The sequence below is a fragment of the Zootoca vivipara genome, chromosome 13 (assembly GCF_965207765.1).
Source record: "Zootoca vivipara chromosome 13, rZooViv2.hap1.1, whole genome shotgun sequence".
Classification (NCBI taxonomy): domain Eukaryota; kingdom Metazoa; phylum Chordata; class Lepidosauria; order Squamata; family Lacertidae; genus Zootoca; species Zootoca vivipara.
Window position 1 is genome coordinate 10,880,530 of NC_142596.1, and position 124,840 is coordinate 11,005,369.

General features: G+C 41.7%; 1 protein-coding gene and 1 non-coding gene across 5 annotated transcripts; both read left to right on the plus strand.

Annotated features, from left to right (window-relative positions):
- Positions 1–1,445: 1,445 nt before the first annotated feature.
- Positions 1,446–121,148, plus strand: MYO5A (myosin VA). Of its 4 annotated transcripts, XM_060282746.2 has the most exons (41): positions 1,446–3,022; positions 35,984–36,094; positions 39,768–39,939; positions 45,034–45,178; positions 56,452–56,608; positions 60,891–61,034; positions 62,322–62,403; positions 63,749–63,856; positions 66,320–66,426; positions 67,870–68,135; positions 68,379–68,460; positions 69,673–69,813; positions 71,250–71,375; positions 72,050–72,133; positions 75,017–75,175; positions 75,803–75,900; positions 76,366–76,452; positions 76,545–76,653; positions 78,552–78,763; positions 80,898–81,054; positions 86,295–86,534; positions 87,830–88,078; positions 90,107–90,200; positions 91,349–91,497; positions 91,856–91,969; positions 95,792–95,935; positions 97,713–97,766; positions 98,054–98,281; positions 100,977–101,077; positions 102,080–102,160; positions 104,607–104,805; positions 106,496–106,570; positions 107,891–107,984; positions 112,479–112,625; positions 113,021–113,175; positions 113,359–113,448; positions 114,103–114,253; positions 115,394–115,676; positions 116,779–116,953; positions 117,737–117,817; positions 118,530–121,148. In XM_060282746.2, the coding sequence occupies exons 1-41, from the start codon at positions 2,996–2,998 to the stop codon at positions 118,680–118,682; spliced, it is 5,631 nt and encodes a 1,876-aa protein (XP_060138729.1). In that variant the 5' UTR covers positions 1,446–2,995; the 3' UTR covers positions 118,683–121,148. The 4 variants fall into 4 exon arrangements, with proteins under 4 accessions (XP_060138729.1, XP_060138730.1, XP_060138731.1 ...); XM_060282747.2 differs by lacking the exon at positions 106,496–106,570 and having other exon boundaries at positions 2,687–3,022; XM_060282748.2 differs by lacking the exon at positions 102,080–102,160 and having other exon boundaries at positions 2,687–3,022.
- LOC118093341 (U6 spliceosomal RNA) lies at positions 112,135–112,241 on the plus strand. The gene has a single exon (XR_004693631.1). It is a non-coding gene; the product is annotated as a U6 spliceosomal RNA (small nuclear RNA).
- Positions 121,149–124,840: the final 3,692 nt, after the last annotated feature.

A 124,840-nucleotide genomic window follows, 5' to 3' on the forward strand; every position in this document is an offset into this window, starting at 1 on the left:
GTTAAAATATAAAAAATATAAACATGGGTGTATGCAGAATTTTTTTCCAGGGTTGTGGAGGGGGAGGTATATGCATACCAAATATATAAATTCATATTTTGTTTAAAAGGAACAGACTTCTATAGATACATAAGCTTGTATAGAAAAGGTGGTGGTGAGATCGTTGTATATGTGCACACTCTCTCTAACCAGCTAGTTATTACAAAACAAACTATAAACTGCTGTATTCCAAATTTGCTGAAGCTAAGAAGCTCTGAGGCTAGAAAAGAGACCATCTAGGAACTGAATATATTGTACTTTTAATTCTATGAAAGAAATGAAACAAATGATGCCCAACTGCTAAATAAACAGTCCTAAGAGCATAACGTCATTTTCCTTGTAGTGGATTGATACCCACTACCTCTCTCTCTGCTTCCAAAAATAGCTGGATGTGCCTTAATCCTATAACTTCCTCATTATGGAAACCTGAGACCATGCTGCCTTCTGCCTGCTTCCTACAAATGCAGTTGAACTCCACTTAGAAGAACTGATTAGTCTATATAATCTACTCCCCCCTTTTAGCATACCTTAGCATACCTAAGACCACAGTGCCACTCTGAGTGTTGTATTACTACCTAAAGCAACAAATCATGATAAGATTTATTTCAAAGAAGGTTCCATCAATACGGTCCGAAGGCCTATGAGGTGAACATCCTTCTCCTTCTCCTCCTTTGGAATAAGCTGCATGGGTACAACCCTGGTCACACTTGAAACAAGTCCCTCTGAAACCAATAGGATGCAGGGGGTCCTCCAAGTGCCACTTTCTGCCCAATTTACTTTTCAATAAGTGGTTAGGACTGGATTTTAAACATATCTAACATAAGAGTCTTAAGTCTGGTCTTTTACAGCAACTGGATGCTCCTCAAGTCCCTATTTCTCTAAATTACCGTACATGAACTGATGATTCCCTAAGTATATGCTTTACAGCCACTCTCACTGCTAGCATGCTGTATTCCTGGACATAAACCCCCTCTTAATTACAGCAGCTGGATGCTCCTTTAATTTCCCACAACAGCTGAATTTGAATGCCTCTGCATTTTGAGGCAACCACTATATTCACTATACCCCACTCTTAACATTTCGTGCTATCCCTGAGCTCTTAAACACATGGCTATATATCAAGCCTGTTTACTAAGAAGTATGTCTGACTTCAGTGAAACAAAATAAAAAATTGCTTCCAGTAGCACCTTAGAGACCAACTAAGTTTGTCATTGGTATGAGCTTTTGTGTGCATGCACACTTCTTCAGATACACTGAAACGGAAGTCACCAGACCCTTATATATAGTGAGAAGGTGGGGAGGGGTATTACTCAGAAGGGTGGTGGGAATGGGTGATTGGCTGATAGGTGTGGTAAACCTGTTGACGACTGCAGTTGGTCTTACAGGAAAAAGCAAGGGATGAGTTGGCTAAAAATAGCTTTATCATATATAATGAGATAAGAATCCAATGTCTCTATTCAGACCATGTCTCTCCATGCTTTTAAGTTTGGTAATAAGTTGCAATTCAGCAACTTCTCTTTCCAGTCTATTTCTGAAATTCTTTTGTAATAAGACAGCTACTTTGAGATCTTGTATAGAATGTCCTGGGAGATTGAAGTGTTCTTCTACTGCTTTCTCTGTCTTGTGATTCCTGTCCATTTATCCTCTGGCGTAGGGTTGGTTCACAGCATAAAAATAAAAGGCGGTTCACAGCATAAAAAAAATACAAGATAAAAACACAAATATACCCATCAAGCACACACAGGCATGAGTGTACAGAAAAAATATCTATAAAAATTAATAATAAATCTGAACCCCACTCATCTGACTGGGTTGCCCTAGCCACTCTGGCCGGCTCTCAGCATCCACAGGATCAAATGGCAACAGAATTAAAACAGCGCAGTCAATGACTCGACTACTTTTTGGTCTGTTCAAGGATGCTGCATGCCCCCATCCATTGCTTGCTGAACTTATTTGGGCGCAGTAAGGCCCAGCTGAGCCTCATGGACAGTGCTGGATTTACGTCTAAGCTAAACGAGCTATAGCTTAGGACTCCGCTCTCTTGGGGGCCCCAAAAAAATTTAAAGGAAAAAAAAAACCTGGATGTACATTTCCAAAATATAAGATAAAAAACAAATAAAATAAAACCTACATACAGCAGCAGTGTTTTGTTTTGTGTGCCCTGCCTGCTAGCCTGCTCCCTAAAATATCACTGGTTTGCTCATTTCTATATATAGGGTGCCTACATTCTGCATGGACTGGTTGCATAAATTACCATAGCATATACTCAACACAAAAAACAGCGACAATTTGTTGTTGACAAAGGACAGCTGGACATATAAAGGGCCCCATTCCCTTCAGTAGCTTAGGGCCTCATCAATCTAAATCCGGCCCTGCTCATGGAAAGGATGCAAACCAAGGCTCGCGATGCAAATCTGCGAAGCCTTTTCTAAATAAACACAAAAACAACACAAAAAGCACACCCCACCCGCAGGTTCTACTGGGTTTCTGCAGGAGGCCGGACTTGGCCAGGGAGCTGCCCGGCCTGAGGCTGCTCCTTCATCGTCTCCGCCCGCCGACACTTCGCACGCGCGGCCGGTGGGAGGCAGCGCGCGCCCACAAGAGCCGCCCGGCGGCCGCATTCCCTTTCCCCGGCTCCGGCTGGTACCCACAATGCACGAAGAGCGGGAGGAGGGAGCCGGCTGCGCGCCTGCATCACCCCCATCATCCTTGCCCTTCCCAGGTAGCAACATGGCGAGGCCAGCCCAGCCGCCTCCTGAGGAGAAACGGCAGCCGTAGCGGGCCGCCGCGGCAAGACGCCTCGCCTCTCTCGGCGCGCGCCCCGCCCTGCGCCCCGCCCCGGGCTGGCTGGCTGGCCGGCTTCCCTCCCTCGCTGCTTCTCTCGCTCCAGCCCGGAGGCGAAGAGCCGCTGCCATCGCGGCCGGCCGCCTGGAGCCCCTGCAACGCTGCTGCAGCCATGGCAGCGACCGAGCTGTACACAAAGGTGAGCGGCGGGGAGTGGACGGGACGGACTCCAACGAGGCCTACGCTTCCCCTCAGCCTGCAAAGGCGGGAATGAATGGCGAGGAGAGGCCGAGGCCGTTGCAGGGTGCTTGGCAACGCCGCGGGAGGGGTGTGGGCCTCGTTGCCAAGGGGACGGGTTTGTGTGTGTTTGTGTTTGTGTTTGTGTGTGTGTTGGGTGGGTGGCGGGGAGGAGAATGGGGCCAGGCCCTCGACGAGCGATGGTGGTGTCCATGAGTCACACACAGCAGTGATGGGGGAGACGGAAGATGGTCCCTAGGAGCCATCTCTCTCCCATCTCTCCCTCTTTCTGACGTCCCCACCTTTTAAATTTTATTTTCAAGGGGTGGCGGTGGTTGGGTTAGGGAACGAGGAGCTGGTCTTTGAGGAAGACCCTCTCCCACAAGCAGAGAGGTTGGGTGTCCCACCTGTCATGGGCGAACTAGTTGAGATTCCTGCATTGCAGGGGGTTGGACTAGATGACCCCCCCGGGACCCCTTCCAGCTCCGCGATTCTATGATGCTGTTATACCTCCCTGTAGCATTCAGGGGATGGCGGGGCTGGGATGGGCAGGTTGTCACCTTCCTGGCAGGGCCTCTTTGGCTGAGGAGCATCTTCCTTGCCTGTGTCTCCTTCCTCTCTCCTTCCTGGTGACCTGAAAGTGAAGAAAACAAAGGGACTGCTCCTCATTTGGAGCAGCTGGCTCACATGTTACCTTGTTTTATGCCCTCTTCCTCAGCTATTTCTCTCCGCCCCCCTCTTTAACATTTTCACCACATGCTGTCATCTTGTGGCACCTGAAAGCCTAGCATCATTTATTGCGACTGGAGTGGTGGAGGAGAGTTTGCTTTGTCAGATGTATTATTGCTTGCCTGGTGAGGAATTCTCCTCATAATAATCCCAACTACGTGCCCGCTCGAACCATTGCATTTTTACATTTTCTGTTAGATAAGCATGAGTCATGCTTGATTTCCTTATAATCAGCTGGTGTTTGTTTTTGCACGGCAATGAAAACACTTGCAATTTGGAAGGAAATAATGCAGAGTGCAGTCCTTGGCAGTGGTGGTTTTTAGGTTTCCTTGTTTTCCAGGGATGTGCAGCTGGTGGTGGATGAAAGCTAGGTTATGCCAAGGGAGGGAAGGGCAAGCAATGCAAGCTCCTTGTCTCTTAGCAGCCTCACTCTGCAGCTCCCTTGGGGAAGCTTCAGTGCTAATGAATTGGGCTGTGTGATGTGTTGGGATAACTACGGTAATACTGTACAAAGAACGCTCTAATTGCAGCATGCAGTATCATGGTTGGTTCCCAAGCTAAAATTTAATTATGGCCATAGGTATAGAACACACACATTGGCTATATGTGTAGCCAGACCTTAGTCATGTGACTCGTGCTGTAGTTTGGAAGTTCTTTTTATTTATTTATTTAAAAATGCCTGTAAGGAAGGAGATAACAGTTCCCCACCTAGGCCGGATGCGGCCCAATCCGGCCCGCGGACGGTCCAGGAATCAGCATGTTTTTACATGAGTAGAATGTGTCCTTTTATTTAAAATGTATCTCTGGGTTATTTGTGAGGCCTGTCTGGTGTCTTTACATGAGTAGAATGTGTCCTTTTATTTAAAATGCATCTCTGGGTTATTTGTGGGGCATAGGAACATAGGAATTCGTTCATATTTTTTTCCAAAATATAGTCCGGCCCCCCACAAGGTCTGAGGGACAGTGGACTGGCCCCCTGCTGAAAAAGTTTGCTGACCCCTGCTATACAGAATAAGAGAAAAAGGGCTTGGTAGATGCATCATATGTCCCCGGTGGTCACATTAGATATCATGATATGTGAAATATCAGCTTTTCAGTATGTATAGATGTGGTATTGTCACAGAGTTCTCTAATTCAGGGTGTTGTGGCCATGCTTCTTGAACATGCTTCTCAAATTTATCCCTAGCTTTGCTCCCGATATTTTTTGTTTCTAGGCCTGATGGGGTTCTGTGAAGCCCAGAGATTGAGAATGTCAAATTCTCATTGCTAATGCATTTAAATTAATATCTGTTTCAATCTCATTTATTGCATTTATAAGATTGAATTCTAAGCTGTGTCTCCTGGCAAAACTTCACTGATTCTCTTTGTATAGTCAACTTCATCTACTCTAATAACAAAGACAACCTAGCTAGCTAGGTAGTCATCAGGCCAGCCACACAATGCAATCCATTTCAAATTTTCTGTGATCAAGATAGCATAGAATTTGGGTCTTGCCATTCAAAACAAACAACCTCTGAACTATTAAATCTATAGAACATCATCTGAATGTTTTTCAGTCTAGGTTGTTCTTTTTTTAAAAAAAATTCTGCTTGGTGGAATTCAGTTTGGGTTCATAAAGCTTGCAGTACAAGAACACAAACTTTTTGTAACCTTGATGGCAGAAAGTGAGGAGGAATTAAAGAACCTTTTAATGAGGGTGAAAGAGGAGAGCGCAAAATATGGTCTGAAGCTGAACATCAAAAAAACCAAGATCATGGCCACTGGTCCCATCACCTCCTGGCAAATAGAAGGGGAAGAAATGGAGGCAGTGAGAGATCTTACTTTCTTGGGCTCCTTGATCACTGCAGATGGTGACAGCAGTCACGAAATTAAAAGACGCCTGCTTCTTGGGAGAAAAGCAATGACAAACCTAGACAGCATCTTAAAAAGCAGAGACATCACCTTGCCGACAAAGGTCCGTATAGTTAAAGCTATGGTTTTCCCAGTAGTGATGTATGGAAGTGAGAGCTGGACCATAAAGAAGGCTGATCGCCGAAGAATTGATGCTTTTGAATTATGGTGCTGGAGGAGACTCTTGAGAGTCCCATGGACTGCTAGAAGATCAAACCTATCAATTCTTAAGGAAATCAGCCCTGAGTGCTCCCTGGAAGGACAGATCGTGAAGCTGAGGCTCCAATACTTTGGCCACCTCATGAGAAGAGAAGAATCCTTGGAAAAGACCCTGATGTTGGGAAAGATTGAGGGCACTAGGAGAAGGGGACGACAGAGGACAAGATGGTTGGACAGTGTTCTCGAAGCTACGAACATGAGTTTGACCAAACTACGGGAGGCAGTGCAAGACAGGAGTGCCTGGCGTGCTATGGTCCATGGGGTCACGAAGAGTCGGACACGACTAAACGACTAAACAACAACAACAATATTAATATTGTGTTTACTTTTTAGCCTTGGGGTAGAGTCTGTACATTTAACTGTGTGTGTTATTGAACTAGCTATTATTTTATAACTCTCTGGTGCATGTGGAATCGTTTGAAGTAGAAGAATAATAGTCCAATGTAAGTAGGGACTGGGAGGTAAACTTCATGCTGAAGCTGTGTAGTGATCTCATGAAGCCCATTCTTTTTGGGGGAGTGGAGAAGAGACTAACTATGCGATCCTATACATGTCTATTCAGAAGTACAGTAAGTCCAATTGAGTTCAGTGGGGTTACTTTCATGTAAGTGCAGTTGAGACTTTTTGTAATTAAAAGCAACATTAAAGGACTTTGTGTGTTGGATTCATCTGAGCACCTGATTTTCCTGGAATGAAGATGTCATAAAAATACGAACTGCCTGCTGGTGTTTTCTTTTTTGATACTATGAAAGGCATGTAAGGCTTCATTTGTGTTTAAATCATAAGAGAAATGCTTATGTAGAGATAGTATTTTACACAATTTGTAATTGGTACAGCACAAAAGAAATTGGTAATTGGTACAAAAGAAATCAAGGCAGTACAGCATCTGGATCATTTTTTTCCCCTATAGTGGGCATTTATGTGTAAAGTGTTGTCAGACAAGAATCACACCAGGATCTATGTGCTAGCTGGAGTTGGCACTTTCTACAGACCAAGCAAACTACTGTAATGTTTGTGTGAAGTGATTATGGTGTATAGTAAAATATTCACATGTCAAAGAAGTTCCTCCGCTCAGAAGAAAAAGCAAAATTATCTAAATGCAGATAAATCAATATCTGAATGTGTCTACAAGTAACATTTGTGTTTTTTTCTGCAAAAAAGTACCTAGGCCTTATTTGTAGCCAGCAGGAGACTCAGTTAAAACTGGTTAAAATATAATGGGCCTCTCACTGAGATAAGTGTTCACATTAATGACATCATGCATTGACTTCAGTGGTGATAGATGCAAGTACAGCCAGGAGCAAGCTGTTTAAAACTCATCATTTTCTAAAACAAGTGGTAGGAACCTTTGCTTACCTTTTCTCGGATAAGCACATCTCAAGTTGTGTTTTTCTAACTTCTCCCTACTTTTAAAAGACGATTTCTGTTTTTCTTTTAATAAGATGCTGGAGCAAGAAACTGCTGCCTACTTCTGTGCTGTATCATCCTTCCAATAATATTAATAAATAAATAAAATATAAAATAAAATAATAGTAATAAAAGGAAGATGCGTTACTGTGTTTCTGCATTTTATTTTATATATGCTTTCAATTCTTAAAATGTATTCAGTTCTATGATTTTATGTTTTGAGCTGTCTAGCAATTCCTACAAATATATAATTGCAAAATAGTGGAGTTACCTCCCCTCTGAGTTGCATCACATTCCAAGTTTGTATTTTTTCAGACACCAGGTAATAAATGACACTTTTTAAAGCAGGCATTTAGTGGCTGATGGGTTCAGTCCTTTAATGGTATATTTAATTTTGCTTTTTATATAATTTTATGTGTGTATGTGTATGTGTATGTAACCACACTGGTAATTTTAAGTAAAGGGTGGTATAGAAATCTATGTTATTCTAGCATTGGAAATAAATCAGGCTATTTCCAATTTACTGAAGTAAAGTAGCACTAGTCCACCATCTCTGTTAATTCAGTTACTGAGAAATGAAACAATTCTTCAAAATGACTATACATAGTGCTTTTTGGAAATTTGATTCCCAGCCCCTGCAAAAAGATCTAGTCACTGCTACCCAATTCTTCTGTCTACCGTATCTTTCCCTTCCTGGTGGCTAGAAATACTTCCATCATCACAGTTTTCAAGCTCAGTTATATGACAGCAGGAACTGGTAGCCTAGAGAGAAACAGCTTTCTTGGAAAAACTTGCCATAAAATTGCAACAGCACAGCAAGACAGAAACAGGGTTTATTCTTCCCAATTAAACTCAGACACTGTGTAAACAGTACCTAGCTAACGGAAAATGTGAACTAAGCGAAAGAGTTTCCAATCAGCTTTGTAGAGTTTCCAAGTCTGAAGCTGTGAAAAATTTGAGCAGATCAACTGCTAAATATTGGTTTAGAGCAGGAGTCAGCAAACCTTTTCAGCAGGGGGCCGGTCCACTGTCCCTCAGACCTTGTGGGGGGCCGGACTATATTTTGAAAAATAATATGAATGAATTCCTATGCCCCACAAATAACCCAGAGATGCATTTTAAATAAAAGGACATATTCTACTCATGTAAAAACACACAGATTCCCGGACTGTCCGCGGGCCGGATTTAGAAGGTGATTGGGCCGCATCCGGCCCCCGGGCCTTAGTTTGGGAACCCCTGGTTTAGAGTGCTTCATCTGAACACTGAGTTTCTTCTGAGGAAATGAAATCACTCTGGGCAGGGCTGCTACTCTCTGGGAGATGGAGTTCTGTTCCTGGAAGAGTGTTCTCGCTCCACAAATCGATCATAGGGGATGTATTTTGAAATGCATGTAGACTTGTACAGTTAGAAATTAAACATAATTTTTGCTCCATGAACAATTATTTATTCAGCTGGAGTTAATTAGTTGAGCTGTTTTTCACAGAGCAAGAAAAATGCAACAAAACCTCCCAAACACCCTTCAGAACAAACATCCTCACTTTTGTATTGGCATATGCACATTTAAAGTGGCTTGCTTAAATGACACTAATAAGAGCAGACATCCAGCAGAGCCAATTTAAATATGGCAGAGTGACAGCAGTTATTTCCTGTGTACATCTTGGGGGTTATGGTTTTTCAAATGCAAGCAAAGTAACAATGAGTAAAGAAGGTACTGTATAAAGTCAGTCATGGCTCTGTCCAGTATGGTTGGGTGTTCCGTGAAATACAGTATAGAATCATAGAATTGTAGAGTTGGAAGGCACTATGAGGATCATCTAGTCCAACCCCTAGCAATGCAGGAATATGCAGCTGTCCCATATGGGGATCAAACTTGCAACCTTGGCGTTCTCAGTACCATGCTCTAACCGATTGAGCCAGTGTGTTCCTTACCCTTGACATAGTTATCAGTCAGGCAATTTTTGGCCATGTCTATCCACAATTTGGGGTCACGAAGAGTTGGACACGACTAAACGACTAAACGGTGTTAAGGTGCTACACCCAATATGCCAGCAAGTTTGGAAAACTCAGCAATGGCCAGAGGATTGGAGAAGATCAGTCTACATCCCAATTCCAAAGAATGGAAGTGCCAAAGAATGCTCCAACTACCGCACAATTGCGCTCATTTCACACGCTAGCAAGGTTATGCTTAAAATTCTACAAGGCAGGCTTCAGCAGTATGTGGACCGAGAACTCCCAGAAGTGCAAGCTGGATTTCGAAAGGGCAGAGGAACCAGAGACCAAATAGCAAACATGCGCTGGATTATGGAGAAAGCTAGAGAGTTCCAGAAAAACGTCTACTTCTGCTTCATTGACTATGCAAAAGCCTTTGACTGTGTCGACCACAGCAAACTATGGCAAGTTCTTAAAGAAATGGGAGTGCCTGATCACCTCATCTGTCTCCTGAGAAATCTCTATGTGGGACAAGAAGCTACAGTTAGAACTGGATATGGAACAACTGATTGGTTCAAAATTGGAAAAGGAGTACGACAAGGTTGTATATTGTCTCCCTGCTTATTTAACATATGCAGAATTCATCATGCGAAAGGCTGGACTAGATGAATCCCAAGCCGGAATTAAGATTGTCGGAAGAAATATCAACAACCTCAGATATGTAGATGACACAACCTTGATGGCAGAAAGCGAGGAGGAATTAAAGAACCTTTTAATGAGGGTGAAAGAGGAGAGCGCAAAATATGGTCTGAAGCTCAACATCAAAAAAACCAAGATCATGGCCACTGGTCCCATCACCTCCTGGCAAATAGAAGGGGAAGAAATGGAGGCAGTGAGAGATTTTACTTTCTTGGGCTCCTTGATCACTGCAGTTGCTGACAGCAGTCACGAAATTAAAAGACGCCTGCTTCTTGGGAGAAAAGCAATGACAAACCTAGACAGCATCTTAAAAAGCAGAGACATCACCTTGCCGACAAAGGTCCGTATAGTTAAAGCTATGGTTTTCCCAGTAGTGATGTATGGAAGTGAGAGCTGGACCATAAAGAAGGCTGATCGCCGAAGAATTGATGCTTTTGAATTATGGTGCTGGAGGAGACTCTTGAGAGTCCCATGGACTGCAAGAAGATCAAACCTATCCATTCTTAAGGAAATCAGCCCTGAGTGCTCCCTGGAAGGACAGATCGTGAAGCTGAGGCTCCAATACTTTGGCCACCTCATGAGAAGAGAAGAATACTTGGAAAAGACCCTGATGTTGGGAAAGATTGAGGGCACTAGGAGAAGGGGACGACAGAGGACAAGATGGTTGGACAGTGTTCTCGAAGCTACGAACATGAGTTTGACCAAATTGCGGGAGGCAGTGCAAGACAGGAGTGCCTGGCGTGCTATGGTCCATGGGGTCACGAAGAGTCGGACACGACTAAACGACTAAACAACAACAAAACGACTAAACAACAACATCCACAATTTGGGATGGAAAGCATGTGGGTGTTCATATGTGACATGCTTTTGAACTTTGATACCCATATTAGAAAATCATGTTAAGTCATAGCATGTGTCTGGCTTCATCCTGAAAGGCTTCCTTAACAATTTCCTAACAGCGGGACTTGTGCTTTGCTCTTAAATTCCTTTGCCACTTAAAGCAAAGCCAATTTACTCTGGGGTGTGGCAGATTGTTAGTAGATAAATGCTGAATAGGCTCAAATCTGAGAACCACTAACCACTCCCTGGATTCTGCTCCTTTGTGATGTGACACAGTACATGAATCAGCACTTTGTGAGATGGTTCAGCAAAATAGCTTAAAGAGGATTGGAAATGGAAAATTCCAGAGTTCCACTGCTGTGATGCTAAGTAAGAGTGGATTCGCCTTTACAATGCAGATTTTTGAGTTTCTTCTGTATGCAGCATTCCCTCCACAATGTGTAGCAGTAACGTGCTTAGCTGTTATATGATAAAAAGCAAGTACAAGCCTTGGCTACCTGTGTTCTCCAGAATCATTTATCATGGGACTGTTTATTAAAATGGTAAAGAGTGTGCTATAAATGTGAAGGAAGTGGGAATATTATAGCATAGAATCAAGCAGTCAATCTAATACAACCCCCTAATTTAGGTAGGTTATAGAATATAAGCACTTAAAACAGATCAGTCTTGTTTCTGTATCTTGATGTGTCTTTTCTTAGCACCTTTCGTAAGTATTGTAGAGTCTTGCCTGTGTTTCTCTAGGTATGTTAGAACTGGAGAAACAAGATCCATGAAAGGCAGGTGTCTGGGAAATATGTTGTCTAAAGGTCTTGAGCTCTAAGCAGGGGAACAGTATTGCCATTAAATGAGTATGTAACTCTGGAGCTAAAGAAATATTTGTTCAGTATACCGGTACATGTGGATTTTAGTTACAGATAGGTAGCTGTGTTGGTCTGACGTAGTCAAAATAAAATAAAAAAATAAAAAATCCTTCCAGTAGCACCTTAGAGACCAACTAAGTTTGTCATTGTCATTGGTATGAGCTTTCGTGTGCATGCACACTTGTGCATGCACACGAAAGCTCATACCAATGACAAACTTAGTTGGTCTCTAAGGTGCTACTGGAGGGATTTTTTTAAAAAAAATTATGTGGATTTTAGTAATTTGACATATGAGAAAAACCGTTAGTTCTAAAGAAAAAGCATGGTACGGAACTTTTGTTTTTAGATGATGGATGCATGTGTTTGTAGCAGGCATCATCTTAAACGGGGTTACCTCTTTCCCTCCCATGTAAGAGGGAATTATTTCATTAGTATTCAATGCTAAAGCATGATTTTGTATTACTAGGTAGAGCTTGCACACTTCTCCCTCTCTTCCAGTGCAGCTGCGAGTTGTTCAGAATCTTTTGCTTCCACTTTCAACTTATTGTCCTAACCTGGGCATAGTCTTCTCCATGGATAGTGGAAAGAAGCCAACTTCAAACAATAGTTCACAAAGCTGGCTTATTTTCACTAACCAAAGTTAAGACTAACCACAAGACAGCATGCTAAAGTGAGCTTAATCTAAAAGAGAAGTGAACTTTCCTTATCTTCTCACAGCTGTACTGCAAGGAGGAGGAGGTGAGCCCAAGGTTCACTGTGGTTCATCTTTGTAATGCAAAACTATGACTCCATCAGATGTCAAGGAGATCAGTAACAATCAGTATAAGTATACAATATTTAGAAGACATCTGAAGGCAGCCCTGTACAGTGGAACCTGGGAAGCCGAACACCTATGAACTGGAACGTTTTGGCTCCTGAACAATCAAAAACAGGAAATGATTGTTCTGGTTTTCAAATGATTTTCAGAAGTCGAATGTCTGGCGCGGCTTCTGATTGGCTGCGGGACGCTTCTGCAGCCAATCAGAAGCCATGCCTTGGAAGTAAAATGTTTTGGAAGTCGAATGGACTTCTGGAATGGATTCCATTCGACTTCCAAGGTACGTCTGTATAGGGAAGTTTTTAATGTTTGATGATGTTGGAGGAAGCTCTTTTTAGTCTGGGTTCAGACCTGGTTTGGGGACAGAATCAACCTTGATCACCCCGATAGATACTTTGCTTCAGGAGAAGGATGGGTGGAGTATCACCTTGTTGCTCTTGCTTGAACTTTCGGTAGTTTTCAGTACCATGGACCATGGCTTTCTTCTGGCCAACCTCCAAGAATTGGGAATGGGTGGCACTATGTTTATTTCAGTTCCACTCCCTATTTGCAGCGCTGTGTTCAGATAATAGCTTTGTGGAATTATGTATCTGCCACTGGCAGTTTTGCTGTGGGGTTTCGCAGGGTACTATTTTGACCCCAATGTTGTTTGATATCTAGCTGAAGCAACTGGGAGCACCCATGAGGAGATTGGGGGCACTGCACTATCGGTATGCAGATATTGCCCAGATCTGCTTCTCTGTTAAATCTGAATCAGGAGAAGCTGTGGTTATTTGAACTGGAATCTGGATGCAGTTGTGGGCTGGGTGAGAGCCAAGCCCCCAACCCCCGATTCTGAATCCTGGTAAGATGGAAACTCTGGGCAAGCACTTCTGAGGTTTGGAAGTTTGGGAAGTTCTGGATGAGGTTGTACTCCCTCTGAAGGAACGGGTATGTAGCTTAGGGGCGCTCCTATATTCACCTTTGCTACTATGCATAAGCTGGTTTTGTCAGGGTGTGGGAGCTGTTCCACGCTAATGCCCTATCTACCTGAGGATACATGTGTATCGTTTACTTTATCAACAATTTTGGACATGAATCTGATGTGCTAATGTGCATCGGAATGCACATTGCAGTTTCGGTGCTGCCCTTTTGCTCTGTGTTTTTTTTTGCAGTGGGATGTGCATTCTATGGGATGTGCATTCTGTGAAGCATCCTCATCTATGCCCTGGCACAGCTATTAATCTTTTAACCATTTTATGGGAGTGAGTACAGTCATATCTTGGTTTAAGTACACTTCGGTTTGAGTTCTTTCAGTTTAGGTACTCCGTGGACCCATCTGGAACTGATTAATCTACTTTCCATTACTTTCAATGGGAAAGTTTGCTTCAGGTTAAGTACGCTTCAGGCTAAGTATGAACTTCTGGAACCAATTACACTCATACTTCGGGTTAAGTATGAAGTTGAGTACTCCGCGGACCTGTCTGGAACGGATTAATCCACTTTCCATTACTTTCAGTGGGAAAGTTCACTTTGGTTTGAGTACTTTCAGTTTAAGTACTCTGCGGACCCGTCTGGAACGGATTAATCCACTTTCCATTACTTTCAATGGGAAAGTTCGCTTCAGGTTAAGCACACTTCAGGTTACCAATTGTGTACTTAAACCGAGGTACCACTGTATAGCCATTGTGTGTAGTTGTTGGTAACAATGGTGACTTAGTAGTCCTTTTGCAGAATTTGGGGTTGGTTTATTTGCATATAATGGATGTAAGCAGGAGGTTAGAGAGGCAGGCCTGAATGTGGGAAAGGTTGACAGGGGCTGGAAATAAAGAGTAAAAAAAATGGGGGAGGGCGATCATGAAGCCTTAACTTTTTTTTAAGCATCAGATTTTACTTCATAGTGCAGATTATGGAATACTGTATGAACATCCCTGTGAACTTCCCTGTCTGTTAAATTATCATTTTAATGGAGGCAGTACAGTAATTGGGAGCCCATCTTTTGATAAGATGTAAGAGCACTTAAACCTCTCTGCTTAATGTAAATGGATAGAGCAATTTTGTTATTCCTGTTGTAAAAGTAATGTTTGGAGGAATGTTTTTGAGCATCACCATTTGATGACTATCACAAGACAGTTGGGTTTTATCATTCTTTCAAGTGGCACGGAAAGAAAACACTCTCGCTCTTTGTGCTGCAAAGGAAGTCAAATTGCCCTGACAATGAAGGAATTCAGTGATCTGACATGGCTGTCAAACGTTGGCCTTTGTAGGGGCGTTATGGTTGGTTTTTCTGTTGCTTTGAAAGTGGATAATATCAGTCTTGCAGACGAGCTGGGAGACGCCGGCTAGAGTCTGAACTGTGTGGCTGATCAGTTCGCCCACTCTCAGAAATACGGCCTACTGTGTGGAGGACATATTGCTTGTGAAGGCGAAAATGCTTGCTGCTCAGATTACCAGGAGTTTGCACCACCAGAGATACTGGGAAAGTGTTGATTTGGACTATATGTATGTTAAAGTAAGTTTATCATCTCTCCTCACACATACCTCAGTTGTGAATCTAGCACCATTATCTATGCTTGCTAACATCTTGCTACTTTATCTAACGATGGCCGCAATCCCATGTCCAGTTACATAAGAAACTTACTGGCTTCAATTGTAATTGGATGCAAGATTGCATATAAATATACATTTTACACATATTGTGGGCAAGCCATAAGGCGTATGGTTTAGTTGTGTAAACAAGGTTAATCAGACTATGGTGAGATAACTTTTGTAGAGTGAAACTGTCTTTGGTATGTGAACTTTCTTCTTGTTGCTATACTATCTTTGGGAATTGTCATGGCTTTTGAGGGAGGTTTCCCTCCCATACGTTGTCAGTATACTTATACTAAAACAAATGATAAAATAAGCTTTTCAGTTTTGGTATGCTGATTTGTGTTTTAATTATTTGCTTTTGGATAGTTCTGTAACATAATTCTTTGGAGGACGGGAAGCTTATCTAAGTATATGTTGATCAGCTAAGCTTTGAGAAAACTTAAAAACAATTTGTTAGGCATTTTTCTATTTAAGCATACCTGAAGAGAGATTTAAGCTGCAGTCCTGTACATATATACTTAGGCAGTGGTTCTCAAAGGGTGGGGCAGGAGAGAATGGAAAGTGTGGTGGGAAGATTCAAGAACAACATTATATTTTGCGAATTATTACGCAGCTGCATTGTTTTATGCTTTGTGCTTGTCCCATGATCATATTATAGTTGTGTTCTATGTTGTAAATCGAGCACTGCTAGGGGTTGTTTCTTTTTGTTTCCCCATTTATTTCTTACCAATAAAATTTTTGGTGTGGCACAAGAAAGTTGTTTTTCTGAAAGTGTGGTCCAGAGAAAAAAAGTTTGAGAAGCAAATCGGGTGCAAGCCCGATAGAACACCTAAGCCAGGGATCAGCAAACTTTTTCAGCAGGGGGCCGGTCCACTGCCCCTCAGATCTTGTGGGGGGGCCGGACTATATTTTGAAGAAGAAAAAAAGAACGAATTCCTATGCCCCACAAATAACCCAGAGATGCATTTTAAATAAAAGGACACATTCTACTCATGTAAAAACACACTGATTCCTAGACTGTCCACGGGCCAGATTTAGAAGGCGATTGGACCGGATCTGGCCCTGGACCTTAGTTTGCCTACCCATGACCTAAGCCTTTCTTCTGAGTAAGTATTTATAGGATTGGACTATAAGTCTCTCTGGCTTTTGAGTTGATGTTTCTCACTCGCCCCCATTAGCTGCTATATCTTCCCTTTCAGCCTTGAAATATTTTGGAGGCTACAATTTGATTAGGTTATTGAATCTCCAGTGAATCTGCTTACTACCGGTAACAGCTGAACTGAACTGAAAAAGAAGGTTCTCCAGAATGTGGTATCAGGCAGAACTTCCTGGTTAGACAACAAAGCAAACAAGTTATATTCCTCAGGGGTTTCTTCTCAGGGTGTGCCTAACTAAGAACACGGAGATAAAGTATTGGTTTTAAAACAAAGGTGTTCTAACAGAAAACACGCTTGTAGCTTCTGGGCAAGGACTCCTGTTTCCTTAAGAGTTTTTCCCAAGTCTGCTAATGAGCTTTTTAAAATAGCAATTTTGCTTAAAGCAGCAAAATGAATGTTTCAAAAACAAAAACGACTATCTACTATCGAGTTCTGCTTGATACAACTGGGCATTTTGAAACATGATACAAATATTTGATTTAGTTAATTTAAACATTTTGCTTCGCTTTTAGGGCCCCCCCCAATATTTTTTCATTGTTTTTCATTTAAATACAAGAGCAACATATAACGACAGTAACTTTTCCAGTGGTACATTCTTAAGTGTGATATGCCATAGATGATCTGTGAGATTATGTTGATTATATTCTAAAACAGGATGAATGGCATCAACCTTTAAAGCAACCCTAATGGGATTGCTCCAAGAGCTGTCTAGCTTAGGAAAAGCAGAGGATAAGGATTTATTCCATAATTTGAGTATGGCTGGACACACTTCAACCAGGTCAAACTTTCTGGTAGATGCCAGATATAAGAATCAGAAGTGTAATACTTGTCCATTTCCAGGTTATGATCAATCTGTGAGTTTTTCTGACGTATATCTTATTTCCCATGTTGGGAAAAGCAATATGAGAGATGGTCTCAAATGAGTGATTTCAGTTCTGTTTAATGTCTTTTGACCTTTATATCTTTGATAATTAATTTTACCATTAGCTCTGTTTTCAGATGCTTTGATGGACTCTGTTCTTTTTGAGAAGGCACAAATAACCTAAGCATATAATATAAATAAATAAATAAATGCTACAAATACTGGTATATTTTCAGAATTTCATTATATGATGTATTGGAATTCTTGAAACTGAGAGCTAAATTGTGTATAGTCAAATCTTCTATATCCGGGCACCTCAAGGGTGTATGTGGTTTATATAGGAAGTTGTCAGGAAAAGAGGAGAGATCTTAAGAATTGAACGGAACAGAGAAACTGTTTATCTAGCAGTTGTATAGAGAAGACTAATTAAGCATCTGGTCAGGAAGAGAGATGTGCAGTGTATTCGGCTTTGATCTCTTTGGAGTACCAGAGACTGGAACTGTTAATGCATCATGAGATTCAAGTATTTGCATTTTGTCCCATGTATCAAAGACTTTGCTTCTGGAGACTTGCAATCCCAAAGAATTAGATATTATGAAATGATATTGCTGGATTGTTCTTAACTAGAGGTGTGGTTCACCCTCCCCCCCGCTTTAGTCTATTTTTCTTTGGGCCCAGTAATAACTTCAGTGAACATGGGAACAGATAATACAGTGGTACCTCGGGTTACAGACGCTTTTTCAGGATGAGAACAGAAATCGTGCGGCTGTGGCGCGGCAGCAGCAGGAGCCCATTAGCTAAAGTGGTGCTTCAGGTTAAGAACAGTTTCAGGTTAAGAACGGACCTCCGGAACGAATTAAGTTCTTAACCCGAGGTACCACTGTAGTCAGAATTTGCTGCTTTGCCACTCTTGAATGCAGATATTGTTCCTTCTTTTGTTACATGATTTCCTCAAAAACATTACTTCCGTATTAAGTATATTACAGTACTATTTACTGAAAGAAGACATTTGGGAGCAAGATGGGTAAAATCTTTTTTTATCTCCCTTTTCAGTTGAAAAAGGCTTCAAAGTAGCTTACAAATATTGCTGATAAAGTTGCAAACACAAAACAAAAAGGGAGGGAGGAGGGTAAAAGCAGACTCGGACACTAAATCTTAGTTACAAGATTCATGTAAAAACAAGCTGGAATTGAACAGCTTGGAGAGCCAAAAGTTGCTGGTATCTTAACAGAACTGCTGTGTGTCAGTTGTGTGTGGCAGTTGTGTGTGGCAATTGTGTAATGTAATGAAGATTGTGTGTGCAAATAAAGTATCCTGAAATAGATGTCAGATTCTTCTGACTGTTCTTTTAATGAGACAATAAAATCATCTTTGCCCACTTTGAAAACTATTTGTAATGCCTCTCATGCTTTGTTGCAGTCAAGAGGATTAGTGTGGCATTCATCTGTTACAAGGCAGTGTTACCGGTAAGTCTGTAAAAAGGTGTTCCAGCAAGGTGTGGCTTCTCCAATCCTCTAAATCAGGCAAGTCCAACAGTTCATGATCTACTGGTAGATCATGGGGTGTTCCCGGTAGATCCTGGTAGATCTTTGGCACCTCAGTTATCTCCCCCCCCAAAAAGGGGGGGGGAACTGTGGCTTCCTAAAAAAGCTCAACAACTTTGGTCCATTCAACAACAGTGGATAGATCACTGCCAGTTTTTTTATAGTATGAGTAGATCATCTATCGGGAGTTGGACATTGCTGCTCTAAATGTATTAGGTACATTGAAAAATTATTGCTGATTTCTACCCTTGCACTTCCTTCAGTGGAAAGTATGCCCGGGGAAACGAGGGATAGACGCCAGGTAATAAATAAACAGGCCCAGGGGATTGGTCAAGAGTATAATTTGCTCTTTGTAATAGTTGCACTAGATCCCTTCCATTAAGGCATGTCTTCCTTTTGTGCATACATTTTATGCTGTAAATTGAAGAGGTTCGATTTGACTGCTTGGATACTTTATAGAAAGGCGGGATATAAATCTTGATAATAAGCTAACACATGTGCACTGCTTTGATCCAAGGCAATACTGTACTGTATTCAGCTGTTGCTAATGCAGTGACCTCAGAAGGTGGTTGGGATTTACGTTAAACTGAGATAAATGCATAGGAAGCAGCACAAACCGTGTTTAAAAATGAAAACAAAACTAACCTCAGCTGGGCTACCAGTGCATTAATGTATATGGTATGTAATGGATGCTTGATGGCCTTTTGAAGCAGAGAGTTCTGATTTAATGGCAGCTCTGTAAATACTGAGTTCTCTCTGTTGACTTTTCGGCCAGTGCATTCTTGGGAAACTAGTTTCAAGTTGCAACCATAAATCATTATTCCAATTTCTTACCATGAGTCTCCTTTAACTGTTCCTGTTTTCACATTGTGGTACAATGTGCCCATTACTAGTGCTCCAAAGTAACCTCACTTGAGTTCAGTGGGATGTGCTCCTAGGAGAGTGTCTATAGTATTTCAATCCAGCTGCAGGGTGACTTTTGGGGGGTCTTCTTTCTGTTTTTCCTGTAAAATGGTTAAGCGATCATAGAATTACATTGATGTTTCATTAAGCTACAAACACTAATATAAAAAGCTTCCTTTTTGTAATTAGGAAACTAGTAATAACAAACAACTGCATTCATGATAGTCTAGCCCAGGCATCCCCAAACTGCGGCCCTCCAGATGTTTTGGCCTACAACTCCCATGATCCCTAGCTAACAGGACCAGTGGTCAGGGATGATGGGGATTGTAGTCCAAAACATCTGGAGGGCCGAAGTCTGGGGATGCCTGGTCTAGCCTTTGCTCATATGTGGAATACCTTTAAACATCTTTTTGGGTCACTGCCTTTTTCAGCATAGGTCAGTTGAATTTCAATGGGACCTGCACAAGTGGAGTGTGATTTTTATGAACCCATTTATATGGGGATTCTTGGCATTTTTAAACTATTTGGTACTTTGAAAATCAGTAGTAAATGTGAGTAAACTTGGTTGGTAGAATCAGACCAAATGTCCATTTGCCAATTATTCTGTTTCCAACACTGGCTTGCTGAATGCTTCTAGGAACCTCACCAGCAGGGATGAAGGCAACAGCCCTTCTCTGTTGTTTCTTCCCCAACTCCTGGAATTCAAAAGTAGACTTTCTCTGAGTATGGCATTTCCATATTGCTGTCATAATGAATAGCAGTTGATATTCATGGATATAATCTCTATTTAAAGTCATCTGTGGCACCATCACAAACTTGTGGCTGTCAAATTCTGTAAGTCAGTTGTTATATATAGTATGAGAAAGTCCTTTTATTTGTCTTTTCCATCAGTTTCATTGTACGATTCCATATTCTTGTATTATATGAAAGGGAGGGGAAATGTCTCTCCGCACTGTGAAACTTCCTAATATTTTTAACATTGCACAAAACCAATGGGAGGTGTCAGCCAGAGAATTGGAGCACAATGCCACCAGTATGTGGACACACCCAGCTCTTATTTCTTCATACCATCTGAATATGGCGAATGCAAGTGCTGAAACAGTGCCTGGAGGCAGTGATGAGCTGGATGAGGGACAATAAACTAAAGGAGAATATAAGTCTGAGACTTGGTCTTGGGCTTGCAAATTAGGCAAACAGCCCATTCTGATGGGGTAGCACTTCCCATAAAAGAACAGTTCTCAGAGTGCTCACGGGCCACAATGGCTAGGAGTGCCTCTGCTCCCCTGATTCACCAATTACGGCTCCAGTTGGCTGCAGTTGTCCATGCTTCCATGAGCTCCCAATTTAACTACAGTGGTACCTCGGGTTAAGAACTTAATTTGTTCCGGTGGTCCATTCTTAACCTGAAACTGTTCTTAACCTGAGGTACCACTTTAGCTAATGGGGCCTCCTGCTGCCGCTGCACCACTGCTGCATGATTTTTGTTCTTATCCTGAAGCAAAGTTCTTAACCCTAGGTACTACCGGTATTTCTGGGTTAGCGGAGTCTGTAACCTGAAGCGTCTGTAACCTGAAGAGTCTGTAACCTGAGGTACCACTATAATGTAATGCAGTGTTTCTCAACCTTTTTTGGGCCACGGCACACTTGTTCTATGAAAAAAAATCCCGCAGCACACCAACTCTGTGCCGCCCTATATTTAGCAGCAGCCCTACCTTACAGGGTTGTTGTGAAGGTAAGTGGCGAAGGCATCCCCGCCCTCAAGACACTTGCAGCATGTCATGAGGGGAGAGGGGAGAGACTTCAAATGGAAAAGGTGTAAAGAGGGAAATACTCACCGCAGGAGGAGGCTGTGGAACCGAAGGAGCGACTCCTGCCTCCGCCGGGAGCCCATCACCGGTTCTCCCGGGCCACTCCCGCACATGCGCAGCAGCTCCGGCCGCTTCCTATTGCTCAAGCGACAAACGAACTGCGCGCCAGAACTTCTTCCTTACAAATCGGCCTCGGACAGGGCTCGGGTAGGAATCCCTCCGCCGAAGTGAGGAGGTTTCCTCTCCGCCCGCCCCCCAAAATAATCCCTAGCATTTTTGAGGCGAACTCATGCAAAGAAAGGGAAGTGAAGACGCTCGTTCCTCAGTTAGTTTTCATCAAAGGAAGCGGCAGCGAGGAGATTTACGTCCAGGGAAGAAAAAAAGAGGGCGCTGTGCACGCACGTCGAGAGTTGAATCCGCCGGAGGGGGTGGGGCTTCTCATTTCTCTCCCTCTCCCAACCACCGCTCATTGGATTGAGTGACCTTAAGTCACGGCTGGGAGACACGCCTCGCGTCGTGACCCGGCCGGCTTCCTTTCCAGCGGGTCAGCGACGTGACAATGCAAATCGCCCTTCTCGCCGCGGCACATCAGCCAGCGTCTCGCGGCACAGTAGTGTGCCACGGAACACCGGTTGAGAAACGCTGATGTAATGCATTCTATGGCAGTGTTTGAAGTTCCCCAGGCGCTACTGGCATGGCAACTGTATGGAAATTTCTGGGTGCCAGGTTGCTAACCACAGTTTAAAAACCTCTGCCTTAGTCCTTAGTTAATACCATTTCCATTTCTGCTGTGTGTTTCTCTTTCTTGCATATTGGGACAAGTGAATTGTTGTAAGAACAAGTTACAGTCAAGCAATATACTCGAGATCATTGAATTGTAATGTTGGAAGGTACCCTGAGGGTGATCTAGTCCAGGCATCCCCAAACTGCGGCCCTCCAGATGTTTTGGCCTACAACTCCCATGATCCCTAGCTAACAGGACCAGTGGTCGGGGAAGATGGGAATTGCAGTCCAAAACATCTGGAGGGCCGAAGTTTGGGGATGCCTGATCTAGTCCAACCCTCTGGCGAATAGATAATTCTGTTGCGGCAACAGTAACCTAAGTTTAAGGAGTCATTTGACATGTGGCTTATATAAGTTTCTAACACTGCTCTGTGTGGGGCTTCTCTTGAAGATGAGCTGGCACAGAATGCTTCTGCTTGGTTGTTGTGTACGGCATTGATATGGATGCATGTTGCACAGATTCTGAAAACACTATATTGGCTGCCACTGAACATCAAGCCCAATTTTGGATGCTGGTAGTAGCATACAGGGGGAGCCTGACTTGTGCTGCCTTCAATGAATGTGATCTAGGCAGGTCACTTTATGAAACGGGGCCTTCTCAGTGGGATAAGGCCGTGGAACTCCCTTCCTGCTGAAATTAAGACTGTTCTGCAAATTACATGAGGTCAGATAGCAATTCAAGTTGCTCCAACCAGTCGTTGGAGCATAATAACAGTGACATCATCTGTATTTGTACTTGCATTTCTTTAATTAAATTTAATGCTGTCTGCTGTACTTTTGGGCTGCACTTTTACTTTGCTTTTAGTTATATACCTTTTTGTTAGCAGCCCTGGCCTTTTGAGAGATAAGGTGAAATATAATAGATAAAATAATGATAGTGCTGTGCATTTTGATTCATTTGCCTAAGCTGCATGGTATTGTGCTGTGCTATGACCTAGCAAAGAGAGCAAATTTTCAGTCTTCAGACATTCACCTTGAGGTCTCTCTTGATAGCAGAATCTGCCAAACTGCTCACCGTTCATCAGTTTTCTTTGAGAAGGTGGCATTGGTGAATACAGTGGTACCTCAGTTTATGAACACAATTGGTTCCGGAAGTCTGTTCATAAACTGAAGCGTTCATAAACTGAAGTGAACTTTCCCATTGAAAGTAATGGAAAGTGGATTAATCCGTTCCAGACGGGTCCGCGGAGTACTCAACCTGAAGCGTACTTAACCCGAAGCATGGGTGTAATTGGTTCCGGAAGTCTGTTCATAAACTGAAGCGTTCATAAACTGAAGCGAACTTTGCCATTGAAAGTAATGGAAAGTGAATTAATCCGTTGCCAGATGGGTCTGCGGCGTTCGTAAACCGAAAATTCGTAAACCGAGGTGTTCATAAACTGAGGTTCCACTGTAGATGAAATGTGTGTAGTTTAGTCATGCACAGGAAAACTAGCATGGGAGTGTTACGGAGATTGCTTTTTTAAATATAGAGGAACATCAAAAATATTATTCTCCTCCTGCAATCTGAAGTGATACAGTAAATTCAAGAACAGGCTAGTTAGAACCTTCTCTCTGCTGTGCAACAGGAAGGTGTTACAGAGCAGTGTTAGCATTCTCTCTCTTTTTGCCTTCCTTCCTTCCTTCCTTTCTCACACTCCAGAACTTGTACAGGCACTGTAATGTTCTTTTATGTTGTCTTCTTCTTGCAAATGTAAGGAAACTATCTGTTTCTGAATAATACAGCTTGAGGCTCTGGTGTCGTCATTTTGTTAAGGTGCACTACCCAGTTGACACAAACTTGTCAAGGCAAAGGGAAAGTAAGCCTTTCCAAAACGTCTGGTGCTATTTTTGTTGTGGTCAGAAAAGCTCTTCTTTGTGTTTCTGTTAGGGGCAATGCCTCATGCACTGTATTCTCTCACTTCTTTGATTGCATTAAAAGAAATTCTCTTCCTGGCTGGGAAGAAGCATCATTACAGTGGTACCTCTACTTACAAATAACTCTACTTACGAATGTTTCTACTTATGAATGGAGCTCCATCCGCCATCTTGGATGCGGTTTAGATAGGATTTTTTCTACTTACGAATTTTTAGATAGGGTTGCTTCTACTTATGAATTTTTTCTCCCAATGCATTCCTATGGGATTCGACTTACAAATTTTTTCGAATTACAAATGTGTGTTCGGAACGCATTAAATTCGTAAGTAGAGATACCACTGTATATTGTCGCAGGTGGCAGCTGCTGCTCTCCCATGTTTCTTTTTGTGTCATTGTTTCTGCTGTGGAAAGCAACATTGGGCCATATACAGCTGAGTCCTGCACAGCGTAGACCCACTGAAAATTAATGGCCCTAAGTTAGTTGTGTTCATTTAATTTCAGTGGGTTTACATTTGATACAACCCACATAGTCCAGAAACTGTATGAAAAGCTGTGCTGGGGCTCTGTCTCTGATGACTAGAAAGAAATGTGCTGTGGCATTCTGGGTGTTCAGCAGTCTCTGCCCTTTCAGCATGCAAAAAGCATCCTGGGCTCTGAGCTTGCACTGGATGGAACAATAGCTAGTGGAGAGAAAGCTTGGTGAACTAGTGGTTAGAGTGCTAAAGGAGGACTGGGAAGACATGGATTCAACCCCCAGCTTAGCAATGAAACTCACTGGGGGGCTTTGAGTCATCATTTCTTAGCCTATAACTAACCTTCCAGGGATCAGGGGACCCAGGTGGCGCTGTGGTTAAACCACTGAGCCTAGGGCTTGCTGATCAGAAGGTCGGCGGTTCGAATCCCTGTGACGGGGTGAGCTCCCGTTGCTTGGTCCCAGCTCCTGCCAACCTAGCAGTTCGAAAGCACGTCAAAATGCAAGTAGATAAATAGGAACCGCTACAGCGGGAAGGTAAACGGCGTTTCCATGTGCTGCTCTGGTTTGCCAGAAGCGGCTTTGTCATGCTGGCCACATGTCCTGGAAGCTATATGCCGGCTCCCTCGGCCAATAATGCGAGATGAGCGCGCAACCCCAGAGTCGGTCACGACTGGACCTAATGGTCAGGGGTCCCTTTACCTTTACCTTTAACCTTCCAGGGTGGTTGTTGGCGGGTGTTTGTGTGTGAGTGCCGAGAACTATGTATGCCAACTCAGTGGCCTTGGAGGAAGAGTGGGATGAACTGGTAATGGGCAGTTGGGAAAGGGGTCTGGTACTTTCATGACCACCTCTGAATGGGCAAAAGCTGTAGCTGTGGGAGTAGCATTATTCATTCATTCATCCATCCGTCCATCCATCCATTCATTTACAAACAACATTTTTATGCCACCCAAAAACTTAAAAGCAATGGGCTGGGCCGGGGGGAACCATAGACCCAGCAACAGGAGGGTATAGCAAAAACTCTCAGAAGGCACCAAAAATTTCCCAGCTCTTGAAAGATCAAAAATAGGCAAATTATTTAAAAACCTAGGGAGAAACCCCCCCCCTTTATTTTAGTTCCGGAAAGATCACTGTAACTTCTGAGAGCGGTAGAGGTGTGTGAGTTTTATGTCAGTCTTGCAAATAGTACTGTACTTTGACATGCTGCATTGCTAAGCCTTGGAGCATATAACAGTTTCACTTCCTCTCCCAGAGAATTACTGTAAAAAAAGCTAAAAATAAAAAAAACAAGCCAACTGCTAAGAAAAGGGACGTGCTAATCATGCTAAATAGCTGAAATATTTTACATATTATGGAAAGTTCCTCAGGACTGTGACCTGTGAGAGGAATTGAAAAGAATGTGGTAAATTTTGGCAGCTCAGTTTTTGAATTTCACCATTGCTTTTTAGAGCCCCAACTTCCTGCACATATGAATGTAGCAACCACCACCAAATCAGGAGGACTTTAGTAAAATGCCGGGAATTCATGTCTTGTGATAATATTAGAGCATGCACTCACCTGTGCTCCAAAATGATACTGTCAGAGGAAGATTGCACCATATGCTATTTCAGGACTTACACATTGACTCTAAAATCACCTCCCTTAAAGAGTGTGTACATATTTGGCCTAATTTGTGTCCTGTGCCAAATCATGGTTTGTTTAAATGTCTATCTAAACTCAACCCTGCTGACCAATCATTGCTTGTTTTCTGGCAGCAAACAATGGTTTGCTGTTGGCTTAAGAATCATCCCTTATTTTAACTATAGCTAGGTGTTAAAGTCCAAACTCAACAGCCATGCTTAACCATGGTTTCTTTGACTACTCCACCTCAGACTCTTGCCAAGCTACAAAAGCATGAGGCAAAATACCTGGAAAACAAACTAAGCTCTGGAGAAACAAGCTGTGGCTTTTTCTTCATCAATGGAAAGAGTCTTCCTTTGATGGAGGAAGACCAGGGTCATCTCATGATGTTTTGCCAACTGAAGCAAAGGACAGGACAGTCCCCTCTTCATTCCTCATTTTCCCCATAGGATTTTATTAAAGCTTTTTCATAATACAATAAGGTTAAAAAAACTAAATAAAAACAAAAGCAGAGAAAGCTCTTAACACTTGTCTCAGAAAGTGGTGGACCCTCCCATCTCTGACTTGGGAGCTTTCCTTTCTTTTCCCAGTCTCTCACCCTGGGAGGTCTTCTCAGCATCCATCCATCCGTCCATCCATCACCTTCATGTGTGTGATCCTTGGACCCAATATACAGAAGCTTACTATATTGGCAGCTGAATCTTACTTCAGTGCTGCTGATGGGATAGTAATAGGGTATGTGTGTGTGAGAACTGTCACTGCTACACTCCAGCACCTGCCACCTGAGGCAATTGCTCACTCTACTACCTAACAGTAGGTCCAACCCAGACGAAGACATTGGAGAAAGGGGATCTTTTTAGATACCACGCATTGAGAACAATAATCCATTCTGCCATTACTTCCTTGGTAAAAAGATTAGTGTATAATCTGGCACTCGCACTTCGTGTGTGTGTGTGTGTGTGTGTGTGTGTGTGTGTGTGTGTCTGTGGTATTCTAGATCTGTGTTTTGTAGCTGAGGTTCAGTTACTTTCTGAAGAATAGATTTGCCTGTGTTATTTGGATATCTATACTGTTATGTATGCTGCTGTCTTTATTTCATATGCTCAAATATTCCTACATCACTGAAAGAAACTGAGTAAGCATTATTGAGGAGTCTGTTCTTCGGTTACTCCTTGCTTGAGTTTAAAATGACAAAATGCTACTGTGAAAGGTATAATTCCTGTGCATATTGATTGGAGCTGACACGTTCCCAGGGCATTGTTTCCTAGGTGTACCGGTACATTTTTTTGTTTTGTTTTCCTTTTGTTGGTTTTCAGAACTTTTTAAAAAATTGAAACTTGGTTTCAAGCATTCACAATCACAAGTAACAAGAGGTATGAACTTATTAACAGTTTAACATTAGTTTCCATATCTATACATCCAATTTAAATAAAACACCCAATGAATAGAAAATAAAGAAATATACATCCTAGGTGTTTGTTTTGAGAATTCCTGATGAAAAGCCAGCTTATTTCTAGTCATCACTAATGTTGTCAAGAGGTGACTGCCTCAAGTACATCTTGTGATGTGAATGTTTTGGTGGTTAATATGGTCTGATGATTTGTTCATGTGATCTCAGATGGTATCATAAAGTACAAGAGGAATCTTGCCCTAGTTCATGGTGTCTGCTCTTTCTGTGAGATAGAATTCCATCTATGCCTCATTCTGCCTCTCCAGTATTTTTTTTTTATTATGTTGCGTGCAAAGGAAAGAGTTGGAAAAATGTACCTGTTAATAGTTCTGCATAAATCTTGTCATATGTGTCTAGGAGTGTTGCAAGGAGAAGCAGCAGAATTATTATAAAATTATTAATAATAATAATAATAATAATAATAATTTGCCACTTCAAGTCGGTTCAAAATTGGGAAAGGAGTACGACAAGGTTGTATATTGTCTCCCTGCTTATTTAACTTATATGCAGAATTCATCATGCGAAAGGCTGGACTAGATGAATCCCAAGCCGGAATTAAGATTGCCGGAAGAAATATCAACAACCTCAGATATGCAGATGACACAACCTTGATGGCAGAAAGCGAGGAGGAATTAAAGAACCTTTTAATGAGGGTAAAAGAGGAGAGCGCAAAATATGGTCTGAAGCTCAACATCAAAAAAACCAAGATCATGGCCACTGGTCCCATCACCTCCTGGCAAATAGAAAGGGAAGAAATGGAGGCAGTGAGAGATTTTACTTTCTTGGGCTCCTTGATCACTGCAGATGGTGACAGCTGTCACGAAATTAAAAGACGCCTGCTTCTTGGGAGAAAGGCAATGACAAACCTAGACAGCATCTTAAAAAGCAGAGACATCACCTTGCCTACAAAGGTCCGTATAGTTAAAGCTATGGTTTTCCCAGTACAGGTAGTGATTTATGGAAGTGAGCTGGACCATAAAGAAGGCTGATCGCCGAAGAATTGATGCTTTTGAATTATGGTGCTGGAGGAGACTCTTGAGAGTCCCATGGACTGCAAGAAGATCAAACCTATCCATTCTTAAGGAAATCAGCCCTGAGTGCTCCCTGGAAGGACAGATCGTGAAGCTGAGGCTCCAATACTTTGGCCACCTCATGAGAAGAGAAGAATCCTTGGAAAAGACCCTGATGTTGGAAAAGATTGAGGGCACTAGGAGAAGGGGACGACAGAGGACAAGATGGTTGGACAGTGTTCTCGAAGCTACGAACATGAGTTTGACCAAACTGCGGGAGGCAGTGGAAGACAGGAGTGCCTGGCGTGCTATGGTCCATGGGGTCACGAAGAGTCGGACACGACTAAACGACTAAACAACAACAACAACTTCAAGTCAAAGTGACTTAAACAATCATTAAATAAACACAAACATACAAAAGGCCATAGATAATTAGATATCAAAGGCATGGTGAAAAATGAATGTTTTTGTCTGGTGCCTAGAGATAGGTAATGATGGTGCCAGGCAAGCCTCCCTGGGAAGAACATTCTACAAGCAAGGCGCCACCACTGAAAATGCCTGTTCTCGTGTTGCCAACCTCTGGACCTCCTGTTGAGTGGGCACATGAAGAAGGGCCTCAAATGATGATTGCAGGGTACAGGTTGGTTCATATATAGGGAGAGGCAGTCCTTGAGGTGTTGCAATAATATAATGGTTGCTATTTAGCAGTATCTTGGAAAAAACCAATTCATTTGTGTTTAATTTTTGGAAAACGTTCTGGCTTCTTTGCAATATATCTTACACCTGCCCAGTATTCAGCCACTGAAACAGTCTCAGGTGAATCCTTGTGCTGACACTGTGTGTTATTTATCCTTTGCTAAAAAGAACCCCAACAATCCATCACCCTCGATCTGAGACCAGTGTATTATATTTTCATGGATGGTAGGGTTGGGGTTTTTTTTTTTGGTAGCAGCTGCTGCTTTCTTCTCTATTCTAGACCAGCTTTAAGCCGTGCAGAACATCTGTGCTACTTTCCAGCTGCCATAGAATGTTTCCAAGAGTTCTCTCTTAGGTCTGGGTTTCAATAGCATATACTGTACCCTGATGTGGAACTGCTATGACAGTGTCACAAATCTGTAGCAGCGCATTACTACCCTGCTAAGCTTATATAATAAATACTACAGATTGCATGTTTGATATGAGTTGGTGTTCTGATGCTTTAGAAAAGAGCTGGCTGTAATTCAGAATAAATGAGAGCAACATAATGTACAGCTTGGCCACCTCGGCAGCTTTATTATTAAAACAATTCTATTTTCTGCTTTCTTAAGCAAGGATTGAAGTGTTATCTGTACTGTTGATAAAACTACAGATGATCAAGCATGCATATTTAAAACTACCATTTTCTGGTTGTGGTAGCAGGATCTTAATATCCTTTTAACTATCTCACGTGGAAGGCTCAGCTGGCTCTGGCAGTCTGGTTTCTATGGTGATCTGCAATCTGGTTTCCCCTTCTCTCTGTTGTTGCAAGGAGACTGTGTTTTGGTTTCCCAAGCAAAGATTCGAAAGATGCTCCTTCTGATATTGTGGCACTACCTTATATATGAATGAGAAATGATACCCAGCACCTGCTATTTATTTTTTAAAAAACATTTATACCCTGCCCTTTAGCTGAAAAGTCTCTCAAAACAGCTTAGAAAAATCAGTACAAAGACAGTCTGTGACCTCAGGCTTACATTCTTAAAAATACATGACACATAAGGAAAAAGGATTGGGAAAGAAAGTTCTTAAAGTTACAGTTGTTATACTGCAGTTATACAGTTCAGTCGGTGCAGATTCTGGTTGTCTAAACCAACAGCCCCTTGCTGATTTCTCTGGTCTGAAAATATCAGACTGGGTGGCTTACAGTACATGTAAAGACACAGTAAAAAGTCAAACATTTAAAACTTCCTGATACAGGGCTGCCTTTAGATGTCTTCTAAAAGTTGTGTAGTTCTTTATCTTCTTGACATCTGAGTAGAGAGAGTATTAAACAAGCATTTTTGTGGAGTGTGTACTGCAGTGGTGCCCTTCCCCGGGGAGTCGGCCACCTCAGGCGGCAGGATCTGCAGGGGCAGCAGTTCCCAATGTAGATCCACTAATCAGAATGCCAAAGCAGCAAAAATGTGCGCTCAGCTTCAAGCAGCTTCCACAGGAAAGGCACCAATATTAGTTTCTTTTGCACAGAAATGTGGAACTTGCGGCTCTCCATATGTAGTTCAACCGAACCTCCCACCATCGCTGACTATTGGCCATACTAGCTGGGGCTAATGGGAGTTGGAATCTAACATCTGGAGGGTCACAAATTCCCAGTCTCTGGATTAGCAGGTGCTGGTAGGCATAGTGACCTAAGTCTATATTTGGGTTTAAGATTGGGATTGGGGAGCTGTGGTTTGAGAATAAACTTCACAACTATTGGTGCTTCTGAGGCACATTTTTCTTCTTCCACTTCATTTTTCTTATTGTCTCCTGCTGTCTTCATTGTGGAGGACAGCTACAGAGTCTTGTGCTTGGTAGGCTGTGCAACAATGAATCTGGAGTTCACAAAAGCTCCCTATTGTACTTGCATGAGAATACAGTAGACCCTCAATTTACACACGTTTAACTTGTGTACATTCAGCTTCAACCATCACAGGATGGTTCGCCACAAAGAATACAAAATGAGAACATAGAATGCATACAAAACAAACCATAAGCCCCCCCCCTTCCACAAACCCATGTAAAGGCCCATATTCTATTGTATTATTGTGGTGTGGTGCATGGCTTTAAGTTAGATGCTTTAAAGTTCTGCTATGGAACACAATGGGTTTTTTATGAATACAGAAAAAGAAAACAAATGCTTGCTCTGTATTCTATGACAAGTAGTTCCTGGTTTTGTCTGCCATAAGCTTGTCCATTAAATCATGTGCACCCACTTTAGAAGTGGTTCCAAGAGTCATAAAGCTTCATAATTGTGGAGGAACTGTCTCCAGATTATAGGTCCAGTTGTTCTTTTTTTCTCTTTAGTGTGGTTAGTATTTATTTGACCCCCTTCCAGGATTACCCAGTGCATCTACGGGCATTTCATAAGACTTCAACATCCGCTGTGGTATGTTTGAAGAACAGGAACTTTCCCTCCCAGTGCTTCATGGATAAAACAGAACCCTTTTGCAATAGCCATATTCACACTAAGGACCACTTATTCCCCTCTGTTAGGGAACTGAAACCACCCTTTCGCCAGTGATTTTCAACAACTCTGTTTTCAGCCAAAGAAGGCTCCCACAGTGGCTTTCAAAGATCAGTACTGAAAGGAAAAGGGATTGGGAAGGAGGAGGAAGAAGGAAAACTCGGACACTCGTTCTTAGTTGCAAAGTTCTTATAACAACCAGCTGGGATGGAAGAAGTTAAAGATGAAGGGAAGCCAAAAGTTGCTTGTGTCTTGGTAGAGATGGCTTCTAAGATTCATAAAGTGTTGGCTGCATAGTTTCAGGCATAGCTGCCTGCATAAACACCCACAATGCCACTTCATTTTTAGTGTAGTTTTGCAAGAGCTCTTCCAACTGAATTGCCTGCTGCATTTCTTTATTGTCCAATCACATGTTTCTTAAACTGTGTGGTACTCCCCCCCCCCCCAGGTATGTGCCAGCCTCTCCTCTACTTCCAGACTCAAGTGCAAAGGCACACAGTGGTAGCTCAGTGCAGGACCATTCATGGACAAGACCAGGAGCTGCCACGTTACTTCAGGAACCTGGCCACCATACCTGCCAAGTTCCGGCCTGAGAAATAAGGGACAGGACCTGAAGTAGCAGACCGGAAGTAGCGCTGCCGCCATTTTGGAACTGGGCGGAGCATGCTCAGAAGCGACTTTTGATGCCGCTCTGCCCTGTTCCAAAATGGCCACCGCACCAGAAGTCGCGCTGCAGCCATTTTGGAACTGGGCAAAGCAGCATCAAAAGTCGCTTCTGAGCATGCTCCGCCCAGTTCCAAAATGGCCGCCGCGCCAGAATAAACCGGGGAAAAACAAAACAATCCGTTTTTTTCAGCTGGGAACAGCTGGAAAAACGGGGGTTTCCCGGGGAATACAGGAGATTTGGCAGCTATGCTGGCCACTGCACATCCAAGTATACTTTGTCAGGAGTGCAGGGTTGGCTCAAGACATTTTTTGTGGGATATAAAGCTGTCAGTCAAGTCCAACATTCCGAGAGGACTAACTGCCTCTATGTGACAGTCAGTCGGTTGGTTGGTTGCGGCAAGGAGTGTTAACTGGTAACTGCTCGGATGCAGTCTTCTCATGATTCACTGCTATCTAGTATATAGTTTATCTGTTATGTAACCTAAGTCTGCCTTCAGGAATAACTATGTAAACCTGAATGAATCTGATAGTAAAGTAGTTTATGTTAATATGATTCAGATTCATGTGTGTTTTCTTTAAGAGGGACAGAAAGGGATTATCAACCAGGAAGGTATAATTATTGATAGGACTCAGACGAGTTAGCAATCATATAAATTGTGTTCCCACAATTTTGGCACCTGGGTTGCCCCCACTCCCCGCCAGGGAAGAAGGGGTGAGAGAAGATCTACATCAGGAACAAGGGAAAGGGGAAGAAAGATCAACATTGGAATCTGCTGCCCTGGTGGATCCTGCCGCCTGAGGTGGTCACCTCATCTTGCCTCATGGATGGGCTGGCCCTGCAGGAGTGGGTTTATATCCTATTACTTTTGCTGCTTTCTTACTAGTTGAATCTCTAAAAAAGTGACTGGAGGTCCCAGAAAGTAGAATACGTTAGAAAGGCAGAGCCTCCAATATTTCGTAGAAGAAAATAAGAGATATGTGTGTGAAAGGTATACCTGAACCCACATCAACTCCTGTATAGCATTGCATTTAGTCCTCAACAGCCTGTTACCCACTGATTTTAAAGCCAAGATGGCATTTGTTTCTTTTGGTTAAACATATATTGGGAAATCATAATTGTCTGACAGTATGCTACTGCAGGTCAAAATATTTGCAGTAAGTGAAATGAAAAACTGTTCTTCAAACTGCACTGATGTCACAGCGCATGGATTTATATGTGTGTGTTAACTACAAAGAGTATGCTCAGTAATGTAAGCTCTAGATTCCCTCATAGTGACAGTGAGCTGATTCCTAAAGAATGGCAATTCTAGCAATTCACATTAAAACGATTTTAGCAAGGCAAAAATAGGGGCCATCATTTCTCAGAGACAGGTAACAAAAAAGTAGGTACTGTCCCTGGTAGACGGGGACAGATGGAGTATATGGAAAGGCAGCCTTGCCACTTGAGAGTTTGTGGAATACGAGTGTTATCAAAATATCTGAATAGTCAAATTAGTCCTCTAATCCTCCATCTATATTTTCCACAAGTTTTTAAAGAAATGTTGGACTCATTCTGATGCAGTGGCAAGCTATGGTTTGCTGCTACATGACTGAGCCCTGTACTCGTATGCTTAGTCCTCCCCTCCTGCTTCACATGCTCGCATTGCCTCCTGATTTAGTGGCACAGCTGGTTGTTACAGCCAAATCATTTAGTGCAAAGCAGAGGTTGTCTGTAACCAGGACCTTGGAGCACAGTTTGTAATGATTTTTGGTGACGTTTGAGGTTAGGAAGAGAGGGTGCAACTTTTAAATGAATGACTTTAGTGCACTTTGCACCAATAATGGCAACGTGTGAATTTATAACTGTTGTTTGTGTGGATGCATATGACAACAATGGTGCATTTTGTGGAGGGATGGGCTCAGTTTGGATTCCGTTTTCAAGACCAGAATATCTTGGACTGAATGTGTTGTGTGAGAAAACTTATATATGTGGGCGGGGGAAATAAATCTTTAGGAGTGTCTCTGCTCTTTCCATATGGCATTTCCAGTTAGACCACTACATCATCTCTCTTCAAAAGAAAGTGGCTATTGTACTTATAGATTAGAATCTTCAAATAAAAAACATGATGGATGATCTTCAGTCCTTGCCTTGAAGTCCTTTTGGTGGAGTCCATAGCGTCAGTACTTGGAGGCATATTCCACTGCAGTAAAATCTAAGAGTCATTGGAGTGAAATTATAACAAAAATTCCCAAGCAATTGTTAATTTCCTAACAATCTGTATAGGATACATCTATCTATCTATCTATCTATCTATCTATCTATCTATCTATCTATGTAAAAGGTCCCCGTTCGTACGCGTCCAGCTACCTCTAAAACCGCTTGACCGATTGCATTGAAATTTTCACACAACGTTCCATTCCACTACGCGGGTGTTTGTATAAACTTATGTATAAACTTAGATTGGACAGCTGTCACACCTGTGAGAAGTTAGAACATGTTTTCTAGAAAAACAAGTCAAAGCAGCACAACTGAGGATGCCTCAGCTGCTGCCATTGGCGGCAGACTATCTGTGACATCACAGTAGCATGGCATTGCCCAGCATAGCACAGCCAGGGGAGCAGGCCAGACCCAAGATGCACATGGGGTGTGCGGGTGGAAGAGAGAGAGGGGTCGGGATGACGGGTGCCATCACACGGGAAGATGACCAGAGGTGGACAGAGAGAGCTGGAGGGAAGATGACCAGAGAGACGGGAGGGACCACAGAGAGAGAGGTATCGTGACGTCTGGGTTGTGGTACGGGGCTGGGGTGAGGAACGGGGGCGCTGAGTGGAGGTGGGCCATGCCCTTGGGGAGGAGGAATGTGTCGGGGTGGCGGATGCCCTCATGCAGAAGGAAGATGATGTCACGCGGCAGGAGGACCAGAGACAGGGATGTGCGGCTGGGATGGGGAACGGGGATGCTGAGTGGAGGAGGCCCATGACTTATGGGAGGATGAATGGGTGGGGACGGGGTGGGGGGATTTGCCAGAACAAGCATGCGAGGGGGAGAGAGAGAGCGCGCGCTCGGGGTGCCAGGTGCCGTTATGCGGGAGGAAAATAACGTCATGGCGGGGAGACCAGAGATGGGTGTCTCGATGTCATGCGGCTGGGGTGGGGAACGGGGACACTGAGTGGAGGAGGCCCATGACTGAGCCACAGCAACGCGTGGCTGGGTACAGCTAGTCTGTTAATAAAGTTAAGTCAGTGCACGGTAGTAGTAGTTATTAAGTTAGCATTAATAAACAATTTCAGAAATTCTTCTCAAGTGGGGGTGGTAATAATTCCTGCCTGTCTTGGCCTTGAAGCATTCAATACATACCTGTGGGCATTGCATAATTTCCCTTGAGTTTGATGAGACACTTCTTAGATATCATGTTTAGGATTGCATCCCTGATTTCAAATAAGTCCATAGGATTAACTAGGGATAAAAATTCAGTTCATTGGCTTATTACAATATAGTGTTCTCATTGAATTCAGCTGATGACAATCATGTTTGCTGTAAATATTTTCCCCCATAACATGGCTGATAATTTTTAAAAGGTAATGTTTGTGTGTGTGATTATTCTTATTATTTCAATACAAATTGCTGAGAAAATACAACTGATTCTTTCTTAATTTTGTTTTGCAGTATGCAAGGATTTGGATACCTGATCCAGAAGTAGTCTGGAAATCAGCAGAACTTGTAAAAGATTATAAATCAGGAGACAAAGTCCTTCATCTTCGTGTTGAGGATGGCAAGGTAATGTTAACTCTTATCATGTTTTTTTTTTATAAAAAAATCCTTATTGAAATTGCTATCATTTGCTGCAGAAGGTTACATGTTCATGGTCTTGTTTATTTGTAGTACAGGTGGCAACCATTTTGCGTGGTGGTTCCATTCCCGGCCCCCGAGTACGTCGGCAGAGCATGCTGCCCCGTAAGCTCTGTCCCACTCCCATTCTGCCTCTGCTCTGCCCTCTTCTGGAATCAAAAGGAACTGCATGGCGGGGATCACACGTCAATTAGACATGCCTGAAATTGTTGTCCCCCTTCATGGATCAATGCCTTGTCGTGGCGAAGGGGCTTGAATAACTCAGAGAAGCTATGAGCTATGCCATGCAGGGCCACCCAAGATGGACAAGTCATAGTGGAGAGTTTTGACTAAACGTGATCCACCTGGAGAAGGAACTGGCAAGCCACCCCAGTATCCCTGCCAAGAAAACTCCATGGACAAAGACAACAGGCATATAAAAGTTATGACGCTGGAAGATGAGCCCCTCAGGTCGGAAGGCGTCCAACATGCTACTGAGGAAGAGCGGAGGACAAGTACAAGTAGATTCAGAGCTGATGAAGCGGCTGGGCCAAAGCCGAAAGGACGCTCAGTTGCGGATATGCCTGGAAGCGAAAGGAAAGTCCGATGCTGTAAAGAAAAATATTGCATAGGAACCTGGAATGTAAGAACCATGAATGGAGGTAAGCTGGATGTGGTCAAAAATGAGATGACAAGAATAAATATCGACATCCTGGGCATCAGTGAACTAAAATGGAAGGGAATGGGCGAATTCAGTTCGGGTGACTATCATATCTACTACTGTGGGCAAGAATCCTGTAGTAGAAATGGAGTGGCCCTCATAGTCAACAAAAGAGTGGCAAAAGCTGTAATGGGATGCAATCTCAAAAATGACAGAATGATCTCGATACGAATCCAAGGCAGACCTTTTAACATCACGGTAATCCAAGTTTATGCACCAACTACCGGTGCTGAAGAAAGTGAAATTGACCAATTCTATGAAGACCTACAACACCTTCTAGAAATGACACCAAAGAAGGATGTTCTTCTCATTACAGGGGATTGGAATGCTAAAGTAGGGGATCAAGAGATAAAAGGAACAACTGGCAAGTTTGGCCTTGGAGTTCAAAATGAAGCAGGGCAAAGGCTAATAGAGTTCTGTCAAGAGAACTGTCACAAACACTCTCTTCCAACAACACAAGAGACGACTCTACACATGGATATCACCAAATGGGCAGCATCGAAATCAGATTGATTATATTCTCTGCAGCCAAAGATGGAGAAGCTCTATACAGTCAGCAAAAACAAGACCTGGAGCTGACTGTAACTCAGATCATCAGCTTCTTATAGCAAAATTCCAGCTTAAACTGAAGAAAGTAGGAAAAACCACTGGGCCAGTAAGATACAATCTGAATCAAATCCCTTATGAATACACAGTGGAAGTGAGGAACAGGTTTAAGGATTTAGATTTGGTGGACAGAGTGCCTGAAGAACTATGGATGGAGGCTCGTAACATTATACAGGAGGCAGCAACGAAAACCATCCCAAGGAAAAGGAAATGCAAGAAAGCAAAATGGCTGTCCAACGAGGCCTTACAAATAGCGGAGGAGAGGAGGCAAGCAAAATGCAAGGGAGATAGGGAAAGATACAGGAAACTGAATGCAGATTTCAAAAAAACAGCAAGGAGAGACAAGGGGGTCTTCTTAAATGAGCAATGCAAAGAAATAGAGGAAAACAATAGAATGGGGAAAACCAGAGATCTGTTCAAGAAAATTGGAGATATGAAAGGAACATTTCGTACAAAGATTACCATAATCAAGGACAAAAGTGGTAAGGACCTAACAGAAGCAGAAGACATCAAGAAGAGGTGGCAGGAATACACAGAGGAATTATACCAGAAAGATATGGAGGTCTCGTACACCCCAGGTAGTGTGGTTGCTGACCTTGAGCCAGACATCTTGGAGAGTGAAGTCAAATGGGCCTTAGAAAGCACTGCTAATAACAAGGCCAGTGGAAGTGATGATATTCCAGCTGAACTATTTAAAATTTTAAAAGATGATGCTGTTAAGGTGCTACACCCAATATGCCAGCAAGTTTGGAAAACTCAGCAATGGCCAGAGGATTGGAGAAGATCAGTCTACATCCCAATTCCAAAGAAGGGCAGTGCCAAAGAATGCTCCAACTACCGCACAATTGCGCTCATTTTACACGCTAGCAAGGTTATGCTTAAAATTCTACAAGGCAGGCTTAAGCAGTATGTGGACCGAGAACTCCCAGAAGTGCAAGCTGGATTTCGAAAGGGCAGAGTAACCAGAGACCAAATAGCAAACATGTGCTGGATTATGGAGAAAGCTAGAGAGTTCCAGAAAAACGTCTACTTCTGCTTCATTGACTATGCAAAAGCCTTTGACTGTGTCGACCACAGCAAACTATGGCAAGTTCTTAAAGAAATGGGAGTGCCTGATCACCTCATCTGTCTCCTGAGAAATCTCTATGTGGGACAAGAAGCTACAGTTAGAACTGGATATGGAACAACTGATTGGTTCAAAATTGGGAAAGGAGTACGACAAGGTTGTATATTGTCTCCCTGCTTATTTAACTTATATGCAGAATTCATCATGCGAAAGGCTGGACTAGATGAATCCCAAGCCGGAATTAAGATTGCCGGAAGAAATATCAACAACCTCAGATATGCAGATGACACAACCTTGATGGCAGAAAGCGAGGAGGAATTAAAGAACCTTTTAATGAGGGTGAAAGAGGAGAGCGCAAAATATGGTCTGAAGCTCAACATCAAAAAAACCAAGATCATGGCCACTGGTCCCATCACCTCCTGGCAAATAGAAGGGGAAGAAATGGAGGCAGTGAGAGATTTTACTTTCTTGGGCTCCTTGATCACTGCAGATGGGAGAAAAGTAATGACAAACCTAGACAGCATCTTAAAAAGCAGAGACATCACCTTGCCGACAAAGGTCCGTATCGTTAAAGCTATGGTTTTCCCAGTAGTGATGTATGGAAGTGAGAGCTGGACCATAAAGAAGGCTGATCGCCGAAGAATTGATGCTTTTGAATTATGGTGCTGGAGGAGACTCAAGAGTCCCATGGACTGCAAGAAAATCAAACCTATCCATTCTTAAGGAAATCAGCCCTGAGTGCTCCCTGGAAGGACAGATCGTGAAGCTGAGGCTCCAATACTTTGGCCACCTCATGAGAAGAGAAGAATCCTTGGAAAAGACCCTGATGTTGGGAAAGATTGAGGGCACTAGGAGAAGGGGACGACAGAGGACAAGATGGTTGGACAGTGTTCTCGAAGCTACGAACATGAGTTTGACCAAACTGCGAGAGGCAGTGGAAGACAGGAGTGCCTGGCGTGCTATGGTCCATGGGGTCACGAAGAGTCGGACACGACTAAACGACTAAACAACAACAACAACAACGAAATTGTTGTCGCCTGTATTTATATTTTGCCTATTTACCCAAGTGCTCAAGGTGGCTTACAGTATATTGTAAATAAAATTGGCAATTGTGTATGTGTACTCAACTATATCCATATATGTTTCTTTTTAAAAATGTATAGTGATGTGTTTGATCATTTTGGATGCATGTACCGGTAATATACAGTATGCTCTTATTTAATTTCCAGGAACTTCAATATAGCCTTGATGCTAAGTCCAAGGAGCTACCACCCCTGCGAAACCCTGACATACTTGTGGGTGAAAATGATCTGACAGCCCTCAGCTATCTCCATGAACCTGCTGTTCTTCATAACCTGAAAGTTCGGTTTATTGACTCCAAGCTCATATATACATATTGTGGTAAGCACAAAACCAGACTTTCTTATGTGGCTGGGCATGTCAGATAGATATGGATATGTTAAGTTTTATGTAACATTTGGGGCCTGTTGGTTTGTTTTTGGTTTCTTTTTCAGAAATTTGTATAAATCCTTTCTGTTTATAAATAAAAGCATATGTAATAAAATTAAACCATAACATCCTGAAACTCATAAAGTAGTACAATACTATAACAGTACAAAAACTAAAACAGCAGCACATAGTAAAAACAAGCAGAACAGTTTAAAAGCAGATGTAGAATAAATAATAAGCGAAACTTCAGAAATTGTTACTGATTTGTCACTGAAAATGATAATCTTATATGCAGTAATCCTTGTATGGGTTCCTTAACTGGAAACTGCCTTTCTGAAATATAGGCTAAAAAACCTTAGCAAATTTTGTTTCCATTGGCGATAGGTAACGATTATTTTTTTTGCAGAAGAGACTCTGCTGTTTAAATGTAAACATGTAGAATCAGATTATATGTCAACTGCAAAATGACAAAAATAAGGTATTTGGGAATCCCATAGAAGATTCTGTTTTAAAAAAGTAATGTATTTAATTTTGAAAACCACTGTGGTATGTAAGCTTAGGGCTGATTCCAATGTTGGCAGAACATGGTAATGGGAAAACATCATCTCTGCATGCTCAAGATTTAATGTGGCTGTGCAAATGTTTGACTGCACAGCAGCTTACAAAACTGTGACACTGATGCAGATTCTTAGTACAGTCTAGCCAATTTACATGGGAAACAAATTTCACCACAAGCATGTGGATTTTGAGCAGCAGTCAAGCAGTGTAAATAATGTTTGAAGTGGCCATACTTGGAACTAAATTCTCTTGAAATCTTTTTTATTTGGATTCTATAAGCGTAGGATGCAATTCTTCCGTGGTGATGATTAGCACATACTGTAGTTGTGTTGGTTTTGCTCCACATAGCCTGACTTCCCTGTGTTCTGCCTTTGACTGTAGTAGCACCTGTATTTTTTGGCTTTACAATTAAATGTAGCAAATGATATATCTTGACTAGAAGCCCCTCCATAAAGCCAAATGTAGCAGGGGCTATTGCATTAAAATAGTTAATTTAAACAAATGTTATACTATCACACTTTGGCATATACTTTTATAATACAATGGTATTTTTGTTTTGATTTGTTTTGAAATCTCTTTCATGTTGTTCTGTAAAAACTGTCACAAGTGACACACTCCGGATTACAAAAAATATATTTTTGGCATCAGTTTTTTTGGCATCAGTTGGAGTATTTCTTTTGCAATCAGTAGAATTATAATGTTTTTAAACCACTGAAAGCTCTCATTTTTGGAATTCAGGTGCATACCTGTATCCTAGCTGGTCATATAAAAAACTGCAGTGACCAGTTGGTTTTTCCATTCCTGACCTAGATAGTGGTAGAGAAGACATGATCTTATCTATGTTGACACAGCACTGAGCACATCTTGACTAGCAGGGCAAAATGTTAAACTCCTGATCTGCCATAGTAGAACAAAATAAACATAGACACAGAGATTTTTCATTAGGCAAAAATATTCATAGTACAGTTACATGTGTGCATACTTGGAAGTTGGTCCCATTGAGTTGGCTTATTACCAAGTAATAGAGCAATCCAGAGTATCAGGATATCACACTCTGAAGGGGTAACCTGAAAGAATGGCAACCTTTGGTTCCTGATACGGTATATTGTTGGACTATAGCTCTACTCATCCTTAATGGGACTGGGCATGCTGGTTGGGGCAGATGCGGATTGGAGTACAACATCCTTGGGGATTATTGGAAAAATCAAGAGTTTATTAAAACAGTTCATTTTTCTTTATGTCCTGAAATACATTTACCTTTCTATTCTTTAAGCTATCCTTTGCATTGAGAATGTTTTAGCTCTCTACCTTCTGAAATTAAAAAGAGAAAGATTTTAGAATAGGTTTTCAGTTTTCAATGAATCTAGCCCATTATATTTATAATTAGTTAGCAAGAACATTCTAACAACTGATAGAATTGAAAACTGTTTATTGAGTTGTACATAAAGCTGCTTCAGTATATGTGTTCATTTTCACTAGAGCATTTCAAGAGGCCCTGGAGATACTTTTTCCCTCTCACCTTTTGCATCTCTGCCTCAGAGTTGCAATCCTAATGATGTTGTTTTTTGAGAAAGGTGGAAGGCACCTGTTCACTGGGGATGCTTCACATGGAGCGGAAAAACAAACACTTATTTTCTTCCCAGGTGAACTGTGCCACTGCTTGCATGTTAGCACACCTGAAATGGCTCCTGGCATTCTTCTTTCAAATAAAACATTCATTTATAGATGATTGCATACCCTCCAACATTCCTGAGGGGGAAAAAATCAGCATGCTGTCTTTTGGTACTGCGTTGCTACATGAGTCAGGTGGCTTGAGTGGGAGCCACTGCCTACCAAGGTTGGAGAAAGACGTTGGAAAGAGGGAATACAATAAACATATTTTGGGGCACATATATGTGTCCACTCCTTCCTCTCCGGGTCCTCAATTTCAAGGGGAGCCTGTCTCAAATCCATTCCCAGCACCCAGATGAGTCAGAGCTCTAAGTCCCTCTTACAACGCCTGGGCTGTTCATTCCCAAGTGCGGATTCCTCATGACACTGTTCCCCCCGCCATAACCCCGCGAGGTGGGAATTCCTTCAGAAGCACCTTTATGCCAGTGCTAACCGTTGTGGCCTAGCCCACTGGGGCTGGGGTGACTGGGAAACCGGCAGGGCAGGAGGCAGTTCCTCATCTCTGTCAAAAGTGCCACCGCAGAGTCAGTTCACCCTGCTCACCCTGAACAGATGAAAACAAGCAGCATGCCTCCTTTCCAACACTGTTGGCTGGCAGGGAGAAATTGGCATACCCTGGGATTAGGTCAGAAACCATGGCAGCTTTACCAATCTGAAGGCAGCGCTGTATCGGGAGGTTTTTAATGCTTGATGTTTTTATTTTGTGATGTTTTTATTTTGTGATATATATATATAATATGCTGTAAGTCGCCCAAGAGTGGATGGGGAAACCCAGCCAGATGGGCGGGGTATAAATAATAAAATTATTATGATGGATGATTATTCTGTGGCTGTCCCGGCAGAATTAGGACTGTTGAACAGTATGTAATTGCAGTCTATAGCAAGGAGCCATATCCTGTGAAACTCTGCAAAGCTCCACAAATGCATGGCACAGAGCATTTGTTACTTTAGAAACTAATATGACTAACTGCCATTAAACACTAAATTTTATTATATATAATTTAGCATTATATATAATTTATCATTATATATAATTTAGCATTTAATGGCATATAAGTATATATAAAAATTTGCTTGTACCCACTGCACTGTTTCCCTGCAGATGCAATGATGAACAAATGGCAGGCCTCACAAGCCTGGAAGGACAATATGTCTTGAAATGCTCATCTAGACACTGTGTGAGCGTAATGGCAGAGAACCAATTATCTGTAGGTGGTGTTCATATTTACTCCTGTAGAAAACAATGCCAAAATAAATTTGCCAATTTTCTGATAATAACTGCATACAATGAGTTTCCAACTATGGGTGGCTGTAAGTCGCTTCTGCAAAGTGGGGTATGAGGCTGGGTATAGGGAAGAGCCTCAGTTGGAAGAAAGAAAACAGCGGAAAGGTTATAAGGCATTGCAGTCAGTTAAGTGAATAAACAGCATTTGAAAAAGGTAGCTGGATCGCTAAAGCTTAGAGCAGGGCTCAGCAAACTTTTTCAGCAATGTCCCTCAGACCTTGTGGAGGGCCGGACTATATTTTGAAAAATAAATAAAAATGAACCAATTCTTATGCCCCACAAATAAACCAGAGATGCATTTTAAATAAAAACACACATTCTACTCATGTAAAAACATGCTGATTCCATCCATGGGCCGGATTTAGAAGGTGATTGGGCCGGATCCTGCCCCTGGGCCTTAGTTTGCCTACCCATGGTTTAGAGCCTTGTGTTTTGCTGCACTCACTACATTTAGCCACATGTAGCCAAACTCTGGCTGGTGAGAGTTTTGAAGGGAGGCAGGCAGGCAGGCAGGCAGGCAGGCAGGCAGAGAAAGTTAATGGGGTTTGTAAGCATAGGGGGAAGCAGGCGTCACCCGCCACTTTTCTCCCTCTTTGTTTCTGTCTCTGTATCTCTCTGCGGAGCCTTCCAACTCCCAGGGGAAATTAGCTGCTAAGTGGAGAGAAAAACAGCTGCGGAAGTAAGGTAGTCTGCTGCCTTGTGTGCCTGTCTGTAGGAGAGCTCTTAGAACCAGACAGGCAGAGCTTGGCTAAACATGGCTACTTTTGACCTATGAGTGTAGAATGCACCTAGGGCTCTTGGAAAGGCTGCCTGCATATAGTTCCTATAGCCCCTTCGAAGGCTGACAAACAGGATAGATATAATCTATCTGAGATAAACACTCTGATGTCCAAAATGTTTGACAGCACCTCTTGCATAGATTCTTCATTTGAACTATAATTACATGAGCTTGTCTTACCCTGTGTCATACTGTTGGCCCATCTACTCCACTATTGCCTGCTGTAGCGATTGGCCCTGGCTTGCCAAGGGCTCAGACAGATGTCTTTCCCAGCCCTGCTGCTTGAGATACTGTTGAACTGGAAATCGGATTCCCTGCATGCTGAGAATATTCATCTCTCCCAGTCTGTGGATAAGTCAAAGGTGCTGGAGTAGGCAGGAAACAGAAGGAGGTAATACAGCTTTTTCCCTGCCAGTCACCTACTTGAAATTTTTTTTAATTGGGCTGTGACCTAAGTCATGAAGATTCAGAAGCCAGGAAAAGTGCTTTCAGCTGGCACTCTGCATAGAAATTAGTCACCTTTTTATGGTTTTCAGAGTGATAAATGGTCACCTATATATATACCTGTTTAGCTTTATATTCCTCATGACCTCTGTTTTCATGAAACAAATACATTAGAAAACAAAAGGGGGGGAAACAAGTTTTGGACAATTTCACGCAGAACAAATCTTTCTCTAAAATAGAACCCCCACTTTGTTTTCTATTTAATATTTGCCAACAACATATCTCATTTTTTTCAAATTTTATTTTGCAGGTATAGTTTTAGTAGCCATAAATCCTTATGAACAACTGCCCATCTATGGCGAAGATATCATCAATGCGTACAGTGGCCAGAACATGGGGGATATGGATCCCCACATCTTTGCTGTGGCTGAGGAAGCATATAAACAAATGGCCAGGTTTGTGTGAAAGAGATCTTCTTTGTTCTTGTCACAAGAGCATAATTTTCTCCATCTGTGATATGCGTTTTTTGTGCGGAAAGGTTCTGAAAGGATATTCTTTATCTGGATGTTGTAATAAATATCACAGGTTAACTCAATTAATAATTGAGGTTTTTTCAAAAATATGCAGTAGTTGAACAGTGTACAGAGAATTAATAGAGAGAAACTCATTTACTCTTGAAGCACTAGAACTTTGAATTATTCAATGCTATTGATGGGCTCGGGACTAACAAAAGCAATTGCTGCTTCACATAATGAATATTTAAATTTTAGGTAGATCACCACGGTCATAATAAAAAGGCAGGGCTGACTGGATATTAGCCATGGGAGTTGAGTAGAAACTCCAGAGTATCTTGATCATTGGATGAGCAGGACATCAGAGGAAGGTCATTTTTATGTGCTTTATAGGACACCTGGCATGCTGCTATTGGAGACAATGTAAAGAATCAGAGGTCCAGATCTCACATCACACTCTGCCAAACATGGCTAAGCATGAGCACGAGACCATGCAGGTTCTCTGAGGAAAAATCATGGCTGCTTTGCTCCTCCCCTGCCGCTGCTATTCAAAGCTAAACCATAATTTGGCTTAGTGTTACATCCAAACTGAGGCTCATGGTTCACTCCAGGCAAACCATAAATTATAGCCAAGGCTTGTTCTTGACTTAGTGCTCATTGTTTGTCTGGAGGAGACAAACCATAACCATGGGTTTGAATGTGCTGTTGAGCCATACCATGGTTCAGCCTTGGGGAGTGCAGCCAGGACCAGGGGAGAAGTCAAGATTTTTTCCTTTGAGTACCTTTACATTCACCTGTTCATGTCATGGTTTGGCTTGTGGAAGGATAGGAAATCCACACTGAGAAGTAGGACTGATCTGAAAAGTTACCTTACAGGCACCATCCAGGGGTCCTTTACCTTTACCTTTGACCTTTTTATGGTGTAACACCAGGAGCCAGCGTAGCTGAGTGTTGAAGTAGGAGCAGGGAGGCTTAGGTTCAAATATCTACTCTGCCATGAGGCACACCAGATGACCAGAATTGTTGTGACAATACAATGCAGGAGATGGGGAGCAGAGACAACAGAGTGTCCCCCCCTGAGTTTTTGGAAGGAAAATATGAAATAGGGTTTGCCTTGAATTAATCTGTGTTGGAGCAGCAATTAACCCCGCCTGTTCTGTAATGTGCAATCTTTGTCATCTATTATTTTTCAGTAGGTAGCCTAGAATTTGATAACTAGTGTTGAATTTGACAATTTTCACCCATTTTACTGAGGGCAAAAAGTTATAGCAGCTGGGCATGGAAAGCCACTTTTAGCTGGGAATTGTGCCTAAGCTTCAGAATGAAGAGAAAATAAAATTCACAACCACCTATACAATTTGCACTGGGCTAGGACTTCCCAGTTTGCTTTCTGTCTGATTTTGTAGCAGAGATGCTATGCAGACCCCCTCATAGCAAGTTGCTTTTTACACAGACTGAGGACAAATGTGGTTAGCATTGGAGCCTGAAGTTCATATGAGGTGCCCTGCTGGAAGCTGTTCGCTGAGCATTAGCCGACTGTTGCAACAGTGACCTCAACGAAATAATCCTCAGGGAGTAACTTTCATCTTGCTGGCTCATATTTTTTTTTGGTCCGGAATGCAATCTGTCATGATTTTGCAGATACTGATTATTTCCATTTGCATGTGTGCTTAGTTTGTATAAAGCGTTTGTACATTATCAGTTGTTCATTCTGCACATTTCAGCTGTGTCTGTGAGTACAATGTGGAAGAGGGAGAAATGATACACTGCTGAATGAAAATGCATACGATTCCATAAAATCTCTCTTAGCGCAGCCTTTCCCCAGTGTGGCACTGTCCAAGATACTGTGTACTACACGCTTCCTGGAGCTGAAGTCAGTTGTAGTCCACAAAATGTGGAGGGCACCAGGCTGCGGGAGGCTGGCTTAGAGCTTTTATCAAGCATCTGGTGCATTTAAGCCATGATTGATTAATAGCCCTAAGGAGCTTCAGTCCTTCGTGTTGGAAGGGGCGCCACTAAATCCTTGGCAGGTTTGATTCAGAGGCAGCTCTGGCTCATTGCTCCAGGTGTTATCACTCTTTGCGGTCAGCAGTTTTTCAGGAGGAGTGGACTTAAAATTAGGGCATGTTTTTATAAACCCCGTTACTACATAGCTGCCAAGTTATCCCTTTTTTAAAGGGATTTTCCATTATGCTGAATAGGCTTCCTCGCGAGAAAAGGGAAAACTTGGCAGCTATGCGTTACTATTACTAATGAAGTAAACCCCACTTATGCTAAGTGGCATGTGCTGTGTTTAGGGTTAGTGGTCCAAGTTTGATACACCCTTCAATTATTCTAAAGCCACAATCCAGTAGGAATTTCTTCTGTTCAGTCTCCATTGAAACCCTGGGGACAAATGTGGTCTTGCATGGCTCCCCTTCATTTCAGTGGGTTGTGTAAGAGAACTGCTCTCTAAATTGTTGCACCTTGAAGAAAAAAATCACCTGGGGAAATGTTGAGTGGATGAAGCTGGGTGTGTCAAATGGGTGAACTCCCACTTTTGGATGAGAGGTGCCAGCTGCCGCTGGGTGTTTTCTTTGGGAGGGGGACGGGTTCAGAATTTTTAAATGGAAATGTCACCAATGGAAAGGCTTTAAAAATAATAATAACTTAGACTGGGTCAATACCTTAAGTCCTCTAATTGAGGCCGTATATCACCAGCACCAGCACAGCTATTGCTCAGCAATGTTTTTTGCATTCCCCACTATAAAGTATTGCACATTTGTACAATTGTGCAGAAGATAAGATTAAGGGGAGGCATGATAGTTGACTTTGAATATCTGAACAGTGGTCACACAGAAGATGGAGCAGACTTTAAGCAGATTTTGGATAAATGCTAGGAGAAATTTCCTAATGGTATTGACAGAGGAAGAGACTAGATATCTTCAAATTCTGTGATTAAAACCGTACTGTAACAAGGCACTCTGATCAGCCTGATCAGAGCCAGTTTTTTTCTGGTTCCCACTAGGTAATGTTAAAATACGCAGAGGCAAGTTAGTCCCAAGTTTGTAGATTTCCATGCTTTCTATACTGTGAGTTGTGTGAGCTGTCATATCTTAATCAGTGGTGTTTAACTGTGAGCTTTAATTTCTTTTTAGCTTAATATTACAAAATAAATATCAATGGCCTTTAACAAAAACTGCACAGAAATTTCTTTTAAAATTCTTTTATACACACCATCCAATAGATAAAAATAAAATAAATACAACATGCAAGTACCAGATCGTACATGGGACGCAGGTGGCGCTGTGGGTTTTAAACCACTGAGCCTAGGGCTTGCCAATCAGAAGGTCGGCGGTTCGAATCCCTGCGACGGGGTGAGCTCCCGTTGCTCGGTCGCAGCTCCTGCCAACCTAGCAGTTTGAAAGCATGTCAAAGTGCAAGTAGATAAATAGGTACCGCTACAGCGGGAAGGCAAACGGCATTTCCGTGTGCTACTCTGGTTCGCCAGAAGCGGCTTTGTCATGCTGGCCACATGAACTGGAAGCTGTACGTCGGTTCCCTCGGCCAATAACGCGAGATGAGCACTGCAACCCCAGAGTTGGTCACGACTGGAACTAATGGTCAGGGGTCCCTTTTCCTTTACCAGATCGTACCTTAGTTAGGACATTCATTTTTATACATCACTTCTAGATTGGAGGTGCTTTAGGGTTCTTTAAATTTATTTTTTTGCTAATACTATTAAGCACTTGCTAAAAATATTAACCAAATTACTCTTTGTGTTATTACCACAATTCTGGTTATTTAAAATACAGTATTACTTGTGGTACAAGACTGTCATTCATACTACTTCTGGCCATTAAAAACCATAATATCACATTATACCAAATTTATGGAAATTCAGAATTTCATTCATAGCTGCTTCTAGGAGTTCTGCTATGGACATACTTAATTCAAGCTCACATATAATACCATTAGCGCAAGATCCTACAAAATACTTTCTTTATTGCTACCAATGATGTGGAGCATAGGTGACATACATAATTCATTGCTCTGTAGAGAAATCAATTTCGCATCTCCTTTCCTAGACAAGCTGTACATGGCAGTTTTGTGTAAGTGAACTTTATTGCTAGTGTGTGTTCTAGGAAACTGCTGATCAGCTCTAGCCAGTTTGCCTTGCAAATACTTTTTGAATTAATTGAAATGGTGGTGTAACCTTTAAAACACAACATTAATATTAATATTTAAAAGAGGATTAGACAAATTCGCTGAAGACATGTCTATCAATGGTTCCCAGCCGTGATGGCATTTCTCTGCCTCCATGGTTAGAAGCAGTAAAGCTTCTCAATACCAGATAACCCAATATCTCACAATTAACCTGGCTAATCATAATGCTTACTGAGTGCTTTTGCGTCTATCAATCTTATGACACCTGATAGCTAATGTATCCTCCCCACATCTCTGAAAGGAAGAGTACAACTTAATTATCCTATTAGGACCACAATTTATTGCACAGGCCAGTGCAAAAGGCAAAGCTTTCTTCTTGCTGTGTAGTGATGGGCAAAGATGTGGCTTAGGAACAATTAAGGATCTTAATGGTCAATTTTATGAAGAAAGTAATTGACAAGATCCCGAAAGTACTTTACAGTACAGTGGTACCTCGGTTTATGAACACAATTGGTTCCGGAAGTCTGTTCATAAACTGAAGCGTTCATAAACTGAAGCGAACTTTCCCATTGAAAGTAATGGAAAGTGGATTAATCCGTTCCAGACAGTCCGCAGAGTACTTAAACTGAAGCGTTCATAAACTGAAGCGAACTTTCCCATTGAAAGTAATGAAAAGTGGATTAATCCGTTCCAGACGGGTCCGCGGAGTACTTAAACTGAAATGTTCATAAACTGAAGCATGGGTGTAATTGGTTCCAGAAGTCTGTTCATAAACTGAAGCGTTCATAAACTGAAGCGAACTTTCCCATTGAAAGTAATGGAAAATGAATTAATCCGTTCCAGATGGGTCCGCGGCGTTCATAAACCGAAAATTCATAAACCGAGGTGTTCATAAACCGAGGTTCCACTGTATAAGAATTATGTTCTAGAGGCAGTGGACTGGAAGACAAAGCAAGATAATAAATTGCACATACAGACTTTTTTTGTTTGCAGAATGTTCATTAAAAGCACCAGAAGAAAAGCAAGATGACAGGAGTGGAATGATAAGTGCAAATAACAGATTAGAAAACAGTACATCCTGCCTTTCTTCATTACATTTTTTAACCCACTTCTTTCCAAGGAGCTAAAAATGAACACTCGCTTAAACTCTCCCCTGTTTCATTCTTGCAGTAACTTTCTAACTTTCTGAGATAGCTTAGGTTGATGGTGACTGGCACAAGGGTCATCATAGTTAAACAAAGCATAAACTATGGAACTCGCTCCCTTAGGAGACATTGATGGCCACCAACAAGGCAGTCATGACCTCCCTATCCTCCTCCTCCATATTACTACTACTACTACTACAATTTATTACCCGCCTTTCACCCTAAGGTCCCAGGGTGTGTTACAGATTAATATTAATATTTAAAAGAGGATTAGACAATTCATGGAGGATAAGACTATCAATGCGTCCTAAACAAAATAAAAAAATTCCTTCAGTAGCACCTTAAAGACCAACTAAGTTTTTATTTTGGTATGAGCTTTCGTGTGCCTGCATACTTCATCAGATACACTGAAACAGAAGTAACCAGACCCTTATGTATATTCAGAGGGTGGGGGTGATGGGAATGGGTGATGGGCTGATAGGAGTGGTTTGGATAGGTTCGTCCTAGGCATGCTTATGCTTTGCCTCCATGGTCAAAGGCAGTGATGCTTCTGAAATATCAGTTGCTAGAAATGGCAAAAGGGGATAGCACTCTTGTGCTTGAGTCCTCGTGGGTTTCCCCACAGGTATCTGGTTGACCACTGTGAGAACAGGATGCTGAACTAGGTGGGCCATTGGTGTGATCCAGTAGGCTCTCCTGAGCTTTGCAATTGAGTGGAGATTTGAGCCTAGGTCTCCCTGAGCCTGGTCTGACACTATCACCATTGCACCACACTAGGGTTTCACACTCAGTCACTGACCAGCCTCCAAACTGCTTGGTTTCAGCAGTGTTACAACATCATTTGTCTTCAGTTCATAGCCTTCCTCTTCTTCCTAATTTTAAAAGTGACAGGAAGGATTTGGAAATACTGGATGTCTCAAGACAATTGTGACTTGAAAGGGCTTGAACAGCAATGCAGACTACTTTAAAGAGCAGTGCAGTTGCCTTTGTAAAAACCTGTCACTAGATTTTGCATACCTACCTTTTTTTAGGCTTTTAACATGTATCCATTTCCTTGCCTGCAATGAAATAAGATTGCTGTCCATCCAGTTCAGGCATAGGCAACCTTGGCTCTCCAGATGTTTTGGAACTACAACTCCCATGATCCCTGACCACTGGCCCTGTTAGCTAGGGATCATGGGAGTTGTAGTTCCAAAACATCTGAAGAGCCAAGGTTACCTATGCCTGATTCAGTTGCTAGTTGCACAACTGTTGTCTTGTCTAGTCTTTCCTCCAGTTCCCACAGGTTTTGAAGCTGGACTATCCCTGCATGCTTCCCATTGTGTCGAACACCCCTTCTATCAGTAGCTCATTCGTAGCTATCCGTGGTTCTGTAACTTCTGGCCTACCTTTGCTGGACAGAGGTTGAAAGCAAATAGGATCTCTGCCCACCAAGGCTATCTCCGACAGGCTCCACCTCCTTTTGGAGAACTTAGCTTCTTAAAAGGGCAGCCCTCTGATCTGAAGGCTCCCCTCCTCTGCCCCTTAGGATCACTCCTGTGCTGCTCTACCTAAGGGGAGGTACTGTGAAAGCCATTGGGTCCATTGGGTCCCTCAAGCTCAGGAGAAGACACCGGTGAAGTCTCCTGATCTCCAGCAGCAATGACCTTTGACTCTGTGTCTAGATTGCTGCTGGGCTCAGGATTCATGCCACCAAGCTTGGCAAACTAACTATGGCTAAGACTACAGGTATTCTATACCCTTAGATACTGAGAGGTGACTTCTGTGCAGCTTTTACTTGTGAATCAGTTCCAAAAATAATCACTTGCAATGACAGTGGTACCTTGGTTTAAGAACAGCTTGGATTAAGAATGCTGCAAACCCGGAAGTAGGTGTTTTGGTTTGTGAGCTTTACCTTGGAGGCAGAACATGTTTTGCTTCCTGTTGAGTGTGTTCCATCTGTAAATTGAGTCCCCCACTGCTATGGGAAAGCACGCCTTTGTTTAAGAACGCTTTGGTTTAATGGATTAAGCTCATAAACCAAGGTACCACTGTATAGTCTTTGCCCTAATAAGTGATTATTAGAATCTGTGTGGCATTATATCCTAAATATACGGTAAATATATTTTACGGTAAATTGCCCTGGATTGTAAAATCGTGTTTCATATCATGAATAAAATAAAATTTTCTGAATAAAAATGACACTGAGTCTGGTGGCATAAAGCCTTCTAAGCCTGGACTGGGAGGCAAGTTCAAGTTCAAGCTATGAAAATGCACAATGAACTCCTGTCTAGCACAGAGATTGACTACAGAATAGACAGCACCAGCTGATTCTGCTTATATAGAGGCTGTCTGTGCCAGGTACTTTCCAGAGGGTGTTATAATAGGCTGTATACAGGAAATTTAATAGTGTATTCTGCATAGCCCTAGTGAGAGAAAGTGTGTGTGTGTGTGTGTGTGTGTGTGTGTGGAGGTGGGGGCCTATACTGATGTTAGTAAAGAGTGCTAATGTACTTTGAAGGGACTACAGAGTACCTATCAAATGTTTCCATTAGTAATATATCAGACATAGGCAAACCCAGCCCTCCAGATGTTTTGGGACTACAACTCCCATCATCCCTACAGGATCAGTGGTCAGGGATGATGGGAGTTGTAGTACCAAAACATCTGGAGGGCCGAGTTTGCCTATGCCTGTAATATATAAATCCTTATCAAAATGACTTTTTAGGAAAGTTGTATTGCATTTAACCTAGAGGAAGAGCCATCTTGGTATACTAGACTTCCCTGTGCCCCAGCCTGTTAAAAACTATGTACTGATTGTAAGCATTGTGTATTCTAATAAGATTTTGTATTGGGTATAATCCTTGTCTTGTGTATGTTCTCCTTCCCTTTTCGCTCTTCCCTTTTTAAACATGGAGCAATTGTGTGTTTCCCCAGAGCCTATTATAACTAGTTGCCCCTACTTCTGCATTATTATTATTATTTTCAACAAATCTGCCCTGGCATGTTTAACTTGAGATTGCATGCAGTGCATTAATATGGGAAAAGTTGGAGCTGGTTTCAAACCTTCTGCGAGAGTTGAGCTCAGGCTTGAACATGAAGTGGATGTCTTTCCAAACCTTCATTCTGAAACCCCAATCTCTTAAGCCTGCATTTCAACATATATTGTGCATTTTCTCTTTCCCCTGCTTGTTGAAGACTTGCAGGAGAGAAGGAGCTGTTCACACCTCATGGAAAACTAACTTGTAAAAATACGTGCCATATTTCACTGAGATCTCTCCGGCACCAAGTCAACATTACATTGTTGTGTCATTCAGCTTTCCTGGGCTCCATAGAAACAGGTACTGGGGTCAAGCTAGATTTGTCTTTGGCATGCAGAAAGTCCTGAATGGGTATGCCAACTTCCTTTCTGATGTCTTGCTCTTCAAGGGACATGTTGCATCTTACTTGGCCAAACCTTTATTAGGCATTGCAAGTATAGGCCATCATAAAACATCCATATATAAAAAATTGAAATATATACAAATAAACAGCCATGTAAAATATATAATGATGAGGATTTTCGTTGGGATTTCTTCCTGCTCAATAGTGCCATTCACCACTAAGAGATACTATTGACAAAAACTCAGCAACCCTTACAGTTACTTCGGGGTTAATGTCAGACAGATAAAATTTGATATTTTCATTCTGCCATGATGTTAGACGACCCACAAAATGGGATAGCATGCGTCTGCGTAGCCGGTTGTACAATGGACAGTAGAAAATGATATGTTCTACAGTGTCTGGCACATTCAAATAACATTCGCAATGTCTGTCATTTCTGGGGATGTTTAAATATCTGCCCTTGACAAAAGCTGAGGGGAAAACATTCAGTCGGGCTAACATAAAGGTCCTGCGTTGAACTGGAATTATTAATTTTGAGATATAAGTGACCCTGTTACCTGTTGTATTCAAACCATAGAACTTGGGGGAGCAAAATTTATTTACAGCCGACTCAATGTTTTGTTTTTCAATGTCCCTTAACCTGCTTTGAATATTGCAATAAATATATTGCTCAATTGAATTATACAAGGGTTCCAAGTCAATACAAATAGATCTGATTTTGCTATGTAAGAGTTGGAACCATCTGGATTTATAAAAGTCCGTAAGTCAGAGAGCAGACTTGAAGGTTGGCAACGATAATGGCAACACAACCAGTATTTTATAGTGCTATCCCTCACCCAATATTCCATTGTGTGTATACCTAGTTCTGCACACATCGTCTCATACTTGATTGAATTTGGGAGCCCCAGGATACGTCTCAAGAAACTTGAGTGCATCTTATCTAAATCACTATTATATGCTTGCATCCATCTTGGGATCCCAAAAAGTAGGTGGGACGACACTTTAGCTTGAAAAATCTGAATAGCAGCTGGTATAAATTGGTTACCCTTCTGAAAATAAAAGCGAGTTACTGCTGAGGAGGTACACTTTGCCTATGTTATAGCACATGTGCAATGGTTTGACCAACCTGAGTTGCTCTGGAATAAAATTCTGAGATATCTGTGCTTCTTTATTTGCTGGGTTTCTTGTCCTATTGTTTTCCATTTCTCTAATTTCCGGGAATTAGAGAAGACCAGAATTATTATCTTCTCACAATTTATTGAAGGTTTATTAGCGTCACAATAGGAAACCAGGGAGAGTAAAAGATGTTTCAGACCTATCCTCATCAGAGATAATAAGGCCACACCATCCGCATACAGTAAAAGTGGGACCAGACATGTTGCACCATGGTGTGTGGCAGCTTTTCTGGTCCCCTTGAAAACAGGCGTAGGGTCAAGCTTAGGGTCAAGGTTTGTCCTTCAATTGCACACCAGTCTGCCTTAAATATTTATGCCAGTTTTAATTCTGATGTCTCTGTGTTCAAGGGGGATATCAAAGTGGATGTGGAAGGTTGAGGTGATACTCTGTTTATTGCTGATTGGCGTTTCCTCTTCTAGCTGCTTCTTACATTTAAAATTGCTCCAATTCCCGAGGAAGTCAGTGGAGCATAAACATGCAGCTGTCACACTTATTTCATTGGGCACCACTGACTTCTGCCGGATTGCACCCCTCCTCCTGCAGTGAATGGACTAGCAAGAAAATAGCTAGCTGTACTTCTTCTCCCTGTGCTCCATCACATTGCTTCAACATAGCCTCATATATCTGCTGAAATATGACAAAAGAATACATGTTGCTGCCCACCTCATTGTCACTAGGGTTGAACGTTGGTCCTGTGTGCAGCCCAAATTCAAGGTGAATGGAGATGATTTTTGTGAGTTTTTCACATGCCTGAATCAGCTTACACTAAAGCTTCTTGAGTCAGATCAGGGACTTCCTAAAGCTCATCCCTTCGCTTCCTTCTCTCCATGGTGGAGGGGAGAAAGAATTTTTGTGGTGGCAGTCTTTGCAGCAGGGAACGGGTATCATCAGGTCAAGGTGCTGTTTGCTTTCTCCCATTTATCCTGGCCTGCCAGTGCTTATTTCTAATTGTCACACTGGAAATAACAGTTGCGTGGATTATTTCTACATGCGGGAGAATCTCCCACTAGCCCCTCCTAGTGGTGCAGCAATTAAACTGCTAGCACAGTTTTTCATCTGCTTTGGTTTCAAATTGGATGGGGGACTGACCGCGTGTTGAGATTCCTGTATTGTTTTCATGCTTTGTATAAGGAACTTTTGAATGCAAAATATTGCTATTCTAAGTTCCATATGAAACACACCTGTACATACATTTGTATGTATGTATGTATGTATGTATGTATGTATGTATGTATGTAAACAAGCTCTTCTCCTTTGAAGTAACATACGATTTTTAGGCTTCTACTTTCTTAGATTGTGTCTTCTTTGCATGTTGTCCCAAACACAGTATGCACGTCCGAGTCAAGATGGATGAACATTAATACAACTGATTTGTTTCTGTTTCAGAGATGAACGGAACCAGTCAATTATTGTAAGTGGAGAATCTGGAGCTGGAAAAACAGTCTCTGCTAAATATGCTATGAGATATTTTGCCACTGTAAGTGGGTCTGCAAGTGAAGCTAATGTTGAAGAGAGAGTATTGGCTTCCAATCCTATAATGGAGGTAAGATCAGGAACATGGTTATTTTAAGTCTAATGGAGGGTTGATTTGCTAGTTGATTTGCCTTTGCTAAAGTGAAGCCAGGAGTTTGCAGGGAAATTCTAGTTGTCAAGGTAGTTTTATTACAAATGGAAGATAATAACCCCACCCTGGCCATGAAATATGGCTGGTAGAACTGTTGACCTTCAGCTAGGAGAAAAGGAAATGATAAAAATATTTCAGGCAATATGGTCCCAGTTTCTAGAGTGCTTTGCTTCACCAAATAGTATTTCTTTGAAGCTGAACATCACCTTTGGGTGCTCCCCCTTTTCTTGTTCATTTGCATCCTTCTAAAAAGTGGAGAGGAGCAGGTAACACAGTGAGTGACTAATTCTTTCTAATCCGAACTTCAGAGAATGAATCTCTGCTCATATAGTTATCATTTACCAGAATTTGCATGTGCTGTGAAATAAGGAGTGGGTTTAAAGCGTATGCATCTCCCCAACTCCCACTCCATATTTTATTTGTTTTATTTTAAGATGGGATCTCCCTGTCCCTGGCACTCAAACCTTACTTCTTAGTGTATGACCCTTGGTCCTAATCTCATAATACATACAAATCTTGCAGGGTGAATATCCTCTGAATAGCCCTGGAGTTGGACAAAGACATTTTAGGGAGGTACCTAAACAACATCTTCCAGCAATATAATAATATTTTGGAGTTACACAAGCCTCTGAAAAAGAACCCATTTAATAGAATATTCCGCTGTACTGTAGTAAACTTTTATTTGTAGTTCTTAATTGCTTTTCTATTTTAAAAACACCAAATACCAAAAGTGACATAAAACATTAAAACCCAGCCAGATGGGTGGGGTATAAATAATAAATTATTATTATTATTATTATTATTATTATTAAATTCATGTCCTAAAGCATGTTATAGATGTCTTGGCAGAAAGATGGTATAGAAAAACAATAAATGATAAAAGCATTAAGTAATTGACAACAAGCATCATGATCATGCTAGTTAAGCTGGAATTCATTCCATATGGTCTGGTATGCAATTAAATTTAGAGGCATGTCATAATTATAAACAAATTTCATGGGAATTGTTGATGTTGAATGAAGCTCCCTTTCTCCCCTGGTAATTTTTAAAAATACACCTTTTCCTTGTTTTAAGCATTTCTTGAAACAAACAAAAGCGGAGATGACACCTTAATGCAACTTTGGCACAGTTTTTTAAGTATTCAGAGATAAGGTAATTTTGCCTGGTTTGCTGTGTTGTGTGACATTTCCAAACAATATTACTGAACACCTATCGGTACCAAATGCACTAACAAATGGGCATAGATTTTCATTCTTGTAGTGTGATACAGCATTTTTATGGGGATAGTCCTAGGAAACTTGCAAAATACTGTTTGTAGACCTGTAGAGCTGTTGCTAAATTTTGTCTCCAACATGCAAGAAACCACTGAGAACTATTTTGAAGGTAATTTATGTAGGATTTGCAGTTTACACTTCCAATTCTCATATCCTTTACTCTTACTACAACCCTGTGAAATGTTGATTATGTTGCAAGAGGCACACCCAGAGCTTTGAGCCTGAGAATCGCAACCCCTTTCACTAGGCCAGAGATTGGGGAACTCGTGGCCTTCCTGTTGTTGTTGGCCTTCAACTCTCACCATCTCTGGCCATTGATGGGGCTGATGGGACTTGTAATACTACAACATCTGGAGGGCTACAGATACCAAACCACGGAATGAGTAATCCAGTGCATTAGGAACATAGGAAACTTATACTGTACCAGATCACTGGTTTATTTGTCTCAGTACTGTCTAGACCAGAGCTTTCCAAACTGTGTGTGGCATGTTATTGTGTCGGCTGCAGCGTGTAGGTGTTGCGTGAATGCTCCCCGCACTCCTCCTGGGGTTGGAAAGGGGTTAGTTTAACCTCCGGTTTGCTAGTAAAACTGACTTACTGTGTCGCAAAATGATGCATGTCTAAAAAGTGTGTCACCAACATGAAGTGTTTGGAAAGCTCTGTCTAGACTGATTTGCAGAAGCTCTCCAGGATTTCAGACAGAGGTCTCTCCCAGTCCTATCCAAAGATAGGAGGCGAAAGGCTGAACTTAGGAGCTTCTGTGTGCAAAGAAAATGCATTTCCACTAAGCTATGTTCCTTACAAAGATGTCCCCACCATATACTTCAAAAGTCTTATATTTAACCAATTTGTGTCATATTATGCTCCTTGTGATATGCTGCCCCCTGCAAATCCGATGTGACAGGTGCAGGAATAAGGCAAGTGGCTTAGAAAGTCGTATTAGTTTGTGGATTTGTGCCATAGAGTGCCACTAACATGCAGGTAGTTGCAACAGAAATACTTGTAGGAAACCCATCTTAAGAAAAGGGACTTCTTGCATACTGCTGTCTATATGTTTTTTTAATGAATTGCTTTCATATTTACTGCTACTTTATCTTCCCACAAAAAGAGGTCTGCTTGGGTCTGTAAATGACATGTGTGCATTTATTAATGTGTTTTTGAGGAGGTAAAGGTAAAAGGTAAAGGTACTCCTGACAGTTAGGTCCAGTCGTGGATGACTCTGGGGTTGCGCACTCATCTCTCTCTATAAGCCGAGGGAGCCGGCGTTTGTCCGCAGACAGTTTTTCCGGGTCATGTGGCCAGCGTGACTAAGCCGCTTCTGGTGAACCAGAGCAGTGCACGGAAACGCCGTTTACCTTCCCGCCAGAGCAATACCTATTTATCTACTTGCACTTGACGTGCTTTTGAACTGCTAGGTGGGCAGGACCTACTAGGTGAGCTGGGACTGAACAGCAGGAGCTCACCCCATTGCGGGGATTCGAACTGCCGACCTTCCAATCAGCAAGCCCTAGGCTCTGTGGTTTAGACCATAGCGCCACCCTCCTTTTTTTTTTAGGAGAGGAGACATTATTCACAAAATTAGGGCTGCAAACTGAATAACTTATTATTATTATTATTATTATTATTATTATTATTATTATTATTATTATTATTACTATTATCCTGCCTATTCAACTAGGCTGCCCAAGCCACTCTGGATGGCTTCCAACATATATTAAAACATTACACATTAAAAGGCTTTCCTTTACAGGGCTGCCTTCAGATGTCTTCTAAAGGTTATATAGTTACTCATCTCCTTGACATCTGATGGAAGGGTGTTCCACAGGGTGGAATAATTAGATTAAATTTTCTTAATCATATGAGTTTAGTCAGTTAATGGAATGATGTACTGATTAAGAAGAAGAAGAAGAGTTTGGATTTGATATCCCGCTTTATCACTACCTGAAGGAGTCTCAAAGCGGCTAACATTCTCCTTTCCCTTCCTCCCCCACTTCAGAGAAGTGTGACTAGCCCAAGGTCACCCAGCAGCTGCATGTGGAGGAGCATGTGGAGGCTCCCCAGATTACAAGTCTACCACTCTTAACCACTATACCACACTGGCTCTCTCTATATACATTTAAGATATGTGTGTGTATATATATGTATATATGTGTGTGTGTGTGTGTGTGTGTGTGTGTGTGTGTGTGTGTGTGTGTACACACACACACACACACATATATTAAATGTATATATAGGTAAAAACAATAGTTCTAGACTAAGAAACATTTCTTTTTAAATAATGCATGCATGTGTCAAAGCAGACTTATCTTAGAAGTATGTTTCTGAGAAAAAAGGATGGAACCTACAGTTTTCATAAGTACTTGTATTTCTTTTTAACTGCTTGATGAATCCGGCACACATTTTTAGTCCGTTAAATTAAAATAAGTTTTAGTAAATTATGTCATGTAGCCAATGAATATATTAAACATCACAGTCAGAGTGAATATCCATATTTAATAGTCAATAAGGCTTCATTTGTGGTTCAGGTAATTTCTTGTAATGTAATTCAGCCACCTCCTCTAATGCTGCAGGTAGGTTCTTAACCGGGAAAGCTGAATATTGACTGCCTCCTCGCCCCTTTTCCTTTCCTTTCCCCCATCATACTGGTTTTATTATTGTTTGGTTTTTTGTTGTTATTGCTGTTTGTTGTATTGATATAAATAAATAAACAACCCTCCATAGATATAAATAAACAACCCCCCCACCAAAATTCTACAAAATCTTAAATTTAAAAAATCCTGTGCAAAATAAGGAAAACTCTGTGCAATCCATTGCATGTCCACTCAAAAGTAAGCCTCATTGAGTTCAGTGAGACTTACCCCCCAGGTAAGTTGTGTGCAAGGTTGCAGCCTCAAATTGTTAATCCCTTTCTGTTTTCCCTCTCACAGTCTATTGGGAATGCCAAAACCACACGGAATGACAACAGTAGCCGCTTCGGAAAGTACATTGAAATAGGTTTTGATAAAAGGTTTCGAATCCTTGGTGCCAACATGAGAACTTACCTCTTAGAAAAATCACGAGTGATATTTCAGGTAAAATGAATGCAAACTTGTTTTTGCTTGTCCATGTAGGAGTTCCATTGTGAGTCGAGACATGATGGCATACTTACATAACCTAGCATCTAAGGAGGGCAAGGAATGGTTGCTTTGGAAATATTGAACAATAATGTCTCATGTCCAGCTACTTAATGCAGAATTGCTGCACATCCATCTAGCATATTTGGGAGAAACAATGAATTTCTTAGAAATGTGATGTTATTGAGAAAGAGAGAGAGATAACAAGGACATTACTCCTTGAAAGCTGAACTATTTTGCCAGACCAGGAACTGTGCTTCAGTTCATGCAGCCAGGGGAAATGAGCAGAAATAAGAACACTTTTTTCGAGTTACAAGTAGGTAGCCATGTTGATCTGACGTAGTCGAAACAAAATAAAAAAAATTCCTTCCAGCAGCACCTTAGAGACCAACTAAGTTTGTCATTGGTATGAGCTTTCATGTGCATGCTCATACCAATGACAAACTTAGTTGGTCTCTAAGGTGCTGCTGGAAGGAATTTTTAAATTTTGTTTTGAAAGCTCATACCAGTGACAAACATAGTTGGTCTGTAAGATGTTGCTGGAAGGATTTTTTTCCCACTTCAGCTATACTACAAGGGGTAGAGGGAGTGTTCAGGCAGTGTGTGCATCCTGACAGACTAAGAAAGGGGTGGATAACCTGTGAGGCTAGATGTTGGTGGACTCCCAATTCCCATCTTGGGGCTGATGAAGGTTGAAGTGCAACAAAATATGGAGGGCCGCAGGTCCTCCATCCCTGGACTAGGGGAAGGAGGAGGAGGGTTCTGTACAGAAATACTGAGGGTAACATCCCCTCCTTCCCCTTCTCCATCATCTCCAGTTCCTCCATATGGGATACAATGGGAGGCTGATAAATCCTGCAGTTTGTACCTGTTAATCCAGAGAAAAGGAGTCTGTGACCCTCCAGACATTGTTGGATTCCAGATCCCATCAGCCCCAGCCACCATTGTCAGTAATCAGGGATGATGGAAGTTGTAGTCCAACAACATCTGGAGGGCTATTAATTTCCATTCATTGTGTTAATTGACAGCTGGTGACCTTTTTCCTTTAGAAAGCTTGCAGAGCAAATGACATGAGTGAAGTATTTTGCTGAATTAATATATGTTTGTCCCCTGAGAGTTTAACATAATCCCTGTTTCTCCAGTGTCCATTCAGTTCTTCATTAAAGTAGAAAATAGAATTATCCATATGTGTGTGTGTGTATATTGTATCTCTTTATAGATACCTTTTATTTCGTTTTATTAAAGGCAGAAGAAGAGAGAAATTATCATATCTTCTACCAGCTCTGTGCTTCTGCAACGTTACCTGAATTTAAAACTTTGCGGTTAGGTATGAATGCACATCTGCTCCATTTTTATATTCACATGGCACGTTCCAAAGTAGCATTGCTATGTTTTGAGTAATAGGTTTTAAATAATTGCTTAAGTTTCTATAAATATGCCTTTTGAAAATAGAGCACACTACATTGCAAATCTATAAAGGTGATTAAAATTTCCTTCTGGGTGTGTTACATGCTGCTGATATATTTGAGAAAATAATAATGATGATGATGATGATGTTTATTTATACCCTGCCCTCCCCAGCCAAAACCGGGCTCAGAGCGGCTAACATCAAATGTATAACACATTAACATAAAGTCAGGCAATCAGTTAAAATACATCCTAAAATCAGATCAGGATCAGAATAAAATCCAATCGAATGGCAACCCGCAGATTAGGGTTGGGAACCTTAAATGCTCACCAGGCCCAACTGTTTGTGCTGAACTTATATGAGCCTGTGAGAAAAATTAGGAGGCCACTTTCATGCAAGTTCTTACGAAAGGGGAGGGGGGAGTCAGACTGAACCCCAACCAAAGGCCTGGCGGAACAGCTCCATCTTGCAGGAGCTGCGGAAATATGTCAAATCCCGCAGGGCCCCGGTCTCTTGTGACAGAGCGTTCCACCAGGCTATGGCCATGGCCGAAAAGGCCTAGGCCCTGGTTGAGGCCAGTCTAATCTCCTTGAGGCTCGGGACTGCCAAGATGTTATTATTTGCGGACTGTAAGGTCCCCCGTGGGGCATACCAGGAGAGGCGGTCCCATAGGTACGAGGGTCCTACATAGTGCTGTAGTTAGTATTATATTGCTTATTATGGCTATATTAAAACACACTGAGGTAAAAACAAATAAACCCCTATTCTGTAACAGAAAATCTTCATTTGAAACATGGGAGTCCTTGCTTTAAATTTCCTTTTAAAACTTTTGTTGTTGCTGTTGTTGTTACTATTGTTATTACCATTGATTTATTAATTGCCTTCTAAACCATCTTAAGGTAAATCTCAAGGTGATTTACATATAAAATAATTAAAAACAGTTAAAAGCACAAAACAACAAGCACATTTAAAGTAAGACCAAAACCCTAGCAAATGGACATTCTTGGTAAATACCTATTTATCCAGCTGGAAATTCTTGTTGGAACAAAGATGTCTTCAATAGCAGGCACCTCTTGTATCTTGTCTTCAGCCTACAAAAGTGGGGTATAAATCTCTGTAATAGGTAAACAAAAGTTTGGCTTATCAGTTTTACTTGATTATTCAACTTGCTGGTTTTTTAAAGTCTTTTAAGAGTTAAAACATCTTTGTGGAATGCATTTCTTCTTTGTATGTAAATAAACTTTTGCTTGCTTGTTTATATTAGGGAATGCAAGCCATTTTCACTATACCAAGCAAGGAGGCAGTCCAGTCATTGATGGAATTGATGATGCTAAGGAAATGATGAACACCAGGCGGGCTTGCACTTTGTTGGGTAAGTCGTGGAAGCACATGAATTTCTTCAGGACTTTGAAACGGTGGCTACTATGCCTAGTAAAGTGGTGCCTCGCTAGACGAATTTAATTCGTTCCACGGGTCTTTTCTTATAACAAAAAATTCATCTAGCGAATCCCATAGGAATGCATTGAATTTTTTCCAATTTTTTTTTTTTGCCCATAGGAACACATTAATTGAATTTCAATGCATTCCTATGGGAAACCGCGATTCGCTAGACGAATTTTTCATAAAACGAATTCGTCTAGTGAGGCAATCTCCACTCGAAAAATCCTTTCGTTAAGCGGAAATTTCGTTAAGCAGGGCATTCGTTAAGCGAGGCACCACTGTAGTACATTATTACCCACAGCATTAATTTTAAAAAGGTGAACACTTACAAACTGCTGTGCTTCACCACACCAGTGGCTTACAAGCTATTGGATGTTTCAGTGGATGTGCATGAGAAGCCAAAGGGGATGTATTTTAAGTTTTTGTATTTCTGCCTTTTTATTGGGTAATTAATATACCTGTTTATGAAGTGTGAATCTCTGAACCAGCTTGTGGCAGGCTCTATCTATCTATTGAATTTGTACACCACCCTTCATTCAAAGATCACAGAGTGGTTTACAACATATTTATTGGAAAGCTTATTACCCCAGCTCTTCATACAAAGGTTCAGGGCAGCTTCCAGCATAACCAGCACAATCCTGTATGTTTTTGCACCACAGAATTCACAGGGGCTTTCTCCCAGATAAGTGGGTATAGAGTTGGAGTGCAAAACAATATTTATTAATAAACAGAAGAAATGGAGACAAATCTTTTTCAGGCATTGGGGTAACCCAGGGATGGAGAACCTTGGGCCCTACAGAGGTTGTTGGACTACAACTCCAATAAACCCCATCCAGGATGGACAATAGTCAAGGACGATGGGAGTCGAGCAACAGGTTCCCCATCCTTGTTCTAATGATCCTTTCTTGAATTCATTCTAGTATGTGTGTTTAGACTAGAGACCTGTAGCCAGTGATTTAGTTAGTTCAAATCAAATTGTAAAATTCAGCCTCTCCCTATTTCTTGGCCTACCTGTCTTCTGTTTCTTGCGCTGTAATCCCATATTTCCCAAAGCAACCTCATCTGCTTCCTTCCTAAGAAGTGCATGCAGCCCTTCCTATTCTTTCATTCTGTGTGTCCACATTCCTGACAGGTTTACCATGAACAGTGAAAATATTTGTGACATAAAAATGACATCACAGCAAGCCGGCCAATGAGAGACAGGTGACAGACACAGTGTTGTGAGCAATTTGGCCATTTTAAGTATGTAATTTAGTACATGATAGTCATACCTTCCTTTCCAAACCTCTCGTATTTTAATTAGCATTCAGACTTACTTATTGTATTTCTGGTTATGAGTAAAAAAGTTTTGTGCTTTTTGTGTTGAGTTTTGATGTCTCTTCTCTCTGTTGTCATGCTGGCTTGCTCTTAAGATCTTCAGCGGAACCTTATTTTAGTTCCATTTTCTTTTTTAAAAGTTATCGTCTTTTTTTATCATACAGTGCCTGGTCTTTAATTTAGGCATTTAATAAATGTAAGACAGTGTTCTGGGTTCTACATGTTAACTGGGGAATACACATGTACAGTGGAACCTCAGCTTTCAAACGTAATCCATTCCAGAAGACCATTTGACTTCCAAAATGTTCAAAAACCAAAGCATACATTTCCAGAAGCATTTACTTACGGAAAACTCAATACGGAAGCCGCGTGGCACATTCGACTTCTAAAAATCGTTCGAAAATCAAAACATTCGACTTCTGAGGTGTTCGAAAACCTAGGTTCCACTGTAGTAGATTTATGCCGCTGGGTTTTTTATATGGTAAAATTCCCTTTAAAAATTCAAGGGAAACATAGAAAAGTAATCTTCTCATTTATACTGAACCCTGTCTGGGTGTTCTGATGTATAATATGGGTATAGCAAGAAATTAAGGCAATTCTCTGAGTAATTAACAACTGAGATGTTACTGCAATGCCTTCAGTTTGCACGACAGCTTGTAACAGTGTTGGGTCGCCTGTGGCCCAGCATCTGTTGTCGGACCCCACCAGGCCAGATGGCATGGTCAGTGGCCCAGGCAGATGGGAGCTGTGGTCCAGTGAGATCTGAAGGACCACAGGTTTCCCATCTTGGCACTAAATGTGCATTTCAAGATAGTAGCTGATGGAAAAGGAGATAATATCTCACCATACGAATCTCCTTAGGAAGCTTTTTTTTTACTGATGAGATGCCAGCAGATATTCACTAGGGATTGAGTTTGAATGACATTTTCTCCACACAATGCCTAGTACTTTTTTGTTGTCCTTATCATCCTTCTTCAGATGCTTAACTGGACATGGCTTAATTGGACATTTGCATTTTAATCTCAGCAAAAGGAATATTAGTTTCTTTTCTCTCCCCCACTCCCACCCAATATGATAGGTATTGTTGATTCCTGTCAGATGGGAATATTTCAGATCCTTGCTGCTATTCTTCACCTGGGCAATGTGGCATTCACATCTCGAGATGCTGACAGCTGTACAATACCAGTAAGTTCCAAATAAGTTCAAAGCAGTAAACACTGTTAACATTTCTAATCCTCTTGGCCTATTTTGGGGTCTGTGTGCTGAACTTGGAAAAATGCAACCAATTTCTATTTCCCCACTGCCTTTACCTTCTTCTGCACCTTCCTTCACAATGGCTCATGATAAAATGTCACAGTTCACATCTTTTAAGGAGCTATGCCAATATGACTTGTTTGCAAAAGTATTGCATGAAATCGTTCTTTGTCTACCAGCAGTGCCTGTGAAGGAAAACATTTTGCCATACATTAGGAAGTTGTGCAGAAATGTACTTTCCTTTGTGCAAGGCTGGCCTTAGCCAAGTACAAAAGTAACATTGTTTTGCTCTCTAGTAGTCCATAGACATGTGGGATTAGGGTTAAGGAGGACGGGCAGGTCCTAGGTCAATTGTAATGATATCAACTTGTAGGGCTGGCATCAAGTGCACCACATGATTGGGCACCTGACATGAGCCCCCTGGACTTTATGCCGTGAGAAGGTCATCTTACTGAGGAAGTAAGGTGCATTGAATTTTTCAGTTTAAAAAAAAAAAGAGGGGTGCTCAGAAGTTGTAACATGACTTGGGAATTCAAAATATTAATGTAATTTAGACTTGCTTGGTAGGTAAAATGTGTGCAAAATTGCATAGAAATAATTAAATATGATTGCCGAGTATTTGTATTTATATTATACAATCGTACCTTGGAATTTGAATGGAATCCATCCAGAAGTCTGTTTGACTTCCAAAGCATTCAGAAACCAAAGCACGGCTTTCGGAAGCTGCGGAAGCCCTGCGGACGTTCGGGTTCCAAAGAACATTTGCAAACCGGAACACTCACTTCTGGGTTTGCAGCATTTAAGAGCCAAAACGTCCGAGTTTCAGTGGATGTTCAGTGGATCCAAGGTACAACTGTATTATTATTACTATTGTTTGTTTATTTAGCATTCTCTGACATTTTTTAGAAGGTAAAATTAAAATTATTTGGTTTTGTGAAAGCAGTTTGTGTGCTTCTTCATCAGATGTAGACTTAACAAGCTAAATGTTGTCCAATAATAAAAAATAATCTCAGATTTGAATTCATCACACCCAAAAACATACTGTATTTTTAAGACCCCTCAATGAAGCAGTGTGCAAAAAATAAGTTTCACTGCCTAAAGTGACACACACTACGTTGGAGGGGGGACCCAGGGAGGATGCCTTGCCCAGGGGCGCACCTAAAACTGAAGCCAATGCTGTCAACCTCTTAAGCCGACCTTTCTATGCATTTTCTAAAAGCAGGGGTTGAAGTTAATATGAGATATTTCTTTACGCCTTCTCACTGCAAATCTAGAAAATGGTAGAAGGCTTTCTGCTTGCTTGGGGAGCGTTAATGCATGCATTGTCAGTGGTGAATAATACTTTCAAATCTAAGGAGATTATTATCCTTGTAGGCCAAAAACGAACCCCTCACCATCTTCTGTGATCTCATGGGAGTAGAATATGAACAGATGGCTCACTGGCTCTGCCACAGGAAGCTTGCTACTGCCACAGAGACCTACATCAAACCAATTTCCAAACTGCAGGCCATAAATGCCAGGGATGCTCTTGCAAAACATGTATATGCTAGTCTGTTTAACTGGATTGTCGATAATGTGAACCAAGCTCTTCATTCCACCATGAAACAACATTCTTTTATTGGCGTATTGGACATCTATGGGTGAGTTTCCTCTGAGTACTTTGATGTAACAAAATGTAACAAACAACCCAAAGTAAAATACAAAATATAACACTATAACTTGGGCATGGGTATTATTGCCCAAGCTGCTAGGAACATCAGTATATAGAAGTATGGCAGTTTGTGTACGTCAACCCACTCTTGTACTATGTTGACATGATTTTTATCTTTCAAACATTTACTCCTTTAATTTGTGCTGGTGGTTGTCTTTGGTTTTTTTTCCAGGTTTGAAACCTTTGAGATAAACAGCTTTGAACAGTTCTGTATAAACTATGCTAATGAGAAACTGCAGCAACAGTTCAATATGGTAAGTGAGAAGCAGGTTTTTCTGTGCTTCGACCCACTAATGGTCCATTTTGATAGCTAGATCCTCTGTGTGGCACTGAGCTTCTCTTAAGAGCATGTACTCATCACTTTCCTGGGATAGGTCCTAGTGCCAGTTGGTGGGGTCTACATTTTATCTTTCCCTAATTAGAGTTCTACTTCTTCTTTTTGTTTTGTTTCTCCTACCTTGGTCCTTCTTGAGCGAGATAGTAATTTTAATCAAAATATTCCTTGGGATAGCTGGACAGACACACCAATAAGGTCAACTTGCAAGTTGGATGTCAGCAGCCTGTTAAGCAGTAGACAGGAGTCTCCTGATTAGTAGATTCACTGGTGGGTAATACAGCATATCCCTCACCAATGGGTCAGGGTGAGATGGAGGCAGACTGCAGTCCTTGCCCTTCATCAGATATGCTGGTGGGGCTCCAATATGTAAGACAGCAAACTGCCCATTGCTTATACATCCATCCATCATTTTATTTTATGCCACTTTTCCATAGTTCAAACCATGCTCAAAGTAACTTTCAAGATGAAAAATAATAATAATTGCAATGTAGCAAAAGTAGTCATAAACAATAAAACACCAGAGAGGACACAACCAAGTTGAACAACATTCAACTTGCTATGCTGAAGTCATGCCCACACCACGCCTTTATAACAGGAATCTGGGTGGGGGGGAGCATCATTTGCTGGATCAACATCTTACCTTGCAGAGCCATGTCTGGCAAGCTGCTGTGCCTTCAACCCTTGCCTTGCTTGTGTCATGTACTGATTTGAGCATTAAAGTTTTTGGCAGAAAACCTATTCCGATCCCTTCATCTAGTGAGAGCCAGGACAGTTCCCTCACTATCATTTGTTATTTAGTTTTGTATAGATTTTATACTTAGTATTTGGGAAACTTTAGGTGCTTTACAAATTATGTGGTGATTATGATATTGATGAGAAGGATAAAAGCTTGGGGCATTGTCTATTTCTAAGCTTCTTATTCTGTCTACCTCATTTTATAATTTCCTTGCTGCTTTTCCCATACTAAAAGACATATTAATTTTGAACACGTTATACAGATTCATTTGTCCACTTTGATGTGTACTTAGTAAATGGTGGGTTCAAGTTTAATTTGTGTGCAATTTAGTTAAATGTATTGGGAAGAAAACAATGAACTTTCTCTATTTACTGCTTCCCCTTCCTCTTATAGCATGTCTTTAAACTGGAGCAAGAAGAATATATGAGGGAACAAATTCCTTGGACCTTGATTGATTTCTATGACAATCAGCCCTGCATTAACCTCATAGAGGCCAAACTGGGTATTTTGGATTTGCTAGATGAAGAGTGTAAGGTAGGAGTTCAACAGATCTATTGGTTTCCAGCTTCCACTGTTGACTGTTAGTGCATTTTTTGTTGTTGTTGTTTAGTCGTGTCCGACTCTTCGTGACCCCATGGACCATAGCACGCCAGGCACTCCTGTCTTGCACTGCCTCCCGCAGTTTGGTCAAACTCATGTTCGTAGTAGAGTGCATAACACTCTACTAAAACGTGTCGTAGACTTTATATAAAATTTATACAGTTTGAGTACTCCTGTTTTGCTCTTCCTTTCCTTCGACTGGGAGCAACAAACCATAAATCTTGGCTTAGCATGATGCCAGAAACAGCACTTCTGTTTTGATTCTCTCCAAACCATGACATCAAGCCAATGTACCACACACCTTGGTTTAGTGTAGCGTGCAAAGAATGGGTTATATCCAACTTAAGTCCTACTCATTGCAGACCCACTGAAAGGAATGAATCTGAGTTGGCTGCATCCATTAAGTTGTGTTCTTTTATTTCAGTGGATCTGCTCTGAGTAGGACTAATGTTAGATACTGCCCTGTGAATGCTGTTTTGAGGTGAAGGAAGAGAGAGGATCTCTGCCATGTCAATGTTCCTATGTGTTCCTGTTAAGCCATTATTTGTTTGAAACTATTATTTTCATCTAGACTCAAAGCATGCCAATGTGTATAGGGGTCTTAGATTACAAGACTATAAATCAGGCATCCCCAAACTGCGGCCCTCCAGATGTTTTGGCCTACAACTCCCATGATCCCTAGCTAGCAGGACCAGTGGTGGGGGAAGATGGGAATTGTAGTCCAAAACATCTGGAGGGCTGAAGTTTGGGGATGCCTGCTATAAATGCTCTCTCTTAGGAGAATGCCCCTTGTGGGGCTTATTTGTGAGTAAATGTTGAAGATTGGATGAAAGCTCTTTTAGGCACACAAGCATAGCCCCTGTGGGGCAGGGACAGTGTCCAGTTTTCACATCATGTTGAGCATCTAAATTTGATTACCAGTTCCCCCCCCCTCTGAATTATAGTCCCCACCCCCTCATACCGCAGCTTTTGTCCCCTTGCTCATATGGATAAGAAAGGTAGTGTGTGAATCAGTCCAGCCTCAACCACTTCTTGAGGGGCATAATTATTTTCTATTTTGTTATTTTTATTGGAGCCTATCCCCAAAACAAGACTGGGCGTGGGTAACTCCTATGAATATGTAAAGTGGTATACAAATGAGATATTTAAAGGAGTATTCTTAGAAACTGATGGCCCATACATTTGTGGCCAACAATATTGTGAGCCATTAACTGCATCCTGTTTCTTTGAGTGGCTCAAATTTAGGTGAATTTAAAATGCCAAAACAACATTTTCCATTTCAGTTGTAGACTGGCTTTCCTTGTTTCACTTTTTCATAATAAATCAGGATGGTTAAAATTTACCTGTTCTTTTATCTCTCCGTTTGCTAGATGCCTAAAGGTTCGGATAATAGTTGGGCCCAGAAATTGTACAATACTCACTTGAACAAGTCTGTTCTCTTTGAAAAACCCCGTATGTCAAACAAAGCATTTATCATCCAACACTTTGCAGATAAGGTAAGGGTTTCTGTGTTCTGCCTGATTTGGTAAACGTATTTGCCTGTGATGTTCTTGCACTTATCCATTCTTGAGTAATCGGTTTTTTCTGTATGATCCACAGCCCCAGACACTGAGATAACTAAAATAACTTTGGTTCTTACATGGGCTTAACAGGATGCTGCTAGTGAACTATTTCTAGCTATATTTAAAAATGTCCTGTGGGCTTTTTTTAGTAGCAGTTCATTGAAGGATTTTAAATTTGAGATTGAGCCAGCCAATCTTTTAGTGACTGAGTAACAAATTAAGACACTTCAGGTGGTGATCTTTAATTTGTTCACAGTGTGGCTTCCAGGTTAATTACATGCAAATTTGTTTCTGGATAGATGTATTCAGCTGTAGCCTGTTTTCACATAGCATGGTCTATTCACAAAGTGCGTTGGAAATATATTGGTGAAGTTTGCCTTTGTGTATGTTAAGACATAGGAAAGTGATATACTCAAGTCTCAGAATTACCATTCTCTGCTTTTGAGTGCATTAAAGGTGTAAAATATCACAGTAGCAAGAACAGTGATTTTTAATACATATTTTTTTCTAGATTCAGAGGTTGCAGGATGTATTTTTGCTTAGATATGGTAAGCCTTCTGAATTTTCATTTTTTTTGTCTTGTAAAATTAGATATTTTGTACTTCCAGGTGGAGTACCAGTGTGAAGGGTTTTTGGAAAAAAACAAAGATACTGTCTATGAAGAGCAGATCAAAGTTCTAAAATCAAGTAAGGTTAGTATTGAGATTCCCCCCTCCCCAGTACTAAAGGTTGAGTTCCAGATGATTTTAGCCCACTTACATTAGATATTAATTTTATTCATTGATTTGACTCGGAGTAACATTGAATCCCCTCTCCCTCGAAACTAGAGTCTGTCTGCTGATTTGTGCCTCGTGACTTGCCATTTGTACTTTATATCTTCAACCGAAAAGCCTGTTTTTAAATTTATTACTTGAACTTTGTGTAATCAAGTCTAATTGCCCTCTGAATTGAACAACATACCTTCTAGTTGTTAAAACAATGTAACTTTAAGAACTGCTGCATTTGCTTGTTTTCTGCTACTCTTCTCTTCCCTTCCCTTTTTCCATTTGTGTCATAGCTTTTAAAATCGTAAGCATGTGGGCAGGGACTGTCTTACTTTTCAATCTGTGTATGACACTTAGAAAATGTTAGGCACTTCATAGATGATTGATGACGGTGATAATTGATGAAGGTATGCTGTTTCTAAAGGTAGTTGTACCAAGTGTGTTTAACATTTGCATTTTAAAATATGTGTACAAAAGCAATTTGACTTTGGTAATGCAGGCTGTAATCCTATGCACACATATTAGGGAGCAACTATTTAAGTGGCTCCCTAATATTTAAACCTTTTTTTAGGATTGTGTTTACAGAAATGTCACAATGAGTAGGCGATTATTCATGTTTGGCTGTATGTATTCATTTTTTTTTATTTATAATCTCTCTGCCTTGTTTTTCACCATACATCTTCCCCAGAAGGTAATCCTAAAACCTAATGCATTGCTAAAATATTTGAATTCCTAAGGTGTGTCCAGACCAGCAGTATATATGTAGTTCTGCATTTATTTATTTTAAGCAAGGTGATACAGGCTGAGTGCCATCCTCTTTATTCCTATTTAGTACTGCATTTCTGGATTTCCCCCATATGAAAATATTTACCTTTCCTTGGACAGGTCTGGACAACCAAAACATTCTGCCTCCTTCTTTGCCATTGTCCTGCTTCATCTGCCATTATCAGAATGTTTTTCTTTAAGCAGAAGTTATGGTGAACTTGCACCCATTCACCTAGAACTGCTTATTTCTTAGAGCAGAAGCCAAAGGCATCTCTACCCGAGAGCAAGAGATTAAAGAAAATGCAATTAAATGCTACAAAAGTGCTAGTCTGGATGCAGTCTTGGGCTGCCATCCTGCATGTTAAGTGTGCGCAAGGCCCTTTGACTTCAGTTGGGCTGCACTTGAACTGTCTACACTTTTGCTGCAGGTGTGGCACAACAGCAGGTGTGGGAAATTTTGGCCCTCTAGTGGTTGCTGAGCTACAGCTCCCATCATCTCCAGTTGTTTGCTTCACTTTCTGGTATTAATGGGAACAGCAGTTCAACCACGTCTGGAGGGCCAATGGTTTCTTACACCCAGGGGCGGAGGAAGGGGGGGGCGGCTTACCCCGGGTGTCATCACTGAGGGGGTGACTCCCAAGCTTACCCTAAGCCGTTGGGGGAAGGGGCAGAGTTGCGCTGCCTTGCCAGCTGCCTTCCCCCCTTCCCCCTTGGTTTTGACAGCTCGGGGGAGGCTTGGGAGTCATGAACGGGCGGCGCGCCGTTGCCCCCCATTCCCGGGCTGCTGTGGCTCCCTCCCCCCCACCCAGGAAGCATCCTGCCCCCCCACCCAGGAAGCATCCCGCCATGGGCGGCTCGCTCCACCCTCCATGGATGGCTTGCTCTGCCCCCATGGACATCTTGCCCCCTGGGACGCTTGCCGTGGCACCCCCCCCAGGATGCCCGCCTCTCCCCCTGGAACGCTTGCCCTGCCCCATGGCCCCGCCCCGGGTGCACACCATTTGCACCGCTCCGGGTGCCAGTGTAGCTAGCTACGCCTCTGCCTACACCTGCGCTATAGCAATGTGAAACAGACAGTTGTGCAAGTGAAAATGGTCCTATTGGCAAGCACAGGGCAAACAACCTTCCCTGAATGGAGTTATATTGACTAACGGTAGGTTTTTTAAAAAAGAAAAGAAAAGAAAACTGAGCTCTAATCCCTGCTTGCTTGCATTCCTTTCTTATTGTCATTTGGCTTTAAATGGAAAGATATGTTCTATTTTGACTGCTAGCAACTCGGCTGCAATATTGCTTGACCTGGGGTGTGAGCATTGGTTTGTTTCCTCTAAACACACAAGTTTTCGTTGGCCTGTTCTGCAGTCTTTTGCTATTCGGTTCCTCCTCAATCTCCTTCAGTTATGGAATGCTATCCCATGCTAGAGTGATGGACCCATTATTTCCCATAGACTGCAATGAAAGGGATATATGCCCCACTGCCCAGAAGTGGGGGAAATTGGAATATCAAATTTGACAGCTTTAGGACTGTGCAGTTAAGCGTCACTGTAGCACCACTCCTGGCTATAACAATTTCAGCACATTGCATCAGTGGTGATGCCTCTGGTTTTTTTTTGTGGGCTGCGTGATGCCTCACTTGCTATTTTATGCCCACCCAGTAACTCTGTAGCCTGGTGAAAACATAATGTTCCTGACTTCTAAATCATACTTGAGGTTTGATATGTTGCATCATTTCCAGGCACTTGAAATCAAGTAAATGCAACTGGATCAGAATCAGAAGCTTTCATTTTGAGATTTGATAAATTTTAGAGGAAGCAATTAACAAATGGAATCAAATAAATAAACTGTTTCCATTAGCATGTTTCGTTAAACTTTTCATTCCTTACATAAGTTTTCAAATTGGCAGCTGGAAAGTGGTAACGCTTCAGAAGTGCTATGATAAGCTCCCCTTCCTATTTGCTTTTGGTTCTCCCTTTTTATTGCATTTCCCTTGGGAAAGCCCTTCTCTTTCTAATATAGAGGTGCGCTTTTTATCCCCTGTTTCTGAACCAGTTTAAGATGCTGCCTGAGCTCTTTCGGGATGAGAAGCCCATCAGCCCCACTACAGCAACACCTTCAGGCCGTACGCCATTGTCTCGTGCGGCTGTAAAACCATCAAAGTCTAAAACGGCCCAAACAAGCAAGGAACATAAGAAAACAGTGGGCCATCAGGTGGGTGAATTTTGTTGCTATGCTATTCATTCAGGGATATCCCATCTGATAACAGGGCAGGAAGAGAGAAGAGTCACTGTAAGAGTTTGTGGAGAAATGCTATTGACCTTCTAAAAATAAAAGAGAGAGCTTTGTGGGTTATTAGCCAGTACAAGCACACACACTGAATTCTCATAAAAAACCAAAAATATTAAGAATCAGGGTGTATGACTTTCTGGAATATTGAAGTAAACTCTGAGCAAATCTATCCAATCAATATGAAAGATGCAGATAACCTTTTTTTTTTTGTAAATGGATAGTATTACATTATTCATACATTTTGTTAAATAAATTAGTAAATATTGATGTTTTAAAATCTAGTTTTAGTTTACTGCTTATTTTAATTGTTTTTAATTACTACTTTTCTGTTTGTATCAATAATAGTATTATTCCTTGTAAAGTATATAAATTTCTTTAAATAATAAATACAAAGAAAAATATTAGTGGCGTGACTTTTCTTTGCCGGATATGTTCTTAGATATTGTTGGGCTGAGAAGGTTCGACTTGCAGAATTTGCTCAAAAATCAGATTGCTTCTGTGTCTTTTTTTTCCTTTGGCAATTTCTCCCTTTTGATTTCTTTCCTATAGTTCAGAAATTCTCTGCATCTTCTGATGGAGACCCTTAATGCCACAACTCCTCATTACGTACGGTGTATTAAGCCAAATGATTTCAAGTTCCCATTTATGTAAGTTGTTTTGCTCATAGCATCTAATATGCAGTACTTGCTGCTCAAGATTACAGAGAGAAAACCTATATATTTTCTTTGCTACTTGTTTTGGATGAAATAGGAAGGCTTCATGTGCTTGCTCATTTCATTAGATTCAGCTAAATGTTATCCTCTTAAACATTAAAGCTGTTTCCCATGTTATGATGAAACATGGGAAGGGTATATATTCCATGAGTACATTTCGGACACATTGAAGAAGAAAATCCGGAAGCTACTTGCAGATTGGCCAAGATATAACTAGGAATCCTCTTTTGTATTTTGATTTTTCATATCACGCGACTTGTGGGAGTACTTTTTGGCAAGTAAACATTACAACATATTAAAGAGAAAACACAAGCATTAAGGCAACCGTACAGTTGTGGGAAACACCTGTAGAACCGTATCAAAGTTTCTGCCTCAAATTAGCAATGTTTTCATCTCTAGGTTTGATGAAAAGCGGACCGTGCAGCAGCTCAGAGCTTGTGGTGTGCTGGAAACAATTCGAATCAGTGCAGCTGGCTTCCCTTCCAGGTGAGCCTGCTGGTATTGTGATGTTTTGCTTGAATACAATATATACACAGATAACTTTTTGTTTGTCTAACTCTGCTGCTTCTTGAAACCAGGTGGACCTATCAAGAATTTTTCAGTCGCTATCGTGTGCTGATGAAGCAGAAAGACGTCCTCAATGACAGGAAGCAGACATGTAAAAATGTCCTGGAGAAACTTATTCTGGTACAGTAGTAGACTATGGTGCTTATTGTCTGTAAAGCTTGCTGAGCTCGCAAAATTATTAGGGTGTTGGTTGGATCCATTTCATTTAATAGAATAAACATGCTAGTGGCTGAGTGCCGTAGGGCAACAAAATAAGCCCCATATGGCTTTGCAAAGATGACTTCTTCCCTTTGGTTGAGCAAAGATGGCTTCCACTCCTTGTTTGAGCTTTCCCCTACACAGTATCCATATTGGCTTTCCATTTAAATCAACACTCATGGCAGCTTTCTTTCTTTAAGATTCTTATAGTCCACTTTTCAGGCTTAATGGTACCAGTACACCTATTATTTCGGAAATTTTCTTTGTTACCTCTTCTCAGATTTGTACATGAGATTATTCTTGAGTAGCCCTCTGGTGGCGGTTCAGGGAAGGAGCAGCTACCAGGAGCGAGATGATGGACAGCTCTCTTGGCTGTTCCACCTTTGCTCTCGCCTTTCCCATAGGGCAAGGGAGCCGTCAGATGGCCCTGGACAGTTGAGAACATTGTTCTTTTGGTGAATACCTTCAAGCACTGTAAATAACACTGCCCAGGATTTTCTTGGCATATTAAAGTAGCCTTTGGGGTTCAGAATAAAGTCCACAGTCCATGTATTATTTTCCTTTCAAATCTCACAATGTTTTAATTACTTTACTTTTACATGGCTGGCTACAAGCTAAAAACGACAGGATTTTATACAATTTTGCTCCTTTTGTTTAACCTGATTTTCATCATGCCCTTTCATGTTGTATAGCAGGGGAGACACCCCCCCCCAAAGGGATTTTTGTGACTCCCAAGGCTCCCCTATTGTCATTTAAATAATAATAATAATTAAAAATAGTTTTTTTAAAGCATTCCCATGGGTCTCCTGCCTTGATCTCATGATTCCAAAAGGTTTTTGCGGCTCTCCAACCAGAGGCGTAGCAAGCCCAGGTGGTACCTGGTGCGGAATTTTTTTTGTCACCCCCCCCCATGTCTCTGTCTCTGGTGAAAAGTGAAAAACATGAATTGCAAAAAAACCTAGAGCTTACAAAACAAAACTGACTTCAGATATGAAATCAGCATTGAAAGAACATATAAGAACAGTGGGGGGCGCCGAGTGTCACCCCCCCAGGGTGGCACCCGGGGTGACCCGCCCCATCACCCCCCCTTGCTATGCCACTGCCTCCAACTCCTCTTCCCGTTTGTCTATTTAAAAAAAAAGAAAAGAAAGCAATTTACTGAATTTCATAATTAACAATTAAAACAATGTAAATCAGTGTAGGCTAGCTGGTGAGAAAGTCTTTTGGGAGGCAACCTTGAGGATCTCGCCACACCTACTTTAAACTTTAGCCACTCCCACTTTGACATGTAAGGTGAAAAGGTAAAGGACCCCTGGACAGTTAAGTCCCGTCAAAGGCGCCTATGGGGTTGCAGCACACATCTCGCTTTCAGGCCGAGGGAGCAGACAACTTTCCGGGTCATGTGGCCAGCATGACTAAACCGCTTCTGGTCCAACAGAACACTGTGACAGAAACCAGAGCACATGGAAATGCCATTTTCCTTCCCGCCGCTGCGATACCTATTTATCTACTTGCCCTGGCATGCTTTCAAACTGCTAGGTTGGCAGGAGCTGAGACAGAGCAACAGGAGCTCACCCCATAGTGTGGATTCGAACCACTGACCTGATTGGCAAGCCCAAGAGGCTCAGTGGTTTAGACCACAGCGCCACCCGCTTCCGTGACTCCCAGGGGTTAATGTGTCCCTTTGTCTCAAAAGATTAGCCACCGCTGATTTAGAGGATGCCTGTTGCCTCTTTACCAATTCTGCTGTCATTGAGTCTTGTATTATTAATCCTTTATCATTTTCGGTCTGGCTGATTGTACATTTCTTCTGAAAACAGGATCAGGATAAGTACCAGTTTGGGAAGACAAAAATATTTTTCCGGGCTGGTCAGGTAGCTTACTTGGAAAAAATAAGGGCCGATAAACTGAGAGTTGCATGCATCCGCATTCAAAAGACCATCAGAGGATGGTTGTTGCGGAAGAAGTACCTGCGCATGAGGAAGGCAGCCATCACCATTCAGAGATATGTCCGAGGGTACCAGGCAAGATGGTAAGCTGACCCCTGAGAAAAAGCTTGGGTTGCTTTAAACATAAAACTCAACTGTACCTTCTGTTTTTCCTGTACAGTGGTACCTTGGTTCTCAAACTTAATCTGTTCCAAAAGTCCATTCCAAAACCAAAGCGTTCCAAAACTAAGGCACGTTTTCCCATAGAAAGTAATGCAAAATGGATTAATCCATTCCACACTTTTAAAAACAACCCCCTAAAACAGCAATTTAACATGAATTTTTGCTATCTATCGAGACCATTGACTCATAAAATGAAAGCAATAAACAGTGTACAGTGGTGCCTCGCTTAACGAATGCCCTGCTTAACGAAATTTCCGCTTAACGAAAGGATTTTTCGAGCGGAGCTTGCCTCGCTAGACGAATGCGTTTTACGAAAAATTCGTCTAGTGAATCACGGTTTCCCATAGGAATGCATTGAAATTCAATTAATGCGTTCCTATGGGCAAAAAAAATTCAAAAAAAATTCAATGCATTCCTATGGGATTCGCTAGACGAATTTTTCGCTATAAGAAAAGACCCGTGGAATGAATTAATTTCGTCTAGCGAGGCACCACTGTACTGCAGTCACACAATCAATCAACCAGTCGCTGAACTGGGTTCCACACAGTTGCAAAAACAAAAACGAAAAGAGCCACAAAAACAAAACCGCAAAATAAATAGCAAAAATAGACCTCAGTGTAACACTCAAAACGGAAATGTGACACTCAAATTGGAAGCATGGCACTCAAAACAGAGCACATTCAGCTTCCAAAAAAAGTTCGCAAGCCGGAACACTTCCGGGTTTGCAGTGTTTGGGTTCCAAGTTGTTTGAGTACCAAGGCATTGAGAACCAAGGTACCACTGTACTGATCATTATGTTATAAGACCCAACTTGATAAACTTACTATTTTGCTTTCTGCCTCTGATTGCAAGGGGTGTATATCATATATCCACTGGACTATAATAGTGTCTAGTGAGCTACATTTGGCTTGGTGGGTCACAGGTTAACTGAGCGTGATGATGTAGATTGTAAAGAACAGATCATGGAGGATGCATATCCATGACCACCAGCATGTCAAGTGGGGCCTGCAAGAAAATGTTAAGTGCTACTGTTGAGGATTCCAGTTATTCAGTTTCCCTCCTTTGTCAGTCAACATTTTACGCTCGCTGAGTATGCTCCAGCTCCTGCCCCCAACAGATTACAAGTCTTGGGGTTCCCTCAAGCCTTCTGATGGTGCTGTTTTGGCTAAGGACAATCCACACTTGAAGAACCAAGCTCGTGTATGATGATAGCTATATGCATTATGCAGGTCTCACTTGCCTATGTGCAGCCTCCAGTATAGAGGCAGTATGCCACTGAATACCAGTTGCTGGGGAGCATCAATAGGAGGGTCTGTTGCCTTGAAGCTCTGCTTTTGGGTTTCCCAAAGGCATTTGTTTGGCAAGGATCCTGTTATTGGAACATAGCTCCTGCTTTTGTTTTAGTAAATGTTGGTGCTGAAGTTTTTAGGATTCCACAACTGCTTTTGTTGGTCAACAGCATCTGACTTTCTAGAGTAGTTGAACTGAAGGCAGGTTAGAAATATGTAAAAATATGCCGATGTTGGCTTTTCCCTGCAAAGTTATTCTCAGGAATTCAGAGTGACTGGATGCCTGATGTGAATGCGATGCGAACAATCTAGTTATTTAAAGAAAAATTATTTAAACCTCTTGCTAAGGAACATGTATGCTTGTCTTAAATCTTTTAAATGCACTATTGTTTTTGCAAGTTTGGGCATACGAGTATTGGGCTAATGTAACATGGGAAATGCATATCACTGCAAATTTTCAAAAAGGAGTTAGGCCAGCAGTTAATATATGACTGGTGCTCTTGGAGCCTTGCTTTTACAGGTTAGATGTGCCAATGACAATAATTTGGTGCTTTGGTTGCAGTCCTAAACTCAGTAATTAGTGAATAAGGTTACTTGAATTTGGTGGTTTAGCACTGTAATGTAAGCCTGGGGAGAAGTGTCTGATGCTATCGAGTTATCCAAAATTTTACTGTCATTGGGACCTTTGTAATAAAGTGTTAATGTTAAGAGACTACTTTGGAGTTTGTAAATACTGTCTTCTACCCCCTCATTTTTTCTTGGTCAGCCTTGCCACTTTCCTTAGAAGAACAAAAGCTGCCATCATTATTCAGAAATTCCAGCGCATGTATGTTGTCCGCAAGCGATACTGTCACACGCTAGCCGCTACATTGGTTCTCCAGTCATATTTGCGAGGTTATATTGCTAGGAAGAAGTATCAGCAGGTAAGAGAGTCTGTTACTTGACTCCTGCTTTTGTTATTATTATTATTATTATTATTATTATTATTATTATTATTATTATTATTCTGGAATACAGTATGTGGCCGTGTTTCTTTTAGGATGCTATAGAACAGGGGTGGCCAACTCCCTAGAGACTGCAATCTACTTTCAAATTTAAAATCTGGCAGTGAACTACCGCCTTTGGGGGGGGGGGTTCAGCTCAAAGTTGTTGAGCTTTTTTAAGGGAGGGGAAATGCCCCCTTTTTTAGGGGTTCAGCTCAGCTCAGAAGTTGTTGAGCAACAATAGAGGTCGGCACAGGGAGAGGGGGGCGAGGCTGGAAGAGGACCAGCGATCGACCAAAGCCTTGCAGGGATTGACCTGTAGATCGCGATCAATGTGTTCGACGTCCCTGCTATAGAGCATGAAATTTCACAATGTTATTTTTAGAGGTTCATTTCTCAAGACACACACCAATTTCACTGCCAAGGTGTAATTTCTAAAAATACAGGAAGCCACTAGTCCTGATCATGTGCTTCTACTGTGAAATAGTTCTGTGGAAAACTGTGGCTTTGGTATTGTACAGGTAACAACCGTCTTGCATGTGTTCAATATGTGTGCGACTGTGCGTGTCTGCATCGTCGCAACCTAGAAGTGGCTAGAAAAGGAAGCAGGGACAGAGCGGGCTTATGTGCGTTCCGCAAACATTGTTGCCTGCATATCAACTCTGTATATCTGTATCCACATGCTAAAATTATGGGAAGGGTTTGTGGCAAAATACCTGCTTGTGTGATTGCTTACAGGTAGTTGTGGTAAGTGGCTGGAGCTCCCTTATCTGCTAGAACTTCTTGATGCATTGGTATGGAAATACTTATTCTTGGTGCACAAGCTGGACCCTTGAAATGAGTGGAAAAAACAGAGCATACAATAATTCCATTTGTAGCTCTGCTCTCACATGACACTTGAAAGTAGGAATAATATTATATACCAGTAACTGTAGTCATAACTTTAAACTTGTCAAATGTAAAATAATTTGCTTTAAGTTAAAGTTTTCAAAACAGTAGTAATTATTTTGAGAAGCATTGTATTTTAATAAAATAAGTTTAAAAATACATTCCTTCTACCCTGTTTCCCCTATTTTAAGACGTAGTCATAAAATAAGCCATAGCGGGATTTTTAAGCATTCAAGGAATATAAGCCTTACCCCAAAAATAAGACATAGTGATAGGCACAGCAGCAATGCCGACTGCGGCAGGAGGAGGAGGAGGAGGAGGGAAAAAATAAGACATCCCCTGAAAATAAGCCATAATGGTGTTTTTTGTTTTTTTTAAAGGAAAAATAAATTTTTGGAGAAACACAGTAGCGCAAAAAGTAAACCACATCACCAGCTCAGGTGCTTTCTGGCTATGGAATTAAGGATGATTAATCCATTATGTGTCATTTATAAGTTTTAATGTGATGGTTCATTACTGGTTTTGTTTTGGAACATCTGTTTTTGTTAGCCTGTTGCATTTCCTTTGTGGTTATTGTAGTTACCACAGAGCTAGTCAGAACTAACTGTTGGAGGTAATCAATGAAAATTGCACAGTAATTGTATTGGAGCAGAAACATCAGTGCATGACAATAACTATTCCAGTTCACTGTGGTATGATGTGAAGCTGCAGTTAGTCCCAAGAGATATCAATAGTGTTCAGATTTCAAATGGGTCATCAAAGTGATAAGGAAAAGATGAGTCTTAGGCAGGGGTCAGCAACCTTTTTCAGACCATGTGGTGGGCCAGACTATATTTTGAAGGAAAATATGAACGAATTCCAATGCCCCACAAATAACCCAGAGATGCATTTTAAATAAAAGACACATTCTACTCATGTAAAAACACCCATGGGCCTTAGGTTGCCTACCCCTGGTCTTAGGCCAGGAATCCCCAAACTGCGGCCCTCCAGATGTTTTGGACTACAATTCCCATCATCCCTGACCACTGGGTCCTGTTAGCTAGGGATCATGGGAGTTGTAGGCCAAAACATCTGGAGGGCCGCAGTTTGGGGATGCCTGTCTTAGGCTCTGCCTGTACCAAAGGTCTTTGTAACGTTTCTCATCTGTGGTATTTTTGCATTTACTCTCCAAATGCACAAGTAGCAGCATAGGAATTATTGTGAGCTATTATTGGGAAGTTAGTAGCTATTTACCTGGTTACATTCCAGCAGCAAAACTGGGACGTGAATTCAATCAGATCATTATAAGAACTACTGCTTAAACTTCAAGAATTGGTGCCTAACTTTGCTTTATTCCTTTTCCCTCCATGTCCATCCACATTTCCATTTGTGTCATGTATTTTAGATTGTAAACATAGCTGCCAAGTTTTCCCTTTTCTCGCGAGGAAGCCTATTCAGCATGAGGGAATTTCCCTTTAAAAAAGGGAGAACTTGGCAGCTATGTTGTAAACCTGTGGGCAGGTTGTTTTCATTAGTTGTATGTAAGCCACTTTGGGAGCCTTTTTGGCTGAAGAGTGGAGTACAAATGTTCTAAATAAAGCAAATCCCCTATCAGCTGCACTAAAGGTGATGAAAGATTACTTGAGATATTTTCTAGGGGGGCAAAATAGTGCAGACTTTCTAAGGATGTGGCAGAAGACTGGCAGGCAGGCAATCTTCAGATGATGATGAGAAGTGCCTTTTGTATGGCCCGATTCTGCTGTGTGACTAAAAGAATATTTTCAGTTAGGAGGTGAGTGTTGTAATTGGAATGAGCCTTGTAGCAATTATTGTTTCTTTATCCTCTGAAGAATCTTTTACATTGCTAATTATCCTAAATGATACTTTAAAACATCCTTTGAGAAATACTAGCCAAACAAGCAATGAGTGTTTGGTGTCCCAACTTGATGGTTGTGGTGGGTTTCCGTTGCTTTATTGTTTATATCTGCCTCTTCCTTTAAGGAGTTCAAGGCAAGGTCCATTGGGGTTTTTTTCATAATTAATTGAGAGGTCTGGGCCAAGGGCATTTGGTGAGCTTTTTGGCTGAGCAGGTCTTTGAATTCAGGTCTTTCTGGGGGAGGAGAGGGGAGAAAGTCCTGTTGCATTGCAGGAGACCTTGCACTGGCTTCTGCTAGCACACTGGGTTAGCAGAATCTGGCCCTTTGTCTCCTCCAGCTCGATGGACCAGCTTTTGACACCATTTGACTTCTTTGTCCACCCACCTGTCAATTTTGGGTGGCAGGGGTGGGGATACTGCACAAAGCATGGTTGAACTCTTCCTGCTTTAGCTGCATCTCTACGTACCCCACACCTGATCCCACCCACATGTGACGTTGCATTTGGGGCAGGTGGGTGTGGTTTCATGAACGCAGTATTGTGAGCCAATGGGAGACTGGGCAGGCCAGGTTTGGCACATAGGCCATAGTTTCTCACCCCTGCTCTAATCAGAGCCCAATATCCTGATCTCTATGCCTCATTTATGTTTGATTTTCACTTCATTCATATTATTAAAAAATCTGTTATACCCTGATTGATTGATTTCTGAGCCAAAGCCTTCCTCTTTTTTCTTAATCTTTTGAAATGGGCACCGCATAAGGATTACAAGGACACCCCAAGTATGAGAATTGTTACGGAGAAGCAATTTCAGTTGTTTTCTGTGCTTCAAATTGCTGCAGACTTCTGGAACAGTGTCCTCTGCAACTGTAACTTCGTTATATGTGGTTCTGTGAATTTTTCAGACCTGATCCAGATATGTTGGCATATGGTGTCCTGTGACCCGTCAGTTGTGATCCTGTAGTTAAAGATAGTTCCATTAACAAAACTACTTTGTCTGGGGAAGCAATTGCAACAGGTGTCAGTAGCCATTATAAAACTGGTATGTTTAGTGGTCACATGACTGTAATAAGGTGTCTGAAGGAGTTGAATCACCTGCTTCACATATTTTTGGGAGGTTCCTGGAAGAGATGCTGTTGTGGTGTCTGTGAGTTTCACAGGAAGCTACACTGGCTCCAGGTTTACATGTACTATATTGTAAACCACCTGATGCCCTTAGTAAAATGTATAATATTTGAACCATCATTGGATGTACTTGGTTCACTTGTACTACCAGATGTGGATCTGCTATATCTCCTGAATCAAGGTATTTCTAGGACAATTTAAAAGCAGTGGATATAGTTGAAATGTCACTGATAGTGTGTCATATGCATTGTATTGGTTAGTTACATGAAATGATATTAAAACGACTACAGAGTTTAACCATTTTCTGTATTTTTAATCAATATACTGTTGTTAAGAATATCTGCCGTTCTACATCTTTGGAAGTTTCATATAATTATGGATAATTATTTCACTGTTTTTTGGCATCCTTCCTCAACTTGATACCCTCCAGATGTTTTGGATTACAACTCCTGTTGTGTGAATTGTAGTCCAAAACATCTGGAGAGCACCAAGTTGGGGGAAACTGTTTTATGGGAAGAAATACAGAAATCTAAATTGACAAATTTGCCAGTTGAACCTATCAATGTTTTGGTATAAACCAGTTTAGTCTGAGTTCTCTATGACATGTACGTATAGGTTTTTCCTCTATGACACATGATGTAATTTACTAGCGTGGTTAGAGACAACATAAGGAGTTGATCAAGAATTTGCAAACTGTTCATTATGCATCAACAAAAGAACATTAGATTGCGGTTCAAGAACTCTTAAACTAAAATAATCGTCAAAAGCGATTAATGTATTATGATGGTTATAAGCTTTGGGGCTCTGCTGTGGGAAGTGCCTGGCATTGCCCAAAGGAAGAGTATTGAAATACTCTACCTCCAAATCAAATTTGTGTGAGAGTCCACCAGGAGAAGGGAATATTGTGGAACAGTTTCACATGATTTGCTAAACCCTAATCTATGGAGCAGTTAATATTATCCAGAGTTCGAAAAATCCAGATCCTTTTGATGACCCATAGTTAAGTAAGAGTGTGGCATACATTTTGTGTGTGTGTGTGTGTGTGTGTGTGTGTGTGTGTGTGTGTGTGTGTAGGCACATGCACATATTTGTAACATCATATAAGGAATCTGCACTGTAGATTGCTGGAACATACTGGTAGTCAGCTTTCCATGTACCAAACAGGCAGTAGTATATTACTTTATTCATTGGCTTCAATTATCTTTATTTTTAAGTTTACTAGTCACAGTTCATTGTATCAGTTAATTATCCCTGTTGACAGTGTCTGAAGAACAGTACAAAGCCCCTCATTGTGTGTGTGTGTTTTTAATATGCAGATGCTTCGTGGGCACAAGGCCACCATTATACAGAAACATGTGCGTGGTTGGCTGGCTCGCGTGCGGTACCACAGATCTTTGGAGGCAATTCTCTATCTCCAATGCTGCTTCCGGCGCATGATGGCTAAGAGAGAGCTGAAGAAGCTGAAGATAGAGGCACGCTCTGTGGAACACTACAAGAAACTCAACGTTGGCATGGAGAACAAGATCATGCAGCTGCAACGTAGAATTGATGAGCAGGTATAGTGACATGTCTGTGGGTTGGATGGCTAGAAGCTTACATCATCTGCATTTTGAAATAAGGGCTGTTTGGAGTACTATATAAGCTGCTTTGGATACTCTTGTAGAAAAGCAGAGTATCCACATCAACTGACAATTGAACTGAACTCCTTCATTCTAGCAGAAGAATGGGGAACTTGGAGCCCTCCAGATGTTGTTGGACTCCACCTCCCATCATTATTGGCCATTGGCCATGCTGCCTGGGGCTGATGGGAGTTGCAGTCCAGCATCACCTGAAGGGGCACAGGTTGTCCATCCCAGCTTTAGCAAGTAAGAGAGCAATCAGATGCAGATTTCGCAAGTGATATCTAACTAGATTACACCATAAAAACAACATGTATGGTGCAAAAATGGTATGTTTTCCCATTTCCACGATAAAATTCGCACTGCCCGAAACATCATGCAGATTGAAATGTGGTCATCCTTCAAAATTCTCATTATTTTGCAATGCAGTTCTCCAACCAGTTAATACAGTATGTCCAAAAAAACATATTATAGGAAAAGTGTGCACAAAAATGCATTATATTAGGGGAAATTGCTTGCAAAAATTAATATATCTGGCAAAATTGCATATAATAATTACATTAAAACCTTGCAGTAAAATGCTTATGAAATTGCAGAAGGGCTTTTGGGAAAAGAAAAAAAAAAGCAAACTGATGTGAAAATGAGAATTTAAGATTGAAAAATGAAAAACTGAGGGAAACAGACAATAACTGATTTGCCTGTCCCTACTTACAACAGCGCGGGTGGCGCTGTGGGTTAAACCACTGAGCCTAGGGCTTGCCGATCGGAAGGTCGCTGGTTCGAATCCCTGCAACGGGGATAGCTCCTGTTGCTCGGTCCCAGCTCCTGCCAACCTAGCAGTTCGAAAGCATGTCAAAGTGCAAGTAGATATATAGGTACCGCTACAGCGGGAAGGTAAATGGCGTTTCCGTGTGCTGCTCTGGTTCGCCAGAAGCGGCTTTGTCATGCTGGCCACATGACCTGGAAGCTGTACGCCGGCTCCCTTGGCCAATCACGCGAGATGAGCACCGCAACCCCAGAATCTGTCACGACTGGACCTAATGGTCAGGGGTCCCTTTCCCTCTACCTTTTACTTAGAACAGACATTTTCATTGTGTGATGTTGTGCACATTCTGTGGATAGCTGAGAAATGATGATAAATAACACATCTTTTCCTAGCATGAAAACTTAATGTTAAACTGAAATGCATTGCAAACATTGATCTCTATCAATTTTTTTTTTGCTTTATGCAGACCAAAGACTCCAAATCCCTAATTGAGAAACTAAGTACTCTGGAGGCAGCATACACGTCTGAGACAGAGAAGCTAAAGAATGATGTAGAACGCCTTAAAATGAGTGAAGAAGAGGCCAAGAATGCCACCAACCGTGTCCTTAGCCTTCAAGAGGAGATCGGCAAGCTCAGAAAGGAACTGCACCAAACACAGACTGAGAAGAAGACGATTGAGGAAGAGGCAGAAATATACAAACAAGAAACAGACCAGGTGAGTACATTGTGCTCTGCATCACAGAACTTTAGGAACAACCTGAAGGCACATTTGTGCATAATCATAAGCCCAGACATATGTAAGATACCTAGGGCTGCATCCTTTATTGATGTTGCATGATAGGTTGGTCTTGGACTCCCTGACCAGATGTAAATGGAGTTAGACTGGAAGTGACTAGATGCCTAGTGGCCCCATGTCCTCCTCACGGCCTCGTAAGATGCAGGAGCAGCCAGAGAGAGAGGAGGTGCAGGGAACATGGAAGTCGGGGACAGAGAGGACAGGAGCAGAGACTCAGGCATAGAGAGAGCAGAAGTGAAGGGAGAGTCAGAGCCAGAATCGGGTGAAAGCCCAGGATGGGAGCTGAAGGCAGGATCTGAGAAGCTTCCTTCTGGACAAGGCACATCGTGGTGGAGAGGCAGAGACGGATCAGCAAGTTGCTGCAATGTAACCTGGAGACTGGGTGGCCCTATTGCATTGGAAAAGGTGAGGGAAAACGCAGCCTAAAGGGAAAGCAGATGAGAAACAGAACTCTTAATCTGCGGTGATGAGCTGGGTGTTTTGTTTATGGAAAAAAGAGCAAGATGGAACCAAACTCCATCTCTATGCTGCAAGAGAAGTAGGGGGCTTTGAGTGCTTAGATAACTGCCAGTTATTTTTAAGATTCATCTTATATAGTTGGTGATAGACACCCTCTTAGAAGAGGTAAGAATTGTGTGTTGTGTGGACTAGATGTGCCCTTTACTGAGATCACCTTAGTTATACCTAGATTGGATTATTGCAATATGCTGTAACTGGGGATACGGAGGAAGCGTCTGTGGAACCTTCAGTTGGCATGCAATGTTAATGGGCCCTTGACATGGGACTGTTTTGCACATGTTCTGCATTGCCTGTGCTGCTTGTCAGTTTGTTTCTGGACACAATTCAAATGGTTGGTGATTAGTTGAATGGCTTAGGTCCAGCATACCTAAAGGACTGACACCTCTTATACTTGCCTGCCTCCCTGCTGCCTAAGATCTGATGGAGAGGCCCTTCTCTGTGTCTCACTTCGGCTGGAAGCATGGTTGGCAGAGGCTAGTGAGAGGGCCTTCTCTGTGGTGGTGCCCAGGTTGTGGAATTCCCCCTCCCCCCCTTCCAAGATTCAGGTAGTCTCCTCTTTGGCTGTTTTCTGCCAACTAGACATTTCCATTTCCCTTGCCAGCTAGATAAATGTATTACGTCTGACCCTGTTGTAATTTAACTGATGCTGTAACTTTATTGTGAGATTGTAATTTTACTTGACTTAAGCCTCCTCGATTGACATGTAGGCATAAAAAAGCTGGCTAGCATTTCCCCCACTTATAAATAAGATATTAATTTATCCTTTCAGTGTAAATGCTCCTTTACAGAGCACACGAGGAGAGGTCCAGGCTGAAAAAGCATTTCAGCCTATACTTAGGAAGAGAAAGGAAGTAGAGACTCTGGTAAGCAGAGAGAGAATATGCTCAGTTCAGTTTTGCATGGTTATTGAATTTTCTCGGAAGTGGAGGTTGGTTGATTAGGGTGAATGGCACCCTGCCCCACCAACCTCAGTCTGCGTTCAGTCAGGCCCAACTGCCAGCCTTCTTATTTACTCCCAATCCACTGCTTATCAGCTTCCTCCTTAGTCTCAGTGTTGCCCTTGTAGAACTCAGTGAGGATAGGAACAAAACTCGGAATTATTTGATTTTGCCTGTCATTGGCTCAGGCTCCACCTATGTTTGGCTTCTTGGCCTTCCACCCCATCAGTTCCAATGGGCACAGCCAACACTGTTTCTATGTTATGCAGAGCATGATTTCAAATCAGATTTGATGAAATTGCTGTATGTATCACAAGGCTGTGATAGCACTAGATGTATAATCCATGCAGATTGACTGATTAGCTTTGTCTAGAATTGCCCGGGGGAAATCGTTTAATTTGTTACTCAAACAGTGTACTTGTTAAGATGGATTTTTTTCCCTCTCTCAGCTGTGAGCCTTTCCCAATACTATTTTTTTCCCTTTTTTTAGTTGGTACTGGAATTAAAAGAGCAAAACACACTGCTTAAAACAGAGAAGGATGAGCTGAACCATCGGATCCAGGACCAGGCCAAAGAGATAACAGGTAACCTTGGTTCAGAAGTTTGGTTTGGTTGATGGTTTTTGCATGCATGCATGCACGCACACACACACACTCCCTTCTTCTCTCCCTTTTTTCCCTCTGCTTTTTTATCAATTAAGCAAATCTCTGTAACATGATGGGCCTCCACTTTGAATCACTGACCCCAAGGAATTCAGTATCATCACTCCCGGGAGAAAGCAAAGACTGAAATGGGCTGTACAACCATCAAATTATCACCATGCAGAAAGGCTGTCTCTCTCTTTCCCCCATCCATTATTTGAGGGTAGGGTATTGCACTGGTTCAGGGCTAGAGGCAATATCGCATGGAGAATAAAATGTGCATAAGCGAGTCCTGAACCAGCCTTACTGCCTCATTTGCATGGCATTGGAGGAGTTGAATGGTGGGATTAGATTTTATTTTTTTAAGAGAGCAGTTAAATGGACTCTGAGCCTCAGATATTGAACTGTAGTGACGCTAAAGAAGTTGCTTAAATCTTACTGAGGAATTGACCATTCCACAGCTGGATGCACTACCTGCTAATGTGGTTCAAGGACAGGAGCTTTGTAGCCTTACTGTTTAAAATCTGGGAGCTGGCCACAATTCCTTACTTAGGCTGCAATCCTACACCCAATTACCTGGGAGAAAACCCCTGTGTTCAGTAGGATTTCTGAATACTGAATACTGGTTTGAGCCAGTATCATGTAACCTCCTTGCAAACAAATTGGAATAAATGCTCTTTAAATGTCTAACATTGTCTAATTTCCCTGCAAACAAATCAGGATGAATTCTCAGTAACAGGTCTTCTGGAAGCAACCATAGTCTAGATACTAAAATGCATTGTTTCTTGCTGTACAAATGTAATGCAATCATACCTTGGTTCTCGAACAGAATGCGTTCCGGGAGTCCGTTCAAATCCCAGAACTGTTTGAAAACCAAGGCGCGGCTTCCGATTGGCTGCAGGAGCGTCCTGCAGCCAATCGGAAGCCGTGGTAGCCGCACCGGGTGGTCGGCTTCCGAAAATCGTTCAAAAACCAGAACACTCACTTCCAGGTTTTGATCGTTTGGGAGCCGATTTGTTTGGGAGTCAAGGCGTTTAAGATCCAAGGTACAACTGTATATGTAAATTTGGCTTTCATACTTTGTTTTCCAGAGGTCATGGAGAAAAGGTTTACTGAGGAGACAAAGCAGCTAGACCTGGATTTGAACAATGAAAGGCAGAGATATCAGAATCTGCTGCAGGAGTTCAGCCGGTTAGAGGAGCGTTATGATGACCTCAAGGATGAGATGAAGGTTATGATGGTTAGTGGCTTAAAGGACCTGGAAAAGATTTCATTTGAAAAAGTTTCTAGGCTGAACAAGATCTTCCCTAGCAGACAAGGGTCTGGAAACACAGATTGTGTCTGCACAGCTGAAAAGTAGTATGGGGACGGATGGATGCAATTTGGAGTAGAAAGGCAGGAGATGCAGAGGCATTGCTTAACCCTTTACCACCCTGCTACTTCCTTAGTCCCTCTCTTTCATTTGTCTCCGCATGACTGAGGCAAATCAGTCCCTGACTTCTACAAAACTCATGCATGAGATCTCTAGGGTTTGGAAGTGTGAAAGACAAACACTAGAGCTATCATATTTTTCCTGCCCACTTTTCTTCCCCCCCCAGAGCATCTCCAAGCCTGGACACAAGCGAAGAGATTCCACGCATAGTAGCAATGAATCAGAATACACCTATAGCTCTGAGATCACTGAGGCAGAAGAATTTCCAATGAGAACAGAGGTAAGATCGAAGAATACAAAAGAATACAAAGGTCTACTTATAGCTTTGAGACTACCATGGATCCCCCCTTCGAATTGTAAATCACTACTGCAATATCAGTTTTTCACTATACTGTTCTTATAGGAAGGGTATGCTTTTTCTGTAGACTCAAATGAATTTCTTTGAAATTGCCTATCTTGTTCCATGATAAGCTGTATGCACATGAACTATGTTTGACATATAACTAATGGCCAGGGTTTAATGATAACATCCTTGCAGTCTAATTGTAACATGCATATATATATATATATATATATATATATATATATATATATATATATATATATATAGCAGGGATAGTTCTGTAGATAGTTCAGCCCCAGCAAGCATAACCAGTAGTCAGGGGTGATGCAAGTTGTAGTCCAACAGCACCTGAAGGATGCCACATTGGCAACCCCTAATATACAGTTACCCATATCTGCCTGGCATGAGTAGCTTTTTGCTAGTCAGAATTAGAAGATGGGGTAGGCAGGAAAACTTGCAGCTGCAGGCAGTCAGCAGCTTTCAATCACATGTAAGTAGGGTTGCCAGACTCAATGGAGGACAGGGCTTCTGTGCCTTTAATTGCCCTGCTCTCTTTTGAGTCTGGAAACCTTAAAAAGAAACCAGCAGACCCTTTGTTTAATTTCCAAGCAAAGGGTCTGCTGGTTTCTCTTTAAGGTTTCCAGACTCAAAAGAGAGCAGGGCAATTAAAGGCACAGAAGTCCTGTCCACTATTGAGTCTGGCAACCCTACATGCAAGTCCAACAGTGTCATACTTATAACTCCAGGGTTCCTAGGAACATTTTATGAAAATTACTTCTGTAAGGAACTGCTACTTCAGGATTATTTTATACTGGTAACAGGAAACTTGTGTTTTATGGACTTAGGATTTCTGAAAATTCTGGTGGATCTGGACTTTGGTATCCCAAAATTACCACTCTGAGAATTCAAGAAATGAATAAGCCAACAGAGTAGGCAACAGAACATTGCATCTTGAACCAATTAGTGGTTTAAAACTTTGCAAAACATTGAACTAGCATGTTGTTTGGGCTATTATTTTCAGATAGGTGTCTTGACATCACAATATGGGTGAGCCCTTCAAATTTACTGGGATCAGATATTGTAGCTTCTAAGGCAGTTTTCCAATTTAGATGAATTGTCATCTTGGTGACAGGGAGGGAGAGAGAGAACTATTTTTGAAGGGCACATTTTTAATGGCAGCTTGCTCTGCATTTTAAGTACTAGAAGGTTTGGGATATTTCCAGAATGATTACTCAGCTATGTTACTGCCTTAAGAAATGAGTATCAGTTATGAATAATTCAAATGTTGCTGCAGCTGGTTGATAATGGTTATACAGAACTAAATGAAAAATATTGGATGCTTATGGATGCGTTATATGTTTTATGGTGGCGGAATTCATAAGCTGTTTTGTCTTATTTATTATTTGCTGCATATGGGCTTTAAAACAAGAAAAGGGAACCAAATACTTGCTTCGTAGAAGCACAAACTTGCAGTGTTGGTTCTTGAAGGAGATGCTCCTCCAGCCATTTATTGGGATAAGATTTCGCTATAGCATAAGCCCCTGTTGTCCCCTCTCTTCCTAAAGAAGCACTACCTGGCCAGATAAGCACCTGACAAGACACACAGGAAGATTTTCTTTTCTTTCCCTCTAATCATGGCACTTGAGAACATAATCACTTGAAAGTGGGCAAAGTTTTTAAGGCAATTAATTGATCCAGGATGCGTCTTGCCTACTTTGTCAGCTTAGGTACTAGGTATGGTCCAGACAACAAGCACTCTCACAACTCAGCAGAACTCCCTTCCATCCAATAGGCAGCTTTGTGATTGGTGTTATTGTTTCAACGTATTCTCATGTACCTGGGGAAAACTGATACAAAGGCACTGAGAAGAACCTGTTGTGTCTTTGAAATGCTGTTCTTTTGTTTGGGTTAGCGGTGGTGACTCTGAGAACACCCACTAGGAAAGAGGGCAGCTGAGTTTTCCACTCCTCTCTTATGAGTGCTCTGTGCACACCTTCAGAGTAACAACAAATAACTTCTCAGCCATCCCCATTTCTCATCCTGTTGAACTATATAGCTAGGGCTCTAGTCAGTACACAGAAAGATGCCTGGTATTGTTGATTTCCCCAACCTGGTGCTCTCCTGATGTTTCAGACTACGACTCATGTAATCCTTGGCCATTAGCCATGCAAACTGTGCCTGATGAGAGTTGTAGTCCAAAGCAATTGGAGGACTGCAGGCTGAGGAAAAGTGACAGTGACAGTGATTCTCTAGTCTCTCAGGAACAGGCTTTTCCAAATACCTGCTACTTGATCCCTTTGCACAAAAATGTCAGGAACTGAACATGGCACCTTTGCCATGCACAGCATGTGCTCTACCATTGACAGCCGTTGGAAGTAATTTTGCTAGATAATAAGCTATAGCTGATGCCTACAGACCAAGAGGGATGCTGATTTGCTCTGTTTTTCTTGTTTATTTTCTTTCCCCCTGAACTTTGCAGCTTCCCAAGGTAGGAGTGAACCCTTCTGTGCTCCCCAACCATTGTTCTTTGGATGCTAGCTGGAAAAAGGCTAGCTGAGGAACAGGGCACTAGGAGGAGGAATAGGGCATTTTTATACCCCACTTTTAAAATTTGCACGGGGGTGGCCAAAGGGAGGGAGTTCCACAGTTCCTGTAGGGAAAGTTAACTTTAAGCTTTTCTCCATTTTCTTCAAACTTGACAAGACATACTGTATCATACTGAAAAGAAATACATTGAGGACTGTTTAAATTTGTGTGGAGACCAGTCCTCTGTGCCATAGTTTCTCCTTTAACGTATATTCCATATCCTAGGTGGTCTGCCATGCATTGAGTAGTATGCGATGGGCTGTTGTCTTTTCTAATTAACTTATATCACCAGGGTATGAAATCAATTGGTTATATGACCACTCTTTTGTGTTTTCGATAGGCCACACACAAATGAAGAGATGAGCACATGCTGTCTTTTAATATCCAACCAAGTCATGCATTTCTGGGTATATGGAAGTACTTCCAATTGCTTTCACATTTCACTGGGCTAATAGTAGATCCAAGTTTTTAAGCAATGGTGTTTATCTCACTTCTCTTTGGTTACAGAAACTTACTGTGCTTATTATTTTCTTTGAAACTAACTGCAAACCTACTCTTTTTTCCCCCTCCCCTCCCCTTTCAAACAAATAAGAAGGAAAGGTATGATTGGTTATAAACCTTAAACCTTCTAGTTAGTTACTAGTTTTCTGCCTTTAAGGCTTTAGGATAGATGCTTTTTTATATTAGATTTATTTATCAAAATGACTTTTTAAAGTTGTGATTTCAAAAATAACATTTGGAAAATTCTGGATGCGAGTTAGTAGCTCTCCTAATCAAGTAACATTTATATACTTCTAGTCATTGCTTCACTCCCTGCCTTTGCTTCTAAGGGACAATCTGCATGTTAACATGCTCTGTCGGAACCAGCTTGGAAAAGCATCCCCATGACGTTGCCTTCATGTGGTGTGGTTCTTCCATTTTGCATGGACCATTTCCCTACCAATTCCTTGTCCATGGCAACAGCTGATGCTGTTGGAGAAACTCTTCATGCCTGGTGAAAGAACCATGCCCCACACTTTATGCTTTTGTTATGAAGGAACTATCATGCAGAGTCTGTTTCTAGCTTTCTCCTCAGGATGATAGCTAATGTGCAGACTGTTCCTCTCCCCACAAAAATCTCCCTTTTTGTAAGTTGGAAACATTCTGACTTGCCCACGATTTCCCTTGAATCAGGAGCCAAGCGAGAAGAAAGCACCTCTGGACATGTCTCTATTCCTTAAATTACAAAAACGGGTTACAGAGCTGGAGCAGGAAAAGCAGTCCTTGCAGGATGAGCTGGACAAGAAAGAGGAACAAGCTCTCCGAACCAAGATCAAGGTAAAGACCAAAATGGTTTGGCTTTGTTTATAATATAGCTATCCCTAAATACTGGTGAAAGTTGGGATCTTATTCCAGCAATGGTGTCCTGGTAAAAAGGCTGAAGATCTATGCTTGTCAGAATGCAAGAGGGACATACCTAAGGCAAGATGGAGGCAGTAATGCCTGAGTGCTTCTCTGGCTTTCCCATGTGGTGTCTTTATTGTGTCAAAAGGCAGCAGTTGTGTGCTCCTTAATTCTGCATTGTGTTGATTGATTGATTAATTGGTGTTGGAGGCTCAGAGCGTGTCCTTATTTTTAAGGACATTTTGCTTCCATGAGTAACTCCTGTGAACCTTACAAATTGATTTGTTCCTGAATCTTCCTCTTACTTTAATTTTACATTACATTAATCAGCTAAACTGTCCATTGGGGGGCATTTTTAAGCATGGGAGGTTACTTTAGGCCATTCTCTATACTCTTAGCGTCTGTCTTCTGGTTGAGTTTGGTTTCTGGACTTGCTTGACTACATGAAGTGGTAGCCAGGAGCCTACCCTGGATCAAAACTAGGGGGGGGGGACAAGCCATGGTCGTTCAGGGGCGGAGCCAAGGCATGGGAGGGGAGGGGCCACAAAGTGGGAATGTGGGCGGGGCTACGGAGCCCAGGTGAAACTGACTCCAGGAAGAAGTTTAATCCTGGGCACCGCCCCAGGGAAGAATGTGCGTTTACGGCCAGGGGCATCGCAATCAGGGGGCGGGGCCCCCGGGCTCCACTTTGTGGGGGGCAGCGCCCCCTCGCCACCTCCACCGACGGCTGCCCCGCCTGAGTAGGAGGAGGGAGGGAGAGAGGAAGGGCTGGCTGAGCAGCCGAGAAGCTGCGCGCTCGAGTTGCCTCCGCTTCCCACAGACCCGGCGGGGGCGCGAGCTGAGGTCCGCCCTCCTTTCCCTCCGTCCCTCCCCGGGGGCAATGCCTGGCTCTGCGGCTTAGAGCCCCTCCGCCTTCTCTGCCTCCTGCGAAGCCCCTCCCCTTTCAGCGGCTCCTGCTGCCGCTGCAGCCCAAGCAGAAGCGGTGGCGGCATCTGCTGCGCACTCCGAGGCTGCGCCAACTCGGGGGCTGCTGAGGCGCCGTGCCGCCGTGGGCTATTGTTGCAGCCTCCAGGAGCGGCCCATGTGCAGCCCTCGGAGTCAGGGCCAGCGGGGTTGGGCATGCCGTTGGGCCGCGGCCAGCAGGAACAGTAGGCTGGGCTGGGCTGGGCTGGGCTGGGCTGGGCTGGGCTGGGCTGGGCTGGGCTGGGCTGGGCTGGTTAGGGACGCTCCCGCGTCGCCCTCACGCTGGAGCTCAAGGAGGGGAGGGAGAAACGGAGAGGAGGAAGCAGCTCCCCCCCCCCGCCCCATGCTGGGTACGCCCATGATGTAGTGTCTGGTGATATGCAAATTGGACTGTGGCTTGTCTTTACAGTGCCTTGTAGAGCACTATTGAACTTAGCAGGACTTGGTTCTGACCATAATATAATGCATAGGATTGCACTGTTAGAGAGGTTTTTTCAAAGTTGGAGGACTTCCACTATAGACCAGATCCTGATTCCTATTATGTGTGGTTTTAATTGCTTCAGCTGTGAATATTTATGAACTATAATAGCAATATAAGTATCAGATACACCAATAACATTGTATCATACACACCCCAAAAAGTTTGTAAAATTAATCATGCTGTTCTTCCTTCTAATTTTCTGTTTTTGCAGATGTAGCTAGTTCTGTCTAAAGGATAAAACTTTATCTCTGTCTTTTGTTTCCTCAGGAGGAAGAAAGGCCTCAGATGAGAGGCGCAGAGCTAGAATATGAGTCGCTTAAAGTAATTCTGGATTTTTTAAAGTGACCGAATCCTATACATTACCCTAAAATAGCCATGTTAAAATTGAAAGCATATTACAATAGTATTTACAGAGGATTTTGTGTGTTCACAATGTTTCACATACACCATATAGCATAGTAATCATTACCAGAACACCGTAAGATAGGCTAGCTAACGATCAGTGAAGCCTTTTCCCCAAAACCCCACTCCAAACCTTTCTAATTTGCGTCAAGGTTGCTGGTGAATGAGAGAGCAACTGCGTTTGTGTTCCTCCCCCTTTGCTTCAGCGCCAAGAGCTTGAATCCGAGAATAAGAAACTCAAGAATGAGTTGAATGAGTTGAGGAAGGCCTTGATGGAAAAGAGCGCTCCGAACGTCACTGCCCCTGGTGCCCCAGCGTATAGGGTCCTCTTGGATCAGATGACCTCTGTCAGCGAGGAGCTGGAAGTACGTAAGGAGGAAGTCCTCATTCTGAGATCTCAACTCATGAGTCAGAAGGAGGCAATTCAGCCTAAGGTAAGTAGCAGAAAGAAAAATTGGACTTAACATGAATTTTGATGAGAGAGCAGTTTGCTTCAGCGCTGTAGCTTTTTCTCTCCCCAGCAGAATCCATTATTGACCTGAGTGTGCCATTTGGATGCTGCCATGGAGAGGGGGAAATCTGACCCCACCTTTTCCTGCAACGCCGCTGGCTGCATGTGAGGTGCACCAGCTTTAAAAGGAAATCACACCATAATCTCCTGCACTGTTGGAATACTCTCAGTGCTGTTGAAATAACATGATGTAAATAACATGAGATAATGGTGGTGGGGAACCTGTAGCGCCCACCAGATGTTGTTCTACTGCAACTCCCTGCTGCAACTTAGCCAGCATGACCAATGGTCAGGGATGATGTGGGCTGCAATGCAACAACACATGGAAGGTCTCGGCTCCCTTTCCCTGATATTGTAACGATAGATGCAGTTAAAATATGATTGTCACTAATAATGGCAGTATAACTTGCCAGCAGTATAGGCAAGAAGCTCAATTTGTTTGGAAAGTTGAACATATCCTAGAGAAGTGCCTGGGAGCCTCAGTTAATACCATCTAGCAGGTATCACTTGCACAGCAGGAATTGGATATACAGCACATAGTTGAAGAGAAGATGTGCACCTCCCATGTATAAAGTAATGTGTTGTGATGGTGCTCTGCATGAATGATTGCATGGCTATGGGTTTGATTTGCACAATCTCCTCTCTTTTGAGGAGGAAGAGTTGTTTAAATCAGATTCATGCAGGTGTGGATGTATGTGCAGTTACCCCCTCATACACTAACAACTGTGTGTGTGTGAGAGAGAGAGAGAGAGAGAGAGAGAAAGAAAGAGAGCGCCAGCCATCCTCCACCATGCACATTGGATCCCCAGGAGGAGGGAGATCCAATTTGCAAATCTGTTCATTGCAATTTGGACTTGCCAAGGGAATTCTGTATGAACGGAGCAGTCTGTTTCAAAGTGATATTGGATCCGATTGGTGGTATATGCACGAGTTCATACAGGAATTATGAAAATAAAAAGGGAAACGGGTGATCTTTAATGAGAACAAATATGAGTAACTAGGTTTGTTTGTTCCTTTCCCTGCTTGCAAATGGTTTACCAGGATGACAAGGTAACCCTGATTTTCTTCTTGTTTGTTTGTTAAAAACATTTATGTACCATGCTTCATTTATGTACCATGCTGGCCGGCTTCCCATTGGCTGCAGGAAGCTCTTGCAGCCAACGGGAAGCTGCGCATGCCTCCTCTGCACCGGAAGGAGCACCGGAAATAGCGTTTGCACATGCATGCTTGTGCACACACGCACACACTCCGGCCATACCTGCCAAGTTGCTGTCCGAGAAATAAGGGACCGGGCGGAAGTAGCAGACCGGAAGTAGCGCTGCCGCCATTTTGGAGCTGGGCGGAGCATGCTCAGAAGTGACTTTTGATGCTGCTTTGCCCAGTTCCAAAATGGCTGCCGCGCCAGAAGTCGCACTGCAGCCATTTTGGAACTGGGCAGAGCAGCATCAAAAATCGCTTCTGAGCATGCTCCGCCCAGTTCCAAAATGGCAGCCGCGGCAGAATAAACCGGGGAAAAACAAAAAAAATCCATTTTTTCAGCTAAGAACAGCTGGAAAAATGGGGATTTCCCGGAGAATAAGGGAGACTTGGCAGCTATGACTCCGGCCCACTGCGGCATCTGTTGGACTGTGAACCGGCCCAAGCAAAAACTTTGCCGACCCTTGATTTAGTCGTTACAATTTTTTATTTGTACACCTCCTTCAAGGAGCTCAAGGCAGCCTGTCTGCCCTATACCCATTTTATCCCTCCAACAAACTTATGAGGTAGGTTAGGCCAAGAGAGAGAATGAGTGTCCCGGGATCATTTAGTGAGCTGCATGACTGCATGAGAATTTGAATTTGGCACCCACCAGCACTACTCCAATACACACTATATAAACTGCCCAAGGAATTTCTATGGCGTGAGAAAAATAAATAGCAACCACTAAACCTTTAGAGCATATGAAAAGTCTTGCTGGATCAGGCCAAAGGCCCATATTATTCAGCATTCTGTTCTCACAGTGGTCAACCTGATGCCTATAGGAAGCCTAAAAGCAGGACAGAAGTGCCAACAGCATTCTTTTTGCTTGCGTTTTCCAGCAACTGCGATTCAGAGGCATGCCACCTCCATTATCGGAAGTGGTACACAGCTATCATATTTAGCAGCCATTGATAGCCTCATCACCTTGCCTAATTGCCTTCTGAATATGTCCAAGTTCGCAGCCATCGCGACACCCTGTGGCAGCAAATTCCACCAGTTTTAACTATGTACGGCATGAAGAACACCAGTATGTGTATAGGACACACACATTCTTCCCACAAAAAGTTCTTTTTAAAAAGACCACCAAGGAAATGTAATAAACAAATAGAAAGAGAACCTGCTCAGTTGACGCTGACACAAAGTCCCACATCCACAAAAGAATATAAGCCTCACCACCCCACCCCTTCTTCCCCAACCTTATACTGTACTTATACTGTCTCACAACAAATGTAACTGATCTGTAAGAAAGACTGTACAACCTGAAAAAAAATTATTAAAGATTTTCTTGGTTTATAAAAGTACATGCCTTTAATAATTGTTTTTAAAAAGACTCTTCAGGTAATCTGTTTTTGCAACTGCTTTCTGTTAATTCTTTCCAGAACACCATGACAGACTCCACAATCCTTTTAGAGGATGTACAGAAGATGAAGGACAAAGGCGAGATAGCCCAGGCATATATTGGTCTGAAGGAGACAAACAGGTACGTGTGCATTTACATTGTGTATCTATTTTGTACGGTTTGCTTCTTCCCTTGGCTGTAAACAAAACAGAATATCAATAATAATAATTAACTGCTCGGTGCCACTTGTGCAGTGGTTCTAATTTGCATTAGCAGAGTAGAAGTTTTTTTTTCTGGTTTAAGGAATTTGGAACTATCTGATCTGATCTGAATATATCCTACTAACTTAATTTTCTCAGTTATCACATATACTTCCATTAACCTAGGCTGCAGTTCTATACACAGGTGCAAGCTCTGTAGAACTCACTGGGGTGCTATCATGCGCACCTCTTGAATTATGTGGATAATCAGGGGAGTATTCATCCACAAGTTCCAAATATACTAATGTTAGCCAGAATCATGATTGTGAAAGTTCCAAAGAAAGGGTTTAATTAGGAATCTATGGAGGCAGTTGACTTTGAAGCTGACAATAAAGTTAAGAAAATATGGGGAGTATAAAGAAAGATTAAATAATTGCAGGCCAGTTGTGAAATATATAAGAAAAGAGCTTGGAATAGCTGGGACTGGAATATAGCAAAATATGAAATATTTGTTATCTATATATATTTAGGAATATTTTTTTCATACGTATACTTTTATGTGATTTCGATATTTGGAATTTATTAGGAGCTTGAAGATGAAATGGTTAAAGAAAGAATAATAAAACATTTTAAAAATGAACCCACTGGGACTGACTTCTGTGTACACACGTATAGAATTGCACTGTTAGACTACGATCTTATGCACATTTAATGTAGGCATAAGCCCCACAGAACTTAGTGGGGCTTGCTTCCGAGCAAACATGCATAGGGTTGCACCGCTGAGAAGTTTATAATTGCAGTTGTGGAGAGGAAGGTTCCCCCTTTTTAATAACACTTACTCAGCTTGTGTTGTCCTTTTAATTAGCATGCTACACCATCACCATCATGTATCCCTTTTTGTGTTTTTGCATTTAAAAACAAAACAAAACAATTTGCTTGGAAGATCATCTCTTCAGGACTATCATATGCTGAATGAGGACGGAGAGCTGTGGCTGGTATATGAAGGGCTAAAACAAGCCAACAGGTTACAAGACTTCTCAGGACGGACCTTCTCGCGTTCTCTCTCTCTTGTTACTAACATGCTGTGGACCTGCTTTTGCGATGCTGTTTCTTATACTTATTTAACAAGACTGAATCCAAATGGATTTATTAAAACAAGGGAAGAATGGAACCCCCCCAAGGCTGGCACTTCAAATCAGGCTCAGCATCAGCAAGTGGTATGGTGGGGCATTAGCTGGGCCCCACAATCTGGTAGAGGTCCACTATTGACCAGTTACATCCCAGATTTGCTGCGGTGGAAGTTCTGAATCATAAAAATAAAGATGCAGATGTGCCTGAGCTACAAATAATAAGACTTAGGACTTCTGCATATAGCAGGAGAGGGCTTGTAGTGATGGCAGCTGATTCTCCTCCTTAGCCAGTGAGCTCAGCTCGTCCACCCTCTCCCTGTGACGGCAAGGAGGAAGGAGCCACTGTTGGACATCCATCTGCTTCCTGTTGATTTTTGTTTCCTTATGTGGAAACATGGTGGCTAAAGGACGAGAACCCAGCTCTCAGGGAGCCCCCCAAATCCTGGAGCCTGTTAAAAATGTCTACAAACCATATTATTATATACACTGTCACACACACCCCAAAAAACAAATGACTAATAGTTCAGCACAAAATGGTTACCATGGTCTGAAATAGGCAGAGCGAAACACATAAAAATTAAAGGCATTTTGTGTAAGTTATTTGCCTGTTCTAACTTATGGTGAACAAGGGAGACAACAAGAGCAGATACCAAATAAAGAAAATAGCATTTTTTTAAAGCCATAATGACATCAAGTGCGCATGACTGTCAGATGCTCCCTCTCATTTGAAAGGCACCTCGCTTTTTAAAACACCTTCCCTGAGCACCCACCAGGGGCGGAGAAAGGGGGGGTGCGGTGGGTGCGGGCCGCCCCGGGTGTCACCACTGAGGGGGGTAACAAAATCCTGGGCGACACTCACCGGGCGGCAGCTCCACGCTGCCCAAACGGTGCCACCCCCAAGCTGTAGGTGGCTGAGTGGGAGGAGGCAGGCAGTGGGAGGAGCCCTGCAGTGTGCCCCGCCCCTTTGGGGGGCTTGCACCACCCCAGGTGCTTGAGCGGCTTCCTCTGCCTCCCACTTCTTAATTTGCACTGACTTTAGTTACTTTGGCATTCAAATGACAAGAGTAATTCATTGTACACTTTTACCAACAAGTTAACCAACATAGGTTTTTTTTTGTTTATTTACAAATGCTATTTTAACCAGTGTCTTTTCTTTTCTTGTGCTAACAAAACACTAAACATTAACTACTGTGTTTGTAAGTCTGCTGGACACTAACTTGCGAGTAGTTACCATGCTGCAGAGTAAGCGAGGGAAGAGGTGGCTCTGTAGCTCTTGTTTCTTTTGCCCGTGTTCTAGAAGCGAAAGGTTCTAGAGCAAGGGGCAGAGAAATGAAAGGTAAATTATTCATATTTACCTTTTATGTGCTTGGTCAATGTAGCTGTTAGCTGGTCTGCTTAGGTCTATTTAAACCCTGAAAGTGTGTCTGATGGAGCCGCTCAGCTTGAGGTATGTGCTCATTTGTAGAAGATGCAATTATAGCATTAATCTCAGTACTCCAGCGTCCCCCATTCATTTCCTTTGTTCCTTCCCTCCTATAATTCACAAGCAGCAAATGAATTATTTGTTCGCATGCCCAAGCCCACACGGTGAATCAGCAGCACAGTCAGCAAGATACTTTATTGCTTCCATCCATATCCCTCTAGCAATATCTTTACTACATTAGTTTTTTGGGTGGGATACTTCAGCTTCTTTCTGAGCAGCATAAAGAAGACTTCCTCCTTTATGGCCTTGTTATGTGCCTTCACTTAAATACATCATGATTGGCATGTCTTTTTAAGGTTGCAAAGGCATTTATGGATTGATTAACAAAACCTCGAGACATAGGAACCAGAGACAGCCCAAGATACTGCATGTCGGAGGTGGAAAATCCAAATGCCTCTCCACCCTTCTCCCAGAGGTGGTAAAATATAATGTTAAACTAAATATTATTACCCTCGCAAATGGTGCCCAAAAATCTCTTGCCTGAAATGGTACAGGCTTTGTTATTATGTATAGTAGAGATCCTTTATACAAATATGAAGCCAAGGCATTATGAAGCCAAGGCATTATAAACCCAAGTCAATGTTAATTTTGCTATACATCTCATTGTTAGGCAAATGGGATTTTGGTCCAAATCTCTTAAATGGGTTTAAAGAGTACTCTCTGGTTTTCTTTCTTTCGCCATATAAATGGGCAGGTACATGTGCACTTACTTGAGCTTTGATGGCAATCTTCAGTATTTAGACCTTGGTGACCATCTTCAACACAGATTCTAAAGAAGTGTTTTCCTTCTTTCTCCTCATCTCCCCCCTTTCTCTCTGCCTCCCCCAAATGCCCCTTGCTTTTCTGTGGCTTTGTAGGCTACTGGAATCTCAACTGCAGTCTCAGAAGAGGAGCCATGACAATGAACTGGAAGCCCTCCGTGGAGAGATTCAGAGTTTGAAGGAGGAGAACAATCGCCAGCAGCAGTTGTTAGCGCAGAACCTGCAGCTGCCCCCAGAAGCCCGTATAGAAGCTAGCCTACAACATGAGATCACCCGCTTGACTAATGAAAACCTAGTAAGACAAATCTTAATAAACTCTGTGTGTGTGGAGAATTGCTGTCATTGGCAAGCATGTGTGCAATAGGTTTTGAAGACAGTGACTGCCTCCAAAGCAAGATTCAATGTCTTGATTCTTCAGGTCTTCAGAAGGAGGGAGGAAGCGGCTTTTCTTGCTTTGGCGACTTACTTATGTTCTTCCAAGGATGGTGAATAAAACTTGATGAGATTCTCTCTCGTTTTGGAAGCCTTAAGGCAGGGAGAAGATGAGGGATTCCAGTTCTCATCAGTCTCAGACAGGATGTCTAATAGAGGACCACAGGTTCCCCAGCCCTGCCTAGGGGCATTTTTAGACTATTGAGCGGGTTGGAGGGGGGTGCTGCAACATTCCTGAGTGCAACACATGCTTACAAAGTTATAAAAGGAAGGCAGGCCCCTTTGATCACTGTATTCATGACCCCTGGATAGGTTCCCTATGATCCAGATGCTATTGGTTAGTCCTGAAGCTATTGCAGTACTTCTGCAGAATAGCCAAATAATTGTAGTGAGGCAGCCAGCTGCATGAAAAACATCAAGCCTTTTTCAAGTCCCGTCTTGTAGGCTTGCACCTTCCGTTGCTGCTACTTCAGTTATTTTAGGAACTTTGGGAGGAGGTGTGTTTTCAGGGATTGGAAAGCCAAACTTTGGCCAGTCTTTTAGCAGGAGATTAGTCTATCCAGTCAAGAACTCCAGCTGGCCCGGTGCTTGTCCCTCCTCCATACAGACCCAATGCCAAGCTATGGTAGGTGTGTTGTATTCTCCTCTGGAGACAATTCTCTTCCCCAGCAAGTTTCCCATGTATAGCGTTAAAGTATTGGCATTCTTGCATTTCCACAACATCAAGTTTTCCTGCTGGTGCTTCATGAAAATTAACTCCATAATAACCAGTATTCATTATCATTCTTCAAACTCTGCCATTGTCTATAGCATTGTTTATCATATAGCCTAACTTCTTAGACAGCTTAATTGCAGTTGTACATGCCAACACCATGTTGCAAGGGCTACATTCTTTAATGTACTTGGTGAAAGAAACTCTTTTAAAAACCACACTTTTATTGATTTTCAAAGGAACGACTAAGACAGTTTATATAACTGTCCATCCTTCTGAGGACAATCCAAGGCAATCAGATAGTTGTAAAGTGGAAACTAAACAGCTTGTAGGCATTTGAACAGAAGCACACAGTTTCTGATGTTGCCCCAAATGTGTAAACCACTTAGAAGGGGGATTAGTCCTTCCAGCCTTCCCTTTTTTCAGAAGAGTCCTCCATATCCCTTTTCATCTTTTTCTGTGGTATGACATGATAATTGACCACCATGACCCAGCTGGGCAAAAATATTCCTGACAGTACCCATTCTGAAGGTAGTAATCACTTAATATTGTTGAGGCATTTTTTTTTCTGCTTGCTTGTGAGATATATATTTTTAAAGCCATATTTTTCAGGGGGTTTTATAGTAATAAATGGACCAGAAAATTCCCCTCCCCTCTGTTGTGTGCATCTTAAAGGCTGTGACTTTTGCATCCTGGTCTGTAGGGAGATTGACGCTGTTTTAATGGCCTAAGTCTGTCTCAAAATCAATGTAGCTGAACTTGCCTTTTCTTCTGAAGTTTGTTGACATACTAGCACCTTTAAAGAATGGGAAGAACCTATACTTTATACCTGTTTTTTCAGTATTGTGAGGAGTTATATGCAGATGATCCCATGAAGTATCAGTCGTACCGGATTTCACTTTACAAACGGATGATTGTATGTACTGTGTACATTGTGCCAACTCTCTTTCTTTGTTTGCTACTCCTGAGCACTAACTGAAGAGCTGGCTGCCTTGTCCACTGTTGAAGGAAATCCTTTTCAGAAAACTTCATCAATGTCGTTCCTCTCCCAAGAGCTTTCTGTTCTGTCATTTGTGTCAGCATCTTTGTTACTAATATGAACACAGCAGCATGACTGAAGCAGACTCTCTTAGCCAGGCATCCCCAAACTGCGGCCCTCCAGATGTTTTGGCCTACAACTCCGATGATCCCTAGCTAACAGGACCAGAGGTCAGGGAAGATGGGAATTGTAGTCCTAAACATCTGGAGGGCCAAAGTTTGGGGATGCCTGCTCTTAGCTGTATATTTGCTTTCTGAGAAAGAGATTCCAGATTTGATCTTAGGTAAGCATTTAGATCAGGCATAGGCAAACTCTGCCCTCCAGATGTTTTGGGACTACAACTCCCACCATCCCTAGCTTACAGGACCAGTGGTTAGGGATCATGGGAATTGTAGTCTCAAAACATCTGGAGGGCCGAGTTTGCCTATGCCTGATTTAGATGGCATCCCTCAATATTAAAACTTATATCTAGTGGTACCAAAAACATTGGGGGAATTGTTGGGGAGGCTAGGCAATAATATTTGTAATTCTAAATTATTAGTAGAGGGTGGCGTTAAAATGTAGTTTGAAGAACGATATACTTCAGTCTCCCAACTTTCCAAAAATTGGTTCAGATGCTGGGGTGTTTTTTTGCTCCTTTGGTTCTGCCCAGAGTGGGAGGGGGCTTCAGACTTCCCAGTCTTTCCTCAACTCTCCTCTGCATGTCTAAAAAGTAATAAGTGGTTGTGGAATCTCCATAAGCCTGAAAGAGACAAGCCAATAGAACACAGCTGGAAAACCTATGGCCTTCTATGGAGCCCAGCTTACACCATCCCTGACCATTGGCCATAGTGACTGGGAGATGGGAGCCCCAGGTCACATGCATGGCATGCATTCAAAGCACATTCATACCATTTGCCGTGGCTTCCCACAAAGAACCTAGAAAGTTAGATGTAGATATGTTGGTATCCATTAAACGTGCCTGCGGAAGAATTCTGTGTCTGTCATGCTGCACATGTTTCAACATACTTTATATAATTGTGTTGCTTATGTTCTAGGCAGCGTGCAGGCTTGCAAACTTCAGCCAGATGGCAGCATTGCCTTTCAACTGTGCTCAGCTCCTCTTGTAGCACTAACAGTACTGGTTCTGCTCGTGTCTGTCATCATAGATGGCAATTTTAAATACCTAATCCTTCCCTCTCAACTTTTATTGCTTAGGATTTAATGGAGCAGCTTGAAAAACAGGACAAGACTGTTCGCAAACTGAAAAAGCAGCTTAAAGTCTATGCAAAAAAGATTGATGAACTTGAAGGTACGGTATCTGTGTGTTATCAAACTGCTTTTCTCTCTTGTCTGGCGGCGCAAACGTTGACCTGTTTTACTACATGAAAGAGGCAGTAAGTCTCCAGCTGTTGACAAGTAGATACAATAACTAGAAAAACGTTGAACTTCTGTGTATATGCACATGATAGTATCCCGCAATAGTAATTAATGTGAGTATGCTAAGGAAAGGGTATGGATTATCTTGGGATCTGAGTGCAAATTCATTTCGTTCTCTGTTTACTAAAGGGCAGTATTTTACTTTTGCCAAGAACAAGTACTTCAAACAAGAACAGCTGGCTAATAAGGAGACTCCTATTTCTTTTGAACAGCTGGCTAATAAGAAGGCTCCTATTTCTTTTGAAATATGAGAATGTGGTGCCTCAGAATCTATAGTAATATATTTTGCTTATGGATTCTACCACCTCCCTCCCTATGATGGCCATCTCAGAAAAGCCTGTTTGTTTGTTTGGATTCTTACCCACCTTTTAGCATAAAGTCCCAGGGTGGGTTACAGCAATAAAATACACAGTTCTGTAAGAAATGAAACAGCTACAACCTTAAAACAAGTGAGATAACAATTAAACATATGAAAATAATAGAAACATTTAAAAACAACCCCACAATTAAAAGCAGCCATGATATGGATGCAGACTAGGATAAATATATCCACTTAGAAGGTTTGTTGAAAGACGGAGGTGCCAAAAGGACAACAAAGATGGCGCCTTCCTACTATGTAACAGGAGGGAATTTCCAAGGGTAGCAAATTAAGAGCCCACAGTGGCATTGGAGCTAGAATCCCTGAGTTGATGCATGGATTTCACCTTTAGAACTGCAATCAGGAGAGCTAGCACTTGCACCAGGAGAACTGGGAGGTTAGAGTACAATCCTAGCACCACTCAGATCTTAGTGGTGGGGAAGCGTTGTTAGGATGGTGCATGGTCTCCTCTCCACCACCTTCCGGCGGTTCTCCCACAGATGTTAGGAAGTGGAAGAAGCCAAAACAGGGACTTGTTCGTGCCATTGGCTTTGGACCCACTTAATCCAGATCCCGGGAATCCCCCATTGGCTTTCATCTTGGGTCTCTCAGCTACGCTAGCCCTATCACAGGTTGGGAGGAACACCTTCTGCCCTGGCTGATACCAGCTGGAACATCTTCAGATGTGGCCGTGGACCCATTGCTCTGTTCTGTTGCTCCCACACTGGGATTAGTATTGCTCTGCTCTTGCCTCTTGCTCCTATGGTACTGGCATTGGCAGAAGCCTTTCTGCAGAAGAGGAACACTGTACTTGGAAGCTTTTTCATGTGGAAATTAATAGAACAGCAATCTTTCCAAGGGGCCCTTTCTACCTTCACTACAGCAGCTCTAAGTTCCTCCACCAGAACAGCTGTTTGCCAACTAAGAAGTCTAGCAAATGAATATTAGCTATGGTTAGAAGCCTTCCCCAGGACCCCATTTTAAATAACTAAACCTTTGGATATATGGTTCAGTTATTAGTTTCCCATTTGAACATCAACAATGGTAAAAAAGACAATGTCGAGCAGAAGGTAAAAGTATTTCTCAATTTGCAGGAGGAGTCATTTGGAAGGCAATTTGAAAATAGATGTGTGCGAGTGAGAGAGAGGACAAAAATTTGCAGGATAAGCAGCAAGTATTCAGGGTCAAGTTGACTTTCCCCCGAAACATACTGTATTTAGAAGTGAGGGTACATTGAAACAATAGCACAGTAGATTGATATCAACCTGATTCCAAGTGAACAAGGCCTTCTCTTCAAGGAACATACTGAATTCTTGCTCATTTGCTACTTTCCCTTGTAGGTTTGTGTGCAGTTTTCAGTTTACTCAGACGCTTTTATAGATGAAATAAATGCATCAATAATGCTCTCAATGCATCATGGAATTAAAATGCTAATGGGCATGGCTGTACCTTTGGCCTTGGTAATCATTGCCTTATAAATGCCTGTGCAAGAGGAAATCATGACTTCCCAGCTTAGTCACTTTGGCGGAAGACTTTGACCAATGTCATTGTCTGCCAGGTATAATACGTACCGTGCAAGGTAAAATAGCTCTTTACCATGGTGAAAACTGCTCCCTGCTTGCTTTATAGCCCTTCCCTCCTCCCTCCCTCGATTGTACTTTGCCTTTCAAGGAGGTAACATTGAAAAATCGCAGACTTCTGTGTTTACTAAGCATTGTTTGCAGGAAGAACACCTTAAGAAGAAACTAAGCTGCTCGCCTACAGATTACATTGAGACCTTTCACTTGGTTAAGCATTAGTAGGGAGTGGCTTAGTTCTAATTGTTGCCTTCCCTTTGCCATATTAAATATAGTCTTGAAGCATAGTCCATTTATTAAGAACTCTGGGAGACTCACTCAGATTCTGATACCTTGTTTAAGTGATGACTTCTTATGGTACTGAAAAGGTACCGGTAGCTAATCTTTTTCTACTTCAGTGCATATTAGGAAACAGATGGTAAAGTACATTTTCTGTTGGCTCCTCTCTTAATCTTATGTTTTCTTATCATGTGTTGTTCTTACTGTGTTAACTATCCTGTGTGTACAAACTTGTATTAGTCTGTGATCATAATCTATCTGAAGAATAGGCACTGATCAGTGTGTTTTAAATGTTTAGTTCCTGGATTGCACAGCGTACAGCCCCGTTCTCATGTAACAATAAGACAATCCGTGGCTTAGTGTGAACGAGGAAATGTGCAGCTTCCTGGAGTAAAGATCACAGCTGCTGTGCCTTCCTTGGTTCTGCTGGTGCTGTGCCACCCAGGGCTATTGGGCTCGTAGTTTGTCTCACTCCCAACCAAGGGTTGTTTTTGAACCCACATGTTTGCTTCTTACTGCTAAGCCATAATCAGTTTAGGACTGCATGTTGAACTGGATCTAGGTATGAAGGCAAGATGTTGAAATTTTTTTAAACCGCACAGTACTGTGATTTACTAGTGTCATGTGGACCACCTTTGGCAGTTTTCTAATGGCTTTGTCATTATGCTGTGGATTGACACAAGAATGAAAGATGGAGGAAAGTTTCTAGTTGTTCAACATGCCAGATTTTGCTTGGGGGCAGTTTGCTGAGTGCATTCTTTTAGCATACGTTTTGAAAAAGAAACTTCTGATTTTCAGTATTTCCTTAAACGGAATCTTAACAGATGTACAGCCCAATCCTATTCATGCTCATTAAGAAGTGTCCCATTGATTTTAGTACTGTTTACTCCCAAGTAAGTGTGCATAGTATTGTAGCTTTAGAGTACCGTATATAGAAACCTCCTTTTGCTCCTTTCTCTCTAATAAGATCTCGGTATAAAAGGGTGAGACCTTATTAGGGATAAAGGAGCAAAAGGAGATTTTTATTTACTTTAAAGCTACAATACTATGCACACAAAAGGTTGAAACAGTGTAAGTTTCAACCTTTTAAGGTATAAACACATTTTATGTAGAATGTAAACACTTACTCTGGTTGTCCCCTTCCTGGTTGTATGTGCATGACACGAGGAGGGGAGATTGCCCAAGAGTTATTGCTTTCAGTCTGTATTTAGTATCTTGCTTTTGTGAGGGGTGAGGGTACCTGTAGCTTGTTAGAAGTGAGCTGTGGCGCTTCCTTGCCTATTATGTGCTTTAAAGGAATCAGAGACTAGAAAGGGAAGAGAAAGAAGACACGGAAGTGCTTATAGGACAACCAACAATAGTTTTGCCAAGAGGAGGAAGGTTGTGATACCAGCAGTAGGTACCTGAATGTCCAAAGTAACAGCTGAACATAGAGCAAAGTCCTGTGATTACCCTCTTTTCTAGTAGGGAGTCTATACAAATTGTAATTTGTATATGTTTTGCTAGTTTTTACTGATTACAATAGATGGTTCACTTCTTATTTTAGACAGACATACCTTCCAGACTGGTTGCAGTGCGCCTAAATAGAGCTTTGGAAAAGTAGAGGGAGTCCAAAGATCTTCAGCACAAACATTTTTTGATCCTGGGTTGCATGTCTTCACACATTGTGAGAAACCTTACATTCTCATGGTGAAAGACCCCTTAGAGGGGGGGGGGATTTATTTGCTTGACTACAACTGTGAATCCTGTCATTTTGGGTGTGCAATGCAGCCTGAAAGATCTAATATCCCATAACCGTAGAAAGCATCGTGCTCGCTTCGGCAGCACATATACTAAAATTGGAACAATACAGAGAAGATTAGCATGGTCCCTGCGCAAGGATGACACGCAAATTCGTGAAGCGTTCCATATTTTTTTTAAAAAACAACAACAACTGTAGTAAGCATCATAAGTCTAATAACTTAATTTGAAAAGTACACACTTACTCCTTTGGGAATACACCCTGTAGATGAGCTAGACAGCCAACATACAGTGAAATGAATTGGCAGATAATACTCCAGAATTCAGTATCAACCCTGTTGTCTAAAACTGGGAGGTTCTGTGACAAATAGCTATTTTTAATAAATAAATAAATCTCCTTTTTTTAATGTAGTGGGCCAGATGGATAACATTTCACCTGGACAAATAATTGATGAGCCAATCCATCCTGTCAATATTCCAAGGAAAGAAAAGGACTTCCAGGGGATGTTAGAGTATAAAAAGGAAGATGAGCCAAAGCTTGTCAAGAACCTGATTTTAGGTAAGAATCCTTTCTGTTTATAAAAAGAACCAGTCTTTTTGCCTATGAATATGAAGTGTTTCTTGCAACTGGTCCAGTTTATCTAATGTTGGAGAAAAGGAAACAATCCCCATTCACCAAGAAAGTTCAGCTCTTCATATCAGTTGCATTACATATCTCCTTGTTTCCTTTTGTAACTTCACATTCTTCTGTTCTGTTCCGGGCACAGATAATTTTTGACAGAAAACTGGAAGAGGAAACATAACTTTGAAATCAAATACAGTAAAAAGTATTAGTACTAACTGGTCCCAGAACAATTCTGGTAAATTGGAGAGCTGCAGTTTTACCAGGCCATGTAAAACGCAGCAAAACTGTCGTATGATTTTACATGTGCATACTTTTGTGTTCTTATTCAGATCTGAAGCCACGAGGTGTGGCAGTCAACCTCATCCCAGGATTGCCAGCATACATTTTGTTCATGTGTGTCCGCCATGCTGACTATCTTAATGATGACCAAAAAGTGAGGTCCTTGCTAACTTCGACTATTAATGGCATCAAAAAAATCTTGAAGGTATGTTTGTTATTTAATGACAATGTAAATGTGGAGAATTAACACTTAGTGTTGCACAGCAAACGATATGGGGACAAGAAAAAAATGGCAGTTTTGTTTCCATACTTTATAAACATAGCAATTAAAGCAGTTCACTGTGACCATGTTTTCTTCTAATTTATTTATTTCTTCATTTATTTTCAGAAAAGAGGTGATGACTTTGAAACAGTTTCCTTCTGGCTGTCTAACACATGTCGATTTTTGCACTGCTTGAAGCAGTACAGTGGTGAAGAGGCAAGTCTTGCCATTTATGTTTTTAACTTTTACTTTTGACTTTGCATGTACAAAATGGGTTGAAGGCATTAGATCTGCCTGTTCAAGATGAAAGCATGGCTTCTATTTGTAAGCCATGGACAGAGAGTATTGACAAGAGCAAGAGTTGTATCTGTTATTGGCAGTGGTGTAGTGGTAAATTTTGATGTGCAGAAGCTAATCACGGCAGTCCCCAGAGCCACACCCCAAAGAGTCCATAGCCACACCCCCAAGGAAAGTCAAAAAATGCCTGAACTGGTAAAGGGTTAGCATGTTGGACTTGAGCTGGGGAGACTTAGCATCACATCCCTGATCAGCATGAGGTTCACTGGGTAATCTTGGATCAGTCTCATTCCAGCTTACATAACAGTGTCCCCCCCCAGCCCCCCCCCCCAGGCTTACAGCACTGGCAAATACCACTCCAGCAAATTACATCATTGCCCCCTGCTCTGAAAAAAGTACTGAGCCTCTGCTCCTTTGGAAGACATTTGATGGCAAGGTTGGTAGGCAAGAGGGAACTGAACTCATTGACTGTTTTTGAAACATGCTGCCCATCCAGAGTGTTTTGGATAACATACTGGAAACAGATAAATACAAACTAAATCAAATGTGCACCATTGTCTCCTACAAATCCAGGGTTTTATGAAGCACAACACACCTCGTCAGAATGAACATTGCCTCACTAACTTTGACCTTGCTGAATACAGACAAGTGCTGAGTGACTTGGCCATTCAGATCTACCAGCAGCTTGTCAGAGTGTTGGAGAATATTCTGCAGCCAATGATTGGTAAGGCAAAATGAAGAGAGAGAGAAAATAGAAACCTGTGGTTTCCTTTTCTAATTAACTAGACATCTCTACTGTTTATTCCTATGACTCTGATTTCCACTGTTAAAAGAAAAGCTTTTATTTCTAAGAGAGATAACATTATATATACTTTTTTTCATTATAAATAGCAGTCAAAGCTTACTAAAAGAAGTCTGATTTACCTGGACAAGCGAAAATCAGAATGGGGAATTAGACAGTTGGGGGATTGGACAAATTTATAGAAGATAAGGTTGCAAGTCCCAAGGGCTATATACTACCTCAGGATCAGAGGCCATATGCCTTTGAATACCACTTGCTGGAGAACAACAGTGAAAGAATACTATTGCTCTCAAATCTTGCCTGTGGGCTTCTTGGGGGCAATCTCAGTGATGATGTTGGGAAAAACCTGGACATTGGTTTGGGGATATTTGAATATCCATGCTGAGGTAGCCTTGATGGGTCCAGCACAGGATTTCATGGCTGCCATGACAGTTCATAACAGCTGCTGGAGCACATCATTGGCCCAACACACACGGCAGGACATACCAATGACATGGCCTTTTCAACTGACTGGTTGGGACACCACTCCATTGTCATGGTCCAAGCCACTTCCTGTCATTCACCAGGCATCACGATGGTGTCAGGTGATGCTGTACTTTGAAGTCTTGCTTGTTGGGAACTTTAAAATGTGGCAAAGCACTGCTTAAAAGCACTTTTGCGAAGGCTTTCACAGGTACTCCAAACTACCCTGCTCCTGTTTGAGCCTCCAAAAACTGGGGGATTCGACAGAAATGCTGGGCTGCTTGAACTGAACAGGATTTAAATCCCCATTCTGATGATTAGGAGCTAAATCCTGCTGTCTTGGCTGCACAAGCCTGTTCCCTGCTTGTGTTTTAACCCTGTCTTCCCACCTATCACTGATGGGTGGGTGGGTGTGATTTGGGGAAATGTCCTCATGGGCCACATTGTTTTAATTCTATAGATTGTTCAATTACTTTTAACCATAACCTTTTATATGTTTTTAGCGATATGTGTTTTATTTGTATTTGTTTTAATGTTGTGAGCCATGTTGAGTCTGATTCTGGGAGAAAGGATATAAATAAATATCATCTTGTCAATCAGTTTCAGGAATGTTGGAGCATGAAACTATCCAAGGGGTGTCGGGGGTGAAACCAACTGGTCTCCGAAAGAGAACCTCCAGCATTGCTGATGAAGGGACGTACACACTGGACTCTATCATCCGGCAGCTGAATACCTTCCACTCAATCATGTGTCAGCATGGAATGGATCCAGAGTTGATCAAACAGGTAGTCAAGCAGATGTTCTACATCATTGGAGCAGTGACCCTCAATAACCTCCTCCTGCGGAAAGATATGTGCTCCTGGAGCAAAGGGATGCAGATAAGGTGAGGATATCTTCTGAAATGTTTTCAGCTCTTTGGGCCATACTTGCTGGGCATAATAGTGAATTCTTCCTGAACCAGGTGGTTGATTTTAAGGTTATTTTTAGACTTGGGAATTCACTACATTAAAGAGAATTAATGTAAAGTGGGTTTGTACACCCACTGTGCACAGTGTCATATTACTTGAGGTATACACTTTCATTTGTTCCTTTGTCCCAACCTCTCTTCTTGAGGGTTAAGGATTGCCAGAACTGACCTTGTAGTCTGGGTCACAAATGATGGCATACAGGGAGGAGGCAAGCGGCAAGCATGTTTTCTAAACATATGCGCACATTAGGGGTAATGTAGGTCAAATCAATTGGCAGGAAAAGAGTTTCTTAACCATTTCCCTACTAGGCTTATTTTTGGTTTTGAAAATGGCTGGATGATGAGCAGTAAAGTTTTTAGGAGTGGTAGTGGAGGGGAATGCAGTGCTTAATGAAGGCAAGATTAAGTCTGCATGTATACAGTCTGCTATCGAAGAGAACCCCACATTACAAAGGAAAGGGGAAGAACCTTATAATGTGATGTTCGGTCCTGAGTAAATGGAATTCTTGGTGGGCATAATGGGGAAATTATTTTTCTCAGTCGTGTTTTGTGGGTTAAGAAGCTATATGCATCACTCTGTTATGAGCTTGATGTGCAGCCCCATCGGTCTTTGGTATGGCACAGCTGCTAAATTTAATTTTCATATTGCAGATATTTATTTGCCAACTTTGGGCATTGGGATTCCTTAAGGGGGAGGGGCTTAGGTTTTATTGATGGATTTCTTATTGATGAATGGTAAAAACAAAATTCTGTCCTATATATTTTTTAAAAGCAAGTAAAGAACTAGGTAAAGTGCTGGAGCTTTTGGATTTACATCCCTACTTAGCATTTTGCTTTCTAAAGGCATTGTGCATAATTTCTTGAGCTGCAGTCAGAAAAAGAAGTTTGTTAGATAATTTACAGAATATTGTGTGAAGGGAAATAATACAGCAATACAGCAAATACCCACCATTTGTTCAGGCTGACTGAAAACCTTAAACACTGTGGTTTTTAATGTGTGCATGTGTTAAACTTACAGGTACAATGTAAGTCAGCTTGAAGAATGGCTTCGTGACAAAAATCTGATGAATAGTGGGGCTAAAGAAACTCTGGAGCCTCTCATCCAAGCAGCGCAGTTGTTGCAGGTGAAAAAGAAAACGGATGAGGATGCTGAGGCCATTTGTTCCATGTGCAATGCCTTAACTACTGCACAGGTAAGCCAGCCTTTCTTACATTATAATCTGTTACATCATTGTGGTGCTTGGACTGTGGATCCATTTGCCATATTGGCAATTATTGTTGAAATACTGTCATTGATAAAATGCTAACTTCAGAAGTTGTGAAATATGAAAACGGATTTCTGAAAAGGGAGCAAGCACTGTAATACCTACATGCCCAATGCAGATTTCTGTACGAGCAGTCATTACAAAAAATAAAATAAGTTTTGCTTTGTATTTTGGTTTTGTTTACAGGAGAATAAGGCATTATGCTAGAGGCAAAGTTCCAGGGTTTTATTATAGTTCAAGTATAGAATTTGTGTTCTGCTTTTGTTGTGGTGCTTGGGTGTGGTATTCTAATATATTCTCAAATTCATGCAATCCAACATTGCTACTTTCTGCAACCCAAAGTTATTTTCTTGAAGAATTATAAAGGTGTAAGACTTAAGCCAGCAAAGCAATTTAATTGGTGTGTATCTGAGAGGTTTTGAGAGGTATAATTTAAAATGCTGGTCTTCAGCTGATAGGCCAGGACCCTCTACTGCTTTGCAGCCTGATCTGAGGTGGCTGCAACACCACCCCTCCCACCATACAAATATATGCTTAAATAATTAAGAAACGGGGGTCCAAATGCCTGTTTGGGTTAAAAGCTGGCCCTGGTCTGAAAAAATTGAAAACTACTGATTCAAAACATTGCAAGAGTTACTGTAAATGAAAAACAAGCGCCTGTAAGTTACCAAGATGGGAAGGGAAATAAAATAAAATCTGTTTTTCTTACAGATTGTGAAAGTTTTGAACTTGTATACTCCAGTTAATGAGTTTGAAGAAAGAGTGTCTGTGTCCTTTATCCGGACGATACAGGTAAACCTTTTTTACTTTTCTCCTTTTTGCTTGTGCTAATGAAAGAAAAGAAAAAAATCACAGGTAGTGCAGAGGTGGTGCAAATCAGGCCAAAGAGGAGGAAAAGGAGCATCCAGGTAGTTTCTGCTAATGAGGCCCAAGCATCCCAGGCAGGGGATTATCTTGCTTCCAGCTTCCAGCTGGCAATGAGGTGGTGAAAAGAGCATGCCTCATTTGATAGAAATTTGGGGAACGTGGTTCATAGGAAAAAAATCTGAAGCATTTTCGTAAAAGAACAAATGCATTATGTTATGTAATCATGTTAGCACATAAAGCCCTAAACAACTTAGACCCAAAATATCTGAAACACTGTTTCCTGGGTGCTAAAATCATTGGAGGGGTCCCTCTTGGTAGTCCCACCACCCTCAGAATCTCCTGTGGCAGCCCCTAGGTTTTGGAACTTCCTCCCCATAGAATTTTGTCAAGCACCTTCACCATACATTTTTTGTGATATGCTGAGCACATGCTGAGCACACACGTCTTTACCTTGGCCTTTGTCACTCTATATGTTTTTAGAACCCACCCTAATCTAGTGATTGTATTTTGCTTTAAACCGTTTTTAATGTAGAATTTTAAATTGTTGTGTCCCACCCTGCAATTTTATCAAATCAACAACAACAACAATACAGGAAATAAATTTAAATACTAACGTGATGCATTCTTATTTTTGCAGCTCCGTATGCGAGACAAGAAAGACTCTCCTCAACTGCTAATGGATGCTAAGCATATTTTTCCTGTTACTTTCCCATTTAACCCATCATCTCTTGCATTAGAAACCATCCAGATCCCAGCAAGTTTGGGCCTAGGATTCATCTGTCGTGTCTGAAGCAAGTGTACAGTTCGCTTTTTGATCATGAGTGTGCTTACCTGTAATCTTAAAACAGCAAAGACACTGAAAAGCCATGGCTGGGGTGGGGAACGGAAGAAAGCTGGGGAAAATATTGTAGATGCCCTGAAAAGCATTGCAGAAAGCTGGGATGCTGCGTAACTGTCTCAAGCTGAAGGCTAACGGAGACATTAACATTTGTATAAATTCACTAGTCTCATGCTGAGGTCTATAGAAGAATTTCAGAATTTGAAATTTTTCAGTACGGATCATTCCCTACTCCCCCACCCCTACCCCGTTAGCTGTCTTTTATATTTGAGTTTGGCACTAGTGACATTCTGAGGAACAAAGCTTTTCTATCCCCTTTCCTCTGAGATCAAAAGAGTACCTGTTCTGTTGCTGGTGGGCAAGGCAAAACTTTTATGGTACTTGGGACCACCTGAAGAGCAGTTTCGCCCAATTTAGCAAGGCTGAGGAACAGAATGTGCACCATTAAGTTTGAAGTGGCCACCAATTGCAGCTCCCTGCTACACACACAGACATATAGTCACTTCCAATGTGATGGTGTCAGTGTCAGTATCCTCAATCTGTCTCTTTCTGATTCTTTATGAGTTAGAGAAGGTCCCTTCCCATCAGGACTCTCTGGGAGCGGTGGTTATGGCTCCGGTGCAGCCATGGCAGGGTTGGTCTCCCCTCCCAGAGGGGACACTCCAGGCTGCTATCTCTGTACCAGCAGCCAGACATTCACTAGAGAGTCTCAGTTTTTAGCAAGCTGGGGGTGTGGCTGGGGAGCGGACCTGAGGGAGAACTTCTCCTTGGTCCACTCCCTAGCTTTGAAAGCTGATGGAGAAGATATAGCTGAGAGGCCATTTTAACTCCTTATAATTTACTTTAATGTAATTAAGTCATAGATTTGCTCGTAGACAGGGACCAGAGAGGACAGACGAGTCCATTTTAAAGGTGTGATTTTTAGTGAAGTATATAAGCATTTAGGGATATCTGCTATATGTTAAAACATGTTAGAGACTGGAAAGTGTAATGCAAAAGGGCAGTAGAAAACAGAATATACCAGGCATTTGGTCTGTGCAAACCCATTGTAGTGAACAGAAGTTGCGGTCTCTTCAATGGGGGCATGCACAGTAGACATTCGTAGTAGATTGCACTACAGGAGATAATCTGTCAAAATTATTCCTTATTTATGTCAGTGGGACATAAATGATGCAAAGTATCAAAAAAGTCTTTTGGCTTACAGTACGGTACAACATAGCTGTTCATTAGTTAGTACTGTTTCAAAACATATCCAAGTGCTGCTGTGTGCTGTGTTCTTATAAATGTACAGTAATAATCTTTAGGCAAGAAAAAATAAAGATATAAAAAACCCACTTTAATAGTCCAGTCTTTTAACAAGATTTATGTAAGAAGTAAGGAATATCGCTGGTAATAGGAAATGGTAACTAAGCACAAACAACAAACTGGAAGATGCATAGTAATTGTATTTCAAATGTTTACTTAAAAGTATTGAAGACCCTGAGTTCAATGAACAAAACCCAAACATATTGTATTTTTTGTATTTATTTATCATTCTGGTGTATGTTAGCTTCACACCTTGGGTTTTTTTTAGCTGCCAGCTTAATGACAGTATGTATGCTTTAATTTTATACATTTTGGAGTTGTTGTTTAAGATATTTTAGATATTTAAGATGTCTCTCAAATGTTTAGGTGAGAGAGGAATTACTTTACTCCAAATCTCCTGAATACCTTAGGTCCTTGCTTCACATTCATTTTTCAAAATGTAAAACAAACTCTGATTTGGGTGCACTTTGAAAAATAATATGAATAACAGTAATACTCTTGCTTCTGTATCTATGGGAATATTTCACTGGACACATTAAGAAGCATACTGCTTGATAACATTTTTGCTAGGATCTGTCACATTCTGAACACTTGCCTCAATGTGGAACTGACAGTTCAAAATGTCTGTTTATTCTTGCTCAGTGTTTTCTGATGTCGATTTTTTTTAATACGGTCAGTGCTGATCAGATATACATAGGAAGAAATTACGTATTTTGAGATTGCCATGTGCAATATTGTATTATAGCAATTGTAATGTATATTTATTTTAAAACATATCTTTATGCTGTAAAGGCATGGTTTAAATTTCTTTGTACATCCTTAGAGCGACATTGCTCTCACTTGAGAAGACCAGTGATGTGCATCAGGCATCTGGTCACTGATAAAGTAAATAAAGTGAGCTGCTGTTTATTCTTCAGTACTGTTCTTAAAAACTGATTTGGGTTATCTCTCTTTTGGATTTTTGTTGTTGGCAGAGAGGTGTGATGGTTGTTTTTAAGAAACATTCAGCTACTTCAACTCAAGCATTGTCCAATGTATTTTCTTTATGGTAAACGAACAGTTATTTATTTGAATATGTTTACTTTACACCTGGCATAAAGTTTACAAAAATGATTCCTAACAAGGCGTGCTTCTTCTAAAACGACTTTAAAATACAGTCAAAAACAGGTATCCTCTGTGTCTGCTGCCAGGAAGGGGGCCTTATCACCAAGGAGCCCTGAGCAAAAATGCGAAGGCACACAATTTGCTACCCTAGAGTCTGAGATGATCACTGTTTTTATTATAGTTATGACAGAGTACACTATCTTCTCACATTTTCACTGGATTCCTAGTATATCATGTGATAATTTTAATGACACTGATTTAAAGCAACAGCAGCACTTTTAAAAATTAGAACCTCAACAAAAACAGAATTTCCACTATCTTCGTCCTGTGAATTAACTGAAATTCTGCCCTCTAAAATTCTTCTACAGTAGTAAGATAAAATTATCTCAAGAATCTTAACTACATCAGAAACTATGCTTAAATGTACGAATCCCCCCTTTTGTTTACCTGTAAAAAGGGCCTTACTGTACCTTGTTTATTTACAAGTGATAGATGTTTATAGGCATTATCCTTATATTCAGTAGTCTAATACTACTTTCGGTCACATTAAAATAGTATGCTGCTTCACATGTTTTAAAGGAAGATATTTCTAAGTTTAACTAGTATTTTCTAATTCATCTAATACTTTACATAGCAGTATTTTACATGCACTTTTCATAGGTTAACATTTTTAGTACTGATACACAAATATAAAATGTTTTGTTTAGTTCTTCTAGTTTAGAGTCCTTACGCCTAACACAATTCTGGTTATGCTTATTTCCCCTCCCTTTATAGCATGGTTATTGCTTTTTAATGTGGAAATGCCTTTATTTCTAAATTTGTCAATTTGATAAGATATAGTCTCTCCAGTGCTGGGGGGGGGGCAACTTACGAGAACCCTTTTGAAATGTACAGACCTGAAGTATTGCACAAATATTACCTCATTAGGTTTCAGATATTTTCTTCTTCCAGTGATGAGTCCATTGATTCTGCAACATAACCTTGTTTCCAGATTTTAGCAAAACACTTCGCAAGCTTCAATTAGGAATGAACTTAAAAAATATTTAAAGATTTGGTTTTGTTAAATATTAACTGATCAAGTATGCAATCTTGTGGGTAATTTTAGAGCCCCAATTCAGTGGAAAATATTTGCATGTGGTGTGCAGAGAATCAAACCCCTAACCTTCATAAAGAATAATGTGCTATAGAAACATGCGCCTCAGTCTAGAGATCCTGCTCCTATTATATTCATGGGATAGCAGTTCTGCTTGTACTTTTCCCCTTTTCCATAGAATCCCATGTGCTCATTAAATAAAGAATCCTATGATTGGTGGATTGGATCTGTTTTCATGTGCACATGGAAGCAGTCACAATAGCAGTGCACTGCGGATACCCAGCTTGTCCTCAAAAAAGAAGACACTCTGAATCTATGGGACAGTTTCTGGCGATGCTTTTTGCTTTTGCATACAGCAGATTTTTTTTTAAAAAAACAAACAAACAGATCATCTCTGGTTCCGGGTCAGTACATGGACAGAAGTCCCTTTTATTCCAGCAAAGCTTTTATCCAAATTTGCTTGGGATAGTGGCATTTTGCCTTTTGGTTACGTATCTCAAAACCACCAGCATTTAGAAGCTGAAGGTCTCTTTTCATTTGAGATTTCAAAACCAGACACATTTCAAAATATCACATAAAAATCCTTTGGAAATTACTATTTTAAAAATTGTAATTCTTTTTGAAACAAAGGTTTTGACAGACAATAGGTTTTCACTAGATACTGCTACTGTGCTTAGATGGAAACCAAAACGGTATCAGAATGAAATAAGCTCTGAACTGTCTTAGTGTCTGACGTATTTAGTAAACGTATGCTTCATAAATGCTGTACCTTAGCTATCACTGAAATGTCCAAATAAAAATACAACTGTTAAGTCTTCTTTGGTGTCTCTTGTGTAAATACTTGGAGTTATCAAGTGCAGTTGAATTTTCAACCTACAGATGTCAGTCACACTGAGTTCAATGGGATTTAAAAGTACTGTAACTTGAGGAGGACTGCAGCTCTGTTTATAGGCAATCTAGGAGGGAAACAAAGAATGGGTACAGCTTCCCCAAACAATTAACTTATGAGACTTACATTTAATGCTGTACCATGATACTTCAAAAAAGACATGTTCCAAAACTTCAAAGATCCAAATGGAGGGGTGCAGGTTAACTTTAAATACTGCTTAAATTTCTGCAACTGAAAAACCTGAATCTTCACTAAATCATAGAATTGTAGAGTTGGCAGGGAACCCCAAGCGTCATGTAGTTGAACCCGCTGCAATACAAGAATCACAACTTAAATAATCCCTGGCAGATGGATCATCCAATCTCTGTTTAGAAACCTCCAATGAAGGAATTCACCACCTTCCAAGGTATATTCCAATCCACTGTCAAACATTTATCGCCATCAGAAAGTTCTTCCTAATGTTAAGTTGGAATACCCTTGCTCCATCATCCATGTGACAGCCCTTCTTACATTTCCAGACCTTTTATCATCTTGGTCAACCACCTCTGCTTGTCAATATCTTGCTTAAACTGTGGTGCCCAGAAATCTCGAGGGTGGGGTCTGACCATGGCAGAATAGAGTGGTACTATTTACTTCCCTTGATCTGCATACTATGATGATGATGATATAATAATAATAATAATAATAATAATAATAATAATAATAATAAATAATAAATAATATTCCACCCAACTGGCTGCATTGCCCGAGCCACTGGGTGGCTTCCAGCACATATAAAAATATTCGCTTTCTTTGTCACACTGTTGACTTTTGTTAAGCTTGTGGTCAACTAAGACACCTAGATCCTTTTTTTTACTTGTACTGCTGTCCAGCCAGGCGTCCCCCATCGGATGGGGCCCGTCCTATAATGCATCTGATTATTCCAGCCTAAGTGCAGAATCTGATGCAAGGCCAGGGCTGCCAACTTGAACAATATATTGGGGGAGAGCAGTCAAGCCCCACCCCGCATAATCCCTCACAAAGACAGGCACACCATTTGAATGGCAATGCCCAGCAACTTGGGCCATGGTGGTGGTGGGGCAGCAGCTCCCTCAAAGATTTTATTGGGGCCAAACTACCGCCAAAGAGACCTCTTTCCCTAGGAGTTTGCTCCTATGTGACCTGTGCCATCAAGCAAAAACAGCAAATAAAAACAGCACATTGTTCCTAACAAGTGTCTTGCAGAGGTGGGGAAACCCAGCCAGATGGGGGGGGGGTATAAATTATTATTAATACAGGAATCAGGGGGGTGGGGTGTTTTTTGTGGCTAGCAGGTGTTCCCCCATCACTGCTACCTGCTATTTTTGTCTCTCTGTTTTTAACCCCTTCAGCCCCTGCAACCTTCCTAGAAACCTGGTTGTTCCCCTCTCAATAATAATATTAATAATAATAATCAGGGCTGGATTTAGGTTTGATGAGGCCCTAAGCTACTGAAGGTAATGGGGCCCATTATATGTCCAGCTGTCCTTTGTCAACAACAAATTGCCACTGTGTGTGTGTGTGTGTTTTGAATATATGCTATATGGTACTTTATGGACCTAATAGGCATCTAAAGCCATTTGCACTTAAGAAAATATGTATTTTATCAAAGTAATTGATATAGAAATGAGCAAACCAGTGATATTTTAGGGAGCAGGCTAGCAGGTGGGGCCCATGACTTACATCCTAAGAGCCTACACA

Excerpts from the sequence above, each read along its gene's own strand:
- MYO5A (XM_060282746.2), top strand. The coding sequence starts at position 2,996 with ATGGCAGCGACCGAGCTGTACACAAAG. Across the intron at positions 90,201-91,348 it reads CCAGGCCAAAGAGATAACAG|AGGTCATGGAGAAAAGGTTT; the intron begins GTAACCTTGGTT and ends TTTGTTTTCCAG. Across the intron at positions 113,176-113,358 it reads GCATCAAAAAAATCTTGAAG|AAAAGAGGTGATGACTTTGA; the intron begins GTATGTTTGTTA and ends ATTTATTTTCAG.